The sequence below is a fragment of the Strongylocentrotus purpuratus genome, unplaced genomic scaffold (genome assembly GCF_000002235.5).
Source record: "Strongylocentrotus purpuratus isolate Spur 01 unplaced genomic scaffold, Spur_5.0 spur5_scaffold_7, whole genome shotgun sequence".
Classification (NCBI taxonomy): Eukaryota; Metazoa; Echinodermata; class Echinoidea; order Camarodonta; family Strongylocentrotidae; genus Strongylocentrotus; species Strongylocentrotus purpuratus.
The window spans coordinates 27,247,695-27,391,873 of NW_022145613.1; the positions used below are offsets into that span (position 1 = coordinate 27,247,695).

The 144,179-nt window shown below is 37.8% G+C and overlaps 6 protein-coding genes and 1 long non-coding RNA gene across 9 annotated transcripts; 1 reads left to right on the top strand and 6 right to left on the bottom strand.

Annotated features, from left to right (window-relative positions):
• Window positions 1-6,254: 6,254 nt before the first annotated feature.
• On the bottom strand, window positions 6,255-7,405 carry LOC115919959. The gene is made up of 2 exons (XR_004062081.1): window positions 7,333-7,405; window positions 6,255-7,047 (listed from the first exon to the last, which is right to left on the bottom strand). It is a non-coding gene; the product is annotated as an uncharacterized LOC115919959 (long non-coding RNA).
• Window positions 7,406-14,205: 6,800 nt separating this feature from the next.
• Window positions 14,206-50,919, top strand: LOC586924. 2 transcript variants are annotated; one of them, XM_011665289.2, is made up of 11 exons: window positions 14,206-14,647; window positions 29,218-29,318; window positions 30,627-30,794; window positions 33,748-33,920; window positions 34,450-34,522; window positions 42,033-42,171; window positions 43,414-43,570; window positions 45,282-45,436; window positions 46,264-46,406; window positions 47,408-47,524; window positions 48,107-50,919. In XM_011665289.2, the coding sequence occupies exons 1-11, from the start codon at window positions 14,554-14,556 to the stop codon at window positions 49,346-49,348; spliced, it is 2,562 nt and encodes an 853-aa protein (XP_011663591.2). In that variant the 5' UTR covers window positions 14,206-14,553; the 3' UTR covers window positions 49,349-50,919. The 2 variants fall into 2 exon arrangements, with proteins under 2 accessions (XP_011663591.2, XP_011663592.2); XM_011665290.2 differs by lacking the exon at window positions 14,206-14,647 and adding an exon at window positions 21,510-21,699.
• An 8,730-nt stretch (window positions 50,920-59,649) lies between these two features.
• On the bottom strand, window positions 59,650-73,321 carry LOC586502 (pyrroline-5-carboxylate reductase 3). 2 transcript variants are annotated; one of them, XM_030974398.1, is made up of 6 exons: window positions 73,061-73,321; window positions 65,493-65,557; window positions 64,234-64,407; window positions 62,450-62,662; window positions 61,068-61,160; window positions 59,650-60,409 (listed from the first exon to the last, which is right to left on the bottom strand). In XM_030974398.1, exons 1-6 carry the CDS (start codon window positions 73,140-73,142, stop codon window positions 60,227-60,229), a joined length of 810 nt encoding a protein of 269 aa, XP_030830258.1. In that variant the 5' UTR covers window positions 73,143-73,321; the 3' UTR covers window positions 59,650-60,226. The 2 variants fall into 2 exon arrangements, with proteins under 2 accessions (XP_030830258.1, XP_030830259.1); XM_030974399.1 differs by lacking the exon at window positions 73,061-73,321 and adding an exon at window positions 68,053-68,245.
• Window positions 73,322-74,687: 1,366 nt separating this feature from the next.
• On the bottom strand, window positions 74,688-79,803 carry LOC591857 (retinol dehydrogenase 8-like; the record flags this gene model as incomplete). The annotated part of the gene is made up of 5 exons (XM_030974672.1): window positions 74,688-75,111; window positions 75,847-76,096; window positions 77,841-77,934; window positions 78,897-79,076; window positions 79,557-79,803. Coding segments are annotated over 5 exons (873 nt in total), but the record flags the coding sequence as incomplete, so codon positions are not given.
• An 8,712-nt stretch (window positions 79,804-88,515) lies between these two features.
• LOC115919740 (myogenesis-regulating glycosidase-like) lies at window positions 88,516-91,613 on the bottom strand. The gene is made up of 2 exons (XM_030973780.1): window positions 90,920-91,613; window positions 88,516-90,395 (listed from the first exon to the last, which is right to left on the bottom strand). The coding sequence occupies exons 1-2, from the start codon at window positions 91,535-91,537 to the stop codon at window positions 88,656-88,658; spliced, it is 2,358 nt and encodes a 785-aa protein (XP_030829640.1). The 5' UTR covers window positions 91,538-91,613; the 3' UTR covers window positions 88,516-88,655.
• Window positions 91,600-99,756, bottom strand: LOC105438010. The gene is made up of 5 exons (XM_030974501.1): window positions 99,672-99,756; window positions 98,236-98,497; window positions 95,697-97,565; window positions 93,308-95,170; window positions 91,600-92,781 (listed from the first exon to the last, which is right to left on the bottom strand). Exons 2-5 carry the CDS (start codon window positions 98,461-98,463, stop codon window positions 91,600-91,602), a joined length of 5,142 nt encoding a protein of 1,713 aa, XP_030830361.1. The 5' UTR covers window positions 98,464-98,497; window positions 99,672-99,756.
• A 5,202-nt stretch (window positions 99,757-104,958) lies between these two features.
• Window positions 104,959-111,817, bottom strand: LOC591885 (carbonic anhydrase 14). The gene is made up of 5 exons (XM_030973782.1): window positions 111,559-111,817; window positions 111,217-111,374; window positions 109,444-109,545; window positions 108,012-108,245; window positions 104,959-106,062 (listed from the first exon to the last, which is right to left on the bottom strand). The coding sequence occupies exons 1-5, from the start codon at window positions 111,800-111,802 to the stop codon at window positions 105,811-105,813; spliced, it is 990 nt and encodes a 329-aa protein (XP_030829642.1). The 5' UTR covers window positions 111,803-111,817; the 3' UTR covers window positions 104,959-105,810.
• Window positions 111,818-144,179: the final 32,362 nt, after the last annotated feature.

A 144,179-nucleotide genomic window follows, 5' to 3' on the forward strand; every position in this document is an offset into this window, starting at 1 on the left:
TTTTCCTTTCTTCCCCCTTTTTTCACTTGGTCGCCCAAGGGGGGGGGGGGGTGGGGGTGGTTTAAACCGCCGGACCCCCTAGACCCGCCCCTGCACAGTATGATGCTTAAAGGGCAAGTCCACTCCAAATATAATTTTTATTTCAATAGAAGAAGGAAAATCAGACAAACCAATGAAAAAAGGTTTGAGCAAAATCAGATACCGGTGACTAATAAGTTATGCATTTTTAATGACTTGAAAAAGAAAAAAAAATAACAAGACAAATTGCAACTCACTCATGAGTCTGTGACGTCATTGCCTCACTATCTACTTATTGTTTTCTTTATATTAATAACATACATTTCGAATTTTCCCCCTCAAAATTATATTTCCTCACACCAGGATCCAGGTTATATTGATAGTAATATGTTTTTGTGTGGATGCACTAATATAGAGTGCTTTTTTCAGTTAAATCATGAAAAATGTGAATTTTAATAAACTATTTATATATAAATCAACATTTATGAATATACAATATTAAAAAAATAGTATCATTTCTTCAAAGTTCATAACAGATTTAGTGAAATGTCATGCATGATGCACGCAATATGAATTATATAACTTGAGCAAAGGCATGGGGGAATCAAGTTAAGGGATAAAAAGGAAATTCAATGGGATAAATATAATATAAAATGAGGCAATGGCGTCACAAACTGATAACCAAATTGACAATTTGTGTAGTGATTATCTAAGTTCCACAGTTGTTCATACATTAAAAAAAAATCATAACTTCCTTATTAGTATTCCGTTTTTACTCAATTTTTGTTTTGCTCTGTTTCTCTTGTTTATCTGCATCTATTAAAAGCAAATTATTTTTGGAATGGATTTAGCCTAGCATCTTGGACCATGTACAGAGAGAGAGTGAGTTTGAAGTTTATTATCCAAGCAAAAAGTAGGCCTACATCAATATAACAATCAAATTTATGTGAATGGTGAAGATTGAAAGGCCTTTTAAATGGGACCAGAAAATAGCATTTAATGTTAATCGTGAAAACAATGAAATCATCCCTGATAATCTAATCACAATATGGGGTCTAAGGGCCTACCAATGTCGAAAAAATTGTATATTTTCGCTTTGAGATTGCCCCTTTTTTCTCTCCAGAAAGTACTCTTTTTATGGTGCCCCCCCCCCCCCACTTTGAAAAAAACATTCCGCCGCCCCTCGTTGTAATGCAAAATAATAATTTGTATTTCTTTTCTTGCGAGGGGGCCCTTTGGTCGGCAAAAATCGACCCCCATTAAAATTATTATTGGACATCTGCCCCCCCCCCCCCCCCCCCCCCCCCCCCCCCCCCCCCCCCCCCCCCCCCTCCCCTGTGCCCCATTCCTCCCCTCCGGCTTCGGGTGGTCACTGAGTGACCCTGTCTATTCTAATCAATTTATTTAAAAAAAAGTTATTGGTTAAAGTAGAAGTGATGTGTTTGTTTCCCATTGGTTTCTTTATTTCACTCATTCAGCTTTTTTGTGTACAAAGTTCACAAAAACACTGCAAGGCCCATATTGCTTTCCGTATCAGGATGTGGGTGCTTGTCAAATCATCGCCACCGAACTCTACACACGTACAATCGAGTGAAGGCGAACCGCAATACTTTTTTTTTTTTTTTAACAATTTTGTTTTATTTCTCCAGATGTGTAACACAAACCATGACATACAATTGAATAAAATAAACGTGTTCAATATTGATGCTTTTACATAAACATAATTAAACACAAACTTATTTGCAGTATAATATAACTTAACAACAAAGTAAACGTATAAGTACCTAAACATAATATGTCAATTGTAAATGTTATTTACTTATATATTACAAAAAAAAAAACAAATCTGGAGATAATTTTACTGAAACAATCCTGCCCCCTCCCTGCCCCCTACCTCACACAGACATACTCACCCTCTATCACACAAACATACTCACCCACTCACACACATACTCACCCACCTACCCACCCACCCCCCCCACACACACACACACAGTACTCACTCAGTGGATGTCTGCCAACATTCTCAACTTAAGAAAAATATACTAAATAAGTTATCCAGGCCGCAAAATCGAGTTACGCTTTTAACAAGCTCACGGTGGAGAAGAAAGCAAATCTTAATTAATCTTAAGCTGCTCCCACTTTAAAAAATGTGATCCTAGCTTTCCCATTTTAATTGCTATTTTCTTTTCCTCATCCCTATACTTAAAAATGCTTTTTTTCATCTTTTCTAAAGTTAGTACTCGCCCCCCCGATCTTGACATAAATGTAACATACTTCACCATGAAAATGATAGTATTACACATTTTTATTCTATATGAACTACCTACCAACCCAACAAATATATCTCGCCATTCTAAATCTTTAATTTCATCTAACTCAAAAAGTTGTATTAAAGCCTGCCATAACCTTTGAACGCTCCCACAAGATAAAAATAAATGTTTGTATGTTTCTATTTCCTGCTTACAAAACGAACATAAATTATCACCAACAAAACCAAATCTATGAAGATGCTCATTAGTGTATATGGCTCCATGCAATAATTTAAATTGAAATTCACGTTGTTTTCTAATGAGTATAGTAATTCTTGGTCTCACAAATATTTCTTTTAATTCTTTATCTATAAAATCATAGTCATTTTGCCCATCCCTTACCTGCAAATCATACGTTCGCTGCAGTGCTTTGATGAAATAATCATAGATTGTTCTTGAACCCACATCCACAAACTGTATTTTTTTACTAGAAATATGGAAATAAGTATTAAAGCTTATCAAATCAACCTCGAGGAATTCTATTAACCCTGAATCATCCTTCCATAACCTGGGTATCGCATCATAAATATCAATAATCATAAGCAAATTATTACCTTTCATACCGAGGTTCATAAAATATTTAACAGGCTTAACATGACCTTTCTCAACCAAATGATTCAGTTGAACAATCCCTCTTTCAAACAAGTATCTATCAAATATACTTTTTCCATTTATACATATATTCTGATTATTAAAAATAATTGGATTAATATAACCCTCCAAATATCTTAAATTACTTGTCTCTTGCCATGCTTGCAACATTTCCATATAGTATGGTGGAATATCTAAAACGAGTTTAATCTTGTTTAAATCATAATCACATACAAAAATAAATCTACCACCCACAAACTGTAAGCAATGATCAAAAAACAATTTCCATCCCAAACTTTTCTCTCCATATAAAAGACGTTTTATCCACATTATGCGCTGTATTTTAACGGACATTTCAAAATTAATCATTCTTAATCCTCCAAAGTCATAATCCTGATACATTATTGCCCGTTTAATTCTATCTTTCCCCCTCCATATGAATTCAAATGAAATTTTTGCAACTTCTTTATATACCCAATGAGGGACAATAACGAGAGATGAAATATAATTTAATTTTGAAAGCGCATAAGTTTTTAGCAAATGTATTTTACCCATAATAGTTAAATCTCTTTGTTTCCACCATACAAGCAATTTTTTTATTTTACTTAGAATTTCTTTATAATTCAAATCATCTTTTAAACTTCGATCTAATGAATAACTAACCCCTAAAATATGTATTTCCTTAACCAAATTTCCAAATAAAGGCCCATCAGGTTTGTTCTCATCCTCACCCATCCACATAAAATGTGTCTTTGTTTTATTCACTTTAAGACCACTAATTTTTTCAAATGATTCAAAAATATATTGCAACCTTCTAACCGAATCAATATCCTTCAAAAATATTGTCATATCATCTGCATATAACACTTGCCTAATTTCAGATTTTCCAAATGTAATCCCTTTAATACCGTTGTCCCTCCTTACTGCATGCGCCAAAATTTCGATGGCAACCAAAAACAAATATGGCGATAATGGATCCCCTTGCCTTACTCCCCTTTCTATTTCAAAATACCCCGTGGAGTGACCACCGTTCATAACACAACTACTTATCCCTTTATACAATAATTTTACCCAAGAGCAAAATGAATCTCCAAAACCGAACAATTTCAATATTTGAAATAAATATCTATGAGATACAGAGTCGAAAGCTTTCTCAAAATCCACTGCACACAAAAACCCTTTCCCTTGTTCCCCATAATGCATAGAATAAAATAACATGTCATCTATCAATCGTACAGCTTCCCCAATATTTCTATCTTTTATATATCCAACTTGATCATGATGAATTATTTCATTTAAAACCTCTTTCATTCTTTTTGCTAGAACTTTAGATACAATTTTATAATCTACATTCAAAAGCGTGATGGGTCGATAATTTTTTATATGGAGAGTATCTTTCGCTTCCTTCTCAATTAAGGTAATTACCCCTTGTTTTTGAGATGCCGTTAATTCCCCCCTTTCGTATGTTTCATTCAATACTTCTACTAACAAATCACCCAAAGCTGGCCAAAAAGTATAATAAAATTCAACTGTTAACCCATCATTTCCCGGGGTTTTATTCAATTTCATTTCTTTTAAAACTTTCAAGCATTCATCTTTAGTTAATTTACCTTCACAGATTTCCTTATTGTCTTCATTTAACTTTGAAATATCATTGAAAAAGAAAGGGTCGTTTTGATTTATATCAGCCCTTAAAGAATATAAATCTTTATAAAATAGTTTAATTTCCTTTAAAATTTCCTCCTTATCTCTAGTAGTTTCCCCATTTTCTTTGTACACCTCCCTAATTACACTTTTCCTTTTATTCGATTTTAACAACTGTTCAAAATATTGCGTATTGTTTTCTCCATCTTCAAACCAAGGTGCTCTTGATCTTATTCTAATGCCCTGTCGAGAAAAATCATACAATTTATTTAGTTTATCCCTTTTCTCCTCAATACAATCAACAATATATTTAGTGGGTCCCACTACCAGTTCGCCTTCTAAATCCTTGATTTGTTTCTCTAACAGTTCTATTTCAACCCTCCTTGCTTTTGCCTTTTTCCGCGAGTATGTTATAATAAATTCTCTCATTTTCATCTTTAAAAAATCCCAAAATACTAATTTATTCAAAATCTGTAATGACCATTCAGCTTTTAATTCCTGTATTTCCTTATTCATCTCTTCAACAAAATCTTTATCCATACATAAACTACTGTTAAATTTCCAATATGATTTCCCAAAAACAAACTTATCAACAAGATCATTAAATTCTAGCCTAACGCCAGAATGATCTGGCGTAATAGATGTCAAAATCTCACACGTACCCACCAATTTTTCAACACTACAAGGTATAAACCAATAATCTAAACGGCTTTGCACCACCGGCCAATTTTGTCGAAAAGTAAATTGCTTTACATTCGGATTTTTTTTCCTCCATATATCTTCTAAATCGTATTTATTTAAAAATTCCTTAATCAAATCAATAACCCGAGATTTCACCGGTGTTTTTGACCCCACATAATCTAATTTTCCATCCAATATACTATTGAAATCACCTCCTAATAAAACTAAATAGTCCCGATCACACTGATCAAAAATACTTTCATCTAACTTCTTCAAAAATTCAATTTGTAAAGTTTCTTTATCTCTCGTTGGAAAATAAACATTAACCAATAGCATTTTAACCCTTTGTATTTCACCTTTAAAAATAATGTATCTCCCCTCTTCATCTACTTTAATTTTTTTTTCTTCAAAATCTAAATGATTAGAAAATAAAATAAGAACCCCTCTACTATGGTTAGACCCATGACTAAAAAACATTGGCCCTCCCCAATCTTGTTTCCACCGCTCTTCTATCTCTACTGTACTATATGTTTCTTGTAAGAAAATTATACTATTCTTTTTAGTTTTGCACCATTCAAAAATATTCACTCTTTTTAACCTATCTCTTATTCCTCTAACATTTAATGTCATGAAAGATAATTTCACTGCCATGTTATTTTATGTGTAATTGTATCCAAAACCTTACATCGATAAACTCCAAAGAAACTTCCACACAATCTATTTCCACCGTGAGCAAATGTATAGAAAAAACTATCTGCAGCCAAACATATATGCATACTTATCGTCGAATAATATAAAAAATGCAAGCAGAATCCACCCCGTACCACACAACCCAACGCATTCATACACACAAGCATATTCACTACACACACAACACCCCCACACAAAACAACCAAAATCTGCTCTTCGGTGTACGTAAACATCCGAGAGCAAGAGCCTCCCCCTTTCCCTGTCAATTTAACTAGACCAATGACAGAATAAACCAATGAACATTTCTTCTTGCACAAGTCGATGAGAAATACGTTGTATTGTTATATAACCGTAATCTAATTTAAAAAAAATAAAAAAATAAAAATACAAAGAGCTTTTATCCCTTAACAAATGCCTTGAATTGTATTACGGAACCCGCTCGTCATAACTAAGTTAAATGATTTTCCTAAAATGCATTACAGTGAATTGACCGGCCCGCGTACCTAATTACAATACGCACCTTCTAATTAAAAATAAAAACACGATCCCAATAAACCAAATTCCCCCAAACGACACCAGTTCGGCAACCTAATAAACTGTTCGTGCAAACCGAACCCATCATGCTATCATTTACCAAGTTCTATAATTTGCATAATAAGCCTCACCCATGAATGAATAGGCTCACACACCTGATCGTTTTGTATGCACTCCGTAAAAAAAACTCCTAAAGGGCGTTCCCGACAACTCGAAAGAACACCAAACGTCAGCCCGACATAATGATAGGCAAGCATGCATACCGGATCCCAACACGTTCCTCCCTCTCAAAACATCACACCACCACCTGGCTTTAAAACAAAATAGTTTTGGCTGGGTGAACAGATCGGACCATTATCCAGATACTCGAATTGTTTTCACTTTACAGAAAAAGTTTTAAATATGTATCAGTCATTTACTAAGATATGTGAATTTACATAGAATGCGTTATCGAAATAAAGCTCATTGTAATATTAAAAAAAAGCCGTCGTTACCCAGATACTATGGCATTGTATAAAGGCGTTGCAATATACATCGTGAAAGAAAGCGGACGTTCAAAAGAGTTTATGGAAAGTACCTTGCAATAAAGCTCATTGTAATACCAAGAGCCGTGTTACCCAGATATTATGTTTTGCATAAATAGGCGTTACCACAAAGTACTTGAATATCGTGAAAGAGAACAAATCCCCAACAGACCAGCAAGGTTTATGGAAAGTACCTTGCAATAAAGCTCATTATAATACCAAGAGCCGTGTTACCCAAATATTGCGTTTTGCATATATTATAGGCGTTACAACAAAGTACTTAAATATTGTGAAAGAGAACAGATCCCCAACAGACCAGCAAGGTTTATGGAAAGTACCTTGCAATAAAGCTCATTGTAATACCAAGAGCCGTGTTACCCAGATATTATGTTTTGCATAAATAGGCGTTACAACAAAGTACTTAAAAATCGTGAAAGAGAACAGATCCCCAACAGACCATCAATACATTTACCCCTCTATCTGAATTTACATAGATTTGCGTTATAACATAATGAAATAGTCAATATACTGTTTAAGCATGTTTTGAGGGAAATGTTTCTTCTCACTTCACGCATGCATGCTTAGGGTTGTAATACAAATCCTGCTACAATTCTTTTTGTTTTCTTTTTTTTTTAAATACCAAGTTATATAATTTGCATATCATGCGTCACAAAATGATAAACAAATGATGAAACACTACTGCCAATTCGAAATAGCACCAGGGAATGTATCCGGACCGGTCCCCTCCCCAAGCATTTTAGCCCCCTTAATAAACAACACCACCTGGCACCATTGAAATATTTTGGAAACCTCACTCCTACACATACTTAACCCCTTTATTCCACAAGTGGCAAAGCTTAGAAAAGGGAACTGAAACCAACAGCCCTTGGCGCGACAATCTTATTAAAATATTATTATTGCTTTGGTTAGAACAATTAATGAACAACCATTGTCATATACGTGACAGGCTAGTTTAGCCCTAAAATTTCACATTGGCTAATGTGTAGTAAACATAAACAATACTTTATAACTTATAACTGGTACTTTCCTTAATTATTTCCTCGCTTATTCCTTCTCTTTCCCTCCCTTCTCCTCTCCTTTTCCCCTCTTCCTTCTTTTCCCCTTTCTCCCTCTTATCATTTCTCTTCTATTTTTCCTTTCCAAACTTCCACATTAAACCTGTCGTTTTCAATAGTATCCCCAAGTTGAAAGCACGTGAAATCTCCTCCATGCAGCCTTCATTAATGGGGAGGTAGATGGGGATGAACATAAATTCATCTCTTCCATACCAATAGATCGCTGACAGAGCAATAATAAACAAGCCCTGCCAAACAAACCATCAGCCTGAAGAATCTTTTATTTTAAAAAAGAAACTCAAAGTTGTCACTTCATCTCCGATATTCAACATGTAAGGCATTATGGAGACGAAGTTGAACAAAAATCAAACCTCGCCTTCCACATACCCAACAACGATGAGAAACCCGGGGCTTCACTTTATATTTAATATACACTACGATTATATACCATAAATTATCAGGAAAAACAAAAAATGTGTGTGATATTAACTCTTGATAAAAGTACGATAATCTTCTCAATTTTTGTATCATTTCTTTAAAACTAAACAAACAAAATATGTAGGCCTATATATTTATATACATTAAACAAAGATCCCTCTCATAATATACCTGACAGGCTAGTTTGACCCATACATTTCACATTGGCTAATGTATAGTTCACAATACTTTATAGCTTGTACTTTTCTTTTCCTCTTTCCCCATTTTATCTAATTATTTTTCCTTTCTTTTCCCCTCCCTCCTTTCCCTTCTCCTTTCCTCCTCTTCTCTCCTATCTCTTTCCTCTCTCTTTCATCTTCTTCTATTTTTTCTTTCCAAACTTCCACATTAAACCTGTCGTTTTCAATAGTATCCCCAAGTTGAAAGCACGTGAAATCTCCTCCATGCAGCCTTCATTAATGGGGAGGTAGATGGGGATAAAAATAAATTCATCTCTTCCATACCAATAGATCGCTGACAGAGCAATAATAAACAAGCCCTGCCAAACAAACCATCAGCCTGAAGAATCTTTTATTTTAAAAAAAGAACTCAATGTTGTCACTTCATCTCCGATCTTCAACATGTAAGGCATTATGGAGACGAAGTTGAACAAAATCAAACCTCGCCTTCCACATACCCAACAACGATGAGAAACCCGGGGCTTCACTTTATATTTCATGTACACTACGATTATATGTCATAAATTATCAGGAAAAAAAAAAGAAAAAAAAATTGTGTGATATTAACTCTTGATAAAAGTACGATAATCTTCTCAATTTTTGTATCATTTCTTTAAAACTGAACAAACAAAATATGTAGGCCTATATATTTATATACATTAAACAAAGATCCCTCTCATAATATACCTGACAGGCTAGTTTGACCCATACATTTCACATTGGCTAATGTATAGTTCACAATACTTTATAGCTTGTACTTTTCTTTTCCTCTTTCCCCATTTTATCTAATTATTTTTCCTTTCTTTTCCCCTCCCTCCTTTCCCTTCTCCTTTCCTCCTCTTCTCTCCTATCTCTTTCCTCTCTCTTTCATCTTCTTCTATTTTTTCTTTCCAAACTTCCACATTAAACCTGTCGTTTTCAATAGTATCCCCAAGTTGAAAGCACGTGAAATCTCCTCCATGCAGCCTTCATTAATGGGGAGGTAGATGGGGATAAAAATAAATTCATCTCTTCCATACCAATAGATCGCTGACAGAGCAATAATAAACAAGCCCTGCCAAACAAACCATCAGCCTGAAGAATCTTTTATTTTAAAAAAAGAACTCAATGTTGTCACTTCATCTCCGATCTTCAACATGCAAGGCATTATGGAGACGAAGTTGAACAAAATCAAACCTCGCCTTCCACATACCCAACAACGATGAGAAACCCGGGGCTTCACTTTATATTTCATGTACACTACGATTATATGTCATAAATTATCAGGAAAAAAAAAAGAAAAAAAATTTGTGTGATATTAACTCTTGATAAAAGTACGATAATCTTCTCAATTTTTGTATCATTTCTTTAAAACTGAACAAACAAAATATGTAGGCCTATATATTTATATACATTAAACAAAGATCCCTCTCATATACCTGACAGGCTAGTTTGACCCATACATTTCACATTGGCCAATGTATAGTCCACAATACTTTATAGCTTGTACTTTTCTTTTCTCAATTTCCTATGGAAAAGAGAAATCTTAATAACATATTAATTGGTGTAACATTCTTGATTACATAACTCATCAGCTATTACCACACTCTTTTTTTTGTTTACGAGAATGATATGAAAGGCATAAAGTAAATCTTGGAATATTATTCATCTTTGTCATATGAACCTATTTTACAGTAACAAAATGGTCTTTGACCTATTAAATGGCTGCACATTATGTTATTCTGTGTCCATGCCTGACAATCACTTTGAAGTTTATAAGTCAATCCTGGTTGCAGTTACTGTCTGAGTTAGGGTGAATCTCGCTGCTCATTCGTACAATTCTACACCATCATAATATGCTCTTGTAGGTAGCGCTTGCCTTTAGTATCTTATTAAACTCTTCTTTTGGCTGAAAAAAGTATTCACATTAACTTGCACATAATATAATCTACAACTGATTTCCAGTGAAAACAATACATGTAGCTCGCTTTTTGCTTCTCACACTGTAAAAAATACTTATCTGAAAACAGATCGTGGTAGGTCTCCTTGTAATCACAAACAAAATCATGAATTAGGGGTAGCTGGAAATTCAGGTTCTCCATAAGTCGTATGACATCTTGACTTGAGGCATGTCGTAGTAGAAACGAGAGCGTTACACTTGTTACATAAAACTTTTTCCTTCCTGGCGTAATGAAGTGCTCGATTAGAGCTGTAGAGTTCAAACGAATATTGTCGAAACGTGATTTCCATTGAAAACAATACATGTAGCTCTCTTTTTGCTTCACACACTGTAGCACATCTATGAAGTAAAGGATACTTATCTGAAAACAGATCGTGGTAGGTCTCCTTGTAATCACAAACAAAATCATGAATTAGGGGTAGCTGGAAATTCAGGTTCTCCATAAGTCGTATGACATCTTGACTTGAGGCCTGTCGTAGTAGAAACGAGAGCTTTACACTTGTTACATAAAACTTTTTCCTTCCTGGCGTAATGAAGTGCTCGATTAGAGCTGTAGAGTTCAAACGAAGATTGTCGAAACGTGATTTCCATTGAAAACAATACATGTTGTAGCTCTCTTTTTGCTTCACACACTGTAGCACATACTTGTTACATAAAACTTTTTCCTTCCTGGCGTAATGAAGTGCTCGATTTAGAGCTGTAGGATTCAAATGAAGATTGTCGAAACGTGACTCAATATCCCTTCTCCTCCGCTTCCATTCGGGAGCACTTGCCTCTCCATAGGCCGTATGACATCTTGACTAGAGGCATGTCGTAGCCAAATCGAGAGCATTGTCAGATGACACTTGTTGCATACAACTTTTTCCTTCCTGACATATTGATATGCTCCTATTTTGTAATGATTTAGAACTGTAGAACTCATACGAAGATTGTCGAAACTTGACTCAATATCCCCTCTCCTCAGCTTCCATTCGGGAGCACTTGCCTCTAATTTCTTATTAATCTCTTCTTTTGGCTGAACAGAGAATATTCCCTTTAGTCCCTGCTTTAACATTGCACTGTATCTTCCCATGTGTAAAGAGTAACTCGACGAACGAAACCGACTCGATCTGCAGATTTCCCGCATGAACTGAACTTTAGGTGACGCACAACTCAACAACAGTAGTCCGAAAACTTGCATTTAATTAATCTTCAGCTGATTTCCATTAAAGACGGTGCTCGACTATCCGAAATCAAATCGTGGTAGGTCTTCTACTTGTTATCACAAACAAAATCATGGCTTTGGGGTAGCTGTAAATTCAGTTCTCCATAGGCCGTATGACATCTTGACCCTCCTCTCGCAAACCTTGGATGAATCTTTGGTGGGCTGCCACTGGCAGCCACACCTTGTTTATGAATAGTTTGCTTGGTTCAGACTTTGAGAAGTACGCAAGTTTGCCTGCTTTTCTTGCCGCAAAAAGAGCTGGCATCTGCTTTTGCCTCAAATTCCTCATTCTCAATGGGATATCTTCCCGTATCGAAAGCCTTGTCCCTTTCAGGTTTCTCGCATTCTTCATAATGGTGTCCCTGTCCCTGTATCGAAAGAAGCGCGCCTTAATGGGGCGTGGCATGGTTTTCGTCATGATCCTATGCACCCTCTGATATTCTACGGCATCGGCCTCTTCTTCTGACATCTTCAAATTATTAATGTAGAAATCCTTCATAACTTGTTTGATGTCTTCTCCTTCCTTCTCTGGTAGTCCCATGAAAATAAGGTTCTCTCTTGCCACGTACACGGCAAGTTTGTCAATTTCCATTTGAAGAGCCGCTTCATTTTCCATTGCTTTCGCTTCCATCATCCTCATTTTCTTCTTAATCTCATCCAACTCCTTACTTTGAAAATCAATTGCTTCCTTTAAATCTTTGAATTGAGATTCAATATGCTTCATTTGCTCTTTAATGTTAGCCTCCAGGGAAGAGAATCTTTCTCCTAATCTCTCTGTCTGCTGCTCCAGCAGCCGTCGGAGAGTCGGAAGCAGGTTTGTATCAGGGCTTGGGGGGCTCGAACCGGCATCAGCTCTCGGTCTCTTCGTAGATCCTTTTCCTGTATTACGTAAGTTGCTGGCCATATTTTCTATCACGCGTTCCAATGGGATTCGGGAGAGGCTCAAAAAACTCGTGTCTACTCTACGAACATCACAAACACACATTTTTTTTCCTCCATATATCTTCTAAATCGTATTTATTTAAAAATTCCTTAATCAAATCAATAACCCGAGATTTCACCGGTGTTTTTGACCCCACATAATCTAATTTTCCATCCAATATACTATTGAAATCACCTCCTAATAAAACTAAATAGTCCCGATCACACTGATCAAAAATACTTTCATCTAACTTCTTCAAAAATTCAATTTGTAAAGTTTCTTTATCTCTCGTTGGAAAATAAACATTAACCAATAGCATTTTAACCCTTTGTATTTCACCTTTAAAAATAATGTATCTCCCCTCTTCATCTACTTTAATTTTTTTTTCTTCAAAATCTAAATGATTAGAAAATAAAATAAGAACCCCTCTACTATGGTTAGACCCATGACTAAAAAACATTGGCCCTCCCCAATCTTGTTTCCACCGCTCTTCTATCTCTACTGTACTATATGTTTCTTGTAAGAAAATTATACTATTCTTTTTAGTTTTGCACCATTCAAAAATATTCACTCTTTTTAACCTATCTCTTATTCCTCTAACATTTAATGTCATGAAAGATAATTTCACTGCCATGTTATTTTATGTGTAATTGTATCCAAAACCTTACATCGATAAACTCCAAAGAAACTTCCACACAATCTATTTCCACCGTGAGCAAATGTATAGAAAAAACTATCTGCAGCCAAACATATATGCATACTTATCGTCGAATAATATAAAAAATGCAAGCAGAATCCACCCCGTACCACACAACCCAACGCATTCATACACACAAGCATATTCACTACACACACAACACCCCCACACAAAACAACCAAAATCTGCTCTTCGGTGTACGTAAACATCCGAGAGCAAGAGCCTCCCCCTTTCCCTGTCAATTTAACTAGACCAATGACAGAATAAACCAATGAACATTTCTTCTTGCACAAGTCGATGAGAAATACGTTGTATTGTTATATAACCGTAATCTAATTTAAAAAAAATAAAAAAATAAAAATACAAAGAGCTTTTATCCCTTAACAAATGCCTTGAATTGTATTACGGAACCCGCTCGTCATAACTAAGTTAAATGATTTTCCTAAAATGCATTACAGTGAATTGACCGGCCCGCGTACCTAATTACAATACGCACCTTCTAATTAAAAATAAAAACACGATCCTTAAAAATAAAAACACGATCCTTAAAAATAAAAACACGATCCTTAAAAATAAAAACACGATCCCAATACACAGACACACAGTTACACACACACACACACACACGCCGCATTCATTGTGCATACGAGCCGGTCATTTTGCATTGATCTATTTCACGTGACTTCGATCTTCCGTGTAAATTTTAGTTTCTTATTTTTCACCGGCCGTGGCCATTTAGAATAGATCACTGAACTAGGCTAGGCGACGCGACGAAAGGATTTTCACGGGTCTCCTTTCTTACGTTCAGCCAAGTAAGAAAGTATGCCATGGATGTATAACTTGGATATATATTTCTGGAGGTGTGGAAAGCCCTTCAGCGGGGAATGTCAGGAAAATGCAGTAGGAAAATTACTAAATTCCTACTCTGAAAAACCCAAATTTTGCCGGGTCGTTTATACAGATAGAGCAGAAGCCGGACCCACCATCACCGGTGCACTTCGGCCCTGAGCTTCCGGGTAGCACTTGCTGGCAATCTGGTAGTAGTGCTAGCTGGAGAGAGGAGTTATGGCTGAAGCTGAAGCGAGTGCAACCGACGGCGAGGAGGATGGAAAGTTACGCGATTCATCTGAAAAGTTACGGGATTCATCTGAAAATGATGGTGAGATTTAAAAGCACGAATTATTACATTTGCTTGTACATATTGTAGGGCATGTCTATTGTCATGAATTTATGAAAACATGTTTGTTATTTTCATTTTTCACATGAATAATATTCTATGCAGCTGTGTCATTTTGACATTGCAAAACAAAGATTCACATGTCTGCGTTCTCCTTAATTTTACATGAAGTAATTCAGTACATTTTTATGTGACAGATCGAGGCTTGTGAAGAGATTTCTGATTTTGAACTTTTCTTGATATTGTGCATGGAGTAGTCTAGACTCACTACACTAGTCTATAATGCCCATGGAGATGAACTTGTTGTTGTTGCGTGTTTTTTTAATATAAGATCTGCGCTTTTTTTGCATATTCACAGGGGTTCAGACAAGGTCTGGACAAAGTGGTCATAGAATCTATTTAGAACTCTACTTGTTGTAAATGTTATGCAAATGAGTTGTAATTGGAAGAAAAGTGGGAAAGTGTGAACCTACTTTGATGATGTGACTGTGAGTGAGGGTCATCATCTTCTTCTTCTTCTTGGTCTCCCTCTGCTTTTTGCTAGAAATCAGCAACAGAATGCTGCGTGTATGTCCATAAGCAGGTTGATTAGTCATAAAGAGATGAGATACGGTTTACATGAATCTTGTATAAAAGACTTGTATTCAGTTCATACATGTAATACAGTATATTTGAGAAGGGAGGAGAAGAAAGCGAGGTACATGTAATATCATCTTTGTGACAGAGTCAGAGATGTGATTACAAAAATAAAAGCAAAAGACAAAGAAGACACAAAGAAGAAAAGAAGAAAATAAAAAGAAGACAACTAAATATGAGAAACACACAGTGAAGATAGTCAGGCATGGTTGCCCGATAGGATACTACATGTACATTTACAATGTGTACTGTACATGTACGGACTGTACACATTTAATTGAGTATTGTCCCCTTCATTTTTAATCAGTGCAATTATAGCAACGACAATTTGAGAGTGAGTCTGGCACTGTTAAAGAAGAATGAGAGAGAGAGAGAGAGGGGGGGGGGGGGGGGGGAAGGGAAGGGTAGAGTACACATCATGTACATACTGTATACAGTATGTAGGAGAGAGTGAAGATGGAAAATAAATGTTTTCAAAAAATTGCATTTGATTAACTATGTACATGTGTAGGTATCTTCAAGACTGTCACTATGAACACGGCGGACAAAGAAAGTGTAGAACAGGTGTCACATGCAATTATTCACCTGTTCTACATATTTTTACATAATAGAAGTGAAGGGATGTTCCTTTGTCTACCACAGCAATTGTTGAGGGTAGATTGATGAACTGTATATTTTGTCCTCTTTCTTTGTCCGTCATATTCATAGTGTGTAGGCCTTGTGAACAAGTTGGAAATGTTTACAAAGACATGAACTACATGGATGTACATGTACACCATGTATACATGTACATGTATATGTTCATGTTCATCTTAGAATACATTGCCTGTTACATTCAAAATAAATACTATTTGCCAGTAGTTGTAGGAAATCAGTCAGTCATCAGTATCACCTTGCTTCAAATCTTACTAATTATGTGTACAGGTGTACGTGTATAGTCAGTAGAATATGGAAATATTTAATGTACATGTAAGATATTCAGATTAGAAAATAAATGAACTATTTAAAAAAAATTATTATGAGTACAATATCCAATGTTATCTGTTATGAGTGATTTATCAGTTTTAGATATAAATAATCATCACTACATGTACCTGTACATTACACAAATGTAATAATGTTTAATTAATGAAGCATGATATTGAACTCAAAGAGTTGAATCATTTCAAACTACAGAATATTTAGATTATACATTTGTAATGAATCATTTTCACATTTTATTACAAATACAGCACAGAAAAAAAATGTATGAGCATAGGGCACGATGAGCTATTTAGCACTGTACATGTACAGTGTACATGTGTACTGTAGCTTCAAAACAGCTCTGGTGTTTCCAAACCAATACATTAGATAAAAGTCACTGCAATTGTCTTTGTTCTCAAGCAAATCCAAAAAGAGCACCTGTTATTCTGATAATAATTACAAAATCTTACCCAGAAAAAGAGTCTTACAGTAATTTTGCCTCATTTCTGAATTATTAGCAGAGTAATGGTAAATAAAAACTATAAATAATATTTCTGGTAACTTATAGTGGATGTACATGTACAATGTAACATACTCTTGATTGTATTAAAGGGCTATGACTAGTCAAGTGCATTGCTTTCAAAAAGAGAAATACATATGTATACCGTACAGTACATGTACATGTACATGTATGTAGTTGATGGCATCACAAAGACAAAGACAATTCATGCTACATTTCAATTGAGCATGCAAAATACACATGAAAATTGTGATTGGGCTAGTTGGTCTGGTACACAACCCAAAATGAAACCTTAGAAACATCATGGCCATAGTCATGTATGTTTACATGTATTGTACATGTACATACACTCATACGTACAGGTGTATATTGTGAAGTGAGATAGGGGGCAGGGGACTTCAAATCTACAAAACTTGTGGTCTAGGACTACTTTTTGTTTGATTGCATAGATCTGTCAAATCTGTATTCAGTAGAATGATGTACATGTACATGTACAGTACATGTACATTTAAATGCTGTTTGAAATATTAAATAAAAATATTGATTTCACTTTTTCACAACCCTATTAACAACAACAAAATTAAAAAGAAATTATCAAGAGGGGCAGTACATATAAATATAATTGTTCAGTAACTAAGAAATTTCAGGGACTGGCCGCAAGGGTTCATTACTGTTGACCTGCAATATATAAAACCAGTGCAGAAATATGTAAAAATTAAATGCAGACACGTGTGATGATATTGAGAGAGAAATACAAAGCCTTGCAATTACTACTGTACGCAATATTTGATATTAAAGAGGAAACAAGTTGTCATACATAAAGCCCTGAAGTGGCAGAACTCAAGCGTATTACGCTCTTCACTCTAATTGAGCACCCCTGTGCCCATACATTGATTTTGAAGTTTGCCCGGTGTGTTGTAGCTTGTCAATGGATAACCAGATTTGGGGTTATTGAGTCCCTAATAACCCTGCAAAAACACAGCAACACAGTGCGCTGGAGTGTGTGTAGTATAAAGCCCACAGGACTGCTCTGTGTACAGGGGTACTACTGTAGGCTGTACACACGGAGCATAGCAATGGGAAAGCTAGTGAGAGAGAATTAGTCTTGCATGGTCAACATTCAGACCTTATTTCTCCCTTATAACTCAATCACTTTACTCATTAATACAATGTAGAAATGTAACAAGTTGAAATGACATTTTGTTCAACTCTTTATTTTTTTGATACTATCATGCGTTTAATAGTTGCTAGCCTTCTTTTTACTTTGTGCAGATCAGTACACAAAGAACAATAAGGGCATGAGGCCAAGGATATGAAAAAGTGATTTCTTGGAAAGACACACAGTCAATAGCCTTGCCCCTGATGATGGTTTACCGGTACTGAGAATACCAGGGCCTGTGGTGCGCCCGCCTTTCATACATGTACTGTACATGTAAGGCTGCCCTTTCTATTTGCCTAAGATTTAGTACTAATATTGTACATGCACATTATGTATTTTTCTATGCATTTTGTGTATATTGTACATGTACATGTACATGTGTCATTATTCACCATATTGTGCAGAGTGGAATATACACACCTCTACATGTACATTTGTACCTCTCAACATGTACATTGTACAGTGTGTACAACATGTACATTACATGTACATGCTCATTTGATGTACATGTAGATGTGTATAATTTGTGTTGTTTTGTTGTTGAAATACCTGTTGTGTAAAATGTACTGTACTGTCAGATTGTGTCAGGACGTATCGAACTGACATTACCGGTACACTGTCTCAAAACGATCCAGGATTAGAACCCCTTCCCATACAATGAATGTAAAGCAGACCATCTGCTAAATCTTCCCAATGGCCTGCATTCTACATTCATGTGTACATTGTACATGTAGGTCCAAGAACATGTAAATACATGTAGTACATGTACATTACATGTACAGTAGGCCTACCAATGTATAATGCTGTTGATGTTCATCTGTACTTTATACATTGAGTCAGGACATACTGTATGGAACTGACATTTACTGGTACATGTTCATGTGCACATGGAAATTCATGTAAAGAACGATCATGTTTGTATATACATGTACATGTACATGTAAATGGTAGAACCTTGCAATGAGCAATGTTTATTGTGATACATAAGAAATTGTGCTCGGCCTTCTTTTCAAACCTGGCAAATGTACATTTAGGGACATACTGTACATACTGTACATGTCATTGCCAGAGACACCAAGTTCAAAGATCAGCAATGTTCAGAATAATACAAGTAAGATGTACACTTATTTTTTTGTGATGTACATTGTAGCCTACTGCAGGTCTCTACAAATTTATATACCTGTAAATTCAGAATTTTTGTGAAGACTGATGGCCTACATGTATGTAGGGTAAAATTTAAGGTTTTGTATTGTGTATACAGTACTTGTGTAATTTGTATATACATCACAATCATGTAGACTGACATTACTTGTAGAACCAAAGTGTGTGAATCCTTGTTGTTGTTTATAGCATCTGGGTTTTATCATCAAGAGAAGTGAGATTTCCTTGTTGGTTCTTGTTTTCTTTCGTGGAGCTCTTTCGGGTGTGACTGAAGGAGTGAAGACATGATCTGCTTGACTGCATTTTATCAAAGTCCCTGGTTTCACTGCACAGTGCATTATGTTTGCATAGAGTCTCCAATACAAGACTATCGCTCCCTGACCTGGGATTGCATCAAAACAGAGGGGGATGGTGTAATCCCTTGACTGGACAAAACAACCAAGGGACGGGCGCTGCTGGGATAAGAGACACGTGTACTTCAATGTACAAGTAGGCCCCATGTGTCTGGACACATGTAGAGGGTCCCTGAATGCACAATTGATTTGTGTTCACACAATGCATGACCCAGTGGGCAGTGATCTACTGGTACATGTATATTTACATGTCGTCTGTACCAGGTTGTCATCTGTACCAGGGAGATGAGAGGGAAAGGTGTTAACTCTTTGTTAAAGACTATGAGTCAATGCCCTTCTTTCTAAAGATGATGTATTTGTTTGATATATGGAATGGGCTACAATATATTGGAAGACTAATAGGGGGAACAGAAAAACCATTATGCCCATTGAATTAGGGGAGTGGGGTATAGACATGTTCCAACTTGACTCTGAGAGTGTGGCCTGTCAAGTCCAGGCTATAAAATGTACACTGTGCATGCACATGTTTAAATTCATTTACTGTACATGGATACTCCCAGCTAGGACACTCCTGTAGAAATATATTTAATACGCAGATGTAATTAGCTTATTAGAAGTCATCTTTGTACATGTAAGACCTGCAATGTAAATGTAAGATACTGTACATGTACATGAAGCTATAGGCCTGCAAATCAAAGACAAAAAATAAACAGTACACCCACATGTAAAATAAAATGTGTGAGAATTGTTGTGAGGATGAGGTTGAAGTTCCAAAGAAATATGTGTACATGTAGCCTTCAATCTTCATCATAAATGTTATACATTCAGACTTCAGAGTATATTGCAAATGTAGTTTGTACTGTAGTCACCTACAATGTACATGTATACAAAATGTACATGTAGTTCCCTTTGTTTAATCTCTGTTTACATGCGTAACCACCATTCTATTGAGCGTATGGGATGTGACACTGTCATGAACCTGTATCGGACATTAAAGGCTCCAGATACACGCAGGCCTACATTTGTACACGTACATCATATCCAACGTGACAGTGAATGTGTGGGACACAAGCAAGTGCCTTTCTTTCTTAGTCTGTCAGCTCAGACTCTATTCTGTCACCCTGGCCTGATAAAGTCACTGCGACTGGCACCAATCCCAAATCAGGTTTAGTTTGCAGGCCTGTACAAACCCTTGTCGGTCAGTAGACCTGTTCTCATCAGCTCGAAATTGCCAAATATCCCACTATTTTCAGACTCGAGGATATTATCCCGATGCTCGAAATCGCGTCTTCACCAGATTGATACGCTCATCATAAACGAGCTCAAAATATAATCTTGAGATTGACGCATGCGCACTTCAGAGACCGACTATACAACCAGCGTGCGGATTTTACCCGTGCTGTAAAACATAAAGAGGTACCGGCTGTGCATACATGCAGCGCAGGTGAGAACAGGTGCTACAAGCTAGTTTATTTACAAACACGGTAAACCGGAAATCGTTGTGCATGATGGGATCAGGATATTTGACTCCGTACTTCGGTCTGTTGAAGACTGTCCCGCTATTTAGGAAATAGCGGGATATTTTGCAAACTAGACAAACATTTCTTGGGATATTATCCCGACAAAATATCCAGCTAACCACTACTTCGGGCTGATGAAGACGCAAATTAGCTGGGTAGTGAGCATTGCAGCAGTGTCTGCATGCTGAGACTACAATATACCAGGGACATGAACAGACTCTGTATAAAGTACAGCCACTCCTGACACAACAAAAATTGGAACGATCTTAGCTCTGCTCAAGCCTTCAAGGCTGTAAAAATTGTGGTAAATTGTCAAATTAGAGTCAGTGCTTGTAGACTAATTCAGGCTGGGCAATACACCTGTACATGTACGTACATGTAAGAGTAGTCTACAGCCGATTCAGACCCTTCATCATGTATCATGCTGAGGTTTTGTGCCAGCAAACTATTTACATTTACTGTCCTCGGGGCGACAGGAAGTGGGATGCATGTCGAGCCAAATCGGACTTGTTTCGACAAGTGCATTATTTTTCTATTGTTTGTTATTTTCCTGTGGGAGATGGATATAAAAAGGCATCTTCCATGAATTATCCTTGTTATCTAATTTTTGTCATATTTGGAAACGTAAAGCTGTTAGAAAGTAGTCAGTCAAAGGGATCAAGTGCTTTATTGGAAAGTCGTCATGGCGCCAAATGCTCTATTTTGTTGCCCAGGTCATAGTGGTATGTTCAAATTTGTGTTTTTTTTTAGATATGAAGAAATTGTTTTGTTAATTGCTAATGTGTTTTTAACTATTTAGGCTAAGATGCAAATAATTGAAAACACTCAGGAAGCTTGATACCTATACAGGTACATGTACAGCTCTAGTTCTTCACAGAGATTGTTGCAATAATAAAGACTCCTTCAGTGCATTTGTTGTGCCCAGATTTCCAGGTATTTTGCATCAGTTGATCCAAATTCTGAGAAAATGACAAAAGGAGAAAAGTAGCTGTTTTCTGAGAGTAGCTGAGGACAAAGCATATTTATGCCTTTGCCTGGATTAATGGATGCACACAAAAAAATGAAAAACATCTTGTAGTATAAGACAAGAAACTGTACAGGTTATAAAAATGGAACTCTGGCCACTTATTTCAAGGCTAAAATGTACTGTACAGAATGGGAACATTGAAATAAGTGGTCAGAGTTCCAGCCTTACATGTGTAGGTGAATTAAACTCCCTCAAATTATAAACAACTTTATTTCTCACAGCTTTATGATATTTCATTTGCAATGGGGTCTCAATTTAATCACTCAAATATATTCTCTCAGTTTCTGTAGGCCTTAATATGACTTTGCATTTCAATCCTTGTAATAAGTTCATTTATGAAAGCAGAAATATAAGATAAACAGAATGGCAACAGTTTGAAATAAATCAGACTAATAATTAAAAAAAAAGTGGAGCAGTGTGTGGAGCGCTTTGTAACCGCAAGGAAAAGGCGCTATATATCAAATATCTTTTGATTGATTGATTAAAACTTTTGAAATATGTGATCCATAAATCAATGTAAATCTCAAATTGGCAGTTTGGTCAGTGAATTATGCGTAGTTGCAGATAAATCTGTTGTGCCAAAATATAATTTCTGTCTTCTCCTGAGTGCCTTCTCCCTTGTGGGCTTGTGGCTTTACTCAAAAAATATATTATGGATACCATATTATAGGTTTTCTAAAGAGAGTAGACCCTCCTGAGTCGTATGATTGTGAACAATTGAAATTTTAGTCAATTTGTGTGTTGGAACAAAAGTCATCTGCCACTACATCACTGATTCAGGTGACTTGGGCTGCGTTCATGCTTGATTTTGACGGCCAGAATCAGGCATCTGTTACGCGTTTAGTTTAAAACACGGTTGCGTCTTAGCTCACTTTTGTAGAATCACCGAAAAACGGCGATCACGATCGCCGATCGTAAACTCACAAAAAGATGCGTTTACAATTTGTAAACGCGTTTAAATGGGGTCAACGCACTGACCTCTAGTGGGTCTACGTAGCATGCACAGTGAAGGTTTGCGAATCCAGCTGGAAGACCAATTAAGGCCACACACTGAGAATTGCCTGGGGGAGCCAGAGAAGTAAGCATGAACACTACATCGTGGAACTGCGATCACGATGAGCGTTTACGATGAGCGTTTCAGATCGCTCATTCTGCCTTCAAAAGTTAAGCATGAACGCAGCCTTGGAGAGCCTACATTTATACATTTTACCTGTAGTGATTACAACTTTAGAAAACAAATCATAATTTTCTCATTTTTTGTCTGATTTCATTTAAATTTTCACCAGCCTACTTTTGATTTTTCTGCTTTCCTGTAGAGTAGTTTGCTATCGAGGTTGGATTTCCCTTTAAGGGTATCCAACTACCGTATCCACTATCAAGTTTTTTTTTTTTTATACTTTTCTCACTCTAAAACCCTTGAAACCCCCTCAATCAATAGTTTCTAATTTCCTGTTTCACTTGCCAATATTTGGGTTGCAATAATACACAGTCCCTGCATGTCCTACTCTGCACCATGTAGACTACTAGACTTGATTGATTTTAATCCAGAGATGAAAGTAAAAAGTACACCTTAACAAAAAAAATTACAGGAGCTTTTCTTGATTTAATATAATGACAATGTGATTTAATTTCCCCCCTTTTATATTTGGTTAATGTTCCCTTAATTTTTAAAAATATCATTTGTATTTTTACCAGAGCTGTTGTTCAGTTTTTCAGAGTTCTTTGTAGCTTTCAAGAGCTTTCACTCACTGCTCATGTGTATGTATTAAAAAACAAAGTTTCCTGATAGAGATATTCCTCAGTACTAATAGAGATATTCCTCAGTAGTAAAATGACTATACAAATTAGGATGTAATTGGCAGGGCTACATGTTTTTATCGGCCAACTGGTATTTTTCCACACCATTATATAAATACATGTACATGTACTGTACATGTACATATATGTAGCTGTTACTTCATAGTGCATCATGGCTGTGTTGCGATGCCTCAACAGTCCTGTGATTGTGAGCTTTCAATCACTGCTCATGTGTATTAAAAAAAAATAATAACCTTCCTGATAGAGATATTCCTCTGTAGTAAAATGATGATAAACGTACCGTAGGATGTCATTGGCAGGGCCACAGGTTTATTGGCCAACTGGGATTTTTCCACACCAAATATATAAATAGCTGTTACTCCATAGTGCATCATGGCTGTGTTGAGGTGCGGTACTGTATGGTCCTTTGATTGTGTTTACAATAGCCAGATAATAGTAGTTTGCAAGCGCTTACCCTTGTCATTTGCTGTGCCCAGCAGTGTCTGCACTGTGAGACTATTGCCATCAAATTGTTTGACAAATGTGGCCAGTGATTTTATACTTGTAGGAGCAGCATCCACAAAAATATCCTCATTATCTTTGACCCATGGGTTGAAGTGGAAAACCAGTTACACAAGCCAACACCAGGCTTGCAAGTCTAACAGTCTATTGGCTTTTATCATTTATTGCACATCACATTTTTGGTTTAAGAAAAATTGCACTGTGTCGAAAAATGGAATATCACATAATCACAACATTGAAATGTATTAGAGGACTGCAATTGAACAGCAGAACAGCTTCATTATGCATACATAAACGATATATAGAGTATAATGTACATGTACATGTAGTTTCCCATAGTTACAACATGTAAACATATATTTGTGTTTTAATGGGATCATAAATCTTACCACTAAAAAGAAAAAAGAAAGAAAGAAGTTAAAACAACAGCACTATGATAGGCCTACACATACAGTAGGCCTACTGGTACATGGATTTCTTGTTTGCTTTTTCAGTTTATCTCAAAGTCTGAATTGAGTCTATATCTTCAACAGCCAGGCCAGGAAAACCACAGACAACAGACAGTTTACTACATCTTTAGGGACCTTCTTAGAAAAATACTTTTGTCTCCACAGTACACCAATAGTCGTGCAAGGAACATGTAGACAAAATAAAGGGTTTCTGATTTTTGAGTGACTGGGAAGAAGGATGTTAGAAAACTCGCTATTTTTCAGGGCCATAATAGTACAATGGCCTCATACATGTACAATGTATCTGGAAAAGGATAAATTTATACTTTTTACCTATCGGTACTCGTACTCTGTCTACATGTACATGTACATGTGTTGTACATGTAGGTCTAGACTCTAGATCATCACAGTGTATGTGTGATAAATACATAGTCCTTTATACTGGACAAGGGCTACAGTGTACATGTACAATGAATGCCATTAAAGTCAGAGGGGATAGCTTATATGATAGTTAAAAGTGTAGTTTGTTTCAATTTCAATTTCAATTTCAATTTCAATTTATTGTCCAATATTGGAAATTTGTTTTGGTCACATATTACAAACATACAAAGAATCAAAATATTATTTTACATACATGTACATAATATTTCATATACTTTGACATAGCAATCCTTCAGGATATTGCTTTACCGAAGTTTTCTTATGTTATAAAGAAAATAAGTGAATTATTGTAAGTGTCGAGTGAACGGCATGGCCCGCAAAGGTTACAAAAATACCATTACAGAAATAAAGATGATTTGATTTTTTGCTGTCTGTTTCTTATGTCATCATTCTTCACTGAGCAAATATATTCCAAAGTTCATTACAGAGACAATATTTGTTCCATTGCCCAAGGTGTTACCCAATTATTACTTTATTTACATTATTACCCTGCCTGGACAAATTAAGCTTTAACAGTGCTTGCTTGAAAAACATTATTTGTCCACTTGGTACATGTAAATGCAATTTTATTTAATGTACAGGTTCCCTGTTGCATAAAACTTACCACTGATGGTAACTTTGCCAACAGTATTAACTACCATGGCAACACCAGTCAACAGCCAATCAAATCGAGGTTTCCATGGAAGTTATCATTTATGGCACAGTTAAGAAATGGGTATAGTAGACTACAGTATCTTGTTCACAGACTGTAGCCTGTTGACATAAAGATGTACAACAAATATTTGACTAAATACACATTCATGTACGCATGAACATTGTACATATACACGTACAAGTCCGTTGAACTTCGGCATAGGACTGTGCTCCTAATCAAAGTATTTTATTGATATTTCAATATCGATGGAATGTTTTTGAGTCCACTACTTGGCTTAAAGGTTATACAAAGTTTTGGTATGGGGTCATGAATTTGGTTCAAATGAACATATTGGGAGCATATGCGATCCTACAATAATCAGTGATCGTTGTCGCTGTCGAAATCGAGTCTAAAGTGATGAAATTGTAAATAATAAACTCTTTTAAGTTGTATAGCTCCCTCTCAAGGTCAGGATATTAATTGAGCTAGAAAACAATGTTTCTTGACTATCATAATCGACCAATTGGCTTGGAAATTATATATCACAACTGGATATTCTGAGATTTTCATGGTCGCAAACTATTGTATGGCCGTAGGCGCTGTTTGAAATTTATCAAAGTTTACCGGGAGCACCGGTAAATTTTTATATTGAATTTTTCTCAAAAGCAGAAGTGTTTTAGGGGGTAAATTTTCTAGTGCTTATTATACATCTACAAAGGCATCCAAATACAAAATTGTAAAGAATCACTATCCAGCCAATTTTGAAAATTTCCCAAAACTTTGTAATACCTTTAATAGGCTGCAATGTCAAGCAAAAATTGTTGCATACTGTAGTTTTTCCCTTCCCAGTTATATATACATGTACAAGCAAAATGAAAACAATTATGAAAAACGAATTGAAAAAATACATCACAATTCTTATGATAATTATGTACTGGTACTGTAGCTGAATTTAATTAATTTCTTGCTGCATAATTTCAACAAAGGACAGATATAATACATACAGTGTACACCTGTACATACATGTAGGATATTGTTCAATAACTTGATCTGAGAAAAGTACATATGCGTGTCAACTTTCAGTTTCATTTTTCAGATAAGAAGGTTGTGAAAAGTCATCCATGAGTAGTTCAATATAATTTAACCATAGAGCCAGTCTGCGATTCCCATTGAGGAAATAAGTCAAGTCCTTGGAAATTGAGTTTCCCGTTTTCTTGGGAAACTTCCTAATACAGGAATTGAAGAGTTAACTTCAGCAGGCTCAGTAAACAATGTAATAGCTGATTGTCCGGACGTGCGAAGGCGTATGTCATATCAGACGCGTGTAACTGCTGGAAGTGAAAAGAGGATTCGTCATTTATTTGTACATCCTCTTGAAATTACTCATTAAAATTCACCCTTTGCTGAAGTTCTCCTTTGATGTTCTTTTTTTTTATTTTATTTTTATTTGGGGGGGGGGGGGTTTAAAGACTTTAGAGATTGTACAGATTATTATTTATTAATTATTATTTTTTTTCATTTCTTTCCCCCTTTTTTTTGGGGGGGGGGGGGTGGGGTGGGGAGTGTGGAGAGGAGAGGTAGAAACAAATGAAATAAGGACATTTGATAACTTAAAATTATCAGACCTCCGATTCTTGGAGTACAAATGGTAATATCGTAGGGTGTACTCATGGACTGTTTCAAAGGCATGGCTCAGCAAAGTCCAGTCAATATTTGCTGACACATGGTTTGATTCATGTACATGTACTGCAGAAAGTGTGTGTCTTTATTTAATAATTTGATATTAATATGTTTAAGAAAAAACTATGATTTAAACCTTAAACGAGGTTTTGACACCAAACATGGTCTCAGAGAGAGGGTACTCACAAAATTGTTATTACATGTAATTGCAAATTGAATTTACATGTGTACAGTCACACTGCAGATACTACATGTCGAGAGCCAAGCAGTTTCATGCACAGTTCGTTGCTATTTTTAACATTAGGCATCTGAATGTTCAATATTTATTGAAACGAAAAATTACGTAATTATCTACTAATTATGTTAATTTAAACCTGGCCTGTTTTTATTATTTATTTTGCAGTCTTTTATATTCAAATGTTGGACTGTAGGCTTATTTTCATTGTCCTTGTAATTGTTCACCTATTAAATAACACCTTTGACTTGTTATCACCCTTGTGGTCTGAATGTGAGTGAGCAAGAGCGAGAGAGGGGGAGAGAGAGAGAGAGAGAGCGAGAGAGAGATGGTCAAAGAGAGTCGGAGAGGGAGTTCCAATATGAGGAAGAGTCACATGCATAACAAACACATTTATCATTCATTGCAGACAGGCACTGTTGATATGTTATTGCCAATATCTTTTGTGGTTTTGTGGCCTAGTAAATAGAGTTCAAAGTAGACATTTTGTATTCTGTTTACTGATGTGGTTACAATCATTTCAGTGGCTCTGTCATGGCAAAAGGAAGTCCCATCTGTGATAAATAGACAGTTAACAGGATCATTGTTATGTACTGGACATGTACACTGTACATGTACATGTACCGTACATAGGCTGATGACTCGAAAAAATAAAAAATATGGGGCTTTGGGGGTACACTGTACATGTGTACATTCTATATACTGAAAGGTTATGAAAATATATGCGTCCATCATTAATTTTTAACGATATTTGAATGTATGTTTAGTTGTACTATACATCATTTTATTTTATATTCATGTACATGTACATGTATTTGTATGTGTATGTATGCAGTCATGAGACATTAATTGACATGTTATAATCAATATTATAAAGTGTGTACTATTCTTTAAACATAACAAATGAAACAGAATGGGTATAGTTAGTATAGTGAAATACCCTTTAGTTTTATTTTGTTAATGTAGTCTATATATTCATTAGTGGAAACTGATATAGCATTTTTCATGTACTGGATGATATCGAATTTGGATCTTAAACTACATGTGTACATGTACATGTATATGCTGTGTATTCTAATACAACTTTTTACTTTGGTATATTTTACCTTGTGACATTCAAGTTGTACAACTTGTGCTGAAGCATATGAATCACGGAAGAAGACGACAGTGTGTGAAAAACTTTCATGTTTAAGCATATAATCATATCAGGTCTGCTAAATGTTTACCGGTATATGATTTCAAGTACAAACAGATTAATGAGTCAAGAAAATAGATTTGCTATTGTCTTCTATGACCTACTGGTAATCAACATTGCCAATGTGACATCAATTGTCAATATCAAGAAGATTTATGTAGTCAATTAAATTTGACTTTATATATTGAATTAAATTTACATTTGAGTGTTGTGAGAAAGGGTCTTCATCTCTTGCTTCATTCTTTTTATTTTCATTACAGGGAATGGTAAGAGGAGGTTTGTACCCAAACCCAATAGACTGAAGCTTGACAGAGAATCACAAGCCCTTACAGAGAAGATCAGTGCTAAGGAGGCTGAACTGGTAAGAACGGGGGTGATGTGGTGGTGGTGGTGGTGATGATGATGATGGTGATGGTGGTGATGATGATGGTGGTGGTGATGATGATGATGATAGTGGTGGTGGTGGTGATGATGATGAGGGTGGTGGTGAGGGTGGTTATATTGGATTTGGTGGTGGTAATTGTATTCATGATGTGAGGAAGGTTGAGGGGATGATAATAATGGTGGTGTCTGTACGTCAACCCCAAAGAGGCCAGCTTGAGAGAGACTCAAAAGCTCTTACAGTTAGGATCAGTACTATAGAAGGCTGAAGTTATAAAGGTGTGTTGGTGGCTGTGACGACAACGATGACAAAGATGATGATGATGATGATGATGGTTACATGTACATGTACACTGTATGTGGTGGTGATGAATGGTTCGGGTGCATGGTTGTGGTTTGTTATGATATTGGTTGTGAATGTGGTTTTGGCGTGGATATGGTAATGAGGACAGGGATGATGGTGGTGGTGGTGGTGGTGGTGGCGGCGGTGGTGGTGGTGGTGATGATGATGATGATGATGATGATGATGATGATGATGATGATGATGATGATGATGATGATAGGGGTGTTGATGATGGTGATTGTGGTGTACAGTAGGTGGTGGTGGTGGTGGGGATGGGGATGCTGGGGATTGTGGTGATGGTGTTTATGATGGTTGTGGTAACACTGTATATAAAGTAGCGGGCTGTATCATCTGTTGAGAGCTGAAGGGTGTTAACTCTTGCAAAATGAAGTAGTTAACGCCCTTCTGGCTCTTAACAGTATTGAACAGAAATGGGGATTTGTGTGCTGACATATTATATATTTAAATGTTTGTATATTTGAAAATGTTCTTTGTATTTGCCTAAAAATGGAAATACCAAGCATAATAATGAATTCCCTTTAAAGGGATCCGGTAACTTTGTCTCAGATTCTGAAATAAAATTCTGGATTTAGCTCATGATGCAATGATAATTATAAACCTTAAGGTCAGTCAGGAGCCCCATGACTTTTACAAGCCGATCGCCTGTCTGATTATCAAGATATTTATGATTGGAATTACAAATTTTGAAAACCGTTCGCCTGACGGTTTTCATAACACTACAGTCTATTGGGGAAAACGAGTATGGTAAAACCGGTCACTCAAAGATTTTTACTTTTTTGAGGCACTTCTTGATCATTTTGAAGCGCAATTTTTTTAGGGCTTCAATATTACACCATATCACAGACACTGATAACAAGTAGGGCCGTGTATCTCAGATTTAACATTGTTAAACGATCCCTTTAAACTCCTTTCTCTATCTAACAGAAAGCTTTGGGTAGACCTAATAACGACAGTTCCCCTGCTGAAACAGCAGAAAGAGAAGTCCTCATCAAGGAGCAGAAAAGCACCAGAGAATTAAAAGAATCTACCATCACCAAACGCAAGGAGTTTGACGACAACATCCATAAACTCAGCGATGATATCTCAAAAAAGGTATGAGCCCAATTCACATGTACATCTCATTTTTAATGTTTTTAATATTTGTATTATATTTAGATTATATATTTAGATGTTGATGTAATATATGAGTTATCCATTGACTTTGTAAATTGAGCAATTTCAGCTTCCCAGCTGCATGTTCTTTTATTGCAATAAACCGAATCAAATCAAATCACATCAAATCATTGACTGCCTGCAAGAAGGTCATTAAAGAACTACAATGTATACAGTGAAACCTGTCTATAGCGACCGCCCAAGGGAAACACAAAAAGGGGTCTTTGTAGATAGGTTCTTTTAGTACATGTTTCAATGAGAACCCATTTTCAAGGGGAAAAAAAAAGTGGTCTTTGTGGACAGGTTCCTTTAGTACATGTTTCAATGAGAACCCATTTTCAAAGGAAACGAAAAATGTGGTCTTTGTAGACAAGTTCCTTTAGGACATGTTTCAATTAGAAATTATTTTCAAGGGAAACAAAAAATGTGGTCTTTGTAGACAGGGGTCACTAAAAGCAGGTTTTACTGTATGTAGTATAGTAAATGACAGTAACAGCCTTTTTGCGGGAAGCCGACAACCTCTTCTTATTATTAAAAAAATGTTGAGTTTCAATTGAAATCAATATGTTCTATTGTTTTGTTAACTGCAAAATGTAAGATATATTCATAAATGAGGGGTATTTTCAAAGGGATTCCATAAGATTGTACCAGTAATCAATTTGTAGCATTTTGCTATCCATAACTTTGTTGAATGATTTTGCAACAAGTATTTTAGATAAGTTGACTATGGCAGTAATTTCACACAAGCAGTCAAAAAGAAAGGACTTTGAAAAGAAATCCAACTTTGTGATGGGACATCTGACAATGAACAAAAACATAATCTAGGTGGGGTCAACTTCCACATGCATGACCAATATTTGTTTTTAAAAGGTCAGATAGGTGTTATTTGACCTACATGTACACGTACCTGTACATGTACAATTTGTGCGAAATGTAAACAAGGTTTTCTAATTAACCTATGAAAGGCAATGTCCTTGTAAAAGGTATCAAAATATCAAGCGCAGTTACCCAAACAAATGCAAGTCATGGCTTCTTAGGTCATACATGAGTTTGGGCTGATTGCCAAATTGTGATTGCCAAAGTGACCTTGTAGCGTTGAACCCGAGGGGGGGGGGGGGTTATGACTTTTGAAAGAGAACTAAGGATTTGGTCATATCTGTTGACTTTGAATCATATCAGCTTTGGAGAATAAGGCTCAACAAATAAACAAATGGAGTGATCATTTCAGGACTATTCAAATTGAAATAAGTTCAGATGTCGTTCATGAGGTCATTCTTTTGTCATGATATGCATTGTCCATTGGTAATATAATACTGAAAAAAAGGAAAAAAAGAAAGAGACAAAGACACAAAGACCAATAAATATATATTCAAACTACAAAAATTGGCAATAAATGGATTTTCACATTTGAAGTACATGTACAGTATGTACATAATAGTTTTGATCTTCTTTACTCAGTAAAATTGTTATAAGTATAATAATTGAACTAATCTAGAATCAATTTTTAGTTCTACCGGTATTTATTTCTGCTGTATAGACTCTATAGTGATAGGATTTAAATGGTTACCTGATACTACAAAGCTTTGTTCAATTTTCATAAAACCAATGAAGTGACATCCGATAATGCATCACAGTTTTCAGTGTTTTGTAGGGAAGGCTTGCCATAGACTTTCTTTTTTTACAAATTGCATTATCCCATCCCCCTACAGAATCATGGATCTGACCCCGGCCTATATCTTTTGTATGCATTTCGGGCCATCAAGTACGAGGATTCTCATTTATTCTGTGCAATAGAAAGAAGACTTTTAAATTGCATCAATATCTTCTGTCTGTTGGTTCATTGTATGTGAGGAATTCCTTCATTATCTGATCATGAACTCATAGCTTTGAGATTGATGTCAAGATTCCCATTGCAATGTTATCATAATTACTGAATGTACTTGAGGATTTCCTGTATCATATCTTCAAAAACTCAGAAAAAACTTAGAAATAGGTATTTTACTTCTAACTGTAACTGAATTGTAATTATCAAACATCAGTAGGCCTACATCACCATAACAACATTGACCTTCTTTGTATGCATTTCATTCTGTGAAATAGAAAAGGTCTTTTAAATTTCATTAGTATCTTCTATCTGTTGGTTTATTGTATGTGAGGAATTCTTTTATTATCTGATCAAGAACTCATAGTTTTGAGATTGATATTAAAAGTCCCATTGCAATGTTATCATAATTACTGAATGTACTTGAGGATTTCCTTTATCATATGATCACAAACTTAGAAAAACTTAGAAATTGGTATTTTACTTCTAACTGTAATTGAATAAGCCAGTTCACGGTTGCAGTCTGAGCATGAGCAGATAAAGGTCATTGCAGAACAAATTTTGAAATACACGGAGACGTAATACTGGATGCGTGCTCATGAGAGTTATGTGATCATTATTCATTCATGCACATTCAGTGCACTCCATGATACACAGGTGGAAGTATTCTTTGAAAAGGGGAAACAAAGTCTATCTATATATCGCTGTAGGATTGAATATTTCAAAATGTACAAAGTGGGACGTCTTCATGTTTTGAAGATCTGTGGATATTCGGGGTCATTGCAGTAATGTGCTAACCGTGAACTGGTCTATTGTAAGTATCAAATATTTTGTAGGCTTCGTCATTGTTTTGTGTTGTAAGTTGGGGAAGGGGGTTATTACGATAAGATTTATTCATTCAAAATAAAAAAAGTTGTGTATATTGTGTACTCTATATGTTATGTAATTTAAAATAATTTGTATGATGTACATGCATTTTAATGAATACAATTTTTAATACTGCAACAACAAAAAAATATCAAAAAAATAACAAAAGTGACCTTCTTTTTACCGTTTTTTGCACCATTTCAGAGCGACGTCCTGTCCAAGATCAAGGCCAACCTGCCTCACAAGACAGAGAAGGCTATCGATGACAACATCCGCAAGCTGGAGTACCAGCTTCAGACCCAGCACTTCAAGCTACGAGATGAGAAACGCATCGTCAATGAAATCACCAAACTCAGACGATCAAAGAAAGAAGTCCAGTAAGTCTAAAAAAAGTCAGAACTGGGAAGGGGAAGGGGGGGGGGGATTGGTGGTGTGGACTTCAATATTTAAAATTCAACTCTTTTTGATAATTTTGTAGCCCCATGCAATTGTAAAATGTAATATCAAGGATCCTTTGCTTTACAAATTTTGTTGATGAAGAAATTCAATTTTAATTGGAATTGTTTAATAATAAGACCAGATGGTTTGCTGAAATCCCTTTCTGGCACTAGGCCCTACAGCAGTTTTCATGTTACAGATGTTAATGCATGGGTTTATAGTAGTTCATGAAGGAGGCAACTTGGCGATCACTACATACCAATGAGCCAACGGGTATTACGCTCCTGTGTGTACGTCCGTGTGCTGCCCTCTATATACCAACGCTTAAGCAACTTTAACTAACTTTACCTATTGCACAATGGGGTAAACATTACCACAAATTTATACCAAGAAATTTGAAAACATATTTGTTAAGGAATAAAATACTCGGTTTGAAACTCTGATGAATGTATATGTTTTAATTCTCAGTGAATACCTTGCAAAGAGGACAGAGATTGAATCCTACATCCGGAAGAAGGAGGAGATGAAAAAGCAGAGAAATGTAAGAATTTCTTTTTCTCACTTCGTAAAACACAGTCCATTATTCTACTATATAGAAGACATCTTTGTGATGTAGGGCATAGGGTTCCATTGATGTATTTATAATAGTTACTTGTGAATTGTAAACCAGGAAATCTGTGTTTTCCATTGTGATGGGCAAATCAGGCATGACACAATATTTCAATGGTTAGGGGGTAAGGCTGCGATGAGTACACGTACATGTACGTTTGGAAACTACATTGGTATTATTTCTCGTACACGTATACACGGCCGCTGTTTGTTTTTTGTTTTTTTGTTGCGCCGGCGGCCGAGTACATGTGTATCTGTCCTTATGCCTGGGCGTGTACACAACTACTGCATTACATGCTTATGCACAGCCTTATTAGGGGTTGGTTTGACCACCACTGAAGCATCCGACACAGGAATTTTGATTAATGTAGTAGTAGAATGGTTTTTTATTAGACAACTTCAAAATGGTAGCCCGAAAGCTAAATTACATTGTAAGTTTTACATGTATTAAAAAGCATTTCAACAAACTTAGATATAGATAAGTACAAATAATACACAGTCGGGTAGATCATAACTTATTACATATTCCCTACTTGCAAACAAATTGATGAAACAAATAAAATAGATTTGGCATTATTTTTTTTTTCTGTAATCATTGTTAAGTGAGGAATATTCATATTTTAAATATAAATTGAGGCTGATTAATGGAGTTATAACAAATAAGTACTGAAGATTTGTTTAATTTCGAACCGTAATGCACATTGGATGTCTATAAAGCTACACAATATATAAGAATTTATCATAGAAACATGATTAAACAATTACCGAAAGGGAGAGAAAAGGTTAGGAAAAACAGGAAGACATGCGGAAGATGGGAGAGGGAGAGGGAGATAGGGAGGGGGTGGAATGAGAAGAATGGAACAGTTGGAACTGTGAAGACATGGAGAAGCGGAATGATGATGAAAGTAAGACGACAAGGAAAAGGCGATTAGAAAGAAATTACATAATAAACTCAGTAGTTCAGACTTTTCGAAACATCTGAATGAATCAAATCAACTTCTCCTCAAATTGGAAAAAATTATTTTGTGTTTTCCACTTTTTTATTATTTAATAAATGAATGAAAGTGAACGAAAATTAAAAAAAAAATAAACCAGAAAGACACCTCTAATTTGTACACAAAATAGTGATTACAAATTTTGCTCTTGCTAATTTAGAGACTTCACTGATTATCATTTTTATTATTCAACTTATAGAAATCAACTAAAACAGAGAACTAACACACAAGTTTAAGAAAAAAAGAGCTTTTTATTACAGGTTAATCGTCATTATGCGTGATTGACTTGATTTGTGCAGAGTTTTTGTTAAATATTTCTATTGGAATCCTCAAATAAATTACAATCGAAGAGTTGACATGTCAGGATTGATCTTTTTTTTTTAAACACCAGTATATTCTTGATAATATCCAAGACAGAACAACAACAATTTCAATTGAACTATTAAAGTTGAATCAATCGAATGGACCAGAAAAATAATTCCTGTCCTGATTTCCTGTTACTCTACCCTCTCCTTGACCACTTCTGGGCCCTGTTCCATTAAACTTGTTGTCAATAACAAGTCACAATAACTGTTATAAGCTACTGAAATTATAGCATTTGATTGGCTATGAGCAGATTTCTCATATAAATTTAGCAATTGTCGTTGATAACAAGTGTTATGAAACAGGGCCATGATGTTGCGTTTGTTTGTTTTAATGAAATATAATATTTTGAGGCTACTAAGTCATTGTTTTGCGTCACAGTGACCTTATTTTGATTAGTGCTGTAACATCACGGATATCTCCAATTCCGTTTAACCGCCAGTCAAAACCGGACATTTTTTCGGTTAAACGATTTTTAAAAAAAAAAAATTTAAAAATTATTTAAAAAAAAAAAAAAAAAATTAATAAAAGTTTTTTTGAGTTGTTTTTTTGACCGACTGTGAAAAAACCCAAGCGGGAAGAATATTCATTTAAAAGAACATTTAGAAGAATGTATAAGATCATTAATGTAAATTAAAAACATTAGAGGACCTAGGATAGAACCTTGTGGTACGCCGTGTGTAAAAGTTGGATGAATTATTATTATAAACTATATATTGAGATCTATTACAAAGATTACTTTCAAACCAAGATGACAGACAAATTGGAGTGTTGTTCTAGTTTCGGAGTGGTGAGTCAACGCACAGATTACTGAGCTGGTAGACATTGCCAGGCATAGTACCAGGTGGAGGGGCATATATAAATCGAAACTTTAAAAAAAAAAAATTATTTAAAAAAAAATTTAAAAATTTTTTAAAAAAATTAAAAAAAATAAATACAAAAAAAACGGGAAAACGAAACCGTCCAATTAAAAACGGAATCCGCCATGGACAGTCGGATACCGGACGGTTAAACGTTTGACTACAGCACTAATTTTGATACCCATATTAAAGTGCATTGTCCTACTGCAGACTGTTGAAACATTCTATTTCATTTTGAGGTCATATCTTTCCCAATTTTAGAAATTACTGTGTATTAAAAGCCAACAACTTAGGAAATTTGTATGGTATAGTAATGAGCAGATTTTTCATAGAAATTTAGCATTTGTCATTGATAACAAGTGTTATAAAACAGGGCCCTGATGTTGAGTTTGTTTGTTTGTTTAATGAAATTAAAATATTTTGTGGTTACCAAGTCATTGTTTTGCATCACAGTGACCTTATTTTGATACCCATATTAAAGTGCATTGACCTACTGTAGACTGTTGGAACATTCTATTTCATTTTGAGGTCATATCTTTCCCAATTTTGAAATTACTGTGGTGTTAGCCACCAACTTAGTAAATTGTATGGTATTGTGGTAGAGTCATTTATCAACCTGTCAAAACAAGCTGGCAATGCATATGCCTTTAATACATTGTACACATACAGTAAGTTTTCTGTGTTAATCATAGCAAAAACAACAACTCAGGAAAATTTATGTTTCCCTGTCATCTGTGAATATGCATGTAAGAGGCGTGTAAATATTGGCTTATACAGCAGTCGATCTCATTTGCTGTATTTTACATTATGCTTGTTTTTTGTATTACTTTCCTGTTGTCAGGTATAAACATGATAGGCCTGTGTCCTGGAAAAAGTTAAGGGAAGTCCCCAAGAAGATTCCCCTGTTGTGTTTCATATTCATTGAGCACTAGACCCACCCAGTTCTGTGGTAGAGGCCCTTGTTGTGTTTTTGGAGATGTTGTTCCCTCTTCGAGGCAAGAGAGAAGAGAGAGAGAGAGAGAGAGAGAGAGAGAGAGAGAGAGGGAGAAGTGGGAAAACAGAAAAGAAAAAGGAAAGAGAATAAGAAAGAGAGAGAGAGAGAGGGGGGGGGAGGAGAAGGATATGAAAGTGGAGAGAAGAGAAGATGAAGAGAGAGAGAGAGAGAGAGAGAGAGGGGGAAGAAACGAGAGAAGCATAGATATGAAAGTGGAGAGGAAGAGATGATGGAAAGAGAGAGAGAGAGAGAGAGAGGAGGGCGAAAGAGAGATATGAAGATGAAGAGAGAGAGAGAGAGAGAAAGATGGGAAAACAGAGAAAGAAAGAGAAAATGAGAGAGAGAGAGAGAGAGAGAGAGAGAGGGAGGGAGGGGAAGAAACGAGAGAAACATAGATATGAAAGTGGAGAGGAAGAGATGATGGAAAGAGAGAGAGAGAGAGAAAGAGAGAGAGGAGGGGGAAAGAGAGATATGAAGATGAAGAGAGAGAGAGAGAGAGAGAGAGAGAGATGGGAAAACAGAAAGAAAGAGAAAATGAGTGAGAGAGAGAGAGAGAGAGAGAGAAAGACGGGAAATGGGAAAACGGAGAGAAAAAAGAAAGAGAGAGAGAGAGGAAGAGAAAGAGGAGGGGGAGCAGTACAAATACAAATTCAGAATCATAAATTGTTTAAGTCAATCCGACGATTTTGGTTTCAGTGTGAAGTATTCATTGTATGCAGTTACAAGTTCCCACCATGTACATGTATATAAAGTTTCATGGCTAATTCTAAAGTGCAGTGTGGTTTTTTTACCACTTCATAATATTTGTTGAAAGACAGAAGGACAGATTCAAAGGGCCCTTCTGTTTGACTCTCAAACAGACATCATAATCCATACAAGTAAAGTCATTTTGAACATAAAAAGCATGAAGCATGTACCTCTATATATCTGGTAAATGGCGTTTAACATTAAATCTATCAGATAGAGGTATGTGAGGATAACTGCCATGTGATTTTAAGCCTGGAATGTTTCCAAAACAATTATTGGATATTCCCAAATGAGAACTCTAGGTATGTGGATATGTACAAAGGGGAACCATATACATGTATGTATGTGCCTGTTAATTTGAAGGCAAATAGAACATTTTGACTTTCTGTGCTTCCTCCCCAGCTTCCTATTTTTCTTTTTCTCTTCCTATAACTCTGAATGGGTGTGGATTGCTTTGTCTTGATTTCAAAGAAATTCATAATTCCTGTGGTTGCAGAGCATCTACATTCTCTGTGACTGTCTTTTACCTTGACCAACAGTGCATTCTACCTTTAAAATTATTGTCTTTTAAAGGAAATCCTGTCTTCCTGATATTTTTATTTTTTTCCAAAATTAAACTTAATCTTAATGTCATGGGATAAGGATATGGTTCTGAGAATAGGATAATTTCATTTTGAGGTCATATCTTTCCCAATTTTAGAAATTACTGTGTATTAAAAGCCAACAACTTAGGAAATTTGTATGGTATAGTAATGAGCAGATTTTTCATAGAAATTTAGCATTTGTCATTGATAACAAGTGTTATAAAACAGGGCCCTGATGTTGAGTTTGTTTGTTTGTTTAATGAAATTAAAATATTTTGTGGTTACCAAGTCATTGTTTTGCATCACAGTGACCTTATTTTGATACCCATATTAAAGTGCATTGACCTACTGTAGACTGTTGGAACATTCTATTTCATTTTGAGGTCATATCTTTCCCAATTTTGAAATTACTGTGGTGTTAGCCACCAACTTAGTAAATTGTATGGTATTGTGGTAGAGTCATTTATCAACCTGTCAAAACAAGCTGGCAATGCATATGCCTTTAATACATTGTACACATACAGTAAGTTTTCTGTGTTAATCATAGCAAAAACAACAACTCAGGAAAATTTATGTTTCCCTGTCATCTGTGAATATGCATGTAAGAGGCGTGTAAATATTGGCTTATACAGCAGTCGATCTCATTTGCTGTATTTTACATTATGCTTGTTTTTTGTATTACTTTCCTGTTGTCAGGTATAAACATGATAGGCCTGTGTCCTGGAAAAAGTTAAGGGAAGTCCCCAAGAAGATTCCCCTGTTGTGTTTCATATTCATTGAGCACTAGACCCACCCAGTTCTGTGGTAGAGGCCCTTGTTGTGTTTTTGGAGATGTTGTTCCCTCTTCGAGGCAAGAGAAAGAGAGAGAGAGAGAGAGAGAGAGAGAGAGAGGGAGAAGTGGGAAAACAGAAAAGAAAAAGGAAAGAGAATAAGAAAGAGAGAGAGAGAGAGGGGGGGGGGAGGAGAAGGATATGAAAGTGGAGAGAAGAGAAGATGAAGAGAGAGAGAGAGAGAGAGAGAGAGGGGGAAGAAACGAGAGAAGCATAGATATGAAAGTGGAGAGGAAGAGATGATGGAAAGAGAGAGAGAGAGAGAGAGAGAGGAGGGCGAAAGAGAGATATGAAGATGAAGAGAGAGAGAGAGAGAGAAAGATGGGAAAACAGAGAAAGAAAGAGAAAATGAGAGAGAGAGAGAGAGAGAGAGAGAGAGGGAGGGAGGGGAAGAAACGAGAGAAACATAGATATGAAAGTGGAGAGGAAGAGATGATGGAAAGAGAGAGAGAGAGAGAAAGAGAGAGAGGAGGGGGAAAGAGAGATATGAAGATGAAGAGAGAGAGAGAGAGAGAGAGAGAGAGATGGGAAAACAGAAAGAAAGAGAAAATGAGTGAGAGAGAGAGAGAGAGAGAGAGAAAGACGGGAAATGGGAAAACGGAGAGAAAAAAGAAAGAGAGAGAGAGAGGAAGAGAAAGAGGAGGGGGAGCAGTATACAAATTCAGAATCATAAATTGTTTAAGTCAATCCGACGATTTTGGTTTCAGTGTGAAGTATTCATTGTATGCAGTTACAAGTTCCCACCATGTACATGTATATAAAGTTTCATGGCTAATTCTAAAGTGCAGTGTGGTTTTTTTACCACTTCATAATATTTGTTGAAAGACAGAAGGACAGATTCAAAGGGCCCTTCTGTTTGACTCTCAAACAGACATCATAATCCATACAAGTAAAGTCATTTTGAACATAAAAAGCATGAAGCATGTACCTCTATATATCTGGTAAATGGCGTTTAACATTAAATCTATCAGATAGAGGTATGTGAGGATAACTGCCATGTGATTTTAAGCCTGGAATGTTTCCAAAACAATTATTGGATATTCCCAAATGAGAACTCTAGGTATGTGGATATGTACAAAGGGGAACCATATACATGTATGTATGTGCCTGTTAATTTGAAGGCAAATAGAACATTTTGACTTTCTGTGCTTCCTCCCCAGCTTCCTATTTTTCTTTTTCTCTTCCTATAACTCTGAATGGGTGTGGATTGCTTTGTCTTGATTTCAAAGAAATTCATAATTCCTGTGGTTGCAGAGCATCTACATTCTCTGTGACTGTCTTTTACCCTGACCAACAGTGCATTCTACCTTTAAAATTATTGTCTTTTAAAGGAAATCCTGCCTTCCTGATAATTTTTTTTTCCTCCAAAATTAAACTTAATCTTAATGTCATGGGATAAGGATATGGTTCTGAGAATAGGATATCACAGGTTATCCCTTAGAAATCTGATACCTATAATGTGGTCTTTATTTAACGGCTTTTAGCCCACATACTTTCTATTCTTCTGCTAAAGAGTTCCGATTCATTCTGATTCGACTCTTTTCAAGTGGCTAGGGTGCCTATATTCATTGTACTTTGAATTTAACTTGAAATTGATCCAGATTATATGTAATTTGTATATGATGGAGCCTACATGTACATGTAGTTGCCCCTTGTCACAAGTTTCTGTATTTGATGTCAGAATTTGTCTTAAATCCACCATCATTTCCTATCCCAAACAATCTCCTAGTACACAAAAGTTCTTATTCACTGCTGGTAGTCAACATTTCGGAATATCTTGTATACATGTAGATGATTATTAAAAAAATATAGTTGACCTGCAAGCATGATATTGTCTGTAAAGGCAGTGTAAACATTTTGAAACCTATTGAATGTAGCTTGTCTGAAATCAAGCAGCAAGATGATTTTTTGTATCCACCTATTCCCTTAAATGTCTTGATAATTTTCTTGAATATTGGAACAGCTCTTTGAATTCAATATTATACAGTCAGAGTGAAACGTGTAATAGGTGTACATTGTGATTTTATTAAAATAACTGTTCTGTTTTTTTCCTCCTCTTTTTTTGGCAGTTCTACTTCAAGAAAGTAACAGAGCTGAAGTCTAAAGAAGATGAAATACGCCAGAAGCTTTTCAGGATGAAGAGCAAGACCGATGAGGCTTGGACCAGGTACAGAGAGGCTGGACCACAGAGAGATAGAATTAAGAAAGGTAAGAAATTGATTATGAGATCCAGGTCCTGATAAGGTGAGACAGGAATGTGGTATTTTAGGAGCAGAGAGGCTGGATGATAGAGGGAGGGAATTAAGAAATGAAACAGGGTGATTGTGTAGTCCAGGGTCTCGTCTTATGAAGAGTTGCAATGGATCCAAATCAATCGAAAGTTTGCAGTCTCCTATCTCTTATGTACATACCGTAGTTGCGATTGATATCTCTTTGTAAGACGGGGCCCAGATCTTGATATAGAGATAGAGAATAAGACAAGAAAGAAGCTGGGAAATGCTTCGTAGGAGGAGTAAAACCTATTGCGTATGCCCGGAATAGTTGATGGTTGGATGGTTTGTTTTACCTGACTGCTAAGAAAACGTGTGTACATGTACATGTAAGCTTTCTCTGAGGGACTTGGTAATGAAGATCAATGCCTTTCCAAAGGGCACTGGCGCATCGCCTTGAGTTTTGAATTTGGAACCTCCTGGTTATGAGACCACTGCTCTACCATTCAGCCATCGTGTCTCCTTATATGATGCTACAAAAGCTAAATGAAAAGAAAGGCATATTTTAAGATATATAACATAGATAATCAAGCATTTGATTGTGTGGGGCTGGATTAACAACAAAAATGTTTACAATCTTCAAATAAAAAATTAAACGATTTTATATGTGTGATATATATATATGATATATACATGTAATATATATATATATATATATATATATGATATATGTGATTTTTGTAATACACAGAGGTAGACAGACAGTGTGTGAAACTTTAAAGTTAGGACTGTGATGTAAAGCTTCCATTTTGATAGTTGCATTTTATGTCATTTCATCACTAGGAAGGACAGGTCTCAGGGAAAAATGTTGTAGGGAATCTTAAACGACCTCAATCATCTTTTTTTTGTCCTCAAAATGAAACAAGAAGCCAAAAAGTTACGAGGGCTTAATTCCAAAGATTTAATCTCTTAAATGACCTTGCTCACCTTGTCTTAGCGCTCTTCATAGGTAGGAATTCACACAAGATGAGAAAGTAAGTCACATTTCAGCGCACATAATGTGTACATTACCGATACATTAAAGACAATGTCGCGTATCGGTCATGCAGATTCCTTGTATAAGGTTTGAACAAAATGTATAACAATGCATTACAATGTATAACCAAAATAAACATCAACGAAAACCCCTAGAGTTCTCACTTTCCATGATTTTTTTTTCCTTCCATTGTGCTCCCAACAGAAATTGACAGCTTGTATGACATGCGACGGCAGCTCAATGCCGACTTCCAACTGCAGATGCGTGATTACCGGGAGTTTAGTGAGCTTCAGAGGTTGGAGAATGAGCGACAGAAAGAAGAGGAGAAGAAAGCCCAGGAAGCCAATCACAAGAGAGAATGGTAAGACTATCCCTAGTCTCTGTAGTCCTATATCCCAATATTCCCACTGCAGTAAATGTTACACCCCATTAGTCCATTGGGCTTATCATCCATTGGTCCTATATTCCAATGTGCTTGAAGACCATTGGTCTAATTGCATAATGGGCCTATGACCCATTGGTACTATGTTCCAATGGGCTTGAAGACCATTGTTCTTATTGCATAATGGGCATATGACCCATTTGTCATATGTTCCAATGGGCTTGAAGACCATTGGTCTAATTGTATATATTAGACCAATAACCCAGTGGTACTGTATTTCAGTAGGCTTTCAGAGCATATGTCCAATATCCTAATGGTCTTACTGCATATTAGTTTGCAGTTCATTGGTCCTGTGTCCCAGCAGTGTTACGGTAGACTGGTCAATTGATCCTATATCTCAATGGTCTCACAGCCTATTAGTCTTTTATCTCATTGGTCTAATGGCAAATTGGTGGTATATCCCATTGGTCCTCCTTCATATTGGTCTGACAGTCCATTGGTTCTATATCCCAATGGGCATGCTGTATATTGTTCTTATGGCACATTGGTTCTATATATCCCAATGGTTTTATGGAAGACCATATTCCTGTCTCATTTCTATTTCCCATTGTTCTGATAAAAGATAGACCGACCCTCGCCCATAAAGGACGCAAACCAAAGACCAAATGTCCTGTTGATCTCATGACCCATCGATAGATAAGGTCTGATGACTAGTGGAACTTAGGACTATAGTGATGTCTCTGTGTACTAACCCTTGTCTTTGCATTGACATCTTCATCAGACTTAATGCTGTAACATGATAAAATCAGTACGACCAATTGTAATGTAAGACTGCAGGGACGTTCCAGTCTGCCTCCTTTGTCTTTAACCTCGCCAGTGCAAGGATGTCCCTCCTTTAGACATTGTTCATGATAAGAAGCCATGTAAGGGTGTATAGAATTATTAACTTTTGTAATATATTTTAACTACTAAAGAATCCATAAAAAAATATCAATGAAAATTGAGGGAATTCCCCCACTCAAATTTTGACAAAGGAATGACTATGAAACTTTTAAAAGTGACATGAGTATTGCCTGTATGGCCGAGGGTTTGGGATTTTAGCCAATTTAATTATCTGTATATTTACGTCAGACAGCCTGCATGGTGTACAAAAATGTAGGGCATTCATGTCTGCTAATGGTGCATATTCATAGTTTATTCTTTTTGAAAAAGTATTTATCACGGAGGGAGGGAGGGGAGCAGGGGGGGGGGGGGACACCAACATTTCAATGGACTACTAGTTCCCCCTTGTATTTGCCAAGTTTGGGGAAAATTGATGAAGCATAGCTCTTTCTGTGCCATTGGGATAGTTGTACACAGACTCTTCAAATGAATTTAAAGAATTAGGCAATTTAACAAATGTTTCATAGACGGGGTCTATGTTAAGTGGAAAACACTCCGTCCCTCAGATAGGCCATTAAATGGAGGCCCCATGTAGAGGAGAATCACTACCTTTGCACATTAAGAACCCACTGCACTATTGGTATAAGAGTAGGGGGAAACCCCACCTGCACACCCCAGTATAGTAAGACAATACTCTGTAAAGAGGGATGTACTCCAATGGAAGAAGAAGAAGAAGAAGAGAACAAATTTTAATAATATTCCTTTTCAGTATATAATAAAGAGTTTATCCGTTTGACCCCATTTGCAGGTTTGAGTACGAAACGACGAGAGAACCATTCCAAGAAGAGCGTGCCCAGATTGAATGTCTAGTAACCTATCTCCATAGACTGCTACCCAAGGGAGAGGGACAGGCGTTGTCACAAGGGGGTAGCCCTCTCAGTGGGGCCAGTCCATCTTCCTCAGGTAATGGAGCTTGCCAGAGCTTGTAAAAGAGTTTTGGAACCAGATCCTTTTAGGACCTTTTGTTGAAATTTATTAAGTAATGACTCGATCACTGTTGGCTCACTTTGGGAAAGTTGCGTTTACCAGTACATTTTCATTGTTGAAAAGAAGTCTACCATATTAATACTTCCAACAATATTTCCGTACTGCAACAATGACCCTAGAAGTTTAATACATAATAGTCTAGATTAGTTTTAGCCAAGTCCTTCCGGTTTCATGTGATATGATGGACCACTACTTCCTATCTAACATGGCATTCCTGAGGTCTTCAGCTTCCGGTCCTATGTCTTCTCTGAGCACATCTGTGTATTTTTTGGCTGGTCTTCCTCTGCCTCCTCTCCCATATGATGGTGTCCATAATGCTTTTAAAAAAAAAATCTTGAAATCTACGGTCGGCTTTTTAATTAATTTTTTTTAAACAATTTTTTAGAAGAAAAAAAGTTTAATGAATACAAAAATATGTATTAAAAGCTTTCATAACTAAGAAATATTAGCCCAAACAGGGAGCAAAAAAAAAAAAAAAAAAAAAAATTCTGACCGACCGGCCCATGTGTTGGCACCTAAAGGGCAATACAACATCTTTTATTGTATGCCTAACAGATATTGGGTGACATGTTTATCACATCTCTTGATCGGTAGCTAGTTATCTTCATAGAACAATATACATTGAAATTACATTTCAATAAAAATTGTTCTCAGGGAACAGTGATGAATTTTGAAATTGAACTTTTAACATTTTGTAATATCATGAATGTAATGGTGACACTTTCTCTCTCGTAAAATTTCAGTGAGTTCCCTTGGTCGAAGTTCATCATTCAAGGACGAGGAGGGGTCATACACCATTCTGAGAAAGAAAGGTGATGAAGATGATGAGGTGTTTGAGAAAGCTGCCAATTTGAAGAAGAAGAAGAGCAAGAGAAAGTCGTGGTTGGTAAGTAGCGCCCCTAGAAATTGAAAGTGGTATTACCTTAAATTGTGCCAATCATTAAAAAAAATGTCTTGCTCAGAATAACAGTTGTTTCTCTTTTATTTAAAAATACTAAAAATATAGCAGTTGAAAAATCTTTTTCATTTTTGCGAAACCTTCACCCCAGAACAGCACCAACTTATTTATGTAATTTGCATTCTGGCAGTTGGAGTACAAAGGATAATAGCAGGTGAATGAAATGCTTTAACACCACAAACACCTGGGAAGGAAGCATCAATAAATTTGAATACATTTAGTCGATAAACGACTACGCATAGTACGTCATGCAATCAAGAAAATGGTGATGCCCATGTATTGCTGAGAAACTGTACTTTATTCTTGCTTTATGCCTTTCTCATACACTTTGGTGGGGCATCTTGTAGATTGATGGGCCAGAATACAATGAATACAACAACTTATTCTTTGGGGTTAGTTCTCCTTTAAAAGCATCGTTTAACAATGTTAAATTAAATTGTCTGTGATATGGTGTAATATTGAAGCCCTAAAAAAATTGGGCTTCAAAATGATCATGAAGTGCCTCAAAAAAGTAGAAATCTTTGAGTGACCGGTGTTACCATACTTAGTCCCCCCAATAGACTGTAGTGTTATAAAAAACGTTGGGAAAACTGTTTTTGAAATTTCGATTGTCCAATCATAAATATCTTGATAATAAGATTGGCGATCAGCTTACAAAAGTCATGGGATTCTTGACTGACCTTAAGGTTTATAACTGTGATTGCAGCATGAGCTAATTACTGGATTTTGTTTAGTATCTGAGGCAAAGATACCCAATCCATTTAATAAATATGCAGTCACAATGTCTGAAAATCAAATTTGATTACATAACACTATTAGTGTGTAATATTTAAAAACACCTCTATGGTACTGCTACAAAAAAGCTATCATGGATGCATCTCTCCACAGAGTTTTGTCTAACCGTACATTTGTTTTTCCTACTTGCTCAGAGCAAGCCTCTTCGCCACAGCCGTGAGATCTTCAACCAGTTTACCTCTCTGGGTCTTTCTGCTCCTTCTACTGCCATGGAGATCCAGGATGGTCTAGATAGGCTCCTAGCCAAGATGGTGAGTACAAGTCCGCCATTTTGTTGTATGACATTTGAAATCTTGAGTAAGGTGTCTGAATATCAAAGTTGGTATTATAGCCTATCTGTACTAGTTTGGCCAGGAGGGATTTGACCTCCCTGCAAGGTCATTGACAGGTGGTTATCTCATCCATCAAATCAGCTCTCAATTAACATAAGAAAAAGAGGACCATGGGGATCAACAGGTACCACTTAGGCATTATTGGCTATATAGAGGGCGCAAGCAGCTACAAAGTAGTGTTAATTTTGTTCATATACAAAAAAGAAGGAGCAATCTCCTTTTTTTTTAGCAAAGGCTGTCACTGAATATGGGATTTCAGTAAAAGAGATTTTACAGGAGCAAGTAATCACATTTTAATATGGGGATTCTTCTTTTCATTCCTATCTAGTGAAATATTTTGAATAGTTAAAAATACCCAAATAGCTATCATGGGTTGGATTAACTAGTAGGCGCATCTGAAGAACAAGACAGTGCAGTCAAATTGTGGAGGGTCCATTATAGCAGATTGATGTCTTTTCTGTCTAGATTTTTATGTTGTGCTATCTCGTCTTTCCCATACAGCAATATTACGAGGATGCTGCCGCCAGTGTGAAGATGGCCCACAGTGCAATACCCCAGGACCTGAGTGCATCCTCCTCTTTCTCATCAGGTGTTGTCACGGCAACGGATGTTGAGGACACGTTCGACTTCCCAGAGGATATACCCCAGGATAGCGTGCCAGGTGATGGCTGGCTGGGGGCCGGTGTTCGAGATGGTGAGGGTGATGGTGGTGAAAGTGCTGCAAATATGAAAGGAAAAAAACTCGGTGATGATGAGGATGGAGTCCAAGAAGATGGAGGAGAGAGTGAAGAGCGGGAGGACAAATGCTTCCAGGAGGATGTGCCAAGTATACGAGAACCCTCTGGTGATGAGGGAGGGGACGTATCTGTAGCTGATTTAAGCCTGGGATCCTCGAAGGTGGTAGATGATGAGTCGGGGAGCGTAAAGCTGCAAGTAGAGGGCACTGTTCAGAGTGATGAAAGCGGGAGCAGCGGGAGTGACGACAGCAAGGAAGCGGGAGATGTGACCGATGATAGCGAGAGCACCGTTGTGGCCAATGAAGGCGAGGGTGGACAAAGCTCGCCAGGTGATGGGAGTCCTGCAACAAGGGGAGGGCAGATGGTGGCAAATATGGATGCAATGGCAACAAATATTGTTGTCGGTGACGCAGAGCGTATCGCTGAGGGCCAAACTGAACCTGTATCAGGAGAAAGCAATGTTACCATGACGATTCCTGATATAGGAGACGACGAGGTGGATAAAGATCGGGAAGATAGCGGGATGGGAGACATCCAGGATGGAGAATCCAAGAAGGGAGGGATTGTGGAGAGAAAGAACGAGAAACTCAAGTTGATTGTGACGCGAAAGAGCGAGAAGGATCTCGAGACCAAAGCCGATCTCCTCATGTCCTCCCAGATGGAATACAGCAGTGACTATGCCTCAAATTCCACCGGTAGTGCCGTTTCCACGCCAACAGACATTCTCCTGAAACGGGAGCCGCTCCTGGACACCAGCTCGTTGTGCAGAGATACGAACGAGGTGGAAATGTCAGGGTTCGTGTTAGGCAGCGAGGAGGAAGGAGACTGTGAAAGCATTCTGAATGCAAACAACAATAGTTCAACTCTGACCTCCCAGCATGCTTTGCAAAGACCGCACCTTGGTTCGTTCGGACAGGAACAAATAGCAGGAGGAGAAAGAGAAAAACTTGATGTCTTTCAGTCCGTCGATCCTCCCAGTTTTCCTGTACGGGAAGAAGAATTATGATGATTGTCGCCAGAAGTTTTTTCAGTCTTTTTTTATGTATGTTTCAACACCTACAATGTACGTTAATCTCTTGTGGAATGTGTGTTGTCCTTGTAAAGACATCAATTGATTTTCTTCATGACATTTATGCATTTTCAAATTTTTCACATATTATATATGTTTATTTTACTTTCATGTAATGAAAGCAATTTTTGTCTTATATTGTAAATTGTCTATCTCTTATCCCCGCACATACAACACTATATCTTGCACAACATAGTGAATTATGCATAATGACTCTAAATGTTTTGTTTCCACTCTTTACTGAAGAACCTTAGGGGCTTTTAAAGTGATGTCCAGGCTCACACATGCTCTGCTCTCGTAAGCCCCAAAATGCTCACATTTGTACTAGATATACACAAGTGTTTATTTCTGTGCAAAGCTGATTTGAGCAGGCTTTTGAAGTTCAAAGTGCCATTTGATATTCGTCTTGTCTGGAAAATGCTTGAATATTTACATTTTCATGTCGATATATACCGTTGCCTCTCCGTGCCGTCGGCTTCTCTCTTCCTACATGTTGATGTAGAAAAGGGGAAATGATTTTATTTTGGTGGTGCAACTAATAGAAAGTCGATTGGCTGTTAAAATGCAACAAAATGCTGTAGATACATTGTATCTCAGTTAAACATTTTTTTGCTGTCATGGCATAAGATAAAAATGTAATTGATTTGTTGGGATTATTTGCACCAACTGCATTCTTTTGAATGATTGAAATTGTCTGCGTGTTTTAAGCAGTGTTTCTGTTGCAAGTGCAGACCCAATTAACATTTATTTTGATTCGTTGAACTTGAATAGACTATAGTATGATCTCTCGATGGAGGGAAGGAAATACATAACTTTTATCTTGAATATTTACACATGATACACATGTTTGTATGTGTTGTATTGCTTTTATCAAGGGGTTATCTTTTTCCTCCATTTTATGTTTTTCTTTAGGAGAGAGAGGAACATCATTGAAATTATGAATGTTTTCGAATAATGTTTAGAAAATCATACTATTCTGTCATATTTGCTACTTCTATCTTTTGGATCATTGATTTTGCAATTTGCTTTGAAAAGTGGATGAAACAGAGAAAGTAAAAGTCGTCGTATTTGAGAGAGATATGTTTTATATCAGCTTTGGGTTGTTGTAATGTCAGGAATATTATGTAAAGTTGTATAATCTATATCAGATATTCAGGTATACGATGAAAGGAAACGAGTGGTATATGTTTTATGATGTAAATATAAAACAATATGGCAGATGACTATGAAAAATTAATATATTCTTGAAATCAATAGTTTATCAAAAATTTGCTCTTCCTTTGGTGTTGATTCAAAACATGATCAAAAATATGACAGGGATGTTATTTTCATTTTGCTTATTCCTAATCCATGATATTTAATGTGGTATACTTGTTTGCTTATTCAGATTTGTTGACAATTTACCACTTACATGGACATGTTGGAATAAAAAGAAGACAAAATGGTCATCAGGTTAGTAAGGAACTATGAATATATTTTGTAAAAAGAAAAAAGAAAAAAGAAAGAAAGAGGGTACAAAAGGTACTAAAAAAACATAACAATAATCCTTTAGATAACAAGGATCCCATTTACACTTGTTGATAGTTCTCAATGATGATGATGCAGGCATATTATTGAGCAGCACTGCAGTGTATGATGTTACGTAATGGTTAGTTAGAGCATTCTATTTCATTACTACACATTTGTATTTGGTTGTTGTATAGTCACGAAAATGTCTTGCGTTACGTTTTTGTTTTAGGGGTATCCTAACTTTGCACTATATATCTTGAATCTTTTTTCCCCATCAGAATAATCTATTCAGATGTTGATTTGAAAATAGGAGGAAGCAAGGTCCACCAAAAATTTTTTTTTTTTTTGTTCCCTCAAATATTTTAGAAAGAGATATATCTGTAGTATTTGTTGAAATTCAGGGTTTTTATTTGTAACACCTGCTGTAATGTGTATATTTTTGTGGTATTTTAGTGTGTACAGCGTAATCTTGCTTAACTGCCTTTTTAAGACACTGGTTGAATTGTAAGGCAATATCTAGCCAAATATGATTATTTTGTTCCCATTTCCTCAGATTTGGCATAAATGGTCAATGAAGCCTAGCGTAATATCACATGTTTTGAATTTGTATTTGTGCATGAAATGAGGACCTTTTTTTAAAGCAAATTCAGTTGTAATTTGCAATTAAAAGAAGCAATGTATTTGCTCCTAAATGTGATGACATGTAAAAAAAACTTAAACTTTTTGAAACCCTTGTACACAAAATTTCAAAAAAATTAACACGTTCAGAACACTGCCCCTATCAATGCCAACTTGCTAGATTCAACTGGTCTTTAACCTGTAGAACAATTAAATTAAATTACATTGTATTACGGCTTCTCCTTTTTCAAATTTTGTTGTGAATTTTAATTTATCTTTGGTGTTATTTGATGTTACTAGGTCCTAGTCTTAATGCAAATTGCCTTGATTATGGAGTGCCCACTATACACAGTGTGCAAGTCTTTCACTGCTCGAATGAGCTTTTTTGTGAAACAAAAGACTAAAAAAAAAGGTAAAGTGTTTGGTTATTATAAATGTCAATCCTACTTATACTATGTTTTTTTAATGTGCCTATATTAGTCCATCAATCCATCACATGATATGGACGTGTGTGTTTGTATTTGTGTGTGTGTGTGTGTTGAAGGAAGCAAAGTGAAAGTGTATTGATAAAGGTCAAAGGTCAGTTAGAAAGGGATGGGAGTGGGGAAGGGGAGATATTACTTGTGTATAATGCCACTTGATAGAGACTACGCATACAAAGAGTAATGTGCATTTTTGGGGCCCCAATTCATTTTGTTCTTTTCTAGTATTAGAGGTCTGCAAAGTAGGAGCATAGGCTTGCAAATGATTTTTTGGAAACGGCAGTAAATATTTTACCCATGATATCTTTTTTTAAAATGTGTTCATGCATTGAATCTGAAATTCCAACATTAAAAGCTGCCAGCTCTTGTTTATACCAATGATTATTGAATTATGAAATTTTGCAATTTTATCGGAAGAAATGGAACATCTTTTATTCGCTCGAGGTATGATCTGTTTAAATCTACAAACTTCTCTGTGTATCCTACATCATGATAAAGCAATCAAAATTGCACATTTTCGCATTGGTTGTTTTGGATGTCAAACCTGTACTTCCACCTATTAGCTCATGCGATGTTATATAAAATGTTTTCTTTGAAGAAACAAGTCGGTCCAAATGTTCATGTCACAGCAGAATTAATTCTTTTCTAGCCATCATTCCTTGTATAAAGTTATGCCTGAAAATTTAAGCAAAATCAATTATTGCTCTACCACTTCTGCAACAATTGCAGAATATCCCAATATCACTATCTCCATAACTGACAGTTTGATAACGCACAAATATGTAGGGTAATCGTGTCCTTATGACGTTTCTGGAAAGAGGGAACTGAATAAAACGTTAAGGTTTGACTTGCTACGACTGCCTTGGAAAGACAATGGTCTCTGTATGAATGTTACAATTTAAATGATACCTGCTGCATAGAAAAGGGGCACAAGTAAGTAAGTTACAAATAGAGAAATAGATATTTTGTGTCTCATTGCTATTCAACAATTCATGATCGGCATAAGGCTCTTAGCTGCAAAAGCTTTCTATTTGGAGTCGGAAGGGTATTAACTCAAATAAGTTTTACACAGCTTTAACGCCCTTCTGGTTCCAAACAGATTATATTGGCTTTCAAACCCATATACATATAATCAATACTTAAATATATAAAAATGTTAGTATTTTGCAAGCATCATATATAAGAATACCATCATTAATAATGAATGTTTAATTCCACTGCAACATCATTCAGGTTTTTCTGTGCCATCATTGCTTTATTATCCTTAAATGCCTCCCTTAATTGAATAATGTAAAACTGCAGAGATTTATTTTTTTCACAGACCATACATGTACCGATACTTCATTTTGAATAAGGGCCCAATACGTTAAGAATCTGCAATAGACTTTAGTTTACTAGACAAACTATATTTATCAAAAAAGCTGCAAAATTTGTACTCTCTTTGAGCTCTGGCTTTAATGGGAATATACATGTATATTTGTTTTCATATAAACATAAAAGTATAGTTTGAATAGTTTTAGGTATGTAGATTTTAAATAAGAATAATTCAAGGATTATGATAATGCTTTTTTATTCTTCATTTTGATAGTCCTTGTGCCCTCTTTTCATGCAGCTTGTTCTTGTGAAAAATTGAAATGTATGTAAAATGTATTTATGAGACGATATGTTATTTTTCAGTCGTTATTATGATGTTGTATATTAAGCAACAACTGATATGAATGTTGAATAAAATTTAAAAATCCTAATTTCATAGAATATAAATTTGACGATGTTATAGAGTATTTTGTGTTTGTGTCTCTCTCCAGAATGCTTTTACTTGCATGTTCATCTGATGGTCATCGAAGAATTATTTTGAAATGTTTCGTGCAAGACAAGATTTGTTAGGAGGGTATGTGTGTGTGTGTGAGAGAGAGAGAGAGAGAGAGGATAGTGAGAGAGGGAAAGAAAGATTGGAAAAAGGTACGAGGAGAGATAGCAGAGAGATAGTTGGGTACGCACCTAAACAAGTTTTTAATCAAGTATCGTTTGATCCACAAAATATTGATATAGCCTCGTCTGTCATTTGGGTTAACAGTCAAAATTGACAGTTTTTAACATAATACATGTGTACTTACTTTATTGGTCATATTGTCTACTACACCTTTTCAAAAACACATATGAAAACTCTTGCAGCCACCCCTCCCCCTCCCACCAACCCCATTGCACTCTCATTTTCTCTTTCACCCCACCCAAATATTATATAATTTGGATATCACATGCTACTCTTTCAAACTGTCTGTTCAGATACAAATAAAGAAGTCCTAGATGACAATTCCTTTTCTATATTTCTTTATTTCATTCAAAAATTGTTGTGCTGTTAAATATTCTCATGCGATGAATTACAGAAGAGAGGTAGAGCATTCTTCACACATGATGCTTGTACACCATCTTGGGGGGAAACAAAATAAACGAACACAACAGCACGAAAAACAAAACATTAAAGGGCAAGTGGAGGTGGAAAAAATTAGTCTAGCTCAACAAATGTCTGTTTGTAAGAAATAATTTGTGTCAAAATGACAGAGATGGCAATAACAGCACACTATGCCGATGTAAGCCACTTCTTATTAGATTGCAAAAACTAAGAGAATAATTGAAGAACTTGACAACTACACTTGAGTATACGACCAACCAAATGACGCTTCAAAACATATTCAAAGATAAATCTAACTTGGTCCACATAGCGAGGTTCATTAAAGCAAGCAGCCTTAAAGCCCCACTGTCCTACTTGTAGCTACTTGCTCCCTCTATACAGAAAACTTCCCCAATTGGTGCCTGTTGGTCCCCCGTGATCCTCTATTTTTTATGTTAGTTGAGAGCTGAGTTAATGCGATAGCCACCTGTCTGTGACCTCGCTGTGTGGTCTTATCCCTTCTAGCTCAGTAGTATTGACGGTCTTTAAAGTTTACAAAATAATCCCCACCAAAATAAAGTGCTAAACAAATCACAAAGGCCTACATGTACGTTAGAAAGAATCATGCTTAAAATGTACATTCATCATACTATAAATCCACAGATTCTTTAAACATACAAAGCAAGAATTCATAATTTACTAATATCACATTAATCTAGAGGATTTGAAACACTAATTAATTGTTCAATCCGTTTAACTCCTTTGACCACGCTACAACAACCAATTGTGACAAAAACAACAACACAATGCTAATAACACTTTATTTTTTTTGTAATATTTTTATTTAAAAGGGATTTAGGGTGTCATTATTTTGTTTCTTCTGGAAGACACTGTATTACTTAAAATAAGGACTCAACATTTTGAAACCTTATAGAAAGGAAACAAAAAGTAAAACACACTAAAATGTCTTTCAGACAATACCATCATAAACATATATATGATTCGCACACACATCTTTTTTTTAAAAATCAGTCATATAAATTTCTCTCACAGTAATAAGGGATAAAGGAATAAAACTGTTATGAAAAATAAATACAACTCCATTATGTCATGCAGTATTAATTAAGAAGTCAAACATATCACATAAAGTCAGTGTAGACTGCATTATCCTATTTAGCACCCTAACAGAAATGACAATATATCATTTATTGAGAAGCATAAGGACGTTTACAAAAGTTGTGTTCCTGGTTGACTTTTAAAAAAAAAACTAAAACCTAAACCTTTTTACATGTCATTTTATAGATTTTTTCTTCCCTTTTCGTATTATTATATATACTATTGCATTATGGTTTGAAATCAAACAAATCTTCAGTATTTACTTGTCATAAACTCAATTAATCAGCCTCAATTTCTACTTAAAATATGAATACTCCTCACTTAACAATAATTACTAAAATAATAATGACGAATCTATTCTATTTGTATCATCAATTTGTTTGCAAGTATGGAATATGTAATAAGTTGTGATCTATTGTACTGTGTACTATTCATATTTATCTATATCTAAGTTTTGTTGAAATGATGTTTAAAACTGAGCTTGTAAAACTTGCAATGTAATTTAGCTCTCGGGCTACCATTTCGCAGTTGTTCTAATAAAACCATTCTACTACTACTACATTATTATAATTCATCAACATGTGCATCAAAAACATAACGATAACTGTTTTTTTGCGACATTCATGGAAAGCATAAGGGCGTTATCTAGTGCTTCACTGAGATTCGTCGTAAGTGCGCTTGTGTCTTTAGGCCTATGCCTAGTTTGGGCAATCCACTCAGGACGTTATCACCCTTAAGATTCCACGTACGCGCTTCGATGTGACACTCACTCGGCTAAAAAACATAGGAGAGAGTATGAAAAAGTGCATTCAAAGTGTAAATAAGGGAAAAGAAGAAATGTGTAAGGATTGAGCTACTTTGGCTTCTGTCGATTGACAAAATGAATAAGGACATACTGTCCCCACTGAACTATCACCAGCACTGCCAGCCATCTAATTCCTGCCAGTGTGCATTTTGTAAATGTTTATGCTATGTTCGAGTGTTGTTGCTGAACTATTATGTAAAAAAAGATAAAAATAAATTGACAAAATGAATGAGGACATATCCTCACTGGAAGAACATTCACCATGTAAACAGCACTGCCAGCCATTTATTTTGCAAATATTTCTGTAGTTGCAGAAGTGACATCCATGTGATGGGACAATTAAAAAACACAGAAGAGAGTATGAAATAGTGCATCAAAATTTTGTTTTTATAATAAAAAAATGTAAGGATTGAGCTGCTTTGGCGCCTGACAATTGATAAAAAGAATAAGGACATTGTGATAAGCCTATAGTGCACATGTGTTGAAAGCTTTGTACTGTGAAATCAATCTAGGTGTATCCACAATATACCATACTAGACATAAGACAACACAACACACCATTTTTCTTCATGGTGGAGCTATTTTAATGTCTTGTAAAAATTCTGTGTATACACCAATGTTAAAGACAACCTTTTTGTTTTGTAGCGTAGGGGAGGGGGGGGGGGGGGGAGGAGGGTGTAGGATTACCTAAGCATTTTTATACATATATTTTCTATTATTACAAAGCACTTGTAACTTTTGTTATTCTCAAAGGGTCTATAAAATACAAGCCCTGCTTTTTTAATAGACTCCTCCACTATGTTTCCCCACTGTGCCAATCTCAAATGATTTATTTGAACAATTGTATAAGCATTTGTTGTATCTTTGGTTAATATGATGTTATTGAATTTGTATATATTGCATATTCATTTGAATATGTTATATTATGTGGAAAAAACCTTGAAACCTTGTGAGCATGTCTAACAAGCAACTGCACAGGAATATTTTTGGAAGTAGGATGTAAAAACAAATGGGGACTCACAAATTATAAAAAGTTATTTTGAATGAACAACACTACATCATTACATTTTCGTCTACATTAGAGCAAAACTAAAAGATGCCCTATATCAGGACGTACAGGAGGCATCAGCTACCAACTGCCGTCTTGGTATCTACCATGGGAAGCTGTCTGTGGAAACATTTTTGTCTACATGAGAGCCAAACTAAAAGATACTCTACATCAGGACGTACAGGAGGCATCAGCTACCAACTGCCGTCTTGGTATCTACCATGGGAAGCTGTCAAGGGAGGAACAGCAGAGGATTTTAACGGATTTCAAAAAGCCTGATGCTGTTTTGAGATGCTTAATCAGTACTGTGGCATTTGGTATGGGAATCAATATCCCAGATATTGAGAGGGTTATCCATTGGGGTGCAAGCCCAAACCCACTCGCCTACTGGCAATAGGTAGGTCGCTGTGGATGCGATGGCAGACCAGGGAGGGCAACAACATTTGTTACGAGCCATTCTTTAGCATCGAAAAACACCGTCAACACAATGAAAAAACATCAAAAAAGTCAAAAAAGAAAATAAATGTGTCAGGATACAGATATTGTGGATTTTGTCCATCGACAAAATGAACAAAGACTTATTGTCCTCCCTGTAATGGCAGCTACGCTAAAGCCGGGTAATAATTAGTGCACCTCGGAATAGAATTTCTAGATAGGCGGCGCTACAGAATTGCTTATTATCATTATTAACAATGCATTCATTATTTGTCATTTGTATTACACAGAAGTTTAAGTACCTGTGGGGAAATTTTTGTATATATGCGAGCCAAACTGACAGGTTTCCTGTACCAAGACGTGCAACAGCCATCACCTACCCACTGCTGTCTTGGTATCTACCCTGGCAAACTGTCGAGGGATGAACAGCAGAGGATTTTGTCTGATTTTAGACAGCCTGATGCTGTTTTGAGATGCTTAATCAGTACTGTAGCCTTTGGGATGGGAATCAATATCCCAGATATTGAAAGGGTTAAACATTGGGTCGAGAGCCCAAACCCACTCGCCTTCTGGCAGGAGGTAGGTCACTGTGGACGCGATGGCAGACCAGGGAGGGCAACAACATTTGCGATGGGACACTCACTTGGCTAATAAAACACAGAAGAGATTATGAAAAAGTGCATCAAAAATGTTAAAAAAAGAAATAAAAAATATGTAAGGATTGAGCTGCTTTGGTGCCTAACAATTGATAGGACATTTTGGGATAGGCATCAATATTCAGGATATTGAACGAGTAATACATTGGGTGTAAGCCCCAACCCACTCGCCTACTGGCAGGAGGTAGGTCGCTGTGCACGCGATGGCAGACCAGGGAGGGCAACAACATTTGTTACCCGTCATTCCCTGTCATCTAATTACACCAACGACACAATGAAAAAACTCTTCAAAAAAGTCAAAAAAGAAAAGAAATGTGTCAGGATACAGATATTGTGGATTTTGTCAAATGACAAAATGAAAAACGACATATTGTCCTCACTGGAAAAACAGGAAAACAAAGAATCTTTGGCAGCTTGCACCAAAGGAACTCTCTCGGCAACAAGACACAGGATTTTATCGTAGACAAGGTCAAACAGCTCATACAAACTTCCAGTTATTGATTCCCATTACTATAGAAAATCCATCTCCCCAGGACCTAAACATCTCAATGATGACAGAGCAATGTAAATAGGCGATGTAACACTGACCCCGCTTTTAAATCCCAATTCACACCTGATCTGCAACAAACTGGGATTTCTCCATGCTCAAATGCGAGCATATTTTATTATAAAATATTCTCAAGTTATTCTAAAGTATAAGGTAAAAGACATCATAATCTTTTCATATGAATATGTCATTGTATGTTTGCTACTGTGTATTATTTGTGTATATTATTTTCTATTGTATATTGTTCATGTGCTTTAAGTAATGCCAACAACTGAATTTCCCAATGGACTAATAAAATAAATCTGAATCTGAATGTGTGAAAATTGAGTGAAACCTTTCACGATAACTTTGTGAAATATGGCTCAAAACATAGTCTGAAAACTTTAAACACGGTTTACTCAAAATTGTGTTTGCGCTCATGAAATGAGTTAACGCCCTTTGGAGGCTATTACATCAAACTCAGACATACTGAGTACTCACTTGACAGACGAAAGCTCAAAAGTTTGTCTCAATCTTAACGACCTTAGGACACCCAGCTCATCCAGCTACATGTACGTGGTACATCGCATGCTCGAATATGAGATTGTAATAACATTATTTTAACTAAATGAATTTCACCAAGCACAAGGGTAATGAATGTGGGTGTATCATTCATTGTAAGGACACATAATCAGCCAGTCATGTAGCATGAAATCTAAACTGTTTGAATCGATATACATTCATAAATGACCTCCAAGTAATCTTTAAACAAATATATCTATATCCTATACAGTCGAACCTTGATGGAATAATGCTTAAACTTAATGCTCAACTTCTTTTTAGGAAAAAAAAAAAAAATCATTACCATTTAATGAAGTAAAAACCTTTTTTTGTCATTTCTTATTATACCTTAGTTTTCTATTGTGGAAAAGCACATAAAAAGTATTCCCCTGAAAATTGGCATGATCATAGATGCAGATACGCACCTTGAACCGTTCACCTTAAAAAAAAGTTTCACTTCCTTCTTTTCTTGGAGACAGTATTTCCTTTATACGATGAAAAGATTTCATGCCAAGTAAATCAATATGATAAAAAATAGTACCTTCAAAACAAATCAAGATTCCCATTTCTGATCAAATTAATGGAGAACCACCTCATGTAATCAATACCACTCTTCATGACTCTTACATGCCGACGAGATGCCCGCTGTGGCGATAGGAGTGACACCCCTTCACATCTTAGACATGGAGAGGACATGTGTGTGGGCTGCCTCGACTGCATTCATCATGGCTGCCCTCACGCCGCTCTTCTCTAATGCGTGCACACCCCTGATGGTTGATCCGCCGGGTGAGCACACAGAGTCCTTGATTTCTCCAGGGTGCTTGCCCGTCTCCAGGTACAGCTTGCCAGTACCCTGTGTGAACAGAGAAACAATTTCATTGTTTATTTCAAGGTATAGACCACACATAGGAGCATCACTATCCTGGCTGTTAAAAAGAATTAAAAAATTCAAATTGTAAGTCTAGTGTCAAAGTTGCCGATCAGCCCAATTGGTCTTATTGTGTGCAGTCTATGCAATATTGTGTATAGACCTAATAATACCTGCATCACAGCAAGTATGCAGTGCTAGAGGTCAATACACATTAGCATTGAGTCTCTATGCTTTGCTGGAGTGGCATAGACCAGTTTTGGAAACACCCCTCCCCCCCCCTCTCAAAAAATGAAATGGAAGCTCTTATTACCAATCATGTGAAAGAATATGTTTTGACTAATACGTGGGGATACAAATTTTGCCGGGAAACCGCCTACTAATTGATATATTTGGTAAATTATCATATCTATCCGGCCTGGATAGATATCGCGTAGTCCCATATAAATCTTTCTGTGTACAGTGCTTGTAACTTCACCATGACTGGATCAAATTTCTTATCAGTTTGATGATTCCAGAACCTTGCAGTACACACCAATACTTATATGCTAGATGATCAACATCGTTTCTTTCACAAGGCAAACGCATGACCAGAACTGGTCTATACCTCTAAAGAGAACCACTTCAATTTCACTTTACTCACCACTAGTGTGATAGCAGCTGCTTTCATGGCCATAGAGCGAGGGAGCCCCATATTGACAGCTCCATCAGCAAGAGCTTCCATCACCATGGCGGCCTAGGGAAAGAAAGGAAGTTATGAAACATTGATGTTTATTCCGAAAGACTTGTAATTGGTGTATTTAATTGCTAACATGATATGAAATCTCCAACAGGAATTGAAGGCAGGGGATGTTGTGATTAAATATTAATCTTGTCTTAATTTCGTGCTCAGGGCTTGTTGCACATACACTTCATAAATTTTAATCCAGACACTAAATAAAAAGTTTGTAAAGAGTCCAGGATACCTGAATATAGATAGGGTTAGGGATAGGTTTGTCACTGGGATTTAGGTTAGGTTAGGTTTAGGGTAGGGTTAGGGCGAGGTCTAGTACTTGGTTTAGGGTTAAGGTGGGGTTGAGTGTATGCTCTGTGGTTGTAGGTGGGAGGTTGGTTTGTGTAGAAAACTGACCGGGGAGCAAGGAGCACATGTCACAGAAAACAGCTTTAGCACAAAATTCAAATGTTAGCTTGATAAACAAGGAGATCCTCCTTGGCCAAATCTCTAAAAATATTAAAATCTTTTGCAACTTTGATAATATTAATAGTTGTAGTTGTAAAGTGTTTTACATTATATTTATTATAACTACAGTCATTGGATTCAATTGCTAATCTGCACACGATAGTGCACACTCTCTGCTCCCTGGGGAGTATTACAGGCAGGCGCCATTTTACAAACGCACACATGACAATCCAATCCAACCACATTAATACCCACTTCCTATCAGGTACCCATTTGAATCATGGGTGGCGAGTGGCAAATGTAGATAAATGTCTTGCCAAAGAACACAGCCCCAAACCTTCACGTTTTCAGTCAAGTGTTTAAACTACTCCACCAGGACACCTCTACAATCCATTGATTAAATCACAGGTGTTAAAGGGAAGGTCGAGTTCTGGGAAGAGGTGAACAATTATTTATGAGCGTTATCATTGTAATATGCAAGTGTGGAAGAACATCATATAAAAAATGTTCTGTGAAAAGCATGGCTCTTCAAATGCCTTAATATTCTAAATATGGCATGTAACATCATGAAAATTGGGACAGATTTTTATGCCACATTTTTGTGTAATCCTATAAACATCTTTCTTTGTACAGTGCTCGTAACTATACCAAGACTGGGCCAAATTTCTTATCATTTTGATGATTACAAAACCTTGCAGTACACACCAATACGTATATGCTAGATGAACAACCTTTTCTGATAGATTACAAAACGTTTCTTTCACAATGCATCGCATGACCAGAACTCGACTTCATCTTTAAACATCAAAGCCAAAAGCACACTGGCCCTATTTTTGTTTTCTTACCCAGGCCACTCCTGTGCCAGCCGTTGAAGACATGATATCAAGCTGTGGGTCGGACATCACCTCGTAGTTAGATATAGGATTCATCAGTTTACCCACAACCACCATATCTTCATCGGTGGCATGGGCGCCTCTGACCCCTGATATGTTGCCTTCGCAGACAGCGATTGCCACGTTGGGCATGGTGCGCACAAACCGTGTACCTGGAGTCAGGAACTGAGGTGGATTGAAGAGAGAGAGAGAGAGAGAGAGAGAGGGAGAGAAAGATGGAGAGAAAGAGAGAAAGAAAGAGAGAAAGAGAGAAAGAGAAAGAGAGAGAAAGAGAGAGAGAGAGAGAGAGAGAGAGAGAGAGAGAGGGAAAAAAAGAGAGAGAAAGAGAGAGAGAGAGTTCATAAACAAAAGAAAAGGCATTAATTTTATGACATGACGATGAAAAGAAGCTCTAACAAAAAAATGGCGAAATAGGAGGATTGACCCCAGTCACTAGGAAGCATACAATAGTTGTTAGCAATGAATTTAGTATACTTAGAATGTTCCACAAAACATCAAACCTGCATCTATTTTTTCCACTATAAAAATTCCTAGGAAGTGGAGTGAATATCCATTGATTCAATGAGGCTAAATCTGTAGCAGTACGACATGTTCAGAATGGGGCAGGGGGGGGGGGGGGGGGGGGGGGAGAGAAACAGAAAAAACATAATCAACAGCCATAACAAGGCATTGTAGGTTGATATAGTAGTTTGGACTATTCTTCAAAACCATCACACAGGAAAACATGTCAAACCTTGCTTTTCTTATTGTAAGGACCCACACAAGACAAAACCATTCTTACATGTTTGATGACTTGAGCTGGCACTACTATATTTTAAACCATCTACAAAATGGCTGCCAAGATGGCTGCCAAGATGGCTGACATGCAGTCCATGAAACAATAACACCCAATCACAAGATTGGACATAAAGTAAGCAACCAATAGAATTTAGCCTAAGGAAAGATAGAGTGCCATGTACCTATAGTGTGCTGGGTTGAATAGCCAAGAGATAGGAAGAGTGTGTGTGTGTGTGTGTGTGTGTGTGTGGTGCTATGGCAGGTAATGTACATGAGGATGAATGAATGGGAACAGAGCCATAGAAGCCAAGAGCTAGCAGACATGAGAGAATGAATGTAGGTCAGAAGTGCGCTGAAGCATAACAGAGTGGAAAGCTAAAGTAAAATAAACAAGTAACCATCTGGATCAGTAAAATTAAAACCCTTACATTATCATGAAAGTGATTGGACAATACATTTTTGTACACTCCTTCCCATTAAAGGAATTGCAGTTACCTTTTTCAAATCTCAAGGCACCAAGTAAAGAACTACAAACAGTTGTAAAATTTGAGAATCGGGGGCTTGTTTCATAAAACTTGTTTTTCGATAACAATTGCTAAACTTCTATGCAAATTTAGCTCACAACCAATCAAATGCCACTATTTCAGTAGCTTGTAATAGTTATTAGAACTTGATATTGGTAAGAAATTTCATGAAATGGGGTCCAGATAACTCGCAGGTGCCTTGGGCAGTTCTTGTCTCGTCTTACGTTAACCCTCTGCCTCCAGGAACCGTTACATTAGTGGAATGAGAGGATTCACTTATAAATCAACAGTTTCCCAGCAAACACACAGCATTTTCAAAGTATATGCAAAACATCCCAAGAACATTAAAACATAAACAGAACATTTATTTTACATCCACAGACAATTACATGTCTCTTGAAAAGATATTGTTAATTCCTTTTTTATTCCACTCACGGCTTCATGCATGGGGCACCTCAGGCCGGCTACGACCGAGAGAACGAGATGCTGTGGACCAAAAGGTAAAGCGGGTAGAACGTCCTTGCATTGATATGGCTTGCAGGCTATCACAACGACAGAACAAGACCTGACCACCTCAGCATTGTCGTGTGTCGTGGAGAGGCCCTTTGCCTGGAGGAGAGATTCAAGAAGAAGAACAAATTTGATGTAAAAAATACCCCATAAAGTAGGGTTAGGGTTAGGGTTAGGGTTAGGGTTCGGTCTGGGGGAAAAGTTATGATTAGGATTAGGATTAGGGTTAGAGTAAGGGTGAATGTAGGGATACATATAAATGCATGGCACTGGTGGTGGTATTCTGCAGTACAAGTATGTTCCACAAATTTGTCAGTTGAGATTTGGGAACTTGATATCAACCTTTCAATAAGTTCATTTGTATAGGAGCAGTAAAATCAGAGAAAAAGAATGGCGAAAATTTAAAATAAATCGGACAAATAATGAGAAAGTTATGAATGTTTGACATATGAGATCACTAAGTCTATGGGATTCTCAAATGGGCAGTTTGTTCAGTGGATTTGTGACGTAGTCCCGGAAAACTTTGTTGTCTACAAAAAAAAAAATCATTAATTTCTGTTTTTTCCTCTAAGTGCCTTCTCCCTTGGCGCACTACTCAAAATATTATCACAGGTCCTCTGAAGAGAATAGACCCTCTTGAGTCATACATTTTTGACAAATTTGAGATTAGCATGGATATAGTGATCTCAGTCATATTTCAAACAATTGTCACTCCCTTACTATTGGCCAAATTCATTTCAAACTTTCGGCATTCCGTTTGATATTTTCTGCTTCCATACAAATGAAGTTATTTCAAGTGTTGGATTGCATTTTAAGGTTAGGTTTATGGATAGTTTTAGAGCAGGCAGGTCATATCAGAGCATTTTATTTTTGACTCTGGCCTTCATTCAAAAGGAGATAAACTGGACAGATTTAGTTTGTGCATGGAAATTCCTCACTATATTCTTGATTGTAGTGAATTTGAGCTTTTGAGGAAGAACTAGAGTGTCGATCACTGCCCCTAATACATGGTCCTAATACATGGTCCTCCTCCCCCCACACACACTTTTCTCACAACTACTTGTCTGCAGCCAATTACTTCTGCCTTTTTTTCTGGCTTTTGCCCTTTTTCGCATGCGAGGGGGAGGGGGGAGGGGGGGGGGGTATCATCGCCCCTTGATTATGTATGCCCTTTAGATTCTCACCCTCAGTTTGGAGAGGTTCCTGTCAGTTGGTGCACTGGCCATCATCTGGCTGGGCTTCACAACATCTGAAATGAATAATACAAGAAAAAAAATTCCTCATTAAATACAAAATAAATTGATTAACTGACTTTTGTCCGTCTGATAATGACGTACATTCTTCTCCTTTATGTTCTTCTTCAGGATACATCAGCCTCTTTCAAGTTTTAATTTGAATGGATCTAGATCTAGTATTATCATAGATCTAGATACTACTTTAAGTTTACTTAAAGTCTTGGCATTCTAGGTTTTCCTAATTTAAGCCCATTTATAGTCTCCAGTGAAGACTGTCTGTATTGAAATGAAAATTCTATGGAGTAAATTCTCAAAATTCATAACCTGTACACTCTACTGTCATGACCCTGTTACTCTGTTAGTATTGTAAACTGAAACATTCTCTGCTCTCAGACTTTGCTCTAATATATTTGTGCTAATATCAACTTACAGTCAACTCTTGACTCTTGCACTCCCAAAATACACAGCTTAGTCTAATTAAACTTGTAAGACAACTATAAATGAAGTCTGGATTCAATCACATCCCGAGTTGCACTGACTTTAAAGAGAAGGTTGAGTTCTGGGAAGAGGTGAAAAATAATTTGTGAGCGTTACTCATTCTTATTATGCAAGTGTGGAAGAACATCAGTTAAGACATGTTCCCTGAAAAGCATGGCTCTTCAAATGCCTTCATATTCTAAATATGCATGTAACATCGTAAAAATCGGGGGCCGGATTTTTACGCCACGTGTTCGTGTAGTCCCATATACATCTTTCTGTGCAAGTGTTTGTAACTTTACCAAGACTTGGCCAAATTTCTTATCATTTTGATGATTCCAGAACCTTGCAATACACACAATTTCTTATATGCTAGATGATCAACCTTTACTGGTCGGTTCCACACCGTTTCTTTCACAATGCAATCGCATGACCAGAACTCAACTTCATCTTTAATACTAGAAGAAACTTGATTTTAACAGATCAAAATCAAGTACCAATTGACAGTATGGAAGGATGAACATGAGGTGTTCTGAATATTAATGAGGACTAAACAATAGAACCATGTGAAGTGGAGATGTAATGAAAATGGTAGCATGAGAGTTGGGTGGACATGGAATGGAAGAAACAGGGTGTGGCAATGGCAATGAGTGACATCCTAAAAAAAGAACCAATCAAAAACATCAAAATGGAATAGTAAAAGATAATGGAAGAACCCAGGGAGAAGGAAGAACCAAAAGACAGTATGGAAGGTTGACCATGAGGTGTTCTGAATATAAATGAGGACTAAACAATAAAACCATTTGAGGTGGAATTGAATAGGCCATTTTCGTAATGTAACCAAATTTAATGCATAAGTCTTTGTGAAGTGCCTCAATACAAATTATTTCATTCACCTGATTAGTATCATACGGTAGTACCGGTATTTCAATAGACATAATACAAACTGCATACATTAGTTGTTGCCAGGTTGGACAAACATTATGGCTTGACCGACCTACCTAGCAACACTCGATGTATGCAGTTTGCATTCCGACTATTGAATTACTATTATCAGGTGAATGAAATAATTTGTATTGAGGCACTTCACAAAGACTTGTGCATTTAATTTGGTTACATTACGAAAATGGTCTATTGAAGAAACAAGCTGTGGCAATGTCAATGAGTGACATCCTAAATAGAGAACCAATCGGAAATATACAACTAGATTAGGGAAGAACCAATACACAGTATGGAAGGGTGATCATGAGGTGTTCTGAATATTAATGAGGACTAAACAATAGAACCATGTGAACTGGAAATGGAATGGAAATGTTGGTATGTGACTGAGGTGGTTGGAAGTGGAATGGAAGAAACAAGGTGTGGCAATGTCAATGAGAGCGATGTGTGAAGGTGGAGACGGGAATAGAGGTCATGAGCTGAAATGTAAATGAGATGCAAATCATTGAGTATGGAAAGCAAAATGTAAAACCATCAACTGGAAAGCAAATTGTAAATCACTATGAATATGACTGACAAAGAAAGCGGACAAAATATACAGTTCCTCAGGTAGACAAAGGAACATCCCTTCACTGCTAAAAATGTGTAGAACAGGTGTCACATGCATTTTCACCTTTTTACATAATAGCAGTGAAGGGATGTTCCTTTGTCTACCTGAGGAACTGTATATTTTGTCCGCTTTCTTTGTCTGTCATATTCATAGTGAATGCTACAAAATATAACTGTTACAGTATGATCGGGGGGGGGGGGGGGGGGGTTATTCTGAAGGGCTAGGTGACAATATGTAATATGATTATGATATCACCTAGCCTTAATTGGCACCCATACCCCTGCATGAAGAGGCAGGTAAACAAAACCTCAAGTGTGTTCCTTATCACCCCTTCCCACACCTGACAAATATTGTACCCCAGCTTTGGAGTGTAGTGTAAAATAGCACACACGCAGAGACTGCATAGGAAAACGATAGGAAAACAGCTGGTCGGATCTCATTTTTTTTTAATGTAAAGAGGTACAAATTACAATTTTGACTTACAATGTTTTTCGACTCCTCTGGGCATCTGTCCAACCACTTGACATTATAATTTAAAGAAGTTTTTGATGGGAAGACAGGTGATTCCTTGTCCTAACTCGATTCATCCATGTTGTATCATTGATTCAACATGTTGTAAGGACCCACACAAGACAAAACTGGTCTTACACGTTTGATGACTTGAGCTGCACTGCTATATTTTAATACATCTATAAAATGGCTGCCAAGATGGCTGACCTGCAATCCATGAAAAAATAATAGCCAATCACAAGATTGGACAAGAAGTAGGTAACCAATAGAAAAGCTTGTGAAAGATAGATTGCCATGTGCCTATAGTGTGCTGGGTTGAATAGCTATGAGATAGGAAGAGAGTGTGTGTGTGTGGTGCTATGACAGGTAATGTGCATGAGGATGAATGAATAGGGACAGAACAATAGAAGCCAAGAGCTAGCATGTATACAGACATGAGAGAATGAATGTAGGTCAGGAGTGCGCTGAGGCATAACAGAGAGGAAAGCTAAAGGGCGCGTTCATGCTTGATTTTGACGGCCAGAATCAGGCATCTGTTACGCGTTTAGTTTAAAACACGATTGCGTTCATGCTCACTTTTGTAGAATCACCGAAAAACGGTGATCACGATCGCCGATCGTAAACTCACAAAAAGATGCGTTTACAATTTGTAAACGCGTTTAAATGGGGTCAACGCACTGACCTCTAGTGGGTCTACGTAGCATGCGCACACAGGTTTGCGAATCCAGCTGAAGGCCACCCAAGGAGAATTGCCTGGAGAAGTGAGCATGAACAGTGCACCGTGGAACTGCGATTACGATGAGCGTTTACGATGAGCGTTACAAATCGCTCATTCTGCCTTCAAAATCAAGCATGAACGCGCCCAAAGTAAACCAGGGACGTGATAGACAGCCTTTTCACACACAGCTAAAATTCGTTAATCGTTTTGTGATTAACTACTGCTCGTCAAATTCGCAGTAGTGCCATTGCGCATTGAAGGTCATGTCATATCAATCAAAGCGCACGCTCCATCCAGTTTAAACATGTCTGAAACACGTTTAAACACAAATAACCTTTCACACACAAAATGTCAAGCTCTCTAGATACGAACTTCGTATCTGCAGCCTGCTTTTAGGGGCGTATGAATCGCGACTTTCCGAACATCGTATAAACGATGTTCACACAGGGAAAATTTTCTTTAAAGGTGTTTTAAAACTGTTGAGTTATACACGTTTATACTAGATACTATCTCTAGATCTATCTATCTCTAGATACGATGCATTTTAGCTGTGTGTGAAAAGGCTGAGAGAAAGACTGGAATCAAGCCGCTCTCCTTTGACCCCATGCTCCAAGCCGTAGAAAAGTAATGCACTAATCTGCAACTGTTGACCAGGTGGTGAGATAAAAGAGCGCATGAAATTTCAGGACTTAGAATTCCTACATCACAAAATGATATCACAGCAACTGTTCGCTGTCCCTCTCAACGATTTCTCATCCATTGTTAATTGTGTAAAGAGTAGAACAAGCGAACACAAACTTGTGTAATTTCATCCTTTTTTAAAACTTCAAAAATAAAAAAAACACGCGAAAACACGCATTAGCAAATGCGCGGTAGGGGCGCAGCAAATATTTGAGCGAACGGTGCTCTCTATAGAATATTTGCTGCACCGCAACCGCGGATACTTCCTCTTCGTCATGTTAAATCAGCGATACAACATGGAATTGGAATGATCGATGATTGGGTTAGGACGGACGAAGAATCACCTTTTATTAGGGAGGCCAATGCCCGGGCGTAAGGCTTCTACACCTACGATTTGTGCGCTCGTCGCCCACTTCAAAAAATTAGCAAAGGGAAAAAAATGATGTAAAAATAAAAATTGAAGAAAATAAGAAAAGACTAGATGGAATTCGACTGCGCGCAGTCGAAAATGATGCCTCCGTTATAGAGCAATTTTACAAACCAAAACAGAAAAAAAAAATTGAATTCACGTTCAATGGTAATCCATTGACAGGTTCTCAGAATATTGTGATTACAAGCAATTTCTCATATACATATATGACCCTTTGATCTTTGACCTCATGACCATAAAATCTACTCAGTTCATTGGCTCTGCAAGATGTTCTGAGTTAAATAGTAATCCATCTGTCAGTTCTAATGAGAATGCCTTCACAAGCTATTTTTGCATACATAATGGGCCCATGACCTTTGACCTTTGACCTTATGAACCAAGAATCTACTCAGTTCATTGGCTCTGCAAGTAACAAACATGACCTAATTTTGGCATGAATCCATCAATCGGTTCTTGAGATAACGCGATCACAAGCTGTTTTTGCATTCATAATGTGCGCTGTGGCCTTTGACCTTTGACCTACGTGCTCCAAAATCTAATCAGATTGTCTTCCTATGGTGATACACACTATCATTAAGTTTGAAGTTTAAATCTCCAGTGGTTCTTGAGATATTATGATAACAATCTCAATGTATGGAATTTCATAAGTTGACCTCTGTGACCCTTGACCTTTGACCTACGTGCTCCAAAATCTAATCAGATCGTCTTCCTATGGTGATACATACTATCCTTAAGTTTGAAGTTTTTACATCTCCAGTGGTTCTTGAGATATCATGATAACAATCTCAATGTATGGAATTTCATAAGTTGACCTCTATGACCCTTGACCTTTGACCTACGTGCTCCAAAATGTAATCAGATTGTTTTCCTATAGTGATACACACTATCACTAAGTTTGAAGTTTAAATCTCCAGTGGTTCTTGAGATATCATGATAACAATCTCAATGTATGGAATTTCATAAGTTGACCTCTGTGACCCTTGACCTTTGACATACGTGCTCCAAAATCTAATCAGATCGTCTTCCTATGGTGATACATACTATCTTTAAGTTTGAAGTTTAAATCTCAAATGGTTCTTGAGATATCGCGCTAACAAACTCAATACAAGGAATTTCATAAGTTGACCTCTGTGACCTGTGACCTTTGACCTACGTACTCCAAAATCTAATCAGATCGTCTTCTTATGGTGATAAATACTATTCCCGAGTCTTAAGTTTAAATCTAAAATGGTTCTTGAGATATTGTGATAACGGTCAAACGGGACGGACGGACGGACGTACGGACGGACGTACGGACGTACGGACGGACGTACGGACGTACGGACGGACAACCCGAAAACATGATGCCTCCGGCACCACCTTCGGTGGCGGAGGCATAAAAATACAATTATACATTTCACAACATACCTATAATCACGGATCTGTAACAGTCTTTCACCATTTGTTGACGATCTTGCAGATTTTGACGTTTTTTAATCCAATAATTGTGGTTGCAGACGACCTTGACGCACTCGCACCACCGACTAAGAAAATCCTAGAGGGCGTAGAGGTTTGCTCACTAAAAACCTTCTCATTGGCAGAAGGTAGACCCTAAAAATATGGGATCCGTTTTGAGTAAAGAACTTTTGATAGAGATCAACATTTCAGATGTTCACAATTGCCACTTCTAACAACTAGAAAATATAAAGAAAAAAGATTATATCTTTTTAAATACAGATTTTTACAAACTGAACATTCGAAAGTAGATAGAGTACGATGTTTCTGTCAATCTTGCGTTGTTTTGAGCCCTATAGGTACATCCATCTCAAAATGAGAAGGAAAACAGTGAACAGTGACGTCATTGTTCGCGCCAAAAATAAAGGGTATTGCGACATAATCTGAGCTCCGGTCAGATCGTGCGCAAAGCGTAGTCTTATTTATAGACCCTAGTACCTTATTTTCACAGCACTAGATACGAGTGTCGTGCAGTAATGTATGAGAAGTGTTTAAAAAAGATATTTCAGTAAAAAAAAAAGTCTACGTGAGCAGTCTATACTCCAATTGAGAATTGAAATGAAAGCCATGATTTGAAGGTGTGTGTTGTATGATACATGGTTAGTGAGTGTGTATGTTACGTATAGCGAAAGGGAGAGAGAGAGAGAGAGAGAGTGAGAGAAATATTAGTACACGTACGTTGCATGCATGGATGTGCGCTATGATTGTGTTCGCTGCAAGATGGATGTTAATTGGACCTCGTAACTTCTCGATCGTTGATAATAAGGAATACTCATGAGGAAATCAAATTATTGGAATACACATCTAAGGTAAATATCAATGAATTATAAATATTTCTTTCCTGCCAATTTTGAAATCTATTCATCATTTTTGAACCATCGTCTTCGGCTCGTAGTAGTAGAAGATGTAATCGTTCGCACATTGATCGGGACATTGATGGCTGGACTTCAGCCTGCATCGGGGCTTGCCTGTGTCGGTGGAGGGATCAACTAAGAAGAAGAAGGTACGTGTGCGACCGATTCAAGGCTAGCCGCTGTTGAGTGATTGCACTTTCGCGCGAAGTTTTAAACTTCATCATGAACTTTGTCCCTCGGGCCTGTCTAATTATGAACGTAACTCTGCGACATGAAATATAATTGTTTCAAGGCTCTTACGTACGGAAAGGCGTAGAAGGAAGCTCATAGGAACTAGCTGGATATCTCCTATTTGATGGAACTTCTGGAGTCGGCAGATGGGTGGATTTTCTTAGTGAAAGTAAATGCTTTCTTTTAATCTTAGTTTTAGTATAAACAAATTAGTAATTAAAAAGTTAGATTTGGGCATTGGCCTCCCTACTTTTATTTCCCCCCATCATTCATTTAAAAGACTTCTTCAAATTATTATTTCAAGTGGTTGGACGGATGCCGAGAACTTCAGAAGAGTCAAAAAAACATTGTAGACCTAGATCTAAGTCAAAATTGTCATTAGACTAGACTACCACCTCTTTTCATTTCGGAAAAAATGTGACCCAACCCACCCACTGTTTGAATCGTTTTCCTATGCGACCTGCGGGCTCTGCACACTGTGCACATGCACTGCACAGGGGCAGACCCGGAGCCAGAGACCCATTTTCGTTTGTTTTTTGAGAAATCTGATGAACTAGAATACCGAATACTCACTGGCACGAATCCATCCATCAATCATTCCCTGCGCCATCGATCCAGCCCCGATGAAGCCTATCTTGAGATTTGCTAAAGCCATGGCAGAAAAGTTTGTCAGAAGCTAGTAGATATGTATGAATGATGTCTGTCTGCTGTCCGACGTCGTGTCTGTGTGTATGGGTTACACGTGCCGCTCCTCTAGCTAGCGCAAGTGATCGAGGCCCAATATCATTCATGCATCCAGGCCAGCGCGCCTCCGATGACCCGTGATGCAGCTAGCTAGATTTGGTGTACAGGGCCATCACAGGTATAAGGGGTGTGTCGAAAATAAATGCAAACTCTTTTCTTGATCCGTCTAGCGCCCCCTCTCGCTTAAGTTCTTAAAATCCAATATTTTCCTGAAAGACGAAAGTTACCCGCTCTTCTCTTTAATTTTAATCCTGTTTCTCAATTGCAAGCTATAAGCGAAGTATTTATTATGTATTATTATTTCATTCCATATTACATGTACATCTTGATATGTCTATGTGTATCTTTTATTGTACTCTCATATCTTTGAACAGACTTAGATTTTGGCAAACGGAATTAATTTGAAGGGATGCTAGCGTAAGCGAGTGTGATAGGAAGCCATAAAATAACCTGGTTTGGTTGGATATTTTTTTTATTATATAAAGTAAAGCCGAAAAATAATATTTGGAAAGGACAACCAGTGAAATATGAAAATTAATGGGTTGTAAGAATGTAATGAGACAAGCATATATTCATTATCATTCATAATGATATTCAATTCTCTCGTTGTGATTAAAATTCTAATGAAAGACAATTGCAACAAGGTATTATTCGAGTAAACAAACTTTAATATGAATTTGTTTTTGGAAATATTGACAGCAGTTCGATTTGTATAGGAGTTACAATATTGATGCAATGATTTTTTAAAAGATGCTTTTTATGAGTAACAATGTATAGGCCTACCCCTTTTCACTCACTCTCTGTCTCTCTCTCTCTCTATGTCTCTCACCTCTCTCTCTCTCTCTCTCTCTCTCTCTCTCTCTCGGGCCTCTCCCGGGCCCCTCTCTCTTTCTCTCTCTTTATCACGCACACACATTTTGTTTTGAATATCATTTGTAATGTTTCCATTAAAAAAAAAAATCATGTACATTTTATAGATTATACAAAAACAAGTTCATACATTTAAAATAATATGACAAATAATGACAGGATGGGAACAATATAACGTAAAATACCTCAAAACCCCTCCCCCCAAAAAACAAACCTTCGTATATTTTTGTTTGTTCTTAATACAGTTTTGTTTTTATATCTCATTAAACAATTCCATACATAAAAAGATTAAAACACTCAAATCCATTCCATAACGATGAATGGAAACACAGGGACACTGACGGTATACAAATAATCAAGAATCTGAACAGTATAACATAAAATTAAAGAAAACATAATGAAAGAAAACACCGTCAGACATTTTTTCGGAAACCGATACAAATAATTATTAAAAATACTATTATTTTTCATCATAACAACATAATTCAATTAACTTAAGATGTACAATATCATTCATTAATTACGATCAACAGCAAATTGAATGAAATCAGTAAAAACATTTTAAAAAATGATAACCCCCTCCCTTACTACCCAACCCTAAAAAAACACCCACTTCCATCTGAATCTCTCTGATCCACACACGTGCCATTTATCCTTTCATTGTTAAAAATTCATATTTGTTATATTGATGTATACACTTTTTGTTAGGAAAATAAACTTCAAACTTCAATACGTGTACAGATCACATTAACCTACACTCACACGGAAGAACATCCCCACACACCCACACCCCTCCCTCCGACACACAAACACCAAACACACAGCAAGCTTACCTGCTCAAATTTATTCATATACACACCCACACCCACACGCACCCAACTTATCGACTAGTAATTCAGTACATCTTGTTAATTTTTGTCGGCGAATGGCTTCAGTCGATTTGCTTGGGAATCGATATATGAATCTCCTGTTGAGTCAACGAATATCTGTTTCGCAAAATCTTCCACGGCCTATGAAATGAAAGAAAAGAAACATGACTTATTTTCTAGAAATACATTCGAAATGACATTCAGGCATTATAGTTAAACCAAGGTAGTTTTTGGTCATTGCGAATACAATTTTCCAATATTAATTTGATATGCATTATGTTTTTTCCTTCTTAAAAGATTTTTAACTAACTAAACTCCGACTTTTTCATTATCTTTTTTGCAATGGAGCCAGTGCATAACACGAGGGAACACGAGTTGAATTCATTTTCAATGGCTTTGGTTGGAGGAAAGCAGAGTGGATTATTTAGTGGCAAAACATCTTTTCTTATAAAGGTGTCATCTTTCCTTTTAAAGGCGATCATTTTCATGAAAGGCAAAGATTGAAATGAAATTGTAATTCATTTCAACAACACGACAATTTACAGATTAAAAAAAGGACGTTGAATCCCCGAAACGTATAGTTTATTTTGGGAACATCAGGATGCCCAAGAACATTATTCGATTTGTTCCAGTATATCCATAATCTATTAAAAAGATACAAAATCATATAAACAAAAAACAAAAATAAATAAAGGAAAAAACAAACAAATTACAAACAAACTTTAATCATCTGGGCCCCGCCTTATAATTTATGCTAGAGTTTTGATTGATCCGAATCAATCGCAAGTCCTCCAATCAACCACAAGTTAACAGTCTCTCTTATGTACAGAGTTGCGATCAGTCGCAACCCTTTATAAGACGGGGCCCATGTCTTACCTGGGATGTTTGATATCTAAAATGGGGTTTCACCGCGGTGGCCGCTTCGAGTACGATCTGAGCGATTTCTTCAGGTTGTTGCATCGGTTGGCCGTGGAACTCGCTCTCGACTTCAAAGTATCTGGCCAGACGCTTATCGAGGTCATCGACGTCGGGATTCTGCTGAATATGACCCACGCCGCCCAAACCTAAGGATACTATCGCCTCACGAATGGGTGTGTCAACAGGACCAGGTTCGATCACACTTACCCTGGTAGAAGAAAAAAGGGGGATGGAAAGATAAAGACTTTGTAATAACCCAAAGGGAACATTATTATACCACACCATACTTCACAAGATTAAACCTAGCCTTTGAGTTCATTCGTATGAAAATAGAAACATAACAGAGTTGTCATGTACAAAAATATCGTATATTTCTGTTTTTTCTCCTATATAAGAGCTTTCTCATTTGGGCCACTGCTCAAAATATATATTAATGAAAGCAAATTATTGTTGGTCCTCAGAAAAGAAACACCCGGCTGACCCTTACATTTTACATTTTAGTCATTTTGTGTGACACCGTTGAAACAAATGGGAAAGTTGTCTGACATTCACACGATAGCAACTACTTTTTAAAAATCAACCGAAGGCAATTTCAATAGTCTTGTGTGCTACCTATCGACTATCGAAAGGCGTGAATATTAATATGAGGTATTACGCAATCCGAACATGGTATCTACGGAATTTATGAATTTACGCAACTGTACGCCAAGCCTACGCAACAATACGCTACCCTTACGCCAGTCCGACGAAGCATTAAAACGTATAAAGACGTCCTAGATCCAACCTGCGCGCAGCCTGTAGCCACAATGACTGCTTGAGCCCTGCTGGACTTTTCATTACTATTCCCGCAGTGCTAAAATATTATTTTATTCGTCCCGCTGGACTCTTTTGTCGCTGCTGAACTATATCTGCAGGATTTAATTATTTCTGCTTTAATTACTGCAAAAATGCCAGGAAAGAAGGGCAAGGGTTGTGGTCGAGGCCACTTGTTTCCATCCCTCTGGAGTATCTGGGCGCATGAGAACTTCGTCAGATAATTCATCGATTATTGCCTTGCACACTTGTGGGATAAACACAGAAATAGGGTATTGAAATTGCCCTTGAGTTGATTTTTCGAAAGTAGTTCTGATCGTGTTCACGACCAATTCCGCCAATTTGAAGAGCCCATACAAACAGTGACTTCAACTTTCAAAAATTCATAATCAATTTGTTGTTATAATAATATTGTCCGATTTCAGTCAAACATGTCTGCTGATTTTTTTCTGATTTCTTTGAGCTTTGTTGCCTAATAAGGTTGGATTAACTGTTAATACAGTTATATTATTCATACTCTTATCAAGTTCTGTAATTTGTTTAAGTATGAAAAAAATGTATTTGTCCCGATTAAAAAAAAAGAATGTGAATGTGGAAGCTCGCATCTAAAGTATTTAACAAATGCACTAATTCCACCACTCAACCCTTCATTCTTGAGTTACGAAAAAACACACAAAAGATAAACTTTACAAGGGGTACGAATAATGTAGTTATTAAATATAAACTTGAGTTCTGGTAAAAAAGAAGAAAATGAATTCTCACAGAATCAAACGAAACTTACACTGAATGTTCAAAATTACAAATAAATGTCATTTTATTTGGGTAGAAAATGTATACTGGCTGAGTAATGAGCAAAGAAAGATATAAGGAAATCAAAGTTGGTAGCCCCCCCCCCGACACCATTTGTGTAGTCCCATACACATCTTTCTGTGTACAGTGCTTGTTACTTTACGAAGACTGGGCCAAATTTATTATGATTTTGATGACTCCAGAACCTTGCAGTACTCACCAGTACATACATGCTACATGATCAACCTTTTCTGATCCACTCCAAACCTTTTCTTTCACAATGCAATCACAGAATTCAACTTGCTCTTTAACTATATATATTTTCTTCGATCCAGTAATTAAGGACCTACCATATGTTGAAGAAGCGGCCAATAATAGCTGTTTCTTGGCTGAAAGCTTCGATAGCCTGCTTGGATGCTCCATACACTCCCATATAGGGGAAGCCTTTATGCATGTATAAAAAGAAAGAGAATCTATAAACTGCACTTCCTCCCTTTTGAAAGCTGATAAAAACAAAAGATGTGCAATAGATAATGTCTCAGATTGTGAGAACACACACACACACACTCTCTCTCTCTCTCTCTTCTCTCTCTCTCTCTCTCTCTCTCTCTCTCTCTCTCTCTCTCTCACAAACACACACTCTTCGAATTGTACATATAATATCGGGACCAAATTGAACGAGCTAAGAACCAATACAACTTAAGAGAGAAAAAAAAACATGATCATGACATCATAATGTTGCTATTGGTAAATACTGCTTTATCTAAGAAAATAAAAAACATACACAAAATAAAAATGTATTAATAAGTTTAATAATTAATAATTGATTTGTTAAAAGAAAGAAAGGTTTCACAAATCATCTCAATTGATACCTTCTTGTAAGGGGTAATTTTCTTCGAGGGAAAACTGCCTTCAACAAAGCACACAATAAATAAACAAAATATTAAAAGAAAAGGACGTACCGCGCTGTATATCATTTAGCAGGGTGTAAAGTAACTCAGATTTTCTAGGTTCGTTTTTACTTCAAAATTATCTGAAAAGCACTATAAAATTGAAAGAAAATGAAGAAAAATGAAAAAGAAAGGTTCTTTATAGGATGGGGCACAATCATTGCCTTGACTTGGAAATTTCTGCTCTTACAAACTTTTTCGTTTTGGGGGGGGGGGGGGGGAGACAAAGGCTGAGACTCACCATCTACAGAAAAGTATTCTGGTTGTAAATCCGAAGAGTCTTCGGCATGGTAATGAGCAGAAGTGCTTTATTTTAGGGGAACTTATATTTTTTACTACATCATAATTGTGTATAGGCCTATATGCCAGATAAGGCTTTTTGCCAGTGGGTCGGGGAGGGGATAGTGCCCCTTGGTTCCCACACTGGTAGAAGAATAGGATAAATTCACATCTTACAAGAGATTCCATTGTTGCTTGATATGTTGATTATGCGACCGGACCTCTGTTTCTTCATCACCGGAAGTATTTCTCGAGTGACCCGGAAGTTACCGAAGAAGTTGATATCGAATACCCTCTTGACTTGTTCCACCGTGGCCGTTTCTGAAACGTTTACCATGGCCACCCCTGCATTGTTCACTAACGAATAAGGGGGGAAAGAAGGTCTTAGTCATCAAAATTCAATGTTTCCTTTTATGAAACTGAAGGATATAAAACTACAAATCCATTGAGTAGACCTATGTTACTTTGGGTCCACCAAATCCTTTTGTCAACTGATTGTCTATTGTCACCAAAGTTTACAGGCACCGATCTGTTTCTTGATATGATATCATTGTATTAGGAAGTGTCGTAGTCGAATAGTTCAAAAACATGACTCGGGATAAAGAGATCGGGGGTTCGGATCCCGCCGCGGCACTACCATCCTTTGGAAAGACAATAACTTCCATTAGCCTCTCTCCATCCAGACTCTAACTTGGTATCTGGTAGGAACGAATTCCTTGACTCTTGTGAAAACCTAACTTGGTAAACTAGCTACATGCAGCTCGAGTCACTATAAGAGTGCCTTGAAATGGGTGTTATAGAAATATTCAATAAATATATATTATTGTTTATATTTACCAAGAATATCAATTCGTCCTTGTTTCATTATCACCATGGCAACTGCATCCTTGACGGACTCATCCTTGGTGACATCCATCTGGACCGGGAACAACGTCTGGTCCAGGATCTGCTTCCCATCTGCAGCTTGTTGCAGCACTGTTTCGTCTGCGAAGGGCTTGAGTATAGTGGCATAGACCAAGAACCGATGGGTGGGATCTTCGGCCAGCGTGACAGCCGTAGTCAACCCGATGCCCGATGAGCACCCCGTTATAGTCCGGCAGCCAAATCCAGATTATTGGCCTAACCTTGTTTTATGGTCTATAGTTTTTTTTTCAATGGATTTTGATTGCTTAGACCTTCTATTTCAAGAATCCGATTGCTGACACTCTGTCAGCCTTGAGCAATTTACGATATATGACGTCATACAAAATGGCCGCCAAAGTACATGATTTTCCTTTAAAAATGAATAATAAATATATAATAAGGATTTTTTCTTCAATTTTTGGCAGCCAAATGTCTGTATCTCTCTAGGACCATCACTAAAAATATGTTTCGTGGTGTTGCATGGCCAGAGATGACCAGCTTATTTGCATATTTTGAAATAGCGCCCTCTATAAACATATTAATTTGAATAAAATATGTGTGCCAGCCAAATGCCAATTTCTTAAATCTATGTCACGTTGAAATCATATTAAATGCTTTTTGGGGGAAACAATTGCAGTTGTGCTGCATTAATCTTTCATCGTGTTTGGTACAAATTTAGATAGGGTAGGTGTGGGGAATGGAAGACCCTTAAGCACATTTGCATAATTTACATAAACATGAACAATGTTACACAAACAGACATTTTTTGTATTCTCTTTAGTATTTTTTCTCTTTATTTGGTAACGAAATTGTGGTGATGATGTAACTGATTCAGGCGCGTACACAGGGGGGGGGGGGGGGGGGGGGGGGGGGTGTTTGGGGGGTTAAACCCCCCCTTTGGTAATTTTTTGTGTGTAAACCCCCCCAAATTTTTCTCTAAACCCCCCCCCCCTACATATGTCACCCATGGTTGCCATAAAAAAGCTGTCCTTACCCCCCCCCCCCCCCCCAACGGAGCAAAAAGTCAAATTTTCAAATTTCGAGACCAAAAAAAAAAAAAAATGTGTCCTCTTACCCCCCCCCCCCCCCCCCCCCCCCCCCCCTCCCCCCCCTCCCCCCCCCCCGCTTATTCAGCGGCTGGCTGAGTCGTTGCGAAATTTTCGGCCCGATTTATAAATGTTAAACCCCCCCCCCCCCCTTGAAAAAATCCTGCGTACGCGCCTGAACTGATTAATAAGATAACAATGATTAATGACGTCATCACCAAAGGTCTCTCATTACCTACATGTGTACGTAATAAGGGACAGTTACAAATCAAGACATTTTAAATACAATTTGAATGAAAATGGGATTGTTATAGTTAGTTCAAACACTTTTTGAATGATATACATGCAGCCAATGAACTTACTGTAATTTTGAAACGATTTTAAAACAATGGGGCCCAAAATATTTCTGTAGTTTTTTGTTTACCGTAATAAAGGTGCTCTCAAATATGTTAAAATACTTTCAGAATAATGTTCTGGCAATATGACTTTTACATTTATCAAACTCACAGCATAGAAACAACTTCTTAAAATTAAATGCATTCAAATTAGAATGGTGACACGTACAACCAAATATGTTTCATGATAGTGCCTTTCAACATGAAATGAACAACTGGGGAGAAGTAGGCCCCCATCTTGGACCTGGTGTCCCCCATTACCTACACACATTTCTGATCAGACACCATTCATAATGTGAATTGCAACACCCATTCACAACACACAGTGGCCATAAACTTTCTGTGATGGTTGGCACATTTCATAAACTTCCTTTTAAAACTTTTTTTTTTAAGGGCCACCCCTAAATATCTGCATACACCACAACATTCAGTGAAAATTGTGTTTTTATATCAGAGCAAAATTTTACGATCAAAAATGCTTATCTTGGTCAATTTTGCCAATTTTCTCGTAGGGAGAACGCACTGTAGTCTTCGAAATGAATTGGATATATGCAGTTGTGTTGTTGAAGGCCACATATGTCGCTATATCAATATTGGATCCAACACGGACAGACAGTGATGGGTTCAAGCTTGGTGGTCTCCAATTCCCTACACCTACCCTACATATGTCAAGAAAAAATATGGCTATGAAAGAATTTATTTTTCAACAAATCGGTGAGAAGTGGTTTTACGGCACACATTATTATTCAATTAATAGGCTTTATTTAGACCAGCATTGCTCCAACGTCAGCGAATGTGGATAAAGCAGTTGACATCTATACTAGACAGATGCATGATTTTCAAAAGAAATTACCTGGTGGATTCTATGTCACAATTTCCAAGAATGTTCAAACCGTGGCAGACATGAAGAAGTCAATGTTGGGGTACGAAAGTCTATGAAAAGTTGATCTACTCCAGAGTAATAGGACTGCAGACAAGTTCAAGAGAGGTCAATGTCAAGGACATTTTGTCATAAGAGCTTTCACCAGTCCCAACAGCACTTTTTGATGATTCTGGAAACGAGCACTCCCATGTCAAAGACGGACTTATAGAATTTGACAAAAGTTGAGATGTCAGCCAGGCATGAGACACTGGAACAACCTTGTACAGTAATTGATGGTTGTGCTCTGCTGTGGATGAAAATCTGATGATGTTTGCTTGGTGTTTGACAGATCCGAGAGTATTTAGAGGTCATAACGGGTCTCGAGTCTTCCAACTGAGTCCCGCGTCACTGCTGCCCTCCAAGAAACTATCTCTTACTGTTCGTCGTCGTCGTCGTTGTCATATAGATCATGGCTCACCCTTGTGACCCGTTTGATGAGACCTTTTGATCGGCATCTGTCTCCTGCAATCCGGTAGAGTGTCTTTAGTATTTAGAGGGTGGCTAGTGATTTCCCTAAGGTCGTCAGTCCATCTGAGCTTGAGTCTTCCTTTGTTACGTGTTTCTTCAAAGGTACCTTGAATGATAATTTGTCAAGGTTGTCTCCTGATCTTCTGCTAACGTGACCAAACTATTGTAGCTTGTACTTGTCAATCCTGGTAGCAAGTGGCGGTTGATCTCCGATGATGGACATTAATTGTGTACATTGGTGTTGTAATCTCTTCATGATATCCCAAGTAGCTTCCTCCAACACCACATTTCAAAGGCAGATTGCCGAGCTTCCACCCTCCTTGACAATCATTGACCCAAGAACATTATATAAACTTGTCCACTTGATCAACTTCTTCTCCATCAACCACCATGCTCTGTTGCATGTAGTTAATTTCCACCAATCATGATCTTGGTCTTTTTCACATTGAGGTAGGGTCCAAATTATTCACTTGCATCCTTCACTCTTTTTTATGGAGTTCTAGTAGTTCTTCTGATGTTCTTGTTATAAGTGTTGTCAGTGGCATACTGAGCAAAAACACTTAGAGGGGCAGAAAAACAATCTGCATCACCACCACTCATACATGTTACATGCAGGCCCCGCGGAACTTTTTTTTTAAAGCGGGGTGGGGGGGGGGTTGAAGTATTTACGATCAGGAAGAGAGGAGCGCAAATTGGCGTGGTGTTCAAGGGGCACAGCCCCCGGAAGCTCAAGGGTTTCAGGCATTTATTAACTGTAAGATGAACATATTTTGATACTTCATTTCACCTCGGGTCACTTTCTTTCTTTCTAGTTCTCTTTAACATACTTTATACAAAAAGTGAGGGGGGCTCGAGTCCCCTGAGCCCCGCTGTTCTGCGGACCCTGACGTGTAGGCTTTTAAATAAGCATATTTTTTGCTTGACTGTGGATTTACTAAAAAGTGAGAAAAAACCCAGGAAAATCATGTCATTTCAGCAACATTTGTAAATAACTGGTATCGAATATATAAAAAAAAAACAGTTTGAATTTTGTTTGGGGGTTCAACTGTCCCCAACCCCCCCCCCCCCCCATACCCTTCCCCATTAATACGCCAGAGAGTGTTGTATTGTCGGCGTATCTTAGGTTGGTGATCGTTCGTCCACCAACAGAAACTTGACCATTAAATGCCTTTCTCATGATGAATTCAGCATAGATGTTGAAAATTCATGGTGATAGGTTGCAGCCTTGACGGACCACTTAACCAATAGTGAACCTTTCGGTGTCGCCATTCTCTGCTCTTACTGTTGCTTCTTGGTATTGGTAGAGCGACTGGATGAGTTGAATTATATGTGCTGGAAAGCCCATCTAGCTCATAATCTTCCATAGGCGTTTATGTTGTACGCAGTCAAAAGCTTTGGAAAGATCAATAAAGCTAGGGAGAGAAGTTGTTGAAACGTGTCTCTAGTGTTGCTAACTTCACTATCTTTTCATGACAACAAACTACAGTTGATCTACATCATAATTATATGCGCGAGTCTGCAGGATGATTGGGTGCTCAGAAATAGGCAAAAGCACAAGCAGGCCTTTACCGTCAAGATGAGGTTCTTGTTGAAGTGATTCCAGGCAGTGATGTCATGCCAAGGAAAGGTCTGTCCACAACATAGTTATGATGAAGCAGGCAACATCAAAGAAAAGCAAGCGATTGGAATTGATGCTAATGAGAAGATGTATGTTAGGGTCCTAGTGGATGACACAGACGTCTACGTACTATTTTGCATCATTATCTACATGACGGACTTATAAAACGCCAATTACCATGGAGACGCCCCTTCACAAATCGAACTGTTATTGATGTTCCTGCCAATGTAGACAAGTTAGGAGATATCATTCCATCGATGTTGGCAGGACATGCGTTGACGGGATGCGACACTCTTGGGGCATACTTTGGCATTGGATAGGGTACAATGCTGAAAGTGATGAAGCAGAAGATTCGACTCCCTTAGGACTGAGTTGGCAATGTTGATGCAGCATGGTCATATGTCATCACTCAACCTACTCAATGCTTTGCTTCATGTTATGGACAGTCAACAACCAACTGAATGTCAGAGGCTCGTATCAACGTGTGGCTATCAAGGGTCCGAAGACTAGGAGCTCCAAACACCCCCAAACCTTGCCTCACTACCTCAAACTACTGAAGCGTTTGTAGAAAATGTTAGGAGAACTCATTTGCAAACATGCGTGTGGAAGCACGCATTACAGTCACGACCTTACTTTGCAGAATTAAGTGTTAAATGACACCCTCTTCCACATGGAATATTTTAGGGTTCCCAACACTATAGAGAGCTTTTAAACAAATTTCAAGATTTTGAAGCAAACTTATAAACGGATATAGTCCTGTATCGTAGTGGTAGTTCGTAAATTTTAGGTTAATTTAAAAGAATCTAGTACCTTAGAATACAAATCTAGTTTCTTAACGCTGTCACTGAAAATGGGCATTTATCACCATATGCCACCTCATATCTATGGGACAGAGAGCATAAAATTCAACCGTGTTTTGTTCGAGTATCAAATTACAAAATAAAAATAAATGTGCAGCACAATCTTTACTCACTGTATTCAGTGCATCTGACTCATGACATATGATAATCTCATGTTAGAAATTGGTATTTGGCCATCATTTTGACCTATGCAAGTAAATGTGTCTATAGAGGGCGCCATTCCTAATTATGCAAATTTGCATATCATTTGTGATCATACAGCATTGTAATTTTTATTTAGTGATGATTCTAGAAAAAAATCAAGATATTTGACTGCCATTTAATGTAGTAAAATGCTGTTAAAACTTTTTATATCATTAATTTTGGTTAAAAAGGGGATTTTGGCGGCCATTTTGTATGACGTCACATATCTCAAATTGCTCAATGCTGACAGAGTGTCAGCAATCGAATTCTTCAAATTGATGGTCTAAGGAACTATAATCCGAAGGAAAAAAAACTATAGACCCTAAAGCAAGGTATATCGAGATGGCTGCCGGACTATTATGAAAACTATTAGCGGCATCCTATAGCTTTAACTTCGGCACTAGTAGACATAAAATGACCTGAAGATTAATTAACTTAGCTGTCAAAATTTCTTTCACTAAATGCCTTTAATGTATCACAAATGGCTTAAATATTTCACCTTAGTTTAGGGGTGGTTGGGGGCGCATCCCGAAACGTAGCTACATTGTGCAGATACAGAGTTTCTCCTCGTGCCGTTTGCCTATTTATGATGTAGTTGTGTGTATTCGAAGCGGAAAAAAAAGCCTCTACATGAAAATCTTAAAGCTAATCTTGAGCTCTGGTATGAGAATCGTATGTCGAGAGAACATGGCTTTAACTCATCCTGGATTGTTTTTCCTGCAGTAGACTGATCGTTTTAACCAGTAAAATAAAACAAACCTAACAAAACACTTGCTGGAAGTCATCTTTAATAAAAACCATAACTGCCATTTGTACATACGTACACTGTTAAGCCCATCGTGTCGGGCCCACTTACCCGGATTTTCTAATCTTTCTATGCTTACTCAGCCACTATACATTTTCTACCAAAATTGCTTAGCATATATATGTCATTTATTTGTAATCATGCAAATTCAGTGTAAGTTTCGATGGATTCTGTAGGCCTACTTTACAGAACTCCAGTTTATCTTTTAACACGAAGATTCAAACAGATTCTAATTACTTACTAAATAAATATGAATCAATGTCCTTGAACACCCAGGGTTAAGACTTCGCGAAAAAAACATTTAAAAAGATCTTACCTTAACGGGAACACGTACCAGAGTCTAACTGGTTACAAATCTGCATAAAGCTATATTGTTAACCCCTTATGCAAGGGGTTATAACTTATATTAAATGTTTGGGTATCTCAATATGTATATGCCTACTGCCAACAATATGTTATCTTGTGTCAAACTGAACGTTGGACCTTGAATGACGCGTTCAGTATAGGTACGAGATTAAAAATACTGTGCTGTAATCTGAAGGAAGAAAATGCTTAATCGCACAAAGTGCTGTTTTTATTTATAGGCCTATATATTAGCCGCTTCTATGTGCAATAATAATTTTTTTATGTGCGTATTAACTCCAATATGTTATTAAACACTTTGTAGACATTGGGATTACAATGACTGTAATTTGTTTCATTATCAATACTATCAGTAATTCAGTATTAATATTGTGATTGTCATAATAATAGGCTAATGATAATACCAATAACAACAACGGAAACAGGAACAACATACCACTAATGAAAACGTTAACAACTACAAAAATAATAAAAACAATAATAACAATAATAGGCCCTTATATCAATAATGGCACTGACGATGATAATAATAATTATACTACTACTACTACTACTACTACTATCAGTAGTACAACTACAACTACTTCTACTACTTCTACTACAGTAACTACAACAACTACTAATGATGGTAATAATAATAACAACACTGCTGGTAATGATAATAATGTTATTAGTAACTTTGTAAGCTTGTAGTATTAATGGTGGAGAGTAGCAAAAAAAAAGTATTTCTATGAAACAGTATTATAATCATCTAGTTTAGTTGTATTGTCCTTTTGATGCTATTGTCGGTCTATACCAATATAACTTTATCCTTATTAATACTTGACTGTGTAAACCTTCAAATTTTCAATTCTTTATGTCACTTGTTAATGTAAAGGCATTTGTACAGATACTCTACATGACTCGGACAGAAACTGAAAAGAATTCAAAACTTCGGTACATATTGATTTTAATAGCAGAATCTCTTAACGATTAGAACTTGTATTACACTTTTTACAACAATAATCAGCTTCATTAGGTCATCATACTGAATTTTATTCAGCTTAATTTATCATAACAACTTTGCATTTGTAGTAGAAATGAAGTTAACGTTAATGATAAAAATGACACGAAAGATCTTAGAACCCCAGAGGCCAGAGCCATCTATACACAGAGTGTGGCCAACCCGATTCGAGTTGGAGACACTATGGCGACTACTGCTTTGTTGGGCAAGCACATAATAAAAGAATATACGCCATGTTGTGACCCAGTGAAACCAAGTTGGCCAAACTCTGAATATAGATGGCTCATCCCGTTTACAACTGAGGGCAGCCTCTAACGTGAAGTGCAAAATCATAACTATCAAGTATTGTGTCTACGTATACGCTATAAAGCGCTGTCTTATATACGTTTTAGATCCGAGGTAGGGTTAGCATTACGGTAGGAGCAGGGCTTTAGGGTTAGGGTTACACATGGGTGGAGAGTGGCAAATGTAACCCTAACCCTAGCCCTATGAAACAGAATAATATCTCTATATTACTTTTGTCTAATTTGTATATGCCTTGAACGTTGTTTATAATTTTACTATACAAATAAGAGAGAAATCAACATTTTGCTACTTGATAATTTTAATAGCAGAATCTCTGAGCGATTAAAACAAAAATTACACCTTTTACAACAATGTTCCGCTTGATCAGATTATCCTATTGAATTTTATTCAGCAAAATGTGTAATAAATGATGTTTTTACACTATGCATGGGTATCATGATATCTACAAGATTTACTGCTGGAAGGGGCACATGCCCCCATGCGCCAATGTAGCAACGTATTATGGTCTCATTCCGCCATGCAATATTGTTTTAGACCACCTATTTCACTACATATTATAAATATCCTGTTTGTTTTCATGTGGCACGGTGGCACTATTGTTGTTTAGAAGAAAAAAAATTCGCGGTTTTAGACATTGGTCATGATTCAGTTCATTATGAGGTAACTGATAGTTGAGGCAAATCACACACGTATGCGCTCCAGGGTAAGAAGGTATTATTATTTTTAATACAAAATTAAATACAAATTTAAATTTTTCAATTTGTTAATTTTATTTTTTAAAGACGAACTTTTGATGCAGGATATAAAACAAATACACTATGCCTTGTTTCGAGGTACTGGATAAAGCTATGGGCCTCGGTGACTCCAAAAGTACCATTTGCTTCGGGGGCTCAGCAAATAGTACTTTTGGAGTCACCTCTTGCGCATAGTATTAACCAGAACCTCTCAAGACAGTGTATATTTGTATACTATTTCGAGCTCCGGGTCTATGAATTGACTTTGGTACATGCCATTGCTGCAAATGACACAAATATCTCCTGTATGCAAGCTATATGTTATCACCATTACACTTTTGTATAATAGAGAGCCTCTGAAAGAGGTACAGATACATTCCGTATCCATTGTCCTCCATCATAAATCATCCGGTCGATAGCATTTTGCCATTGACCAGGTGGAAGGTACACATCGCGAGAAAGAGTACCATTTTCGACGATGGGCGCTACCAATATGTCATCTCCTACTAGGAACTGGTCATCACTGATCAGAGCGTCTCGATCCGTTGGTGCGATCCACCAGAGAGGTCGAATCATCGGTTTTCCTTCAGGAATTGCTTCCGTCTCTGCCAGATCAATCAGTATCGGTGTAATAACGTTCTCATGGAAGCTAGTCCATCTGCGAGATATATTGACTACTTCCGGGTCATCTTCGTACTGCCATGGTGCGATTGAATATTGCATAGACGGCATGAATGCTGTAATTTGGAGCCATCGGATGAAAAGTTCCTTGTCTGGGAGATAGGTCTCTCGAAAGCCTCCTTCATACACGTTGCCTCCTATCATATCCGCCAAGACGTATGGATATCCTAGAACACTGAAGGATAAGGCAGATGTTATGAGTGTTTTCAGGCCGTTGTTCCAACCCCACTGAGAGTCTTTGTCCATCATCCTAACAAAGATTGGTAGGTCCTGCGTCTCAAAGCCTACTCGAACTTCAATCTGTGATCCCAGTTGAGCCGCAAGCTTTACCCAGCCTGTTGTGTATTCGCAAGGGTTGACGATTTGTTCCATAGTCTTGTGATATCCTAAATAGTTGGTTTCGCCTGCGTCAAACTTAAAGGAATCGATGCCATACAGGGTACGGACATCCTCAAGCCTGTTGACAAACCAGGTGACCGCGTTGGGATTCGTGACATCGAGCATTCCAGCCTGTATTCCTGCCCACCATCTTATCAAAGCTGTAGAACCATCTTCATTTTTCACCCAGTACCCATTCTCATCACCTTCAGTGAAAGCAGCAGTTAGTATATTGGCGAAAGGTGTTACCCAAAGCGTGACTCTGAAATCTTTGTCATGGAGCTCTTTGATCATCTGGACGGGGTCGGGGAACTTTTCGGGGTCAAAGAAGAAATCGCCGTAATTTCTTCCAGCATACCCATCATCAATCTCTATCTGGCTGTTGTTAAATCCATTGGAGATGATCTCGTCTGCGAAACCTAAAACAAGCGTTTGGTTGACTGCTGTCTTGAATCTGGCCCAGGTGGACCAAATTGGAGAACGCATCATTCTGGTATCAGGCAAATCCGTCGGTTTTTTCACGAATCTATCTGTCATGTAATCGTGCACAACTCTGGTGTCATCACCAGTGCAGATAGTATAATTGAGAAAAGCCGATTTGTTGCTCGGATTGGGATAGTAGGATGATCCAAACTCTCCTCTGAAGCAAACCATGTTGTCGTTGTCGTAGTTGAGACTAACATGCAAGGGGGAACCATGCGATGCTCGTATAGCTACGCCTTTCGACGACAGCCAGTAGCGTTCGAGCACGGAGCCATAGTCGTTGTAATTGGCATACATATCACCAGAGACATACATAGTCATTGCTTCGTTCCACTCGTTGATTGGCCAATGTTGAAAGAACCTATTGGCGCTGCCGAACCACTGGTCATCGCCAAGTTCGAAACAGTCCTGAAGAATAACGTCGTTTGTCATTGCTTGCCAACCAAACTGATGGCACCTGACGTCGCCGTCGCTTTCTGACAGGATATGTAAACGGGCTTTGGAAGACCACTCGTAACACTGATCATCCTGCAGGAAGAAAATATACAAGAAAACGAAATAGAAGCCAATCATGTTAAGCACTTTCATGAAATAACACATGTTTGAGACTATCTACATGTTTTACATGTTTTTAAAGTATTTGAGACACAAGGACAGCAAAGATTAATGTTATCATTTGGGGGGACTAATTGACAAACGATCTTTCATTTCAGAATAATCTTGATATTGCTATTATGTGCTATAGTATGCATGTCGGCTTGTTATTCGCTAAGGAATAGTCGGACTGTATTGATCTTCAAGATGAAATATTTCATGAGAATAGTAACCCGTTTAGTAGAATTTTGACACAGTTTATGATTGCATAATAATTGACCCACGTACAATTTTATCTATTTCAAATTAAAATCTTCATTGATTTGCTGCTTAAAAGGATGTTCCACAGAGTACAGCTTTTGCAACTAGAACCGGAAAAGATATCAATAAAAAGTAACACTTCTTGCACGTAGAGGATAAAATGGAGGAAAGGCAATTAGGAGAGTACAAAATCTTACCTCTTCTTGGCCGGAACAATCTATGGCTGAGTTTCCAAGCAGAGTCCCAATCTGGCCTTTTAGTACGACCTCTTCATTATGTTGTATTTTGATATTACGATCTGCAGGGATGGGTAAGGCTGTTCCTTCCCTGGTAAAATAGAGAGCCTCTGAAAGAGGTACGGATACATTCCATAGCCATTGTCTTCCCTCATACATCACCCCGTCGATGGCATTTTGCCATCGGCCAGGTGGTAGGTACACATCGCGAGAAAGAGTACCATTTTCGACGATGGGCGCTACCAATATGTCATCTCCTACTAGGAACTGGTCATCACTGATCAAAGCGTCTCGATCCGTTGGTGCGATCCACCAGAGAGGTCGAATCATCGGTTTTCCTTCAGGAATTGCTTCTGTCTCTGCCAGATCAATCAGTATCGGTGTAATAACGTTCTCATGGAAGCTAGTCCATCTGCGAGATATAGTGACTACTTCCGGGTCATCTTCGTACTGCCATGGTGCGATTGAATATTGCATAGACGGCATGAATGCTGTAATCTGGAGCCATCGAATGAAAAGTTCCTTGTCTGGGAGATAGGTCTCTCGAAAGCCTCCTTCATACACGTTGCCTCCTATCATATCCGCCAAGACGTATGGATATCCTAGAACACTGAAGGATAAGGCAGATGTTATGAGTGTTTTCAGGCCGTTGTTCCAACCCATTGAGAGTCTTTATCCATCATCCTTACAAAGATTGGTTGGTCCTGTGTCTCAAAGCCTACTCGAACTTCAATCTGTGATCCCAGTTGAGCCGCAAGCTTTACCCAGCCTGTTGTGTACTCGCAAGGGTTGACGATTTGTTCCATAGTCTTGTGATATCCTAAATAGTTGGTTTCGCCTGCGTCAAACTTAAAGGAATCGATGCCATACTGGGTACGGACATCCTCAAGCCTGTTGACAAACCAGGTGACGGCGTTGGGATTCGTGACATCGAGCATTCCAGCCTGTATTCCTGCCCACCATCTTATCAAAGCTGTAGAACCATCTTCATTTTTCACCCAGTACCCATTCTCATCACCTTCAGTGAAAGCATCAGTTAGTATATTGGCGAAAGGTGTTACCCAAAGCGTGACTCTGAAATCTTTGTCATGGAGCTCTTTGATCATCTGGACGGCATCGGGGAACTTTTCGGAGTCAAAGAAGAAATCGCCGTAATTTCTTCCAGCATACCCATCATCAATCTCTATCTGGCTGTTGTTAAATCCATTGGAGATGATCTCGTCTGCGAAACCTAAAACAAGCGTTTGGTTGACTGCTGTCTTGAATCTGGCCCAGGTGGACCAAATTGGAGAACGCATCATTCTGGTATCAGGCAAATCCGTCGGTTTTTTCACGAATCTATCTGTCATGTAATCGTGCACAACTCTGGTGTCATCACCAGTGCAGATAGTATAATTGAGAAAAGCCGATTTGTTGCTCGGATTGGGATAGTAGGATGATCCAAACTCTCCTCTGAAGCAAACCATGTTGTCGTTGTCGTAGTTGAGACTAACATGCAAGGGGGAACCATGCGATGCTCGTATAGCTACGCCTTTCGACGACAGCCAGTAGCGTTCGAGCACGGAGCCATAGTCGTTGTAATTGGCATACATATCACCAGAGACATACATAGTCATTGCTTCGTTCCACTCGTTGATTGGCCAATGTTGAAAGAACCTATTGGCGCTGCCGAACCACTGGTCATCGCCAAGTTCGAAACAGTCCTGAAGAATAACGTCGTTTGTCATTGCTTGCCAACCAAACTGATGGCACCTGACGTCGCCGTCGCTTTCTGACAGGATATGTAAACGGGCTTTGGAAGACCACTCGTAACACTGATCATCCTGCAGGAAGAAAATATACAAGAAAACGAAATAGAAGCCAATCATGTTAAGCACTTTCATGAAATAACACATGTTTGAGACTATTACATGTTTTACATGTTTTTAAAGTATTTGAGACACAAGGACAGCAAAGATTAATGTTATCATTTGGGGGGACTAATTGACAAACGATCTTTCATTTCAGAATAATCTTGATATTGCTATTATGTGCTATAGTATGCATGTCGGCTTGTTATTCGCTAAGGAATAGTCGGACTGTATTGATCTTCAAGATGAAATATTTCATGAGAATAGTAACCCGTTTAGTAGAATTTTGACACAGTTTATGATTGCATAATAATTGACCCACGTACAATTTTATCTATTTCAAATTAAAATCTTCATTGATTTGCTGCTTAAAAGGATGTTCCACAGAGTACAGCTTTTTGTAACTATAGAACCGGAAAAGATATCAATAAAAAGTGACACTTCTTGCACGTAGAGGATAAAATGGAGGAAAGGCAATTAGGAGAGAACAAAATCTTACCTCTTCTTGGCCGGAACAATCTATGGCTGAGTTTCCGAGCAGAGTCCCAATCTGGCCCTTTAGTACGACCTCTTCATTATGTTGTATTTTGATATTACGATCTGCAGGGATGGGTAAGGCTGTTCCTTCCCTGGTAAAATAGAGAGCCTCTGAAAGAGGTACGGATACATTCCATAGCCATTGTCTTCCCTCATACATCACCCCGTCGATGGCATTTTGCCATCGGCCAGGTGGTAGGTACACATCGCGAGAAAGAGTACCATTTTCGACGATGGGCGCTACCAATATGTCGTCTCCTACTAGGAACTGGTCATCACTGATCAGAGCGTCTCGATCCGTTGGTGCGATCCACCAGAGAGGTCGAATCATCGGTTTTCCTTCAGGAATTGCTTCCGTCTCTGCCAGATCAATCAGTATCGGTGTAATAACGTTCTCATGGAAGCTAGTCCATCTGCGAGATATAGTGACTACTTCCGGGTCATCTTCGTACTGCCATGGTGCGATTGAATATTGCATAGACGGCATGAATGCTGTAATTTGGAGCCATCTGATGAAAAGTTCCTTGTCTGGGAGATAGGTCTCTCGAAAGCCTCCTTCATACACGTTGCCTCCTATCATATCCGCCAAGACGTATGGATATCCTAGAACACTGAAGGATAAGGCAGATGTTATGAGTGTTTTTAGGCCGTTGTTCCAACCCCACTGAGAGTCTTTGTCCATCATCCTTACAAAGATTGGTTGGTCCTGTGTCTCAAAGCCTACTCGAACTTCAATCTGTGATCCCAGTTGAGCCGCAAGCTTTACCCAGCCTGTTGTGTATTCGCAAGGGTTGACGATTTGTTCCATAGTCTTGTGATATCCTAAATAGTTGGTTTCGCCTGCGTCAAACTTAAAGGAATCGATGCCATACTGGGTACGGACATCCTCAAGCCTGTTGACAAACCAGGTGACCGCGTTGGGATTCGTGACATCAAGCATTCCAGCCTGTAGTCCTGCCCACCATCTTATCAAAGCTGTAGAACCATCTTCATTTTTCACCCAGTACCCATTCTCATCACCTTCAGTGAAAGCAGCAGTTAGTACATTGGCGAAAGGTGTTACCCAAAGCGTGACTCTGAAATCTTTGTCATGGAGCTCTTGGATCATCTGGACGGGGTTGGGGAACTTTTCGGGGTCAAAGAAGAAATCGCCGTAATTTCTTCCAGCATACCCATCATCAATCTCTATCTGACTGTTGCTGAAGTCGTTAGCTATGATTTCATCTGCGAAGCTTAGAACAAGTGACTGATTGACAGTTGTCTTGAACCTTGCCCAGGTAGACCAAATTGGAGAACGCATCATACGAGTATCTGGCAAACCAGTAGGTTTCTTTCCGAATCTTTCCGTCGTGTAGTCATGAATCACTCTGGTATTCTCACCAGTGCAGATAGTATAATTGAGAAAAGCCGACCCGTTGCTCGGATTGGGATAGTATGATGATCCAAACTCTCCTCTGAAGCAAACCATGTTGTCGTTGTCGTAGTTGAGACTAACATGCAAGGGGGAACCATGCGATGCTCGTATAGCTACGCCTTTCGACGACAGCCAGTAGCGTTCGAGCACGGAGCCATAGTCGTTGTAATTGGCATACATATCACCAGAGACATACATAGTCATTGCTTCGTTCCACTCGTTGATTGGCCAATGTTGAAAGAACCTATTGGCGCTGCCGAACCACTGGTCATCGCCAAGTTCGAAACAGTCCTGAAGAATAACGTCGTTTGTCATTGCTTGCCAACCAAACTGATGGCACCTGACGTCGCCGTCGCTTTCTGACAGGATATGTAAACGGGCTTTGGAAGACCACTCGTAACACTGATCATCCTGCAGGAAGAAAATATACAAGAAAACAAAATAGAAGCCAATCATGTTAAGCACTTTTATGAAATAACACATGTTTGAGACTATCTACATGTTTTACATGTTTTTAAAGTATTTGAGACACAAGGACAGCAAAAGTTGATGTTTTCATTTTTGGGGGACTAATTGACAAACGATCTTTCATTTCAGAATAATCTTGATATTGCTATTATGTGCTATAGTATGCATGTCGGCTTGTTATTCGCTAAGGAATAGTCGGACAGTATTGATCTTTAAGATGAAATATTTCATGAGAATAGTAACCCGTTTAGTAGAATTTTGACACAGTTTATGATTGAATAATAATTGACCCACGTACAAATTTATCTATTTCAAATTAAAATCTTCATTGATTTGCTGCTTAAAAGGATGTTCCACAGAGTACAGCTTTTTGCAACTAGAACCGGAAAAGATATCAATAAAAAGTAACACTTCTTGCACGTAGAGGATAAAATGGAGGAAAGGCAATTAGGAGAGTACAAAATCTTACCTCTTCTTGGCCGGAACAATCTATGGCTGAGTTTCCAAGCAGAGTCCCAATCTGGCCTTTTAGTACGACCTCTTCATTATGTTGTATTTTGATATTACGATCTGCAGGGATGGGTAAGGCTGTTCCTTCCCTGGTAAAATAGAGAGCCTCTGAAAGAGGTACGGATACATTCCATAGCCATTGTCTTCCCTCATACATCACCCCGTCGATGGCATTTTGCCATCGGCCAGGTGGTAGGTACACATCGCGAGAAAGAGTACCATTTTTGACGATGGGCGCTACCAATATGTCGTCTCCTACTAGGAACTGGTCATCACTGATCAAAGCGTCTCGATCCGTTGGTGCGATCCACCAGAGAGGTCGAATCATCGGTTTTCCTTCAGGAATTGCTTCCGTCTCTGCCAGATCAATCAGTATCGGTGTAATAACGTTCTCATGGAAGCTAGTCCATCTGCGAGATATAGTGACTACTTCCGGGTCATCTTCGTACTGCCATGGTGCGATTGAATATTGCATAGACGGCATGAATGCTGTAATCTGGAGCCATCGAATGAAAAGTTCCTTGTCTGGGAGATAGGTCTCTCGAAAGCCTCCTTCATACACGTTGCCTCCTATCATATCCGCCAAGACGTATGGATATCCTAGAACACTGAAGGATAAGGCAGATGTTATGAGTGTTTTCAGGCCGTTGTTCCAACCCCATTGAGAGTCTTTATCCATCATCCTTACAAAGATTGGTTGGTCCTGTGTCTCAAAGCCTACTCGAACTTCAATCTGTGATCCCAGTTGAGCCGCAAGCTTTACCCAGCCTGTTGTGTACTCGCAAGGGTTGACGATTTGTTCCATAGTCTTGTGATATCCTAAATAGTTGGTTTCGCCTGCGTCAAACTTAAAGGAATCGATGCCATACTGGGTACGGACATCCTCAAGCCTGTTGACAAACCAGGTGACGGCGTTGGGATTCGTGACATCGAGCATTCCAGCCTGTATTCCTGCCCACCATCTTATCAAAGCTGTAGAACCATCTTCATTTTTCACCCAGTACCCATTCTCATCACCTTCAGTGAAAGCATCAGTTAGTATATTGGCGAAAGGTGTTACCCAAAGCGTGACTCTGAAATCTTTGTCATGGAGCTCTTTGATCATCTGGACGGCATCGGGGAACTTTTCGGAGTCAAAGAAGAAATCGCCGTAATTTATTCCAGCATACCCATCATCAATCTCTATCTGACTGTTGCTGAAGTCGTTAGCTATGATTTCATCTGCGAAGCTTAGAACAAGTGACTGATTGACAGTTGTCTTGAACCTTGCCCAGGTGGACCAAATTGGAGAACCCATCATACGAGTATCTGGCAAACCAGTAGGTTTCTTTACGAATCTTTCCGTCATGTAGTCATGAATCACTCTGGTATTCTCACCAGTGCAGATTGTGTAATCCAGAAAAGCGCTTGAAGAATCTTCTGGTGTTGGGTAGTAAGATGATTTGTATTCTCCTTTGAAACAAACGAGGCCGTCATCGTTGTAGTTCAAACTCACATGAAGTGGCGAATTATGCGATGCTCGAATAGCCACACCCTTTGACGACAGCCAGTACCGTTCGAGCACGGAGCCATAGTCGTTGTAATTGGCATACATATCACCAGAGACATACATGGTCATTGCTTCGTTCCACTCGTTGATTGGCCAATGTTGATAGAACCTATTGGCGCTGCCGAACCACTGGTCATCACCCAGTTCGTAGCAGTCATAGAGGACGATGTCGGGCGTCATCGCTTGCCAGCTCATGCGTCGGCATGTAATGTCATCTTCTACTTCTCGTCTGACTTCTAACCTTGCTTTCTGCTCCCACTCGAAGCATTGGATTACATTCTGTTAAAAGAGTAAAAAGAGCGAAATAGTTTCAAGAGAATCTTACAAGAAACTTCTTCTGTTAATGAAAACAATAAATGATTCTTATTTCTTGAGTGTACAAACCGAGAGCAGAGAGTTTTAGAAATAGCCGAATTGAGGACCTTTTGTATGAGCGCACATGATTTCTATAGGCAATAGACTGAGTATTAAAGTTGCCCTTTAAAGTTTAAAGTTGAGTTCGGGGTAAGCGGACCCTTTTTTTTTTTTTTTGGTCTCGAAATTTGAAAATTTGACATTTCTTTTCGTTGGGGGGGGGGGGGGGGGTAAGGTCACTTTATGTTAGCCGTGGGCATAATCTTTTTCTTTTTTTTTTTAAATTTAAAAAACAAAAAAAAAACAAAACAAAACAAAAACAAAAAAAAACAAAAAAAACAAAGGGGGGGGGTTTAGTTTTTTTTAGGGGGGTTTACACACATAAAAATACCCCCCCCCCCCCCTGCGTACGCCCCTGCGGGAAGATATATAGAAGCCCCGAGATTACCTCTGCGACGATAGTTTGTACTCTCGCCAGAGTTGTCGATAATCATCATTGCTTATTATCAAAGTGATATTGAAACATACTGTTGGATAGTCGGGTAATCTATTCATATAAGCAAAGGTATCTTTAAAGAGAAATAGGCAACTGTACCTCTCCTTCGCTAGAGCACTCCACGCTGGACCCATCCAGCTGCATTCCCACCTGGCCGCTGAGAACGACCTCGTCTCCGTGTCTGATCTCCACGTAGCCACCGGTGATGGGGACGTAGACCGGCTCGTCGGAGTTGTCGATAAGTACCCCGCACAGGACGGCTGCCAGTATGGCCCCTGCACCCAGTACAAGCCCAATGATCAGCATTAGCGTCCGATTCGATTCCATGATTGCCGGTTGACGACTCGCACTTTCGATTGATCTGAGTCAGAAAGAACGACATTACATCACTGTATTTCTTTTCTGAATGAAAATGATTATGTGTCGTTGTTTTTTGTACATAATACGTCATATCAATTGAGTATTACCCCCGCTAAAAAGTGATTATTTTTAGTGATAGTGAACAATAATTGGTCTTATTTACATAGGGTGGCCACATCAGTCTGATAACTGCTCTTCCTGGCAGCGGCCCTATAATTAGTACTACCCAAGCATTGCCAGATAAACTTTTTTTATATACGTGGGTCACGAGGGGCATATTAGGCAAAATACCTTGTCAGAGGTCAGAAGATGTGAGCACCAAGCAAAGGACAAACCCTTGGCCGGAATCAGATTTAAGAGCCTTTATGATACCACAGTGCCCCTACTGCCTATGAAATCAAACAGCCCGGGCACACACCAGTAAGTCAAGCCGAAGGCAAGGCAATATTTGAATGGTTCATTTAGCCTTCACTCTTTATCAATATTTCTCTTACATGGCGTGTCAAATTCCACACCAGTCGCTGACGCAATATTACGTCAGCAAAATTAACGCCTCGTGTGCAGCCGTACGTTTTGAATCGTCATCGTGGGTCTGATAGATAGATATGGGCAGAGCCATCTACACACATAGTTATTTGGCCAAATTGGTTTTACTGGGTTACAACATGGCGTATATTCTTTTGTTTTGTGCTTCCCCATCAAAGCAGCAGTCGCCATATTGTGACCAACTCGAACTGGGTTGGCCAAACTCTCCGGATATGGGTAAGTAAAGCACGTACGAGAGGACAATCCTACGCCGTTACACAGCTACGGATGACTGCAACATGACAAGTCGTAAAACCGTTAATACAAATCTTAAATGTTAATGTTATATCTATATGAATCAAGTATAGTCAAGTTTAGCATGTCGATGGCTAATCTCCCCCCCCCCCCCCGAAAAAAGAGGAAAAATGAAGAGAAACACAGAAGAGGAAAGAACAAATTACACCATAAAAGTGTAAATGACTAGATGAAATAAAATAAATCGAAGAAATGGTTCTGTAACTTGCGAATCCTAACTACAACGAGTCTACGATATCAAAAAAGAAGAAAGGGGTAGTGATAATCGTATTGACCATTGTAAAAATAAGAGTCTTGAAATTTCGAACAAAGTTTTAAAAAGAAATAATGCTTACCTATACGTGACAGTCAGCTACTTATCCTAATTTAAGCTAATGACCAACAATCACTACACACGTCATACTGAACTCAGATGCACGACTCATATAACATGTACGAAACAAACCAATATAATATGGTATATAAACGCATTTGAATGACCTTTGTTCAGAGAAAATAAAGCTCTGTTGCAACTTGTTATCACATAATATAGTGTACAGAGGCTTAAAAGTGGGTCCTTTAAACACGGCAAATGTATAGAATGATAATATTTACTATTCTCAAAGACAGAGAGAGAGAGAGAAAGAGAGAGAGAGAGAGAGAGAGAGGGAGGAGAGAGAGAGAGAGAGAGAGAGAGAGAAGATGGGTTAGGGGGTTAGGTTGCCAAATTAAAGTATTCATGCCCAATTTCGTCGGGGGGGGGGGGGGGGCTTGATTTCTTTTTTGCGAAAATCAACTTGGACAATTTTTTTTCCTTGTCATTTAATCATAATTTGTCATCAAAATATCATTCTACACTCTTTGAGAACGTTCAATAATCCAAGATCACATTTTAATATTCAGATAATAATCGCCCCTTTCCTACTAAATTTAAACAAACTTATGCTGGGTTTAATCTCGTTTTAATGTTATTTTTAAATTACAGAAGTCAGACCCAGGTCTAAATCATCTCTAAAATTATTAACCTTCACTTAGACCCAGGTTTTTCTGGATAAGTACCATACAGGACACTGAGCTACTAGTGTCACAAGGGTTTGGGAGACGTACCTTTTTGTGATTCGGTATTCAAACACAAAGCAAAATCATGTTGCTAATATAGCCAAATATCAAACAATTTTGAAACATAAGTGCGATCTAGGATAACGATTTTAGTGAGGATGATAAATCGTATATCAAATGGTATATAAATTTGCCACCTGCGATCATGTAATTGAAACTCTCCCTAGCCTTAAAATTGAGTTTTTAATTAGTTTACAACAGTTGTTACTATAAAGGCGATCGCCCCATTCCTGTGCTTGGCTAATGTTTTGTCGACTATTCGACCTTTAATATATTTCGCCCTATTTTCCCCATTGTGCTTTCTCAGATTTATGACATAGAAACGGACTTTATACTTCCATCCTTTCTTTGTGTCAACGTATTGACTTGAATTTATTCAGCTGATATTCAAAATACAAACTAATGCTATGATATTTAGGGCTATCTTATTTGCTTTACGTGCAATCTTCAATCATTGCGTTAGTTGTATTTTTATATTTACTTTTTTGAGGCATTCATTCTGTGTTGATCTAATTCTGAATTCGACATGACAAACGGGTCTTCAATATAAATATAATAAAAGGTTCGTTCATCTTTACTTCTTATTTTCTTCATACATTTATTGAAATAAATTCTGTAGTGAAAAATAATGTTTGCTTTAGATAAAGGCCATGAAGCATTGCTATATGATCTATCGGCAGCATTTGATACCATCGATCGATGAATCGTGATATTTCGTATGTAAAGTAGGAGAGGAGTCGGTGGCGTTGCACTCCCGAGTTTTGAATCGCACATTGTAGACTGGACCACCAAAAAAATATGGAAAGTCATCTCAATCCAGCATGAGTTCGGTAGGCCTCCCGCAGGGATCTGTTTTCCGTCCATTTGGCTACACCATCTACGTTCTACCGGTTGGAGACATCGCCCGTCATCATATTACCACACTTACACTGATGACAAACAACTCTACATAACATTTGATCCTAAGAAGGCTTTCAGCATAGATGGTGCACTCAGGCGCAGATCATGGATTTCTTAAGGGGGGGGGGGTGAAATTTAGTTGTATGTTATTATGTATGAATATTTCTTGTAAACGCTGTGATAGTGTACCATGGAGAGCGTACCAAATAATAATAATTATTATTATTAATGGCGAAAGTAAGGCGCAACGCCAGACAATTCACTGGCTGAGGCGGGGGAGGGGGGGGGGGCGGGGTTGTTTTCTACCTTGCAAAGGAAACAAAATCGTGGGATTTTACTCTAAATTCTCCTTCTAAATACATTTCCCTTTTTCCTCAGATGGGGCAATGCCTCAATGGCTATGCGGCCATTCTCTGGATGTATCTCCAGTCTCCTTCCTACAGGTCGAGGCGTCTAGATGTTGCGCTGCCTTCTAAAGGAGACACATACGAAGAGAGGGAACTTCCATGCGATTTCAAGAGTGGAGGTGCCATGGGGGGGGGGGGGGGGGGGAGGGAGGGGGTACCGAAGAGTACATGTATAGGTGGTCTGTATTCATGCAACCGGTAATATGAAACGGCAGCTTGTGTTCAGCACACGAGCCCTTCCCTCCCCATTTCTATTCTAATGCATTCTTCTAATAAAGCTTTTGTTTTCGTTTCTCCCGTATATTATTCTCTCTCTCTCTTCTTTCTTCTAACTCTTAACCCCTTCATGCCTTTCTCTCACGCGATCTCTCTGATTAACAGTTTCTTACCACTCTCCGTTCACTGTCTTTCTGTTTATAACACACGGTTTCTGCAAGAATTAATCGAGGAATACAAACCCTCACGCAGTTTACGGTCATCTTCACAATAATTAAACCTCGTATCTACTTCTGTGTCAACTCTTTCTTATGGTAATCGCTCCTTTCGCAAAGCTTCTGCTGAAATTTGGAACAGATTACCTTTAAATGTAAAAAACTGTCAAACCGTTAACCTATTCAAAACTAGTCTCAAGACACATTTATTCAAAATTGCGTTCGATGATTAATTTACTCTGTTTACTTTGACGTGTATTCCATATGTATTGTAATTTGTATGTTTATTTGCATTTTTAGTTTTGTATAACATGTAATTGTATATCAGTCTATTTTGTGTGTATGGTGCTTAGAGACTTCGGTGGTGAGCGCTTTATAAGTAACGTTTTTATTATTATTATTGTTATAATATGGCTTATTGTTCATAGATAACGTTTTTAATTTTCTCAGAACTTTACTGATCATTCTCAATGACCCTTTAAATTGATCAACAAAGTTCTGCAAAGATAATCTACACGAGTAAACCATAATAACAGTGTACATGCTTGCGTGTATGTGTGTCGTAGCTCCCACTCTCTCTCTCTCTCTCCTTAAAGAGGGGTATTTTGGTAGTGTTATCTTTGTCATGAAAACTCTCTTCCATTTTATTTTCCACTCTCTTCAGCATCATGCTCACTTATACGAGTGACAATTTTTGATCGACTGAGACTTGCAACCGAATCTCGATAAAAGTTAATAAATTTGAGGGGTATTTTGGTAGTGTTATCTCTGTCATGAAAACTCTCATCCATTTTATTTCCCACTCTCCTCAATTTTCTCTTATTTAGGGTTGCATCATGCACACTTATACGAGTAAATTTTTTTGGATCGACTGAGACTAGCAACCGAATCTCGATAAAAGTTAATAAATTTGAGGGGTATTTTGGTAGTGTTATCTCTGTCATGAAAACTCTCATCCATTTTATTTTCCACTCTCCTCATTTTTCTCTTATTTAGGGTTGCATCATGCTCACTTATACGAGTAACAATTTTTGGATCGACTGAGACTGGCAACCGAATCTTGATAAAAGTTAATAAATTTCTATAGCTTTCAAGACCAAAACTTGACAAGAAACTTACTTAATGAAACAAAAATTATATTAGTGATTCAAAATGTTACACACTATTTTAGGACAATCTTACACAATCAATAACCCTAAATAATGTTATGGCACAAACAGCAACATGCCACGTTAACAAAAACATTTTATTACTTTAATATTTGGTAAACAAGAACATTTTGATTCAGAATGTTTTACAACATGACAGAAATGATTATTATAGTCTTTCAAAAACGATTTCCTTGAATAAAGTTTTCTATGTGACATAACATAATAAATGATAGACATCGGGTGAGGATTGTTATAAGACCATATTCGCCGACCCCCACTAGACTATAGTTGCCAGCTAAATGAAAAGAATTTTGTTGAATACTTATTACAATGTGATAAAATCTCTTAAGTTAATTTTAGCAAACAGGGCCAACATCATTTAATATTAATAACAACAACAACAATAATATTAATATTTTGGTCTTATACAGTGCTTAATACATTTACGACGTCTCTAAGCGATTTACAGAAACTATTATTATCCCAGTCATCGCATTCAGGAATGTCCGTTCGCATTACAGCTAAGCGTCATTGTACAGATGTTCACAATGCTGAGCAATGTACAAGGACTTTCGCATTCTAATGGGATTCGAACACTCAACCCTTTGATTGAGTGTCAAGCGAATGAACCACATTACCAAGACACCTCCACATGAAGGTCTGTTAAACAATCAATCCTCCATCTCGAATTGATTTTAGGCTTGAATACCGGCAAAATTTGAAATATAGAAAAAAACTGACTATATATATATTACGAATTTTGTAAACATTTTGTTCAGTAAAAAACACACACAAAGATTCAATTCTTATTTGCATGCTTCATTAGTTTAGTTAAAGGTAAAGACCAGTATTGGAAACGCCCCAATTTCAAAAAATGAAATGGAAGCTCTCATTACCAATCATGTGAAAGAATATGTTTTGACTAATACATGATGATAAAAAAATTGCTGGGAAACCGCCTACTAATTCATATATTTGGTAAATTTGTTTCTCTCATGGTCTGTGAGAGATATAGGGTAGTCCCATATACATCTTTCTGTGTATAGTGCGTGTAACTTTACGAAGAATGGGCCAAATTTCCTATCATTTTGATGATTCCAGAACCTTGCAGATGCTAGATGCTAGATGATCAACCTTTTCTGATCGATTCCACAACGTTTCTTTCACAATGCAATCGCATGACCATAACTGGTCTTTACCTTCAAAGTGGTCATGTTCCACACAAAAAAATGAATGAAAGCTTAATAATACATCAGGAATCTGTTTAGAAGCATATATATACATTATGTATAGACTACACGTCTTCATTAGTACCATTCTTTTACATAAAAAGAGCCCTGAACAGAAAGTTTGAACTCCGACCTCTTGTTTGGGACGTGCATGACCCTAGGTCGGAAAATTATCCATGGTTGCCACTATCCAGCGGACAATATCTACCCGAGTCAATAATGCTCCTCATTCGTCCGCTTTAAATGATGGATGATAAAAATGAATAATTCTGTTGTGTTTTCTGTACAATGATAACAGAGATTATATTAAAGCCGTTCATAAATACGGATGAAACAAGTCTATAAAACAATTTCAACCCCCATAAATTTACCTATCTCTCTACAAATTTAATTAAATTTTAAAAAAAAATCATGCTAATCAAATATAGCACATTTCGAGCCCCGATATCAATATATGTACAAAATAAAACCGGTAAAGCCTATGTATATAGTTGGTCCAGTACACAATGAGAGTATTACAAAGCAAATGTAAATATTAAGGACCATTTTCGCGACACAAATAATTAGTACATACTAACACTAATGTTTCACACAGAGATATATGAATACTTTCCTATAAAATTAACTACTGTATTGTTGAAATCGTTTGACTGGTTCCCCTCAGTGAACGACGGTTAATTTATCTGCTTGACACAAATACTATATTCTTCTATTGTTATGATAATCACACAATAATGTCTAATATATTTCATACACAGAAAGACGTACATTTATAAGAGCCAACAGTACTGTAAGAAATTTTTAAAAGTTACCGTTAAGACCTCAGTAACATCGACACAAAGATTCACATGATTCACAATCAAAGTTTACATCTAGGGAGATCAATCAAATAAACTCATTTTTTTGTTGTTGACAATTGTCGAACAGAAAAAGGGATATTGTTTATACTGTCAAATACATTACTCATATTTTCATTTATTTTCTCAAAGCGATCAGATTCACTTCCATTAACATTCAGAAACTGAAGTCCTATTCATTATAAATAAAAAAGTTCATTAAACATGTACCAACCAATCATTACAAATCAAATTGAAATGAGTTTCTTTTAAGGTCAAGCACCACCCCCCCCCCCATCAGTGAAAGCTATTAGATTTGGCAGGAATATTGTGTTTAATTATTCATCATTGTTAAATCCGTAATAACTTAATTTCCCAGTATAAGAAGAAGAAAAAAAAACCACGTCGGTGTCTGATTAAATCTAAAAGCGATTGAACAACATACAAAGTGCAAGTGCCACAATAAACAGTGCCCTCATCGGTGAGATGGCAACTGCACCGCCATCAGTAGGCTCGGGAGTAGAAGTTTCGTCTCCTTCACCTTGGTCCTCAGGTCTGCTGTAATAGAGTGTGCGGTCATTCAGAGGGTTGACGAGACGGTAGTTGTTGACGGTGGTTTCGTAATTGCCTGCGCTGTCCCTGGTGTCGCCGTACACGTTGCGTAAAGTGTCAAGCTGTTAGAAGAACAAAAACGAATTAATTATTATTGATTGTTCAAGAATTAGTCATTTACAAATCGAATACTTAGACATGTTGAAATTGGAAGTCGTAGCTTGCATCGGAATGACAAACTTTCTTTCTTTATTCAGCCAGTTAATGTTACACTGCTCTTGAAATTTTTTAATACTCCTTCTACCAAACTATTACTTCTTCTTCTTTTTTTTCTTCTACTAGTACTACTTCTACTCCTACAACTAAACTACCTCTATTACTATTACTACTACTACTACTACTTCTATTTATTATAAGATGGGTAAAAGAATCTCTGCATTCTGATTGGTCAATTACCGTGTAGTTATTTTTACTGGATTTTTTTTTTCTTCATATTTTTTTTTTTTAACATACGTGTGTTGATATGCACGCGATATCAACACGATATATGCGATATTGGAATCGATAACACCGATATCCCGATTGTTTGCATCTTTTCTCTTAACTTCTCCACTAAGGAAAAAAACAACCCCAAAAGTAGATGGCGAAATCTGATTTTCCAGCTTCTGTAAGAAGAAGAATTGTTGGATGATTCGGATGCAGCTATAGCATGAAAAGGTCAATTAAAGAATGGATTCTCAAAGTGGGAAAAGTTTGCACATATCAAGAACGTCAATTTAGCAGACATTTTAACGCCAGAATTGGATGAACTGTTATCGTTCTAAACTATAAGTTCTATGCTTCTGTACATAGACTGACGGTGAGTTGTCCCGGTGAGTTGTAAACCTAGAAGTATCTTTATTTAGTACCTTTGCTAAAACGCGCTATGGCATACAATTACAACGCCACTTTTTGGATCACTATACTTTAGATATCTGTAACAAATTTCAATTTCCCGAGAGCACATGCACGTAATTGTTTAGGGTTTTGGGTGAAACTGAAGCGAGAGGGGCCGGGAAGCACCACACATAAAGCCTCAGTTTCTGTACTTGATATGGACAAGATCCCAACCTCTTCTGATTTAGATTGCACCTCCCCAAAACTCAAAAGGCTTGCAAAATAATTTTGTATTGATTTAATGACTTTCTTTTGTTACGGTCTCATGTTAAGGTCAGTTACTGACTGTATTTTGTTAAGGTTTAGGCCTAATTCATTACATTTGTTTTCACCCATTGCACTAACGGACAAATTATGCAAATTAAAAAATCTTGCTTTCCGGAAAGCATGGCTAGACTAGATATATGGCAAAGTCATGCGTCCGGTAATTAACGGAAAGCATGATTTTGCCATGCACCCGGTAAATCTGTAAAATAACTAACATTTTGTATTTTTGATGATTTTTGGGGCCCCATCTTATAAAACAGATGATGCACAGGTTTAATTCGTGGGTAGGTGGAATTGTGTGCACGCGGTACCTTTGAATTTGGTCTAAAACCATTCAAAGGTACCTTGTGCACACTATTCTCACCGACGCACTCAAACCTGTGCATCATTCGTATACTTCTTCATCTTTTTCTTCTTCGATAAGTACCTACTGCTACTACTATAATACCTTCTTCTACATTCAGGAGAATAATAATTAAAGAACAAAAACGACAAAAATGATGGAACTTGCCCTGGGCTAGATGCCTCGGGTCTGCCAAGGTATTCTGCCTTGAAGCGGAGAGGGGTGCCTCTCCTGTTACAGTTTGTGGATACTCATATGTAATACTCATCATTATTATAGGAGAATCAACCAAACATTCGAAACTAAGAGTATCATGCTATTTTTAAGCTAAACTAATAAAAAGAAAGTTAGAAACGGACATGATCCCGGAGGTGTGTACAAAGTGGGAGAAAATAGGGATCATTGACGTGACATTAGACAAAATGGGTATCCAACCAATATTTGTTGTAGACCAAATTGCAATTTCATCAACTAAGTGCATGCCCCTCCCCCCTCCCTTAAACCCGTTCTCTGAAACTCACTCACCTGAGCCTGGGAGATAGAGATCGGTTCTTCAAGGACGTTCCAGATGACGGACTCGTAGCAGTTGGGCACCGTCAAGGAACCATTGTAACGGTAGAAACGGGCCAGGTCAAATGGCAAGACGCTGCGGATTGAAAACGATGGGAGGCTCAGGGAAGTGTTGCCCGAGGAGTAATTGGCGATCTGGCTGACGTAATCCAGGACGGACTTGAAAGCAGTGTTCTCATCTTCGCCAATCTATAGAGGGAAAGAGGGAAAGAGAGAGAGAAAGAAAGAGGGACAGTGAGAGAGAGAAAGAAAGAGAGAGAGAGAGAGAGAGAGAGAGGGGTAGAGAGAAAGAAAGAGAGAGAGAGAGAGAGAGAGAGAAAAGAGAGAGAGAGAGTAAAATATTTGCCATGATAAGAATGTACAGGAGACAAAAATGTTCGAATGTTAATCCTCTTACAACCGCTCACAACTTAAAGGAACTTAAAGGTACTATGTCCCTTTTGCAGCCAACCTCAAATTCTGTGGAACTTTGCAGGAATTATGAATATGTCATGTATGTCCTATCTGTGAAATTTAAACGTTAGCAGTGTCCTCATATTCAAATTATGCAAGGAAACCCGTTTACTTGCTAGACTTCACTGTCAAGACACTATTGAGTGACTGACTGGCTTTTTTCTTCTTTGGTAATAACATACATGAAAAGAGTTGTAAAGGGTACATGAGCATTTTGTCTACATCAATAACCCACTTCTTGTGATGGCCAAGATTAAACTGATTGAATCTTTGCGCAGCATAAAACGTATGAACATTCGGTACAATTGTCTGAAAATCAAGACTATTACTTTTGGGCTCTATAGCCCTAAAGTCGATTTGACAACTAATAATCATTATTTTCCCACTTGAAGACATTTTCAAGCCCCACCTTTTTTAGGGAAGTTATAAATAAGTATTATCTTTCAAATGCAGTTGGAATTTAACTTTTTCATTTTTTTGGCCTGCAAATGGGACATAGTACCTTTAAACAGAATAGCGGACAGGCTTTCCTAGATAACCAAACTACATGTATAATTAATGAATATGATACTCGACTTTTCACCGGTGATATCCACTTTAACCATGTTTCCAGTTTTACAAATCTGAGATGCATGGTCCCACGTGTTATCGGTGTCTGTGATATGGTGTAATATTGAAACCCTAAAAAGATTGCGCTTCAAAATGATCATGAAGTGCTTCAAAAAAGTAAAAATCTTTGAGTGACTCATTTTACCCAATGGACTTTCACTGTGGTAATATAAAAAACTGTTCTAAACTGTTTGGCAAAGAGTTTTTAACATTTCTAATTCCAATCACAATTATCCTGATAGTCAGACAGGCGATCGACTTGTAAAGGTCATGGGATAATAAATTATGATTACAGCAGGCTTATGCCGAAAGGGGGCGCTCTTACCTGAATCATCACACCCACTGCGGTGACTGCATCCCACTGCAAGCTTGTTAAAGCTGCCCCGAGATTGGCGTATTTGGCCCTGTCGTAGTGAACCATGTGCAACTGAATAAATCAATAATGGATTAATAATAATAATTGATAATTATAATTTATAATTTATTCTTGTCCATATTGTGGAAATATAGCAATTACAGGCAATACAGTAATTAAGAAAGAAAGAAGAAAAAAATCAACAACAACAAAAAAAATCAAAATAATAATAATAATAAATGAGGAAAATGTAGTACAATAGAGACGCATATATACATCCAAACAACCAAACCAATATCTTAATGTTAAAGTAAAAAAGGGGTGTAGCTCTTTTCATTTTCGTTGTTCATCTTCTTCCTTCGTAAAAATAAATAGCATTTCGCTACTAATTCATCATCTTTTCCTTCACTTTGTTGTTCCATTCGTGATGATCATCATTTATATAGTTACATTTTGTTTATATTTTACAAACTCTACTGCTCGTACAGTAGTATCCATGCAAATGTAGGGCACTGAATTTATTCAATGAATAAATAAATGACCATCTAAGACAGACAGTTAGACAGACAGTAGGAGAGGGAGATAGGGGACAGGAACAGGGAAAAAAGATAAGGTCCCCCTATACACCCCCAAATCGCTCGCCGAGTCTCCTCCGTGATGTCGGGGCCCCTTTCGTGGCTGGGCCTGGGCCCACCCGTCGCCCCTGTCGATAAGATATTTAATCGATATGATTGATCAGTATTTAGATTTATTATCCATTTATGATCCATTCGAGTAGCAATTTATTGATTTATTTATCTATACCAATACCAATTACAAAAATATGAAACATTAAATATCCATCGTTTCCCATTTTCACGTAACGAACATATTCCTTATTAATGGGTATAAACTATAAAACTATGTTAGTGTGTATCTCAGCCACCGGTTAACACACACAAAAATACACACACGCACACACACACACACACACACGCACCACCACACATATACACACACACGAGCGCGCGCGCACATACACACACACACACACACACACACACGCACGCAAGCACAAAACATTAACAATTGTTGGATATTTAAAAATCGTTGTTAAATGTTTTTCAATAAATAAAAGCTCATATTGTACATATCGATTTTCCGATTTTTTTTTCTTTCTGGCCTTAACAAGAATTATCTCACCGAAGGTCGTACGGATTGGCAATAAACGAGGTTATCAACAGAATAACATAATTTAGTGGTTTTCTTTGTTCAGTTCACTTAAAGGTAAAGACCCGAGTTCTGGTCATGCGATTGAATTGTGAAAGAAACGTTGTGGAATCGATCAGAAAAGGTTGATCATCTAGCAGATAAGTATTGGAGTGTAGTGCAAGGTTCTGGAAACATGAAAATGATAAGAAATTTGGCCCAGTCTTGGTAAAGTTACAAGCACTGTACACAGAAAGATGCATATGGGACTACGCACCACGTGCGCGATATCTATCCTGTTCGGATAGATATAATAATTTACCAAATATATTAATTAGTTGGCGGTTTCCCTGCTAAATTTGTATCATCACGTATTCGTCAAAACATATTCTTTCACATGATTGGTAAAAAGAACTTCCATTTCATTTTTTTGAGAGGGGGGCGTTTCCATAACTGGTCTTTACCTTTAAAGGAGGAGAAAATCCTGAAACTATAACATTTATTGAAAAGAAATAAAAAGAAGGGGTCACCCCCTCCCCACTGTAAATGACTCACCTCTGCAGGGAAGGCATTGCTGTTAATTAGATGTTCTGAGCCTTGAGAGTTGATAGACCCCCAGTGAAAGTGAAACTGGGAAGCTGTGTAGGTAGTAGGGAGACCGCCCCCAGAGAGCGTGTAAAAGGCCTCAACAGCTTCATGCAATTGGACGGTTACTACGTTAAAAGGAGAAGAGAGGAAACAATGGTTATATTTGTTAGTCATCACACGTATAGCTTGTAGTTGTGGTAATTATTATTCATCGTAATATAGTCATTTTATTTATCAAAATAGAGTCATGTTGCTTTACTTAGTCATGTTATTCATCAGATTATAGTAATATGATCTTTGTATCCTTACTTCCATGCCCGTTGTTTACAATTTCCAAGTTAGGGTTAGCCTCGGTATAGCCATCCGGAGATAAGGAACCAAGATCAATGTGGATGGCGATGCTGGTGTTGATATTGATAGGCGACTGGGAGGTTCCATTGCAGTAGCTACCCGGGATGAGATGCCATTCTTCGCGGGGATTGTCATTATTGTATGACCAGCCTGCAAAGAACAACCACAGAAATAGTTCATAGTCAAGTTGTCGTATTATCATATTTTATCTTCAGTTAACTATCACTATGAACATTACTGACAAAGAAAGCGGACAAAATATACAGTTCCTCAGGTAGACAAAGGAACATCCCTTCACTGCTATTATGTAAAAATGTGTAGCACAGGTGTCACATGCATATTCACCTTTTTACATAATAGCAGAGAAGGGATGTTCCTTTGTCTACCTGAGGAACTGTATATTTTGCCCGCTTTCTTTGTCCGCCATATTCATAGTGTATTCTGATTAAATAGCTCTCATTTACATTGCTGTACAATTATCTTTATTGCTTTTTTTCTCAATGTTATCATACCTTTGAAAATTCGATAGTAGCAGTATGACAGTTAGTAGCAGTGATAGTAAACAACAAAATAATAGTAGTAGTAGCTAGTAGTAGTAGTAGTAGCAGCAGCAGTAGTATAGTAAAGTAGCAATAGTAAAGCAGTAGTATAGTACAGGCCTGGTATAGTAGTAGTCGTTGACGAAGTGTTATTGGTAGCAGAAGCAGAAATAGAAATAGAGCGTGGAGGGCCAATAATATACTTAATTATACAAAATATTAGAATTAAATTTTGCGTCATTACCTTACTTCAAGACTAGTATACAAATATACACTGTCTTGAGAGGTTCTGGTTAAAACTATGCGCAAGAGATGACTCCAATAGTACTATTTGCTGAGGGCGCAGCCCCGAAGCAAATGGTACTTTTGGAGTCACCGAGGCCCATAGTTTTAACCAGTACCTCGAATAGAGGCATGGTTTATTTGTTTTATATCCTGCATCAACATTTTATTAAATTTAAAAAAAAAAAATTGGTAAGATATTTTTTTTTTAGAACAAAAACAAAATTTAAATTTTATCTAAAAGATTTCAAATATTTTGTTTTCATTCAATTAAGATTTAAAAAAAAAAAAAAAAAAAAAAAATATCAACTCTCAAATAGTAAACCCAAATAGTACTCTCATATAGAACTTTCTAAAAAATAGTTCAAATATTTCTGGTCATGTGACGAGCTATCAACTAATCAAAAGCCAACAAATTTTTGATGCAGGATATAATATTATTTAGAAAAAGAATATCATTTTCATATTCAGGAATGATTCATCAACACTAGAGTTAAAAATAGAAATAGAGGGAAAGACGAAAAAATTAAGTTCCAATGAATGATAATTAAACAGTTCAAACAGCGTTCAGAGCACTGATCTAGAACCCCATATCGTAAATGCTGCTAAACTCATTGACGATTCGTTAAACTTCGGAAGTCTTTCATTTTCTCTCTATCACGCTTTAATGGTTAATAATTATCTTGAGGAAAACGGCATTTAATATCACATCCCATTCACTGATCAAACGCTTTCATGAATGACAAAAGAGCAAAAGACAGGAGATGGATCTAGCAGATATTCGGTAGACTGAATCCTTACGCGGGTATGAGCCTATGGTATGAGAAACAGCAAATTATTTACATACGGGTAATGATCCTGTCAGGTGTACGAGTGCTTAAATTTGTGGTTCTTGATAGCTTTGGGCGAAATCTTGGATCCTTGCCCATCATTAACGCTCTAAGGGGTACCAGTTCAACGCCGTTCAATCAGGTCATTCGGAGCGTTGGTCCGTTAATACAGTACGTGCGTGCGTGCGTGCGTGCGTATGTGTGTGTATGTTGTTGCGTGTGTGTGTGTGTGTGTGGGTGCGTGTGCGTGCCTGTGGAAAAGGTGTAAATTCAGAGGTAGATCAATATTCCTTATCTGTTTTTGCTATAAATTGGACGTCAAAAGCAAATAAAACTAGATGGAATTCGACTGCGCGCAGTCGAAAATGATGCCTCCGTCATAGAGCAATTTTACAAACCAAAACGGAAGAAATTTTTCAAATTCAAGTTCAATTGTAATCCATTAACAGGTTCTCAGAATATCGTGATTACAAACAATTTCTCATATACATATATGACCCTTTGAACTTTGACCTCATGATCCTAATATCTACTCAGCTCATTGGCTCTGCAAGATATCCAGAGTTAAATAGTAATCCATCTGTCAGTTCTAATGAGAATGCGTTCACAAGCTATTTTTGCATACATAATGAGCCCATGACCTTGGACCTTATGAACCAAGAATCTACACAGTTCATTGGCTCTGCAAGATACATAAATGATCTAAGTTTGGCAGGAATCCATCAATCTGTTCTAATAATAACGCGATCACAAGCTGTTTTTGCATACATAATGGGCGCTGTGACCTTTGACCTTTGACCTCGTTACCCAAAATCTAATAAGTTCATCGGCTCTGCAAGTAACATACATGACCTAAGTTTGGCAGGAATCCATCAATCGGTTCTTGAGATAACGCGATCACAAGCTGTTTTTGCATACATAATGAGCCCTGTGACCTTTGACTTTTGACCTCGTGACCCCAAAATCTAATCAGTTCATTGGCTCTGCAAGATACATACATGACCAAAGTTTGGCAGGAATCCATCTATCGGTTCTTCAGATAACGCGATCACGAGCCGTTTTGCATACATAATGAGCCCTGTGACCTTTGACCTTTGACCTCGTGACGCCAAAATCTAATCAGTTCATCGACTCTACAAGATACATACATGACCAAAGTTTGGCAGGAATCCATCAATCGGTTCTTCAGATAACGCGATCACGAACTGTTTTTGCATACATAATGAGCCCTGTGACCTTTGACCTTTGACCTCGTGACCCCAAAATCTAATCAGTTCATCGACTTTGCTAGATACATAAATGACCAAAGTTTGGTAGGAATCCATTGATCCGTTCTTCAGATAACGTGATCACGAGAACGGGACGTACGTACAGACGTACGTACAGACGTACGGACGGACGGACGGACGGACGGACGGACGGACAACCCGAAAACATAATGCCTCCGGCTACTTCGTAACGGAGGCATAAAAAATAACAGGAGCTTCCATGACCTCCAGTATATAATAATAGCTCACATTTAAATGCGCCTAATACTTTGTTTCTAGGCGCAGTGCATATTATTACCCCGTTCATCGGATTCATGCTTACCCGCACACAATGTATGCACATTCCCCACTTCTTGGGGAGCATTTGGCCAGTCGCCATTTTACAAGCGCCACTTGCTCATCCAACCACATTAACTTTCGCATCCTACCGGGTGTACCCATTTAGTACTTGGGTGGAGAGTGGCAAAGGTAGATCGAACCACCGGTCTGCATGCGGCCCCGAGTCTGCTGGTTGCAAACAAAATGTGGGGGGGGGGGGGGGGGGTAAGTTGGGGGTGAGCACATGACTGGCGCTATTAAATTGAAAAGATTATTTCCCGATACACAAAGTAGCACAGTGGCATTTAAGTGGAATATAGGAGTAAAAATATCAGATTCTTAAGAAAAAAGGATATGGGTTCACATATTTTTATAAAGCTTGGTATTCAGCCTTTCTCATACAAATATAATTTACGTGACCGTGTCACTACAGGTATGCTGCTATTTTCGCAATACCTTTTGTAAGTCGTCAACGATAATTTTATTGACGAGCAAGCTTGAACTACCATGATTTGGTTGGTAGTGACTGAGTTTTGCAAATTCCTTTGGAGTAAGATGGTAGTGGATTTAGGTGCATCCCTTTCTTGCATGCACTGCTAACAATATGTTGTACATAACGCAAAACGCATTGGGAAGCAGTAAACTAGCTATTCGGACAAAAAGTATGAAACTGGTTTTGTTAAAACCTCTCCCACACCCACACCCATACCACACTCACCTTATAAGAAGGTACTGATTGGCATGTTTACATTAATATTATCATTTCATGACTTATTTCAATGTTCTGCTGTCGAGTTATATACAGTCAACATGTTCGGGGCACCTCGAGAATGTTTGATGACTCTCTTTTACCCATCTATAATGGTGAATGATTATGTAAACTCACTTTTTGAAAGATGTGATGACTGAAGTGTCACATTCTTGTGTGCTTGCCATGATTAGGTGTATAACGTGATGATGCGAGGCAGTGTTCTGTTTCATTCCCGAGAAAGTTCTAGTTTCGTTGCCTAAGCATTTCATTTGATCATGAATGCAGCGGGATACACGACCTTTAGTATCACACAATATGTCTCTTCACGTGCATGGTCTGTTCAAGGAGAAAACTCCTTGGGCTGGAAAACTGGCGTTGTTTGAGTCTTACTCGAATAGACGCAGTTATTATTATATAACCATCAGCAATGGCTTTTCATTTCTATTCTCACTTATGGGTCAATGATTGCATCTCTATTTCATCAATAACTTTGATACAGATATTACAATATCCTATCTACATAGTATTTAACTTGTCCGCGCTCGTACCCCAGAGGATCCGTTCAACCAATCTAAAGGTCTTTGTGGTTGTCGGACCAAATATTTGCGAATCTGTTTATAAATTACAGGAGAAAATGCATTATAAGCGGTACCCAGATTTCTAAACTTGCTGACAAGGCATGGCAAACTACGAATTGGCCGACACCGATAACGGGGTTGCCAACAGAAATCATGGGGGGGGGGGGGGCTGCTTCCCCACACCACACCCATCCCTTTAAAATGTTCAGTTAATGTTCAGTTCAGTTATATGGGGCTAATGGTCCTTTCGGTACCGTAACTAGGGCAGCTGTGCTTCATCACGACTGCAAAAACTTGGTTTTAAAGAGAAAATGAGACATTGGTATATAGGCAACGATGAATCACAACTTTAATCAAACTTTAACGGTGGAATGTTGTCATTTTTTGTTATTTTCATGGTCGCTAACTGGGCAGGTGGCTCAACCAAGTAGCAGACAAGTCAACATGTATAATAACGATAGTGCCACAGAGGTCAATATGGGAGAAGTCTTCTGGATCCATGCCAATTAGAGGGGGTAACGATGCCACAGTGGACGATTATGCTTCTATAGGTACATGTGTATAAAAAGGGGTGGGCGTGTCCACAGTAATGACATTTACCCTTTTCTGACAATGGCGTACGTGGTATTATCAATGCACCATGGATCAAAATATGACAGAACCAGAGTCAAGATTAAGTCCCACTGTCCAGGAGGTAGGAAAAGATTGCGAGAGGGGAGGTATATTGCTCTTTTGGCGTAAAAATACCGTTCTTGATCCGTGTTCGACCAAGGAGCAATCATAAGGTCACACGCACGTATACGTTGGTCATGCATAGGCCTACATTACAGGTACTATGTCCCTTTTGCAGCCAACCTCAAATTCTGTAGAAATTTGCAGGATTATGAATATGTCATGTATGTCCTATCTGTGAAATTTAAACGTTAGCAGTGTCCTAATATTCAAATTATGCAAGGAAACCTGTTTACTTGCTAGACTTCACTGTCAGACACTATTGAGTGACTGACTGGCTTTTTTCTTCTTTGGTAATAACATACATAAAATGAGCTGTAAAGGGTACATGAGCATTTGTCTACATCAATAACCCACTTCTTGTGATGGCCAAATTAAACTGATTGAATCTTTGCGCACCATAAAACGTAAGACCATATGGTACAATGGTCTGTTACTTCAAGACTATTACTTATTGGCTCTGTAGCTCCTAAATCGATTTGACTACTAATAGTCGTTATTTTCCCACTTAAAGACATTTTCAAGCCCCACCTTTTTTAGGGAAGTTCTAAATTAGTATTATCTTTCAAATGCCGTTGGAATTCAACCTTATCATTTTTTGGCCCGCAAATGGGACATAGTACCTTTAACTGAGTGAATTGTAATAAACTGCTTGCTAAGGTATTTGGTATCTGACAAAACGGGTACATGTATATGTTAATCTTTTTAATCAATTTCGGTTTCGTTTGATGTAACATAAAAAATGTTGTTTGTTTTGTATACCTACCCAGATGCAAATTTACTACGTTTAAAAAACAACTGTTAGCATAATTCCTGGTTCCTTTTAGCCCTTTTATATTATAGTACATAAATAACACTTTGTTGACCTCTTTGTTAGTTTTCAAGTTCAAACTCGGTTCAAATCGACATATAAAATCGGAAATTGGGGGGAAATATTATTTCAATTATTTCGTTTCGTTTCGACTTCAAAGTTACACATCCTTGAATGAAGTCTGCATTTGATATATACCGATAGATACAACAAAATGTTCCCCGCTCTTGGTACCTAACATCCCTGGAAGTTGAGGGATCTCACCTTACCCTACATCTGTCTTATTTTTTGGAAAAAAATGTTGCGAAGAAAAAAAATGATAGCGTGACAGTTTTTAGAAAAATTGTGTGGGGTGCAATATCGGCTGTAGATGAACACCTTAGGATGACGCGTAATCTGACCACGTACTCGTATTTCTATTGTTGATAAAGTAATAGCCACATATATCTTATTTGTATTTGCATCCTATCAAGAAATCTGTATTTTCACGTTTCATATCAACCCATAAATACTCCCTAATATAAAGCGACTTAATAATGTGGATCAAAAACAAGAAAACACATAGATTCAATCAAATGGCGTATTCAGCTAAACCATTCAACTCGGCTTTCGGCCGGGAAATGAACCGTGCCGGGACGCCGTGGGTTTTGACCCGGTCACACCAGATAGAACGACACCACACCGACACCAGAAAACTGAAGAAAAAAATGCATATTGCCAAGAATTGATCGGTTTGATTGTGGTGGAGTTGGTTTGGCGAATTGGCGATGTGACTGAAGTATGACAGAGGAGGAGGGATTGATTGAAAGGAGCTAGTTCAAGGTAAGGAAGAGGTGAGGACCACTTTGCTCGAGTTGGCACCGAAATGTTACCCCCGAATCGACCTTCATGGAATCAACACGCACTTACCGCAATTACGTGACGAATTAAAAGTTTCAATTTGTCCTTTTGTTTTCACGTTTTTCACCTTGTTATGTCACTTAAAGGCAAAACAAGTGGATGCCTGTCATCAACTCTTTAGCAAGTGGAACGAGCAACGTTTTGGTTACCAATAAGCTTAATAGAAGGATATCTGATAGATCTTAGATTGGGGGAGGGGGAGGGGGGGGGGGGAAGTGGTATTGTCGGCGGATTCGGTACCGTCACAAACCCGCCCGGCACCTGACTGGTGCTCGTGATGGAAAAACCATCACCATCACAGAAAATATGGCCAGGCTCAGCATCATTCAATATTTCATTCCATGGGTTCACGTTTTACCATTAATATAATGCGATTATTGCAATGCTTGGCTTGTAATTTTTTGCGTTTATTCAGTTGACAAACGCTACACGATTAAATTCATCACCAGATGACAGAATGCAACGGGAAAAGAGACGATGAAAGGAAGGAAGAAATGTTAAGTTGTAAGATGAAAGGGTAAGGCAGACATTGCAATAATAACAAGATTATCAATATGCCTTGTTTAACCAGGGTAGCCTCATCAGTATTATTAATATTCACTCATGCAATCATAAGTATTATTACCCCGGCTATATTATACTTTTCCTTGTCAGTCTGATATGCCACTACCCTACTTTTCACTTCTTTGTCATTGTAGGCATATTAACTTGTATGAGCCGGGCAGGGATAGGGTGCTTTAGTCCTGATATTCGTGCAACCGTCACCTCATAGTCAGGTAGTAGAGGAAGAACAAAGATGTCATCATTTTAGCTTAATCGCCAGAATTTAAAACTTGACTTAAAAGTTGACATGGTGAGACAGACAGAGAGAGAGAGAGAGAGAGAGAGAAAGAGAAAGAGGGGGAAGGTAAATGCGGGGGAAACTACAATACAATCCTATGAATGAATATGTTATTATCTGGGTTGTCTGCAACCTTTTCACCATTCATCTATTGTTTATAAAAGAAAAGATGTGACATTGAAAGTTCTCTCAGTTCATCTTCAATACGATTATATATCATTCTTATTGTATATTGAAGACAAACATTATGACAAGAGGGGAAATGTATGTTGGAGAGCCAGGGGCGCCATGGCGTGACGGACAAGCTATAGAGCGCTACACGAGAAGGCACCATTGTTATCATCATTGTCATTATTCATTATTAATACAAGAGCTTCGACACGCTCATTACTACCAATGAATGCTTAGACAGCAATGGAACTGTCTGGGAATACACGTATTAACGATAGTTGTAATGACACAATATTAATCAAGATGAAAATGAGGGTTGAATATACGGTTAAAGGTAATACAAAGTTTTGGGACATTTTGAAAATTGGGTGGATAGTGATTCTTTTCAATTTTGATATATTTGGATGCTCCTGTGGATGAATTATAAGCACTAGAAAATTTAGTCCCTAAAACGCTTCTGCTTTCGAGAAAACTTGAATATAAAAATTTACCGGTGCTCCCGGTAAATTTTGATAAATTTCAAATAGCGCCTACGGCCGTACAATAGTTGCTGCGACCATGAAAATCTCAGAAAATGCAATTGTGATATAAAATTTCCAGACGGGAACAGCTAATCGGTCGATTTTAGTCAAGAAGCATTGTTTTACAGCTTAATTAATATCTTGGCCTTGAGAGGGAGCTATACAACATAAAAAGTTAATTATTTCAAATTTCCTAACTTAAGTCTCGATTTCAACCGCGATAACGATCACTGAATATTGTAGGATCGCATATGCTTCCATTTGAACCAAATTCATGACCCCATACCAAAACTTTGTATTACCTTTAACTGAGTGACAAAAGTCGAAACAATCATGATGGTCGCAGGTCTTTGAAGGAATCCGAACATAGTTCATTGTTCGGTCATGGTATTACGTGTCAATCATTATTGTAATTGTTTTCATTGACATAGCCTTTTTGTGTCATCCTATGTGGGCTTTGAATGGTAATGTGTCTTTTTTTTCTGACAAGTTTAAAGAAAAAGCAGGTCCACAGGTTCTGCGTTCAAAAGGTCATGGAGAGGACAAAGGTTTTGAGACAGAAAAATTGATACTGTTTGAAAATCGCATGCGATTTTTCGCAGATTATAGTGTTGCGAATATTTATATGAAAATTCATACCATGTGTGGTATATGGACATTTTCTTTGGTGCATACTGAGTTGTCAAATGGGAGGAAAACTGTGTAAAACCATGTTAACCATGTTTTTCATATTACTCGGTCATATTATAGGAAGTAAAGACGTGGCTAATAACCATCATGTTATCTTGATTACATTCCAAAATTTACAAGCGTTTGATATTTGTTCTGCTGTGCCATAGTATTATTTGTCGAAGATTATTAGATTGTATAAACTTTCTATAGAGTATTGTTCACATTTTTTAGCAGGTATTGAGGACAAATAAATTTGATGTGGGGAATTCCCGATGAGTCCCTAGGACATTTGGAGCTTTGTTTATCTTTCTGACTCGTCAAAAAATGTGTAACATAATGAGATCTGCAATGACCAAATCTGAAGGAAAAGGCCTTGCCAATAGCTTTCCCCCCTAAATTGTTCTTTAGTTTTGTGATCAGCCAACAGTAGTGTTCAAATGGCCACTTTCCATTGCCTTTGGTGCTGTTCTAGTCGTCAGCCTGATGTAACTGAGTTCAATATTGGGAAGCCCTCAAAAGAATTTCATCAGATATCTGTGAATTAATATAATAAAAGTAATAAAAATATACCAGTGATACTAATATGCTGTGAGATTTTCCCCCTCCTAAATATATCTTGGATATACCTCGAATATCAAACAAATTAAAGGTAGATATTAGTTTAAATATCAGGCCTGGGACATAAATTACAACAGCGCCAACATGCGATTGCGACACAAACTGGTAAAACCTCTAAATATATGCCGACGCGACACACACGCTATCACCAAACGACGCATACAGTGAGTGCGATGTGCGGATCGAGAGCCATATGGTTTGTTTTTCAGTTTGGAAGAATATCACAATTGTAAGAAAATTTCCCATATTAAAAAAGAAATGCTCTTCAAATATCTCCATATAATTGGAAGTATGACGAGAAACAGCTAAAAGTTTCTACCAAACTTTTATTCCACGTGTGTGTATGTGTGTGGTCCTGTAGGCATTTCTGCGTCCAGAGAATTTATTGTTTTCAGCAAGTTTGTTTTCTTCTCTTCACAAACCTCACAGCTAGTTTACATTTATTATTTAGTACTACATACTTAAGTTAATTGCTTCCAGACAGTTTCTCTCACAATGAAATCTCATGACCAGTAGTCAAATTTATATCCAGACAGAAAAAAAATCGATAAAATCAGATTCCCAATAACAGTACGACGGAACAAGGGGGCTACCATGTCCAAGCTCGTCCATTTTCGTTTATAAACTATTCCCCAAGGCTGCCATTACCAGGTGGCTAGGATTGACATTGCCTTGCAATAAACATAATCATTACTCTCCTTCAAAATTATTATGATACAGAGTACAAGCAAACTTTCAGCATATACTTCTTTTTTTTTTTTTACTGATGAGGTTTCTTCATGAACCGCCCACCCTCTATAGAACCACTGACCTACTAAGTACTACTGCTAGTACGTCCTTGCTCTTACCTGGAAAAACACACAAATTCCCATGAGGAACTTTATAAGTGATCTCTTTGGAGAGGTATCGACCAATGGCTCGGACCCTATTTTTAAAAGAGGTCAGACTATTCTGAGTGTGGTATTTCTCTCTTTGTATTCAAAAGCTTAGCCTAGGGTCGTCGATCGGTACTGACCATTTGTATCCAATCATTGAATACAACAATAGCCACCCATGAATACGAACAAAACAAGATGTGTTGTGGAATGGATTCAACACGTGAGAGCAGTCACGAATTGAAAGTCTTTCTGCGTTCGGCCAACAGATGTAGAAAAGAAGGCGAATATAGCAACCAAGGCAATGCATGGGTTACAACAATCTTTCAAAAAATGTCAGCCTACAGTGTCTCTAGCGGATGCTATACACAATGGCGTATATGTAACTTTGTTGAATATTACAGAGCATATCAAAGATGAGTTTGAAGAACAAAAATTGGAAACCATTACGCTCCGAATTGACAGAGCTTAAAGGTACTATGTCCCTTTTGCAGCCAGCCTCAAATTCTGTAGAACTTTGCAGGAATTATGAATATGTCATGTATGTCCTATCTGTGAAATTTAAACTTTAGTAGTGTCCTCATATTCAAATTATGCAAGGAAACCCGTTTACTTGCTAGACTTCACCGTCAGACACTATTGAGTGACTGACTGGCCTTTTTTCTTCTTTGGTAATAACATACATGAAAAGAGTTGTAAAGGGTACTTGAGCATTTGTCTACATCAATAACCCACTTCTTGTGATGGCCAAGATTAAACTGATTGAATCTTTACGCAGCATAAAACGTATGACCATTGGGTACAATTGTCTGAAAATCAAGACTATTACTTTTGGCCTCTATAGCCCTAAAGTCGATTTGACAACTAATAGTCATTATTTTCCCACTTGAAGACATTTTCAAGCCCCACCTTTTTTAGGAAAGTTCTAAATTAGTTTTATCTTTCAAATGCAGTTGGAATTTAACTTTTTCATTTTTTTGGCCTGCAAATGGGACATAGTACCTTTAAGAAGGAAGATGGGTATAAACCTCTCCGCTTTTAGTCTTAAGAAATTAGAAGTACAAACGGGCGGTGCCTGTTTGTCATCGACCATCTTGCAATCACAAAGTTCATAAGTGCAAATTCACAGGTCATTAGATGGACAATCATGTTTCTGTCACTGCCTAGTATTGACGATGGCTATAGCTCCAATTTTTAAGTATTTTCGCGTGGATATTCAGCCATTTCCTGAAAGAGAAATACTCGTATTTGAGTTGTTTGTTTGATTATTGCTTGTATGTTTGTGTTCCTCTGCAAAGCGTTTCGATTTTACTTCTTCCAGGGTAGTGACAAATGAAATTGGTCCTCCCTCTTTATCCGATTCACAATGCCTGATAACCAAGAATTACAAAACCCCGCTGCGATCCTTACGCCCTTTTGTCCCCTCTTATCCACGACCATTCAAGAGAATCAGAAGGTCGGATATTCAAAGAGTGCTATTTGAATATACTTTACAAAGAACTACAATGGCAACTCGGCTACTGGCAAATGTAATGGCTTTCCAAAAAAATCATGAAATTTGTGTGCTAGTGTACGTGCTGCTTTTATAGATACGGGTAAAAAAAACTGGTCGACGACAATTTAATCTTAAGTAGACTACAGGCTATGCAACTACTTATACAAGCCCCCCCCCCTCCCCGATCCTAAAGAGAGAGAGAGAGAGAGAGAGAGAGAGAGAAGACCCGGCTCACAGAGGAGCTGTATATTTTGCCTGGTAATCCATGGGTCATGTATGTATATTCAACATAACCATGGCAACTGAATGAGCGTGTTTACGCCTTCAACGAAAAAGGAGAAACGTGGGTGGTAGATAATTTTTCTTACAGGTCTCCCTACTCATATCCAGTCAGATTCTTTCCTTTGCTTCACTATTCTGAACACGGTGTATGAAAGCGAGGAACGAAACCCCAGAAATTCCAACCTTTTGAAAGAAAGTCAAAAATCACCATGCACGAGCACAACTCGTAAGGGTGTGATTGCAAAAGACGACGGGTAAATGATAACTAAATTCGCCCAAGAGGGGGAGGGGGAGGGTTATTATGGAATACATAATACAGACATAATGATGTCTGTAGGTACTGCCTGTACAAATACGCTCAATGGCTTCGTATTGTATCATCATGGTGTTTGGAAAAATTGGGTAGTGAGAACAAAACTCGTACATATTAATGCTGTCTGTGAGATTCTTAGCAAACGAAGAAAAGGAATTATCGACAGAAGAAAGGAGGGTGCAGCAATAAAAAAAGCAAGATAATGCCATTTGTAGGAAAAGGGATCACGTAAAATGATTTTCGTCTACGTGGGAGAAATCTGAGGAGAAAGGGCGAATGAGAGAGAAAAGAGGAGACCTGATTAAGCAAAAGAGAGTTGTATTGTCAATCGCCCTCAATGCTGTCACGGTGGCATGGAACCTGAATCACACGACAGTGGTATACGACTATGCATGACAGGGACGCCAATCTCCCTGAGGTTTTATTATACCCGCATGAAGCGATTAAAATTACTCTTATGTTGCGTTTAATAAGTTAAAGAGTACTCGTTGAGCAAAAACCATATACTATTTTTCAAATACTTTAAAGATTATATCAATTCAGTGCGGTGATAAAAACACTGATTATAATAGAAAACAAAGAATTGTTTTTAAAAATAAATATACCAATATCGAAATACCTTACGATATCAAATTAATTTTCAAAATCTCCCTAAACTTTGCATTATAATAATGCAAAGTTTAGGGAGATTTTGAAAATTGGATGGATAGTAATTTTGTAGACATTTTGATATATTTGGATGCCCCTGTGGATGTATTATGAACACTAGAAAATTTAGCCCCTAAAACCTTTCTGCTTTCGAGAAATTGAATAATCAAAATTTACTGCAAATATTTCAAATAGTGCCTAAGGCCATTCCATGGTAGCTGCGACCATGAAAATCTCAAAATACGCAGTTCTGAATATCTAAACGAGTATAGCAAATTGGTCAATTGTAGTTAATAAATATTGTTTTGAAGCTAAATTAATATCAGTCTTGACAGGAAGCTATAAAACATAAAGAGTTTATTACTTACAATTTCATCAAATTTAGACTCGATTTCAACCACGATAACGATGATTCAATATTGCAAAATCGTATATGCTTCCAATATTATGTTCATTTCTTTTGAACCAAATTTATGACCCCATACCAAAACTTTGTATTACCATTAATCTCCTTATCTAGGATAATACAAGAATTTCTTTCCAAAACATTGAACTGTGTGTGACAAAAGTTTACACATCTGTAATCCTACTTTTGTTCACACGATCATCATGCATGATCCATAGCATGTGTCATTGACAACCAAAAGGTCAAATACATTCCACACACACAAAGGCTTATAGCAAATACATACATATATAATAACAATAAAATGAGTCCTGCGGCGGTTTATCGTGTTGGTGGAAATATGAGAAGAAATACATTAATATTGAAAACGACTGTGAGATTTAAAAAAAAAAAAAATCAAAAATTTCTAAAGGAAAATGATGAAGTTATGATGGAAGTGACAGCTGGTGAAATTTCACATTTAGGGGAAGTGTGGAAAAGTTATGTCATGTGAACCTTGGGAGCATCACTATTGGTTAAAGTGATGATGGATGTCTTCATGTTCACATCATGTCAATGTTCCCTTTGCCCTCTGACCTCTCGTTTTCCCCATGGTGGGCTCCCCCTGCGTGATCGCTGAATGAGCGCATGCGCCTATAATTTGATTATTACATCACGGTTGTGATTTTCTCACCCTGTAAGCCGACTCTTTAGTGGCAGAAGAGACCCATAAAAGGTCTTTGACATCTCTTTTTGGAAATTTAAAACGATAATCAATCACACACAGAAACACATGCACACACATTTACAGTATACCACCCCACAAATACGGTACAATCAAATTCTGTCCGCTGCACACGAGGCGTTATTAGCTGACGTAGCTCTGCGTCAGCGACTGGCGCGAAGGCTAATAACGCAATCGAATTGACGCCTTGTGCGCAGCGCACATTTATTACATAACGTAATCCTCTATGGAAAGCTAAATATTTATGACGCATCGCTTTTCCTTCTCGGTGCACATGATGCCACACCAGGAAGCAACATGTTTTCTTCCATATAACTCTCTCAAATAAGTCTTGTTCGACAAAAAGAAACAATTTGGAATGTGATGCTTGAAAAGATTCCCCATCATTCTAAAGACACGTTTCAACCCCCCGTAGGACTATTTTACCCTAACAACATTCACAACTAAAATAGTATTTCACCTACAGCGACCATATAGCAACCATCATATCTAAAACTGCACCCTTTTCGAGCATCTTCCTCTTTTCAATTTCATATTTACCGACAGCGGAATTAAGGAATTCCGTCACGCGTGCATGAAAAACAATAAATTAGCGTTCTGAAGCATGAACAACATTTGCACGCTATGCTTTGTAACGCTGGGAAGTACATTTACCTCTCTATCAACGCGTGTGGGCGATAATAATTATGACTTATGGAACTGACGGAAAATAAATTGACTCAGAATCAATAAAAACTAACATTGAGTATCTAGTCTAATAAAAAAAAAGTATTTTAGCTAAGTAATGAACTAGTGAGTTACCTACGGGTAAATTTGTGAGGCATTGTTATTTTCTTATTAGGGCTTACGTGGAAGGTATATTAGTTGCTAAACCGCTTTGTAATTAATATTATAATGTTACATGATAAGGAATTGTTCTAAGATGCTCAAATGGGCTATATTACTAAACTTGATTTATTTATTCTTTTCTAAAAATGCTATCTCATGACAAGCAATACCTTTAACCAATCTACTAAAGACAATCAAATGCCCTGTACAAACGTTTGCACATGGATTTAGATAACTGTTACATCATTATAGATTGGAATATACACATTGTTATTGACTCTACTTCAAAAGATAATGATTTTATTACAACATACGAAACTCTTCATTGAGTCATTATATACCTATATCTATTACGTCTACACTTCAGGACCGAATTCACATCTTCCTAATTCCACTGATTTCGATTGCATTTAATTATGCTAAAATGTGTGTATGTGCGTGTGCGGGAGAGGGTTTAATACACCCAGGGAGCAGTGAATTTAACCGACAACCCTCTCATTCAATACATTCGTGGGCAAATTTGATCCAGTTTCACTAAAGGCTCAAGCTGCTCGTGACTTTCCTTTCTGCCATTTTTGTAATCCCTTCGCCCCTTAAGACAAATTAACGGACAATGCACATTCCACTGGCGTAGCCGGAGAGGGGGGGCATGCCGCCCCTATCCAGCCCCTGAAGAAAAAAGCAGTACTTCATGCTTCATGTAGAAATCGTATACACCCCCCTCAAAAGAAGGGTTCTATCGGGTAGCGTATTTCATACTGACGAAAATGACACCAAGATTGTTTATTTGGGTTAAGTTATTTTGCTTCAAATCTTCTTTTAGCGGAACGATGTCATTTTTGAAAATTGCATCGTTTTAGGGCAAACACGTACTAGCAAACAAAAGTGGCTCATTGAGCCGTGAAACAATGCCCGCGCGAACGCATATTTGCCTTTGAAGTTTGAACCTTGCTGAATGAGCGCTTACCGGGCGGCGAAATTTTTATTCACAAACAGGTTTGCAATTTCTTATATTTCCGTTCTTCTCAATGGCTGATATGTTCTACGTCATTAGCAGCTTGGAAAGAGGTCACAAACAGTTAGACTTTGATTTTTTATTGCTTTGCCTCACTATTTATAAAGGCAAAAAAGCGGAATAAACTGAGACTTGAACCCACAACTTTAAGATTGTATTACGCTGTCCTTACCGATCACTTACCGATTACCTTACCCTATCACTCACCCTAACGGTTATGTCATTGCTAATGACGTAACATATCAGCCAATCAGATGACCGGAAATATTAGCATTGGCAAACCTGTTTGGGAAAAAAAAATAGCCACCGGGCGCAGTAACACAAATTCCATGGTTTCCCGGTTCGTAGCACTCCTGAATCACGTAGTATTAAAAAAATGACACCAAAGCAGCGTAGTAGCAAAACTGATCAACCCAAATTATATATATATATATATATATATTTTTTTTTTTATTGTAATTTTTTTATTGAAAATAAAAGTCAATCAAAATGGGTTATACTAAACACTCAGATCGCGGCGCGCTGGAAAACACTCAGATCGCGGCGCGCTGAAAAACACTCGGCTCGCGGCGCGCTGGAAAACACTCGGATCGCGGCGCGCTGGAAAACACTCGGTTTACGGCTCGCTGGGCCAATTTTTAAAAAAATGATGGTGTCTCCAATTCGGCCCTACACGCTGGGAAATTCTTATTTAAAATTAGCGACTGTTTTGAACAATACATTTTTCAATGGGGTCGCGTGGGAAAGAATTTTGAATTTGCGATTCTTTTTCTTAATGATAGAAAAATAAGAAGACAAGAATTAAGGCTGACATTAGGAAAGACAAAATAATAATGGGATAAAGTGGATTTTTAGATCAAATTAAACATAAATTAGCAAAATGTGGATAAATTGAAATTAAGAAAATTGATTTCCAGGAACAAAAATGTATATTGTCTTCACGGTTCACTATGGGAGACAGCCAAGTCTCTATAATTATGTCCTAACCCTTCGCTTAGTCGATCCTTCACATCTGCCCCCCCCCCCACTATTGAAAAATCCTGGCTACGCCTGTGGCCCCTTTCCTTCCCTTTCATCCACGCAGATCTCTCTTCTTGTTGTTGTGTATTGATAATGACATGTATCATTATTATGCAACCTTTTACATGTATTAATGTCAGGGGTGCTCAAGCCCATCACTCATCGTCGCATTCATGACCCGATTACTGTACATGGGGGACTAATCAACGCTAAATGTATAGCATATAATCAGACGTGCGTTCCCTCGTGTTAAGATAACCATGGACCTACTACGAGAAAACCCAGAGCAGACGATAAGGCCGATGTTATATCATGAAGTATCGATAGCAGAATAACTGTCAATATACAATGCAAGACTATGATTAGATGGTGTAAACACTAAAAGACAAAACAAATAGTTGCATAAATTATTAAGGATTAACAAGCTGGAATCCGAATGAAATCTGATTCCTTATCATTGTAATCTACATGGGATTGAACGAGTCCATAAATTTGTAAGACCAACGGGAGCTCTATAAAAAAATCTATAAGTACAGTGACTGAAGAGTTTATATAACTTAGGGCGCTAAGTGTTCACAATGTTTCAAAAATCAATTGTTCTTATCAGATGAAGCAAAATATCAATATCTACTTCTGAAATTTAGATCAGTAATTCATTTTTAACTGTAATATCAAACAATTTTGTATTCAAGCAAAAATTGAATTAACTGAATCATATGTCTCCAGATCACATTTCCTTGTATTTTCATTGGGTTTCTCTAACCTTCTCTATTTCACATATGTATGTAGGGCTTAGCCCTTACATTTTACTTTTCCCAAAGCGCCAATAACAATGTCGCCAATAAGAAACTTTCCACCCCGGCCTTCATTCCTTGGCTGGGGCTAAAATCCCTCTGTAGACAATATAGAATTATCCATTTGAATATCATATCTCAGAAAATGAAGTATTTGTGTCTACTTATGACCGCATAATAAATGAACTTATGAACTTACCTGGTCATACACACATCGCTGAATCAAAATGAAGTAATTTGCAAGAAATATTTAGTAGTGACTTTTTTCACGTATAATTATTACCCCGAGAAGATGTTTTTTTTCCTTCAATTTCGAAAGTCGAATGGAGGTCACCATCAGAACTTGCCCTCCGAATCTGAGTTTAAAGGTCTATAGGTCAGACTCTGTGTCGTACCCAAGGGGAAAGCGATTGATGCTATTAAACGAAATGGCTTTTAGTGGCTTATATAATTATAACAAGTACTTTTATGTCGTCTGTCGGGAATTTAAATAAAGGCGAATGATCAAAATTGCCTAGTCTCCGTTTGCGAGCAGTACACATTTGCCACATTTCCAAAGTTTTCTCGCAAAGAATGAGTGATTATGATAAAAACGCGGTCCCTATATTATGTGAACCAGATGGAAGTATCATTTTAAGAATAAAAGGAACTGTTTGATCTTATTGTTTTAGATAAATTCACTGTAACAACATCTTTGCCCTGCAGCCAGGTCATTCTCTATCAAATTTAAGATAATCCTAGTTTGGTCCAGGTAGACTAGAGTACTCTGCTGAAGAACTCAAGGAAAAGGCGGGAACTTTCGCGCTTTATTTTCACGTCGCAAAATTCCCTCGAGAAATAAAGACCGTCTGCATACCAGTGTAAGTAGCAGACGATGCATGGATCACGTGACTATAGTGCCTAAGGTTTTGTTTTCTATCATGGTTCATGATCGGGGCAGTGTGATGACACAGTAGGTAGATAACTCGTCTGGGAATTGTGTCAGAGAGCAAGAGAGAGAGAGAGAGAGAGAGAGAGAGGGGGGGCGGGGATAACAACGTGGCGACAGGCACGGATGGTGGTAAAAAAATGAATTTGATACAAATTTCAATTTCACCCCATTATAATTCCTTTTTCCGCTTGATGTCGTTTAAATTTTGTTCAATCGTAGTATCGAATTTCCCTTCGTGAAGTTATTTTGTTTATTATCGTCCATCTCGACATGGCTACTTTAATTTGAATAAATCACTGACCGATCAAAATGAAAAGGAAAGGGTCACTCTTGGATTAATAGCATGTGGTAAAATCATGCGGATAATGGAAAGATGATAGGCAACGGATGGCAGACCTATAATGGTGAAAAAGGAAAAAAGAAAGAAAGCTGGAGAGGAGGATGCGTGTGAGATAGAAAGCGAGAGGGAAAGAAAGATAAGAAGTGTGAGAAGAGAAAGAGAGAGAGATAGAGAGAGAGAGAGGGAGAGAGAGAGAGAGAGAGAGGGGGAGAGAGAGAGAGAGAGGGGGAGAGAGAGAGAGAGAGGGAGAGAGAGAGAGAGAGAGGGGGGGGGGGGAGAGAGAGAGAGAGAGAGGGGAGAGAGAGAGAGAGAGGGAGAGAGAGAGAGAGAGAAACAGACATACAGAGAAAGTCATGAGTCTTATTAGGGAATAATTCGTGTTATAATGAAAAAAACATTCTAACAAATAGTGGACTCCACTGAGGCAAAGAAAATTGTGTTATCCATTCTCAAAAGAGAAATTCCAACCAATACTTTGGAGTGGATTCCAATATCAGTTTTAGTCGGTTCACCTCCGAAACGAAGTGATCTATTACATGACTCCTTCAAAAGTGGATTTCTTCTCCTCTTTTTGAAGTTGCGATCAGCCAAATCCAAATTGGCAACTTTTGACGTATCTTTCGAGCTCCCCACCCCTTTGCTCTGGACGAAAAAATAAATAAATAATAAAACAAATCTAATAATCAACTTTATCTCACCAGTTCCTCTTTTCTTCCTGCTATTATTAAAACCAACTAAATGTCAGGCTGAACTTACCCTGTAAATTGCCACGTTTCCCGAAATCTCGTAAAGGTGTCAACAGTTCAAGAGATGTCTATAAACGAGGGCTTGGAACTTGCCGATATTACCTATAAATCATTTCGACTTTTATATTTCAAGCTTTAAAGGTAAGCGGTATATATATATATAAATATATATATATACACCTGTCTCTCTTTTCTTGGCTCATAATTTATTATATACAAAAGTAATGGTCTGGACGACTGAGACATATTTAAGCCATGGTATATGTTTGGCTGATTATTTATAGTTGACATAAAATAATAAGCGACTAAGGTTGCGTTTATCTAGCAAATTTTTGGCTAGAATCAGGTTTCTCAAACGTCTTTCAGGCAAATTTAGAAGTTGATAAACGCAAAGCCTTTTTCAAACGTCTTTAGATATGGGCATATCTAAAGACGCAAAAAGGTGCGTTTTGAATGTGACATACAGCGAGAATCACGTTTCTGAGAGATCGATAAAGGCAAAGCTGTTTTGAACCTCACATACAAATAGGACCCCACATGTGTTGTGTACAAGCATGTGTGTGAAGATGACCTCCGAGAAACTGTCTGCTTCCCGGGTCAAAACAGCTGGGCAGACACAAGGCCTTTATTTTGAATCGTGAAGGGACAATAAACGCGACATCCCGCAAATCACGATCGTATAGTGGGGTTCGATAGTGGGGTTTGATAGTGGGGTACGATATGTACATATCTAGTGGCAAGCCTTGATAAACGCGCCCTATGATAGAACGCGTCCATAAGAGCGCTACGAACATTCTTTGCTATACTTTTGGATGACAAAGATGTTTGTTATATTTCTCATTGTTTTGGTACAAATATTAATGCGTAAGGTTATAAACCTAGTATCATATAAAAAAAAGTGTTGAAAATAATTATAAGGAAGACTCAAACAATACAAAAGCAACGCCCAGTTGTTTCAATTACGTAACTTTCTTTAAAAAAAAATGTAGTCCAAAGTTTTGAAACTACTTCTTATCGTATCGTATTTGGAATAGGGCCTATCATATTTGGAATGTGACGGAATTTCAAGACCGACCTCTTTAATAAAATGTTATCAGAGTAATCGTCTTCTGTGTGGGAATAAATATAAATGAGGAATCTCACCAATCTTACATTTGATCTATACCTGAACACAACCTTCCCCTTATAGTACATACTACCATATTAATCATGTGATTCTACTACAGGATTACACATTGTGTTTCATTTCTATTCTCCACTTATAGATAATGTCAATGTTTTTTTTTGCTTGATTACGTTTAGCCTCGAGGCTAGTTCAGACTTTGGCCTTAAAAAAGGAAGTTCTTTCAAAACAGAGATAAAGACCACCGCCCACCAAGTTATCGCTATTATTTGCCATAAATGTGACGTAATTGATTTAGCGTTGAAAACCAAATCTTTTTGGCTAGTCTGCAGGCACAGACTCTGATTTGACACTTGAATACAATTCCATAAAGCCTTGAGCCGAGCCTAGCTCTGTCAATCTCTGAAGGTGTCAAATAAGATATAGTGCAAAGTCTATGGGGTGCAGTAGAACGTGCAGTCTGCATAGTATCTTAGTTTATACACTGATCTCTGTTACGCACTAGGTCTGTGCATGTGCCTGCAACTTAAATTTTCTCTAAACTACGTCCCTTTCTACATAAACATGTTGGAATTTATGATAATAATCGTTATCATTATGTGAACCAAATTAATGTTGTATTCATTGGATTATGAGAAGGATTATATGGCTTTTGAGTCGGTATCTTTGAGTTTGTTGATGATGATAGACGGGCTCCGGTCCATAAGCCCGTCTTTCTGATCTCTTCATACTAATTATAAATCATAATTTGACAGCTCACATCCGCAGGCAGAACATAGTGCAAATAGTATTTCCATTCCTGGCCATATAATTTGTATGACATGAACAGGTTTTGTGGTATTTACAATAGATTTTCCATGGACCCAACCACAATTTGTAATATATAGGGTCTATGGTTTAACAAAACGAATTTTTCAAAACGGTCCTACAAACGATGCGAGGCTTTGAGTTTCACCCACGCTCAAGCATCGCCCGCCGATATGTTACAATGCAGCATATTTTCAGTATGACACTTCTTCATTTGTCTCTCTATTTACACTGTCTACCAAGTCCCAAACCACCAAGATATTTTCTTTCAAGGTTTCAGACTTATGCAGTCAATGTTCCGGAATACTACATGAGTAAACAGATTATTGCTGATCGAGCACGCTTTCTACTTTACTGAGTGTAAGCCAAAAATTCGAAGTTTGATTTTTAATAATGTATGCATATTAAAGGTACTGTGTTCGTTTTGCAGCCAACCTCAAATGCTGTGGAACTTTGCAGGAATTATGAATATGTCATGTATGACCTATCTGTGAAATTTAAACGTTAGCAGTGTCCTCATATTCAAATTATGCAAGGAAACCCGTTTACTTGCTAGGCTTCACTGTCAGACACTATTGAGTGACTGACTGGCCTTTTTTCTTCTTTGGTAATAACATACATGAAAAGAGTTGTAAAGGGTACATGAGCATTTGTCTACATCAATAACCCACTACTTGTAATGGCCAAGATTAAACTGATAGAATCTTTGCGCAGTATAAAACGTATGACCATTCGGTACAATTGTCTGAAAATTAAGACTATTACTTTTGGGCTCTATAGCCCTAAAGTCGATTTGACAACTAATAGTCGTTATTTTCCCACTTGAAGACATTTTCAAGCCCCACCTTTTTTAGGGAAGTTCTAAATTAGTATTATCTTTCAAATGCAGTTGGAATTTAACTTTTTCATATTTTTTGGCCTGCAAAAGGGAGTCAAATTTCGACACGTCAACGATGGATTACAACGTTGACACCAAAGCTGTTAACGTGAATATGAACAGGATCTTCCACCTACGCTATTGGTAATTACTACATTGTCCTTGTGGTCTATATACATTGTCCTGCCGTTTATTGCGTGCTAATTGCGTTTCTTTTCATTTACCTTCTTAGTTTCATGCTTGCTTGACTTTGACGTACATTATTCAATGTCAAATTGTATATGTAATGAAACGTGACATATCATTTCTAAGCGCTACCTTTGTCTTCTCTCTCTCTCTCTCTCTCTCTCTCTCCCTCCCTCCCTCCCTCCATATTCTTCTATCAGCCTTTGCGTTATCACATTTCTTCAACAATTTGGGATGGCGAAAACCCTTTTATTTTGTTTTTCAAGATTTTCGAGGGAGCTAGAGTCGCCCTCATTCCCTTTGAATCATCGATCCTCTTTGAGGCACCTTTGAAAATGTCCAATTTCTAGTTCTTGTAAACATATACGAAACGCAGTCCATTGGCAAGAAGCAGATATAGTTAACATTGCTATTCCAACAATGTTTGGGACAAAGAAAGCTAAGTTAGATTTTGAAAGTGGAATTAGATCCGCGAAAGGCTAAAAAATACATAGCAACGTGGAGATGATGGAAGAAAACAGAGCGCAAGAGAGAACGATAAAGACTGAGAGAGAGAGAGAGAGAATAAAAGAAAATGGGGCAGAACTTGTCGACGATTTAAAAGATTCGCTACGTAGTTATATGCTTGCAATCCGATACATTCTTCTAGACATTGTTTCAATGTTGCTTGAACATAATTATTTGCTGTTTCTTTGGCATGTTGGTCTATTTTGTGAAGCCGAAGAGCGTTCTCAAGTTCAAGATGGAACTTAAAACACAGGGGCCAAAATGTCACAGCCGTACGATGAGTGAATGGGGAGGAATAATAATCGGAGGTATATTTCGATCAAGTACCTTGCTAGGAATTGGACACCATTGCTTGGGATGCAGGTTAGGGTTGAAGTTTTCCACCATTTCACGGCTTATTTCTGACATAAAAGAAATCTGTTATCTGGTAAGAACTAATCGCATGGATTCGATACAATGATGCAGTACATCTTTGAAAGTTAATATTTCCTCATGGGGCACAACCGGCTAATGCTCCAGCCCCCCCCCCTGCCCTATGAAACACAACTGACATTAATGTACACACAACAAAACAAGGTTGCTCCATATTATTTTATCTGAAATTGAGCCCCCCCCCCCGAAATCCAATTTGCATACATGTACATAAAAAAAAAAATTATTGCCACTTTAGTACTTTCCGAAATGCCCCCCCCCCCCCTCCCAGTTTAAAAATCCACTCATATTGAGTATAGACATGCATGGCTCTTTATCCAATTGATTGTTATCGCAATTGTTCATCAGTCTGTCAGCGATCGGCGCCGGGCTACTTGACAGAACTGACGGGTTGCTTCTACATACGCGTTTCTCCAACTGTTTCTGTTTATGTATATGATTGTGAAAGCCCCAGACATGCATGGCCACATAGAGAGAGAGAGAGGGGGAGATAGAGAGAAGAGAGAGAGAGAGAGAGAGAGAGAGAGAGTAGAGAGAGAGAGAGAGAGAGAGAGAGAGAGAGAGAAAGAAAGATGGAGAGATATAAAATGGACAGATAGACAGACAGAAAGATAGGTAGAGAGAAAGGTAAAGAGAGAGGGATAAGCGTGAGCAAGAAGAATAACTTCTTGGAACTGGAGTGATGGAGAGAGATAGACACAACACACACACGCACAGGCACACACACCATCGCATATACACACACACACGCACACATAAGCAGAGAGATCAACCCGACATTCCAAATATTTCAACGCGGTGTCTGATAAAATCTTACATAAACTCCCGCCAGTACGTGACCTTTTTTACCGCAGATAAAGTTTGCATGCTTTATTTTGATATCACGATTAAAACAGTCCCGGACCTTGTAGACCAACGTCAAAATATATCGAAGGCATGTGCTTAGTACGCTCTAAACCACTCTTCTAGGAGTCATACTATTAGGGATCATGTCGTTATGGAGTGGAAATCCAAGCTATAATTAGTGCAATCCACTTTCAAAAAGGTAATTCACAACTAGTCTGAAATGGATTCCACTATATTAAATTTGGAGTACAATCAACTTCCAGTGGCTTGCATCAGGCTTTTCGCTGTTTCCACATCTAATGTAGATAAGAACGTCGGTTACATATGGACGGAATCATCGAACTTAACACCTAGGTCTATTATTAAGATGAGCTAAAGTGGGCTATCGTTAACATTTGGCCAATCGGTATAATACTTGATATCGTATTTCACTAGGTCAATGCTCGATGCTGGATACCGAGAAGCTGTGTTTGTCTATTATATGTATCGCGTTGCCGCTGAGTACACGAATGTTTTCGTTACTTGGTACTTGGTACTTGGTAGGATTCCTCCAAAAGACGCCGTAAAGGTGTTTACACTGGGACTAATGAAAAAGCAACTCAACTATATTTGTCCATCCCAAGACCAAATTACCGTCATGAAAGAATAATTAAATTTATTTCATGTTATTTTATGTAAAATTAAGCTAAATAGCTAAAAACACCCTTCTTACCCTGATAATATAGTTCCTTTCCTTCAAGGTAAATAATAAAACTGCAGGTTTAGAGGTTACTATATTAACAATATATTTTTGATAGTAATATCTGAAAAGTCTATAAATTACAAAAAAAAAAGTCAACAAGTCAAGTTGTCAAGTTGGGTCATAAAGCGATGCCTTCATATTTCATGTTTTCTAGATTCCATTTCGCCAGCGAACATGCTCAATGTTCAATACTCATTGATCGCCCAACACAAAAGCATGTACACCTGATGTGTATTTATCTACGCTCTAGTTCGTCTTGTAAATCACATGATTTATTATCGCGAAGTTTACTGGAACATAAAATCACGTTATAGACTATTTAGTTCAATATAATGCATTTTTATGACATTCGGGGCGGATCCGGGGTTTTGTAGGTGATTTGGGGGGGGGGGGGGGGGGGGGGAGCAAAACCTGAACATGTGTACATAAGATATGGATGATAAGGTTCAAATAAAGGAGGGAACACGCGCGGCTTGATGTTTGGCTCCCGGGTCTCCCTCCTAAATTCGCCACAGGTGGTCCGTTTCCACTTCTCTTAAATCATAGGATGTCTGAACAAAACTACGTCAAGTACACAACCAGCTATGTGACAACTACACGTGATGTTTCCAGTTGTTTGCAAATATACAATGATTTATATTGTTAAAGAAGTGATGATTTTTAATGGTTGCCAACTATTCTTGTAAACTAATATTTATACAAACTCTAAACCCTATAGCAAGGCGACAGAAGTGGTAAGCATAAATTGAGTCACATGTTTCATTGAAAGAGAACATAAAAACTTGCTTCATATATTTCCTCTGTATTTGAGGCGTCTGGTGCCCGTTACATAAGAGGCGATATTTGTCTGACGTAGGATTGCGTTAACGATTGGTGCGGCCTTTGACGCGCCAGATTCATTGACGTATACATGCGTTAAGTACATTCACGGGCGTGATTAGCACACCTAACATCGCAACCGAAAAACGCCTCGCGTGCAATGGTCAACGGATTTCAATAGTCGACGACAAAAGCCATCAGCCCATAAAGAGTCTTCTGCCGAATTAACCTAGCTATAACTCATTCAAATCTTTTCCGCCATTCACATCCTGCCAAAGCACTACACGTATAAAGTGGAAACCTGATAGAGTTGTCAAAATGACGCAGACAACGATGTCGGTGTTGATGACGTTAATGGTGGCCAGGCAATTCTGTTCCCCGTCATCGCTTTCATCCAAATCATCAACCCGCCCTCACGTTCCGCATCTCAAATTCAAACCAGATTTACCGCGAGTCGTTTGGTTGCCCACAGCAACCGAATCACATCCAAGATGCCTAATAGGTTCTCGTCCCTTTTGGAGAATTACATTTCGACCACGAATGAGTACAAACAAACACCGCTTGGCTCGATAAAGGAAATTGAACGAATGAGCAAACTTCAGTTGAGGTGATGTAGTATGTCTCATAAATAAGGACTAAAAAGGCGTTATTTTAATACTGACAGCTTTGAAGAAGGTCGGAACTTACAGGAAATTGATGCAAACAACTGAAACATGTACCGTTATTGCAAGTATAGAACATTCAATCGGAGTACTATTCCATGTGAAATTCTATTCTCTGATGTAAGGACATATCTCAGCAGTTTCTCATATGGGGGATAATTTAAAATATGTTCATGACCTTTACTTCACCTTATTGTTGTTACCATATCTACAATATGGAATAATTTTGAAAATAATCCTCAATATCTTTTTTTTAAATAAAAAAAGTAAAATGCAGTTAGTCGGAACTGTAAAAATATGTTATTTTAGTCTATAAGTTCATTCATTTGTTTATTTGTTTTAGTGACTAAATCTACCAGCAGAACGAGCAAAGTTGGTCCACTAGAAGTCATGGCCCAGAATTGTCTTGAACCTGTCATTCATTAAGGGCACGTACTCTGTTTGAACTCGTCCTAGTTCTACGTTTACAACCGTCATACTGCATGAACTTAAACAGAGCAAATTAGATGGAGATTCTGGTCCGCTTACTTCAGACAAAGTCACATTTTTTATGAAGTCGATTTGTTTATTTTCTTTTACCTGTTTACGATTTCTGATTCTTTTTTTCTAAAGTTCAAACACTGAAGACAAAAATCTTATTGACTGTATGGTTGGTTTTCGCAACAAAGAGTTATCTTCTGGGTCAACTTTATTTTATGGAATCTATTGCAAATGGTAATCTATGATGATTTTGTTCTCTGTTGTTATTTCGGTAATTGAGACCCTATAAATACGAAATGGCTCTCGCACTAAATAATCTTTTGGATCGGCATTTTTTTAATGGAATTTATTGTAAATGACCATGATCCATTTTTCTTCTTCTATTGTTTGGTTATTGAGAGCCTTACGAAAATTATGGATAAACAGCATTGAACAACAGGATAAACTTTGGGAAATTAGTTTCATACCGAAAGTTGGCATTCAATTATAGTGATATATTCGCAGCTAGTTATCAGTCAGTTGGTTTGTATATCAAAGGATCAATGTTATAATATGTTATTATAATTCAGTCCGACAAATATACAGTTCTGTACTAGTAATTTGTAACTTCACATTCAAATGGTCGTTTGGGAAACTTTCATCATTTTGATTGTTCAATAATTATTTGCACACCCAGGTGATTCCCTTTTAATTCTTCACTAAAATGTAAGATACATTTCCCCAATCGCGTGATATTAGGTCTTTTTTTTTTTACCTCGAATCCCAGTCGCTGTTACTTTATTTTGTCAAAGACAATTCAACACCTCTCGCACTCAATAAATATTGATATGAGATCATGGTTAAACATCATTTAACCGGGCATTATGGCTCAGTGGTTAGAGCGCCCGCCTCATGAACGGGAGGTCGTGGGTTCGATCCCCGGCCGAGTCATACCAAAGACTTATAACAATGGGACCTTCTGCCATCTAGCTAGGCGCTCAACATATTAGATTGGAGAAGGGTAGTAATAACATATTATGTTATGCAGGGCCCGCTGGAAGAGCAGTTTCATAACTGAAGTGGCTACCCTGGGTAAATCAAACGTTTATTATTATTCATCTTGCAGTCTAGATTTTGACCTCTACATTAACCATAGATTTTACCGGAAGAAGATATGCTTCAATTTTCAAAGCGACTTGGCTCTAATCAGCAACCGTGACCTTAAATGATCTTAACGAGTCGTCTGCTGTGAAACGAATCCGAGGAGATGAAATAAGTAGCTATGTTTCCCCTTGTTTGACCTTTTTTAAATACCCTATCTTGCCTATGAAGTGAGAGATGGATGGAGAAAGAGCTTCCCAGATGGCACTGGTGTGTGGACCTGTCAATTGGCAGAACACCTGAGACATATACAGAGAGAGAGAGAGAGAAAGTGAGAGAGAGAGAGACCTTGCGAAGATATTTGAAAGGCAAGACAAGGTCACTTACATCTGAACATGGGTTCGAACATGGTTCGAATATGTTGGTCATAACAATCTTGGTGTCGAGCTTGATGGTAATTCATGTTGAATGCCTCATGCTGGGCAAAGTGTCAAGTATGGTGGGGTCCATGACCCATCCAATTGAACTTTCACACGAAGGGCTTTAACTAAAGGATTTAGATTCGTTTAGATGATAATTGTTAAGAAATACAGTTTGTATCGTTTACATGTTGTTTAAAAGAGTACATGATGATAATGGAAGGATTGAAAAGTTCAGTATCAATTTCAGTTAGAAATTTGATTTGGTGTCAAACAAAAATAAAATAGGCCTTATATATCGGAATGTAAAACATGAAGGTCTATTTATGGTGACGATTTGTCATAAGAGGTATCAAACTCCCTATATAAAGCCCTGTCATATAACATGGCGTTTTTAATAAACTGATAGCTCACGAGACAGACAGCTCACGAATTAACATTTCACGAGACCGAATGCATACGAAACTGATAGCTCACGAGACCAAAGGCTACGAAACTGACAGCTCACGACACCGACAGCTCACGAAACTGACAGCTCACGAGACCGACAGCTCACGAAACTGACAGCTCACGAGACCAACAGCTCACGAAACTGACAGCTCACGAGACCGACAGCTCACGAAACTGACAGCTCACGAGACCAACAGCTCACGAAACTGACAGCTCACGAGACCGACAGCTCACGAAACTGACAGCTCATGAGACCGACGGCTCACGAAACTGATAGCTCATGAGACCAACAGCTCACGAAACTGACAGCTCACGAGACCAACAGCTCACGAAACTGACAGCTCACGAGACCGACAGTTCACGAAACTGACAGCTCATGAGACCGACAGCTCACGAAACTGATAGCTCACGAGACCAACAGCTCACGAAACTGACAGCTCACGAGACCGACAGCTCACGAAACTGACAGCTCACGAGACCAACAGCTCACGAAACTGATAGCTCATGAGACCGACAGCTCACGAAACTGACAGCTCACGAGACCGACAGCTCACGAAACTGATAGCTCATGAGACCGACAGCTCACGAAACTGACAGCTCACGAAACTGACAGCTCACGAGAACGACAGCTCACGAAACTGACAACTCATGAGACCGACAGCTCACGAAACTGATAGCTCATGAGACCGACAGCTCACGAAACTGACAGCTCAAGAGACCGACAGCTCATATTGCTCCGATTGTCTCATTTTCGCTCGCTCGATCACTGCAGCACAAACATAGCTCGTTCGACGTCACTACCAAACTAGCCAATCAGCTATCAATGACGTCATATTGAATGCGGCGGCAAATATATTTTGTGAAATTATCGAGAAATTGACTATTTCTAATTGCAAACTAGTTTTATTTTTGGATGGAAAAGCAGCCATTGTTATCTTGACATTCATTGAAGTAATCAGAATAGGGTAAGTTACTTCTCAGATGATTCAAGAGGTCCATTTTGTAGATAATTTTTTAATTTCTTAGAATGTTCCACTGTGTTGCAGGGTACCGGGTGTATGCCATTGGGTGTGATGTGTTCGCGCGCTATAAGTACAGGCCACCGCGCCGTCGGGTGTATTCTCGTACTGATGTAGGTGCAAAGCTAGAATGGCTACCACGCCCACTTCCCTCTCTATGCCTTTCTGAACATTTCTCTCCTTCTCAATACAATAACTTTCACCTGCCTAAGTTATTCAAACCATACCGCCTCGCCACTTCCATTACGTAATCATTAAAAGGATCCGCATATACAACATTTTCCTGCTATACGTTGTACTGTATGAAAATACAAATCTCCCTGGTATACCTTACAGTCCAAACGATAAATATGTGCCTTTAACAAAGCAGGCGACAATCGGCGTAGCAGACGACACTTAATAGTAATTTTGTATGTGAGATTGCTTTGCTAAATATAAATTACTTTGTTAATAAATATCAACTAAAATTTCTTTTACATTTCTTTAAAACCATCATTGATATTTAATAATTCATGAGTGAGTAAAAGAAACATACCAAACTATATAATTATATGAAATACTTGGTGGCAATTAGGGGAGTTTGACGTGATGACCGATTGCACCCCTCTGTTAATAACCGAATAGTCCATGGTGTGTCATGAATATTCATATTTTTGCTTACCTCGGCTAAATGTTTGCTTTTACTAAATCGAAAAATTACGGTGGGGGGTTGGATGAAATGGACATAATGAAATAGGCAGAAGTGATCTATGATAATTCATGCTTTTTATGTTTCGTGTGCTCGACCTATAATCTTCAAATCGCTGAGCAAACTGAGTCCAAAGTTAGACTTGTTTCACATGTGTATTATAGGCAATGACGAGCTTGCAACCTATTTTGAAAAATTACGGTGGGTGAACTTTAAAAAGTCAATGAGACATGAGGGCTCCAATGAAAGAGTTAGTGATAACGTACGTCGGGGTGGATGTGCTTTTCGTTTAAACAAAAAATGAATTTTTAACGATTTAAAAAAAAAACGTCCATAGGCTAACATGTTAGGGTGCTGACTTTGACCATGCTCTGACGATAGGGGGCGTTGTGAAATGAGACTAAACGGAGCAATATGCACGAAACTGATAGCTCAAGAGACCGGCAGCTCACGAAACTGATAGCTCAACAGACCGACAGCTCACGAAACTGACTGTTCACGAGACCGACAGATCACGAGACCAAAGGCACACGAAACTGACAGCTCACAAGACAGCCAGCTCACGAGACCGCATATTACTTTTCGCAAACAAAATATTTTAATTGACAGTGATGAAGCACAGCTATTGATACCTGTATCAGCCAGCGAAGATTTCACAGAGCGCATTCCTGGAGGGGGAGGGGGGGGGGGGGTGGTACGGGAGTGCAATCGTCTTGTAACGCATCTCATTATAATTGTTAATTTCAAGACCATCTCATTTTGCAACGCAGATGTTGTTATCAAGGCATTATCCGTTTGTAAATTTCGGAACACCTTGGGAGCTGGGAAATATTCGGAGAAAGACTCAGTTTCAGGTTTGAAAGGAACCCCACAACCCGTCTTCAAGACGTCTACGTGCCGTCATAGAGGTAGCCTTTAAACAAGGCCACATGTCTGATAGACGCCGAGCGACTAAAACGAGACTAATCCCGAAAACCCGAGTGAACGAGAGAGCGAGAAGCCCTTCCAAGTAGCCTTTATCAATCTTGTTTGGATTTCTTATGTTAACCATTGTTTCCGACTGGAATTCGCTTCAGAAAAGGGAGCGTCCAATCAGCTAACGTATCCTCGCACGACGTCAGCATATAGTATCCATCACACCACAGACACACACTCACACAGTAAACTCTACGTAGTACGAACATGGACCTACT

What these genes read in the sequence shown, in the direction of transcription:
- LOC115919740 (XM_030973780.1), bottom strand. Translation starts at nt 91,537, where the DNA reads ATGATAGGAGGCAACGTGTATGAAGGAGGCTTTCGAGAGACCTATCTC. An exon ending in ATTGTTCCGGCCAAGAAGAG is followed by an intron (nt 90,396 to 90,919) that starts GTAAGATTTTGT and finishes TTCTTCCTGCAG; the next exon opens with GATGATCAGTGTTACGAGTG.
- LOC586502 (XM_030974398.1), bottom strand. Translation starts at nt 73,142, where the DNA reads ATGGCTTTAGCAAATCTCAAGATAGGCTTCATCGGGGCTGGATCGATG. An exon ending in GGAACCTCTCCAAACTGAGG is followed by an intron (nt 64,408 to 65,492) that starts GTGAGAATCTAA and finishes TCTCTCCTCCAG; the next exon opens with GCAAAGGGCCTCTCCACGAC. An exon ending in CTGGCACAGGAGTGGCCTGG is followed by an intron (nt 61,161 to 62,449) that starts GTAAGAAAACAA and finishes TTCTTTCCCTAG; the next exon opens with GCCGCCATGGTGATGGAAGC.
- LOC591885 (XM_030973782.1), bottom strand. Translation starts at nt 111,802, where the DNA reads ATGATAATACGACAACTTGACTATGAACTATTTCTGTGGTTGTTCTTT. An exon ending in TGTAAACAACGGGCATGGAA is followed by an intron (nt 111,375 to 111,558) that starts GTAAGGATACAA and finishes CTTTTAACGTAG; the next exon opens with TAACCGTCCAATTGCATGAA. An exon ending in TCTCTATCTCCCAGGCTCAG is followed by an intron (nt 106,063 to 108,011) that starts GTGAGTGAGTTT and finishes TTCTTCTAACAG; the next exon opens with CTTGACACTTTACGCAACGT.
- LOC586924 (XM_011665289.2), top strand. Translation starts at nt 14,554, where the DNA reads ATGGCTGAAGCTGAAGCGAGTGCAACCGACGGCGAGGAGGATGGAAAG. An exon ending in GTGCTAAGGAGGCTGAACTG is followed by an intron (nt 29,319 to 30,626) that starts GTAAGAACGGGG and finishes TCTATCTAACAG; the next exon opens with AAAGCTTTGGGTAGACCTAA. An exon ending in AGATGAAAAAGCAGAGAAAT is followed by an intron (nt 34,523 to 42,032) that starts GTAAGAATTTCT and finishes TTTTTTTGGCAG; the next exon opens with TTCTACTTCAAGAAAGTAAC.
- LOC105438010 (XM_030974501.1), bottom strand. Translation starts at nt 98,463, where the DNA reads ATGGAATCGAATCGGACGCTAATGCTGATCATTGGGCTTGTACTGGGT. An exon ending in AGTGCTCTAGCGAAGGAGAG is followed by an intron (nt 97,566 to 98,235) that starts GTACAGTTGCCT and finishes CTCTTTTAACAG; the next exon opens with AATGTAATCCAATGCTTCGA. An exon ending in ATTGTTCCGGCCAAGAAGAG is followed by an intron (nt 92,782 to 93,307) that starts GTAAGATTTTGT and finishes TTCTTCCTGCAG; the next exon opens with GATGATCAGTGTTACGAGTG.